This window comes from Panicum virgatum, chromosome 1N (assembly GCF_016808335.1).
Source record: "Panicum virgatum strain AP13 chromosome 1N, P.virgatum_v5, whole genome shotgun sequence".
In the NCBI taxonomy this organism is placed as follows: Eukaryota; Viridiplantae; Streptophyta; class Magnoliopsida; order Poales; family Poaceae; genus Panicum; species Panicum virgatum.
Window position 1 is genome coordinate 48,214,805 of NC_053145.1, and position 138,171 is coordinate 48,352,975.

Here is a 138,171-nt window from a genome sequence, read left to right on the forward strand (position 1 = left end):
CTGCCGCGCGGCGCGTTTCAGACCGGGGCGAGCTGGCCCCGCCCCCGGGTTCGTCGGCCGCGACCGGTGTTTGACCGCTCCCGCCGCCAGCGCCAGACGATCGGTACTCGCATCGGTTCTGTATACTTTTTGTTCGCTTTACACCCTCCCATCTGTTAAATTTGCGTAGGTATGGTCTATCCTACGTCCGTCTTCGCGGAGGTCACAAACTGGAATTACCAGGTCCTTCTTATATAATCAAAATTTCATTCACGTAGATAGACCGGCTAATCGCCATAGCCAACTCACCTCTCTCCATTCCATGTCGGCCCTTTCTTAAAAACCAAACGGGCACTTGTGTGCGAGAAATTGGTAATGTTGTGCTTGTAAGATTACACTAACATAAGAGATCACTGAAATGCTGGTCTGGAAAAATTAGAGCACTAATAAATAAGATGATAAATGTAGTGAATTGGGACTAAACACTTGTCGATAAAGAAATGATTATTTTTAACTTCTATTTAATTAGTAACCGGTTAGACCACGTTCGCCTTTGGATGCCAATTGATCGGTGTTGAATATACGAAAAATATGACAATATGCAATTGTCTTATCATATTTTTATATTTATACAAAAGGAAAGGAGCACCACGGGTAAACATAAAAAGGGTGGTCCAGCTGGTTTTGGTGTAGTACAAAATTGCAACAGCTTTCTTTCTTTGGTCGCAAGAAACTAATGGAAAAAGGGAAGTTTTTAAACACAACATGACATGGGAAAGGAATCCTACGACGTGTGGATACTAAGCTAATTCGAACATATTTCAGGGACTAAACACACAAACACAGCGGTATATAAGAAGAGCCAGACAGACTTTCCCCATCGAAACGATAGAACAAGAGAACTTGGAAAAGGAGAGGGCGAAAATTCGAAAGGAAGAAGAGGAGAACGCGAAGCAAATGGCGGAGGCCCCCAGCAAGATCGAATCCATGAGGAAATGGATCGTCGAGCACAAGCTCCGAGCCGTAGGTATGCCTTGTCAGTTTTCCTGCGGATTCGTCTTTTCCGCCCGGATCTAGCTATCCGGCGTTGGTTTCTGATGTACCTCAAATCCCTAAAATTTCTCCCATACTTTCTATCTGATGTTATTACCTGAGTTTCGTAATTTCGATTATGATAATCTATCACGAAATTATGACCTAGTTATTATTGTATTTTTCGAGTGATTTTGGGGGAAAGTTGTTTTTTAGATGATTTCCCCTAGTGGATGCTAAGTTTTCTGATTATTGCCACGTTTGGTTGGATAATAGGTTGCCTCTGGCTTACTGGGATCAGCAGTTCGATCGCCTATAACTGGTCGCGCCCCAATATGAAGCCTAGCGTCAAGATCATCCACGCAAGGTTAGTTTATTTTCTCATGTTAATTCACACATTGTAACTTTTGATCGTTGTAACTGCAGAATAGGATGTCTTGTATTATCATAAACAAGAATACCGCAAATGATATAACTTAATTAGTTTTGAGCATTTCAGACTTTAGACACAACTACAATAATTAAGGTTGATTTTCTAGGCTCTGTATGATTATTATTTTCTGAAACTCGTTTGGGACTATTCTGCAATATGAACAGACCCAACCAACTCACATTGTTCCAAGACCTACAGGACCACATATCTCCACAGACTTCATAGGATATTTTGAAGTTTCTGTTAGGCGTACTTATTACAAATATCATTGCTCAACAGTTGTGCCTGAAGGAAAATGATTGGCTTTGATTCTTTTTATATATTGGATAAGAAATGTCTTTGTAAGGTTCTGCAATGGTGTGTTTTTGTGTAAGATTGTGATTGTCTCACAATTTAGTTTGAGTGCCTGACAGATAGTATTACCTTATCCCCTATAAGGGTGCAGTCATAACCATTCAAAAGAAAGGTTAAATGTTAGGACCTTCTTGGTTATTGCAGACATGTGCTTGATGGTCTCCTTAATTTTGTCTGTACAAGCTGTAATCAGCCTCTAGTCTTTTAAGCTTGTAAGGTTAAAAGAGTACCAAACTATCCCTGTTACCTTTGCACCTTTATGCATTGGCTTATACTCATGGCCCATACAGCCTAATAAAGGTAAAAAGGTCAGCAGATATGTGTGCATTACCCAATTCATTGTGCAAAATATTTTAGATCGAATTTTTAATGTATTTTCACACCCTCCTCCAATGTTCTAATTTGCTTATTTCTTATGAACCTTCTGTAGGCCTAACATTGCCCAAACCAAACTGTCAAAATTGGACACGTTTACCTAGTTTAGCACATGTTTGAGCTGTTGCTATACCTTTGGCATGCTGTCAACAATAGGCCACAAATCCTTGCCCTTTATTCCCAAAATTTGATGAAACCAGAGGCTACTAAATCAATGATTCCAGTTTTAGCAATGTTTTGGGGCTTACATGGCTGCATAAATATAAAACACCCTTAAAATTGTTATGGAGTGGACTTGTAGATATATCTTTCTCATGTTGAAGGGGAGACTATTGTACAAAATCCTTGATGAACCTTCTCACTGTGGCTGTTAATTGGTGCAGCCCTTCATCTCATCTCGTGTAGCACAGTAGGCAACAATGTTAAAATATACTAGTTAAAGTTGAACCATTAACCAATTATATGTAGATGCACAGATGATAATTGTTTCCACTGTCATCTTTGTCTATTTATTCGCCTCTGATCTCTTTTTGATTCAAATATATGGTGCTGTGAATGTTGTACTTCATTGTGTCTGCTTCACCGAGGTTACTTCTCATAGTGCTCACTAGGGCTGCTCATAACCGATTCAGTGGTTTGAAAAAATATTGTGTGCATGGTAATTTGATACTGGTATCTAGCATCAGGTTTGCATGCTTTTTTTTGGTATTACTAGTATTGCTTAGATTGGCAACCTTTGTTGCACTAAATCGCAGCCATTTCATGTATTACTTAATATAGAAAGTGCAGCTGTTTCTACACATTCGACTTCACTTGTAATTCGATTCAATCATGCTGTTATTTAAAAAGGTCTAACATCTCTTAAAACTGTTGATTTGCAGGTTGCACGCGCAGGCTCTAACCCTTGCTGCATTGGTTGGTTCTGCATGTGTCGAGTACTATGACAACAAATATGGTTCTTCTGGGCCTAAGGTGGACAAATACACAAGCCAATACTTGGCACATTCGCATAAAGATTAAGATCTCCATGTTGGCTCCTGCATACCGGATTAATTTTGGGTGCTCATGAACCATGTACCTCGTAATGCGAAATGACAGCATACTTGCCAGGGTATTCCTGGAAAATGACATGGAGATTGTAGTGCAGATATTTATCTTCATAATTTAGCCTCAGGTTGCGTTATGTAATATTACATTGTGGACAGTCCTGGGATATTTTTTTTTCCAAGAAAAACCAAGGAGAGAAATCCTGATTTGTGCTGAAACTGTGTTCTCTGTCACTTTGGTCGTTTGTGCTTGTATGATTTTCTCTCTGCCTCGATCGACTAGAAAGCAATCATGCTACTCCAAGTGCTACAAAGATGCGCTCTCATATGTACTTTCTGGAGTAAAAACATAAGTGTATGAATTAGAACTTCACTTCGATAGCTCGATCTCTAAACTTGAAGTATAGTTCAACCGGTTACTGAGGCTACTGGCAAATCTAGGATTTCCGTAGTTCGATAGAATATTTTTTTAAATATTTTAGTGAATAAGTTAATTCAATTTTATAAAAATGATAATTTCTCATTTTTCAACTTCTCAGTCCAATTATCAATTGTTATACTTGAAATCAAAATTGTTATACTTAATAATTACTAGCTATTTTGCTATGAGTAATAAATAAGGAGAGATAATAGTAAATCAGAAGATAAGAATGCTTGGTCCAAATCTTAGGGTGGGCCGGGGCCCACCTCTTATCCGCCCTGCTTTAGGCTACTAATTATGGAATTAAGATAATTTTGATGTGCTAGTGAATTTAAGGCCTTGTATTTGGGGATCTTCTGCTTAAGTGGAAAATACTCCTGTCCCGTTGGCTTCTAAGTTGTCGAGTGAATTTTGTTTTCACTACAAATAAGGCAAGATAGATGCTCGGGGAAGATGCTGTTTCCAAAGGAGGCAGGGTTAGAACCGAGAAGCCCTACGTAAAACCTAGAAGATCACCTCTGCCGGCATCCCAAATTCCATCGTCAATTTAATTACCTGGTGCTATCAAATTGTATTCTCTGATTCTGTCTTGTGCCCGTGATGTTTTCCCTCATGGTACAGTGACAGTGGTGCTCTATTTATCACTATCATTGTAGTTCGATTTTAGTTGTTTTTTCAACCTCGCAAACTGCAACGTAGCATTCAGCCTAAGCGCTATGCAAACTCAACTCATTCGTGGTGTATTTCTGCTATAGAGTTGAGTTGACACGCCAAGATTTTGTGTGACCTGCTCTCCATGCACTAGCCTGCATAGTCTCCGACAGGTGGGCCCCGTCGCATTCGCCTGGCGCGTCAAAACTGGGAAGCCCCCCAACCGGGAAGGGTGGCGGCGGCAGCGGCTCGATGCTTCCCCGATGCGGACCCCGGAGACCATCGGCCCGCTCCTCGCCCGCTACGGCGCATCGCGGTCGCTGCTCGCCGGGGCGCACCTCCACTCCCACCTCCTCAAGTCCGGCCTCCTCGCCGCCTGCCGCAACCACCTCATCTCCTTCTACGCGCGATGCCGCCTCCCGCGCGCCGCGCGCGCGGTGTTCGACGAAATCCCGGACCCGTGCCACGTCTCCTGGTCCTCGCTCGTCACCGCCTACTCCAACAACTCCATGCCACGGGAGGCGCTCGGGGCGTTCCGGGCCATGCGCGGCCGCGGCGTCCGGTGCAACGAGTTCGCGCTCCCCGTCGTGCTCAAGTGCGCCCCGGACGCCCGGCTCGGCGCGCAGGTGCACGCGCTGGCGGTCGCCACGGCGCTCGCCGGGGACGTCTTCGTCACCAACGCGCTCGTGGCAATGTACGGCGGGTTCGGCATGGTGGACGAGGCTAGGAGGATGTTCGACGAGTCCAGCGGTGCTGGCAGCGAGAGGAACACCGTCTCTTGGAACGGCATGATGTCGGCGTACGTCAAGAACGACCGGTGTGGGGAAGCCATTGGGGTGTTTCGTGAGATGGTGTGGAGCGGGGCGCGGCCGAACGAGTTTGGCTTCTCATGCATCGTGAATGCGTGCACGGGGGCTAAGGATCTGGAAGCTGGGAGGCAGGTGCACGCCATGGTGGTGAGGACAGGGTATAACGAGGATGTGTTCACAGCAAATGCGCTTGTCGACATGTACTCGAAGCTGGGGGACATTGATATGGCGGCAGTGGTTTTCAAGAATATGCCTACAGCGGATGTTGTCTCGTGGAATGCATTTATTTCCGGATGTGTGATTCATGGGCATGATCATCGTGCACTGGTGTTGCTGATCCAGATGAAGTCTTCGGGGCTGGTGCCGAATGTGTACACATTGTCTACTATCCTGAAGGCTTGCGCTGGTGCTGGTGCATTCAATTTGGGCCGGCAAATTCATGGGTTTATGATCAAGGTTGATGCAGATTCAGATGAGTTCACCGGTGTTGGTCTTGTTGATATGTACGCAAAGGACGGGTTTTTGGATGATGCAAGGAAGGTGTTTGATTTCATGCCCAAAAGGTATTTGATTTTGTGGAATGCACTGATCTCAGGTTGCTCTCATGGTGGACAGCATGGGGAGGCGCTGTCACTCTTTAGCAGGATGAGAATGGAGGGGCTTGACCTTGATGTCAATAGGACAACACTGGCTGCTGTTCTCAAGTCAACAGCGAGCTTGGAGGCAATCAGTCACACGAGACAGGTCCATGCTCTTGCAGAGAAAATAGGGCTTCTATCTGACTCTCATGTCATCAATGGGCTTATTGATTCATACTGGAAGTGTGACTGCCTCAATGACGCGATTAGAGTTTTTGAAGAAGGATGTTCTGATGACATCATATCTTCTACATCCATGATAACAGCACTCTCACAGTCTGACTATGGTGAGGATGCTATAAAGCTGTTTGTGCAGATGCTAAGAAAAGGCCTTGAGCCTGATTCTTTTGTACTAAGTACCCTCCTGAATGCTTGTGCTAGTCTGTCAGCCTATGAACAAGGGAAGCAAGTGCATGCTCATCTGATCAAGAGGCAGTTCACGTCAGATGTGTTTGCAGGGAATGCTCTTGTGTACACCTATGCAAAATGTGGGAGCATAGAGGATGCAGACATGGCCTTCTCTAGCCTGCCAGAGAGGGGAGTTGTCTCATGGTCTGCAATGATCGGAGGGCTTGCACAGCATGGGCATGGGAAAAGAGCTTTGGAATTGTTCCAGAGAATGCTTGATGAGGGTGTTGCCCCAAACCACATCACCTTGACAAGTGTTCTCTCTGCTTGTAACCATGCAGGGCTTGTTGATGAGGCCAAGAAATACTTTGAGTCAATGAAGGAGATGTTTGGAATTGACAGGACTGAGGAGCATTATGCATGCATGATTGATCTTCTTGGCCGTGCAGGAAAATTAGAGGATGCAATGGAGCTTGTCAACAACATGCCATTCCAAGCTAATGCTAAAGTTTGGGGTGCACTCTTAGGAGCCTCGAGAGTACACCGAGATCCAGAGCTAGGAAGGTTAGCAGCTGAAAAGCTCTTAACCCTAGAGCCGGAGAAGTCTGGCACGCATGTCCTCCTTGCAAACACTTATGCTTCAGCAGGCATGTGGGATGAGGTGGCTAAGGTGCGGAAGCTAATGAAAGTCAGTAATGTCAGAAAGGAGCCTGCTATGAGCTGGGTTGAGATGAAGGACAAGGTGCATACTTTCATTGTCGGGGACAAGAGCCATCCAAGGACAAGAGAGATATATAGCAAGCTAGATGAATTGGGAGATCTGATGAAAAAAGCTGGTTATGTTCCGAATGTCGAGGTTGATCTGCATGATGTGGACAAAAGTGAAAAGGAACTGCTTCTTTCTCACCACAGCGAAAGGCTGGCTGCCGCGTTTGCGTTGATCAGCACTCCAGCTGGGGCCCCAATCAGAGTAAAGAAAAATTTGCGGATATGCAGAGATTGCCATGTTGCCTTCAAGTTCATTTCAAAGATCGTATCAAGGGAGATTATCATCAGAGATATCAATCGGTTCCATCATTTCAGAGATGGGACATGTTCTTGCGGTGATTATTGGTGAAAATGGTTTTGTTAGATGATAATTTTGTATCTTGTTGAGAATTCTCATGGTTAGACCAGCTATACATTCCTTCATGGAGGCTTATAGTTTCACAAGATTTTGTAGCCAGTTAGCTGAGTGATGCAATGCATTTTTTGTTGACATCACAGCTATGTGTTTTGCAGTTGAATCTGCACGTTGTAACATAAAAGTGTTCCTCATGTACACTGCCTTCTAAACATTCTTATTCAATTTTTCTGGATACAGCAAAAAGGGGGAAACTTCAGTCATTGCTCATCCCTAAGTATTGGATCCAGCTATTGACCAATTCTTCTGTGTTTGTAATGTGTTTCTAGGGAAAAAGACTAATGTTATGCAATTAAAATGATTTCCCCATTGAGAAGGAACCAATATTTTCTTGATCTTGGTTTTGGTAGACCGGTTGTTTATTCTAGATTATTACATTTTCTTAAGTTGTTGAATTGTGGAGCTCATCAGGTAAGCTACTCGTCTCCGCATCTTTGCATGCTTATGCTGTCATTATTCCAGATTGATGGCATTGTACAAGCTTGTTATAATAAGGCTTGTAAGTGTTGATTGTAACTAAGGATGTATTCATACTAAACATCTGAGTATATCAACTAGCTGAGAAATTAGGCTCCCCTTAAAAGGTTAATAGCTGACTACGGTAAGTTTTTTTTTCTGTCCCGAACATCTAGCAGTAGCATATGTTTTGCTTCTTCTTCATGTCGAATTGACTATAAATTCATATTTCAATTTGTGTTCCTATCAATATTTGTCTCTAAACATGAAAAGTCCCCAGTTAACTGCATAAATACTTTAATAAGATATTTGAAGAGGTACCTCCCCAATTAACTGCATATGTTCTTTTTGCTGTTGTGAATTTCTATTATTCAACATATACTATTAATTAGCTAAAAGATTATGAGTATATCAGGATCGCGTGAAGCCGTGAAGTCATTGGGTTCAGAAGTTGAAGTTGATTTGAGTGTCCGTACAATGAGAAGTGATAATTTTGACCATGAGGAACCTTTGAGACTGGCAAAGCACGTTAGTCATTTTTAATCTTGCAAAATCACGACCCAATATTTAAATGTACTTATTAGCTCTGTGGTACCCTTAGGCAGAGTTGAATTTGTGTTTACTTGTTGTTTAATTCTGTTTAGTATCAATAAAATTATCATATTTTTTGTTTAATGTTTGGGCACTTGCATGATTGTCATTTTTTATGAACCTTATATTGTTCTTAGTTGCGTGGTGGTTGCTTTACTTAGTGTGCATGTGCACGTGCATTGCTTTGTTCTTTACTAAGAACTTGATGTTCTTCCTTCTGTGACTGTTTCTACTGGTTTGTTTGTCCCCTGCTCTTTGTGGTCATTGCATCGATTATGAACTTTCTGCTCATTTTTTATACAAAATAACATCTAAATGCCAGGTGTTTGTTTTACTATTGCATAATCTCTGATTGGCTTAATGTGAAGTATGCCAGGTTTTTGATCCGGCTGTATCTTAGAGTTAAGAGATAAAGATTAAATGTGTTCTGCCACATCAAATAAACACACTTATCGTTGTAGAGACAATCCAATTGTTACTAGATCCTTTACAATGGGAAACAATGAACAGGAATAATTTCTTCTTTTGTAATATAAACTCCATGAGCCACTTTTCCATATTCATGATTTGATACAGACTTGATAAATTAATATTTCATAAAAGAATATATATATATATATATATAAATCAGTGTGTTTTTCTTCATTTCTTTACCCTTCGAGATTCAATTCTGGCAAAAAAATATTACTAATATGTGAGCCACTTTGATAATTAATTCTTCTATTTTTAGAAACAGGCAAACTGCTGCTTGGAACAGAAAGGAAGAAGGTATACATCTTATGCTATAGGTTCGGGATCAAGTTGATAAACAAAATAGACAAACTTTGTCAGAAATGATCTTTTGTAGATATGCATATGCTCTGCGGCCCTAGCTAAACTCACAGGTAATGGATCATGTAGACAGATATCAATAGTAGCAAAAAGGTGATTGTGGAATAATATTTACATGAGCTAAAGCCAGCCCATAAATTCTGAATTCCGGCAAAAAGTAGCGACAACTTGTAGAACTCTTCTTTTACAGAAAGATGGCAGGGAGGTTACTCCATGTATCTAAGCACCAGGAAGAATATGAACTACAACCTATTGTTCAGTCAACAGATCATACTGATACACAAAGATGTAGAAGCACACATCCAAGAATCCTCTACAAGTAACACTAAGTTGCCTATGTCTTCCTAGCTTCGCCTCATTTGCTGTGGGTTTGCTCTTGGATCCAACCTTCTCAATCTCATATTGCGAGCAATAGCAGCTTGCTTCTGGCGATGGCTGTAGCTTTTCCTTTTGCTGCACAGACAAATGAAAACTTGAACTTTAAAAGAAAAGTAGGGGCATGAAGTGCAAGCTTCCAATCTTCCATCTTAGCAGGAATCAATTTAAGGCATCATGCCAGATACTTGCAAGAAAAGAGGCAAAACTCAAATGGTTTTGCACCTTTTATTGTCCCATTCATCTTTCAAAAGTATTAAACATACTTTTCCAAACAGGACTACAAGAATTATTTATGCAGATAATTTACTATCCCGGCCTAAAGAATATGAAAGAGAAAAGGAGATATGAAGGACCTGATAAAAATAAGGCCCGCCGTGAGAACCATTCCTCCAATTGCCCATGAAACTCTTTCACCAACAGGCATGTCTCTTGCCCATCTCTGGAAATCTCGAACATCCCAAGAAGTCACACCGTTTAATGTTGGACGGTCTTTCGAAGAAGTCCAAGAATCGGAGATAGAATCCAAACTTGCTTTCCCACCATAGCAGAAATTGTCATCAACTAAACCAGAGCTAGTCCCAGAAACTTGCACAGAGAAACCAGCAAGACGACATAACTCTGTGCCATTAGAAACCCATTTATGTGCTTTGCCACAAAGGATGTCACCTAAACCACAAGGAGATAAGGCCTGACAAAGCAGTAAGGAAAATATTTCAGAACCAAACTATGAAATCATAACAAAAAAAAGATCACAAGGTGTTAAGGCTAAAAGTCTCCTAGGTATTGAGGATTATTCAAGAAGAAAAGGAAAATTCCACAGAACTAATAGCTATTCAGAATAGATAGAACAGACATAGGCAAGAACATGATTGTTTATTGTATGATCTGACCATGAAAATACCAAGCTTAATCTAGCAACAGCACTTGCATTTGTGTGACAGTACATGATTGAGGTATCAGTACCCACTACCCAGATTGTATCATTGATCTCTAATCAGAGGATCTTTACCTGTGTTTTCATATCGATGGAGAAGTACGATTCTGAACAAGCTTTGAAGACCATATCGCAGAATGATGCACATATAGCAGGAGGTCCGGGCCTGACACCCACTCTTGGATCGCATATTGAGCACTCAAGCAATTCCCACAAATGAATACATTCTTGACTGCCTTCACCAGTTAATGCAAGGTTCCTCACAGAGATCAGAGCAGGAAATGTCAGTGTCACATCACAACATGTATTCTGACGGAATATCCTACACAGTGCTAGATCTCTGCGCCCCTTCGGCGCCCTTCCAGGAGGCTTGCCTTCAGATGAAAAGGCAGGGAATCGCCCACCAGGTGAAACACATACACCTTTTGGTTGTCCTGAGGAAAGAAACAGACAACAGAAAGTATGTGGTATACATAATTTGAGTATCGCTCCATAGTATTCATATCTAAGGAATATTCATTCAATATGCAACCACGGTACTCATATATAACTAAGAGAATCAAAGGTACTGCTTGGTAGACTGTAGCATCCGAATTGCTCATTGGTGTTACAACCGGCAGTAGTATCATGAAACTGAACTATATGGCAGTATGGTAAAGTTTGTATCAGTCCAACTTTAACCTGATACATAACGCAGCATGTAACAGCACAGTTTTAGCTTGATATATGATCATAACTCATAACCCTTTCGGCAGTATCAATTAAGAAACTTCGCAAAATACAGACAGTAACTCCAGAGTAAGGCCTAGAGCGCACACGCGAAGCCATTACAAGATTGCCGTCCCTCCTTTGCTAGTTTTTATTAACTAAATCTACTGTCTACACTGCCTACACAATTCGAGCGACCCAGTACACACCAGCAAGGATCCATTCAAAGGCAACAAGAATCCCTAGCACCATGCACGGAAACTTATCGAAAGACTTCCCTCCGCAGCTTAAAAGCAGACAAACTAAATAGACAAAAACTATCAAATGAGATCTCGCGTACTCGCAGGCGAGGCGACTTGTCGTACCAGCTGACGCGACCGGCGAGAAGAAGAGCAGCGCCAAGAGGATGGCAAAACTGGCCGCCGGTGGCGGCCGCGTTGAATACCTCATCGGAAGCCGCCTGCCCGCCCCCGCCGGCGGGGCACTTGCGGCAGGGGGAGGTCGGCAAGGCGGAGGTGAACAGGCCCGGTCGGCGAATCGATGCGCTCCCCGGGGTGACTCTGGACCAGACAAATCAACAGCCAACAGGGCTCCTCGCTCAGAAATGGGCCGGACGCGACGCGGAGCCCAACAACAGAACACGGCCCGGTTTCGCTTCCGCAACTCCAGCTTGCCGTCCGACCTCTCGCCCGCGGCCGCGGCGTTTGCTGGAGAGGCAAAGCATTAGTCCCACATCGCCAAAGGAGGGGCACGGCACCGGAGCAACTCATACCTTTCTCGGCCTTTTGGCTAAAATCAAGTGTAGTACCTGTTTTTATTAGTTTAATATCTGATATGTGGGTCATGTATCTATTTTAACATTAAATTTATTTTTTGTGGGGAGGGGTCACCAAGCCACTGGACTCCTCCAGCGTCGCCCTGCCGTTGCACTGCTGGCAGGGCCTGGCGCACCCCAACCAAAGCAAAGTAAATTTGTTTAAGGTAGCTTTGTGCTTAAGCCTTGTCCTGGGTGCACGTAGAAATTGCGATCCGCTCTGGGCCTTGAGTAACTTTCTGTTGTGAAGCCTTTGGGCCTGTTGGAAGGGTTTCCTTTTTTCTGTTATTCCAAAATCATTTTAAGTTTAGCTGCAGGACAGTTAAGCTACCGAGTGCTTTTTTTTTAGGGCAGCTACCGAGTGCTTTGAGCAATCGGCTTGTCGCAGCAAAAGACAGCGCATAATCCTTATTTATTTTTTATAGACGGATAGGCTACTCGAAAGGTATCTCGTACAATAACAACACTCCAACATTGAACTAGTATTTTACACAAGGAAATAATACAGAAGTCGAATCCAAGAAGAAAGAAAGAACAAAAAAATTGGCATGTACCTCCGGTAAGTGGCCCACCTTTTGACTGCAGTTAGTTTTCGTGCGTAGGCTAATCTCTCTATCAGAGCCAGATGGGGGAGGGACGGGACACAAGACTACAAGCGCTAATTACTCGCTCGACTCGATCCTGATCCACTTCATGAGGTGGGGCCTAAGGAGGCGGCGGGTCCTACTCCAAGTCATTTTTCTAAAAGATCCTACTCCAAGTCATGGCCAACTTATCCGGTACGTCCAGCGAGATGCCACGTACTGGTCGTGTAGCTGTAGTGCTAGCATCTTCCTGTACCTGGACTGGGACTCCTCTTTTGGTGAGATATTTTTTTCCCCTTCATGGAAGGGGAGATCACCTGGCCCATATAAAGGAGGAGGGGAAAGGGGTGTGTGGGGTGCGTCCAAGCAGCTGATGGGAATTTCTTTTCAAAAAAGCAGCTGATGGGAAGTACTACGTGGGTTCCGATTGGAGAGTGAGCTTGCCCATATGATCATAACACGTCTGCCACCTCACCCTGCATTAGGTGAGACAGTTGATTTCTGCTGATCCCTTCAGTTTCAAGGGAGACCACTTGTAGTAATGTACGTTGCGCATTGCTTTACAATATAGTATCACCCATCCAACCTGGACAAGCTTTAAAACATACTACCATGATTCAGTACTAATCATATTTAGGACCTATTTGGTTACGTTTATTATAAGCCTACTTATAATAAGTTCAAATAGGTGTTTAATTGTATGGCTTATAATAACTCTTTGCGGTAGGTAATGATTTCTATACCCCTCAGTAGTATCCTTAAAGAGTTGAATGGATTGGGCCGTGAAGAGGTGTTGAGATTGTAAAGTGCTCTTTTCCTGGTGGGATCCATACAAAAAAGGGTTATTTAGATAGGCGCCATTACAATTCTGCCGATTTGGAGATCTACCATTGGAATTCAACTAATAGCATTGGCACCATTACAATTCGATACTTATTTGAGATATGCCATGCTCCACACCAGCAGCGACGTCAGGCCCACCTGCAGGTGTATTCGAACCCGTATTGCCCAAGCTGCCCCTAATACAAGTGGATAAGATGTTCTCAGCCTATACCCACCTGCCATCGAGTCCCCCATCCCCACTCTCCCTTCAACTCCGACCCAATCCCTAACCCTAGACGCGGCGATTGGAGACGGCGACGGCGGGCGAATCCATTCTTCTCCAGCGATGGAGAGCGAGGCGGACTGAAGACAAGGAAGGCGGGAAGCATGGACGATGGAGCAATGAGGTACTAGTACTGAGCCTGTGTGTAGATGACTCGTGGTGGGATTAGAATGGATTTATGCTGACTTGCGGTAGGATTAGAAGGGATTTGCTCGAATGTAGTAGGATTGCATTGAGTGTCGTTTGACTTGATTTTTCCTCATCCTTGCTTGCTGGTAGAGTTGACTTGGGTTTTTCTCTTGTTCGGTTGCTGCTAGGGTTGACGTGTTTTCTTTAGAGATTAAAGTTGAAGGTGTTGTCACCTCTACCAGTGATGGTGGTAGAACCTACAGTGAAGGCAAGGTTATGAAGTGGATGTCTAGAGAAAAATCCCAACAAAAAGAAAGTAAGATGTAAGAGGTGCAAAGGGTATGGACACTTTGAAAAGACCTGCAAGCTGGCAGAACCAGAAGAAGATGAAGCTGTAGAAACTGAAATTGAACCCCAAAATAAGAGGTAATATTGCTTGAGCTTGTTAGGTTCCTTAATAATTCTTGCCAAAGTTTTGTTTTCATGATTACATATATATTTGTGCATTCCAGGATGCGACAAGAAGATGAGGGCACTAGTGAAGCACCTCAACAGAAAAAGAAAAAGAAGGCACCGGCCAAGAAGGCACCAGCCAAGAAGAAGGGTACACCCAAGAAGAAAAAGATACCAACTAAGAAAAAACAGAAAAAAAATTTAACTGCTCCACCACCTAGAGTTGTTAGGAGCCTGTTGGATTGTCTTAATCAAGGCATCAACAACTGAAGCACCTCAAGTCAACAACTTCGTTTATTTTGTTAAGTTTGTGAACATATCTGTTATCTTATCCACTGAACTTGTAAGGCTTATATGTGGCCACTTTGTGAACCTTTATGACAAATGAACCTATTAGGCACTTCTATGGCCTCTGTGATGTTATCTGAACCTGTAAGGTGCTCCTGTGCCTGTGTTGTGTGAACTATGTGAATCTATGAATTTGACTCTGTGAACCTGATGTCGAAATTTATGAATTTGAACTATCAATATGTTCACATTTGCATGCCACATCACATTTCATTTCATAATTTGTTTAGAAGTTCAAGCCATCCAGTACAAACATATACATCACCACATTGCATTCACTTTCAGAATAATGTCACTAAGATGCCAAACAAAAGGCCTGCGAGGTCATATTTTGCTTCTCCCCCTGAGCTTGCGCCTGTGTTTCAGTGCACCTGTGACTCTGCAGCTTTTGATTGACGCTGGGGCTTGCAACACTAGCTGGTTCTTGCCCGCCGCTGCTGCTTCTTGCTAGCCGGCCGCAAGGGGCCACGCCCCCGATGAGCTCGCGAGCTTGCCGATGGCTCCATGCAATGGCGACGACGACGGCTTCCAAGTGCCGACACCGGCACCAGCGGCAGCAAGAGTGTCGATGTGCGTGCCCTGTTCGCCTCGCCGAGGCTGTCGCCGGCCGTGGCGGCACAACGGCCTACACGGCCTCGCGGACGCGCTGAGCTGCAGCGACCAGGAACCGAACTGGATCGTCCTCGCCGCGACGTCGCCGTCCCTGCTGGTCAGGTCATGCTCCCTAGATCGCCGCGTCAAGAACAAGAGCTCGTTGATGCCCCTCCGCGCCTGAACTAGCCCCTGCGCTCGAACTGCTCCCCACCATGACGAATCGCTGGGTCAATCGTCGGCAACGAACTGGGAAGAGGAATCGCCGGCGACTAGTTGAGAAGAGGAAGATAATGAGAGGGGCGACTGGGTCGACGAGATAGAGGAGAAAGAGCGTGAGGGGACCAGCACATCTTATGTACTTGTATCAGGGGCAGCTTGGGCAATACGGGTTCGAATACACCTGCAGGTGGACCTAGAGATGGCAGCGGATCGGGTTCGGTGCGGGTATCCGCGGGTTTCGGGTTTTCGGGTTTCGGGTTTGGTGTTGGTTTTTCGCCCACGGTTTTCAGGTTCGGTTTCGGGTTCGGTTTCGGGTTTTGGTTTCCACCCGTGGATATCCGAAATAAATTATTTAGAATTAAAACTCATGTTTTATAATATATTAATGATAATTTGTTTACTTAGACTATTAAATTTATTGAAAGTTGAGTCATGAAAATATTTATTATTTGTTGCATCTTGTTTATTCATGTGAATATGTGTATATTTATCTGCGGGTTTCGGGTATCCATTCGGGTTTCGGGTATCCATTCGGGTTTCGGGTATCCGCGGGTTTGGTTTTGGTGATGGATTTCCACCCGAATCGGTTTCGGGTTCGGGTTCGGGTTTCGATTTCGGGTTTCGGTTTTGGGTGCACGGAGACTCCACCCGATCCGAACCCGACCCGTTGCCATCCTTAGGTGGACCTGACGTCGCTGCTGGTGTAAAAGCATGGCATATCTCAAATAAGTATCGAATTGTAATGGTGCCAATGCTATTAGTTGAATTCCAATGGTAGATCTCCAAATCGACAGAATTGTAATGGCACCTCTCTAAATAACCCTAGAAAATAACCCTTATAAGCACCACTTAAAGGGGCTTATGGGCTTATGGAAAGGTTTATAATAAATCTCACATTTAAGTCTATTAGTCTAGATGTTTGGATGGAATGAGACTTATTTGAAACTTATTATTAGGTGGAGTTTATTACAAAGCTTTAAGTAACCAAACACACATGTGAAGCATTGTTACTCTTTCCCGTTATAATAAACCCATTTACTCTAGAGCTGCTAGACTTTTCCGCTGACTATGTATGGGCAGAACATCGAGATCACGCACGTCCCTCCTTTTCCTCCGGAAGGTCAGGTCTGAAGGTTGACTTGATGACCAAAGTTAAACAAGGGCACATTTCATTCAATAAGCACAAAGCAAAAGGGAATAAGCACAAACATATGGATAAGCTTAACAACTGATCAAAGTGCCCCGCATCTAGATAACTAGGTGATACCCCGCGCGTTGCTGCGGGATTTCTTAAATAAAATTTTAACATAAAATTTGAAAGTAGAAAAGTTAAGATGACTGCATAGCAACATTCACAAAAAAATCGATGAAAAACATAAACGGCCCTAGTGGATGTTGATATAATGGGTTCCTATATGATGCGGATAACTTGCATGCTAAGAGAAATAGAGTTAATGACTTTAGTGGGTGTCAACTATATAGGCTATATAGATTATATGAATTTTACTTGCATGTTTTTTTCAGTATTGGGTAGGAATCGATAAACTAACAGAGTAACATCAATAGAATATTTGATCACATTATAAAAGAATAGGTGCTCAAAGAAATAGAGTATGTATATGAGTCTTTACGTTAATAGATTAAAGATTAAAAGTATTGCAAAAATAGAGTATGTACATGACTTTACATTAATAGATTAAAGATTAAAAGTATTGCACATAGTAGAGGTCATATGGATATTTTCTTGTTTATTGAACCTCCTAAAAACCGATAAGCTAAAAGAAGAAACACCAATAGAATATTTGATCACATTATAGAAGAATAGGTGATGAAAAAATAGCGTATGTGTATGATTTTACTTTAGTTAATTAAAGATTAAAAGTATTGCATATTGTAGAGATGACATGAATATTTTTTGTAATTAATAAGATAGTTGAAAGTTAGTGGGACACTTAGTGGAGAATGAGGTGGACACCTTGCATGAAGAGAGAAATAGTTAGTGGATGCTATCTATATAGGATATATAGATGCTGAGTGCACAACCAGCTAATCGCGGTGGAGCTCCATGCCTACACACCAAAAAATCGTTTGGTCCAAATGGCAAAGCATTTGCATATACACATCCGTCCACTCCCGTCGTCCCATGAATCCCGTCCATGTATAGGTTCCCTACATGCATCGATCATCCGCGCATGGGCCATGGAGGCAGATCGACACGGGGCACCGAGCACGAGCAGCAGCTAGCGGCCGGAGGCTGCGCCTGCGCGGCCTGCGGAGCTGCCCCGCGCCGAGGCAGCTGCGCGCCCGCTCCCCTCCCTCCACGTTCCGGGCGACAAGGACTCCGTTGTCGCTTGCGGCGTACGGGTCCACTGCGCCCGCATGTGCTGTGGCAGGCTCTGTCGCTGCTTGGTTCATTGGTTCTGCGACGGCACGGGCCAGCCACCACGCATTCACGACTGATCGGCCACCCACCTGTTGCTATAGATGTCCATCCACCGTGCAGCCCGTTAGCCCGCCTGAAGCATGGCCAATTTAGTCCGGCCCAAACACGGCTCGGCTTGGTCCAAAACGTGCCCGGGCTGGCCCAGCCCGCTCCTCGTGCCCGGGCTTGGGCCGTCACCCCAGCCCGTGGGCTGGCACGGCCCGGTAGTGGCCCGCTAACTCCAAATATGCGCAGCCCAGGGACCACGGTCAGCCCAGCCAGCCCAGGGACCACGGTCCGGCGCCAAACCCTAACAACTGAGCGCCCCCAACCCCCGGCCTCCTCCCCCCCCCCCCCCGCGCAGCCAGCTCAGCGCAGGCGCAGCGCCCCTTCCCCTCGCGCAGCCGGCGCAAGCACTGAGGCACAGCCCCACCCCCGCCCCCTCCCTCCTGCGCAGTCGGCGTAGGGCCGCAGGCGCAGCACCCCGCAGCCAGCGCAGATGCAGGCGTGCAGCGCCCCGCCGCCGGCCAGCCTCCTCTACAGATCCGGCACAGTCGTGTCCCAAAGCTCCTGCCTCCTCTACAGATCCGTGCGGCGAACGGCTCCACCAAGCTCGGCCGGCGTGGCCGGTGGACGTGGCGGCGGGCATGGATGTGCAGGCCCCGTGACCCCATCCTCGGCTCCGCGGCGCCGATCGTCACCTCCTCGTCTCCGACCCGCCGGCCGCCGCCGCCTCCTCGTCTCCGACGGTCCGACCTGCCGGCCACCGCCTCTACTGCCGGCCTCCCCCTAGTCCCCTTCCCCTCCATCTCCGGTGGGCTTCGGGCGGCCCGACCTCTGTTGTTGGGCCGGGCTATGTCGGGCTGGCCCGGCATGAAATCGGCCCGTGGGCTCCTGCCTGGGCCGTCGGTGCCGCCCGTGGGCTGACCAGGCACGGCCCGCTAAGTTGTAGGGCTGGGCTAGGCACGGCCCGGAGTTCGCCGGGCCCGGGCGGCCCGAATGGACATCTATACCTGTTGCTGTTGGCTTGTATGGTTTTTTTTTGAACGGACAACACTCGACGAGTGCGTTTCTATTAATATAGCAGAAAAAAAATACAAGGTTATGTCCCCGGGAGGCTATAACCAGGCAAAAAAAAAACACAAAAACAAAACCGGCGAGTTGGATTGGGGCATCAACACACGCCGAACTCAAACTACTCAACAACTCAGACCGGTCGGATTGGGGCATCGACACAGTCACACAACTCAACTCCAAAGCCAACACTGCCCGGTTTGGAATTAGCCCACGCGATGAAAATAACAGAACCAAAGCCCGCGGCACACACCGAACCATCCACACTCATGTAGTCACCGAGAATCCAGACGTGACCCGCGTCGACAGGGAACCGAAAGATGCAGACCACACCGCACCGGGAGGACCACCGCCATCCGGGGTCCACCGCCACCGTGGCGCTGCAACACCACTCACCACCTGACGGAGTGAAACCACCGAAACCGGACCTCTCGAAGGCTGCCACACAGTCGCCACCACAAAAACACAACGCGCGGGGCCTCGCCACTTCCGCCGTTGGACCTCACTCATGTCGCCTCGAAGAAACACCACGCGCGGGGGCCTCGCCACGCCCGCCACAGTACTCCACTCCACAGTTTCGTCTCCTTTATCGCCGTCGAGATGGTGAGCAAGGTTGCGCCACGTCCCCAAATCTCCATCAAAGCTGAGCCACCGCCGCAGACCGGCCTCGCCTACTTGCTTCGCCCACGCGCATGACCTCCGCAGTCAAGCCAACAAGCCGAAGAAGTCGCTTGTGCCATCTTTTGACGATGTACTGCACCGGAAAGCCCAGCCAAGCTGAGCAGACCGCCACGGTCCGCTACGAGCCAAGTCGTCCCATGATGCCGATGCCGCAAGCGCCGTCCTTCGACGCAGTCCCCCGCCGCACTGACGATAGCCAAGCAACACCAGCCGCCGTGGTCCGCTGCAAGCAGCCACAACCGACAAACATGCGACATCCTCCGACCACCACCAAAGCCGCGAACGCCACCACGAGAGCTTAGCAACACCCGTTCAGCTTGCCACGCGGCGGAATAGCCAACACCATCTGCTGCTGCCCATGACCAATGGGTCAGGAATTCCTCAAGCCTAGCTGGGCCTCGAAAGACGACGCCTCCAAGGAGGTCACGACGCCAAGGGCGTCGCCGTCGCTCGTCCAGGAACTGGACCGAGTTTTCACCCCGAGAGCCCCGTGTAACAAGGTTGTAGCTCCACGATGATGCCCTCAATAGGGAAACGACACCCTAGGGCGCCATCATCATCTCTGCCAACAAGAATGCCGGCAAGGGCTTTCGCCCGGAGCTTCCAAACCCTCGCTACCCGATGATGGCTTGGCACTCCCGGACCACTGACATGATAGCCCATCCGGGGCGGCTCTGCCGCCGCGCCTCCCCACACCATGCCACTGACCTCCACCTCCGCTGCGCTCATTGCCTAGATCTCCTCATACGAGGCCACCACTGCACTGCGGTCAACTCTGCACGCACGCCGCCACCACAACAACGCTCAAGCTGCTCCACAGGGGGTGCAGACCCCACCGTGGCCCGCGCACTGGCCAGCACAGGGCGCCACGCCTGTGTCGAGGCCGCCGTCGCGCCTGCCGGCACTCGCGCCGAGGCCAGCAAGCTCCACGCAGCCACATGTCATCGTCGCCGGCACATTGTCGCGGGGGTGGCCATCCACAGCTGCAGCTCCACGCCGGCTTCACCTCCCCGGGGCGTCGCCCCCAGGTCTCCTGCATAGGCCACGGCCGCCGCGCGCGCCACCACCTCGCGCCCCTAACGCACCGAGCACAGGCAACGCCGAGGGATGGCCACCGCAGCGTCGCCCGTCAGATCCAGCAGCTAGGAAGCCGGATCGACCCACGGCAGGGCCGGATCCGCGCCGTCGTCGCCCCGATGCGCCACCCGGCCATGGCCACCAAACGCCGTCCCGCACCGGCGTAGGGGCCCCCACCGGCCACCTTGCCCCGCCGTTGCCTTCCTCACCGGCCGCCGGGCTTCCGGAGGCCCGCTCAGGCGACGGCGAGGGAGGGAAGAGGAGGTTGCTAGGTCTGTAGGCGACGGCGCGTGGGAGCCCCCACGGTCGCCTTGCGGGAACGAGGGGGGGTGATGAAGGCCTTATGTGACACTCCTTGTATGGTTTTGGATCAAGAGTTTGAGACTGCTTTGCATTGCAGCCATGCGAAGGAAGTTTGGCAATTGGTATTCAATTGGGCACACCTGGATCCACCTTCTCTCCTTGCTGATTGCGATGATATTCACATCTGGTGGGCTTCGGTTCTTCAGCAATATAACTTCAAGAAGCAGAGGTCAGTGGTAGCCATCTTAATGGTGTCGGCATAAAAATATCTAGAATGAGAGGAATCGACGGAAGCAATAAGTTCTAGCAACCCGTTCAGGTGTTTGGCATGATCAAAGCAGAGCAACCACTTCATGTTGCGGCCTGTGAAAGGCTAGAGTTACCTAGTTCTTAATGATTTACATACTGCTATGTTGTCGTCGGAGTGAGTATAGTCTCTTTTATGTAATATCACCGCTGTAAGAGCTGGCTTGCTTCGTTTCTTCTTATATAAATGAGCAGTGCTCCTGCCATATTTTCAGAAAACAAAAAAAAATGGTTTTGGATCCACCTTTAGCTGATTGTCGTACTAGCAACGCGGTACAGTGGTACTGCACTGCAAATGTGGTGAGTGCTCCCGCGACTTTTGAAGCAAGGTGCATTGCACTTTGCTATCTCCAACCTTGCGTGAAAGTAGAGAGGTTTTCATTTATATTATCACTCATTTAAGGAGCACTATTCATCTATACCATTAATAACGTTTGGTCCTAGTAGTTATCAGTGCACATGCTGATGCCTGATGGTATAGATTAAAAATTCAAAAGCAGATGATATAGATAGATGAGAAGTGCAACTAAAATGTTCATACTGATACGAATATTCTTTATAACGGATATGTGTAAGTTTAACCATGAGTAGAAGTTGGATGCTTCTTTATCATCTCACAACTCGACCTCTTCTTTTCCTTCTCCGTTAAGAACTTCATTGACCCGTCTTATTTGTATCGAAAAACAGATAGGAGTGTTTGTGATTTAAAAATTTCTTATGAAGATTGCACTCTCTCTGTGTGATCTGGCATCGATCTTAATACATTTTGATTAATATTAATATATGGGACATTGGGGCTGGACAAGGAGCACATAACGGACTACGGAGTCGGGTGGGCGTAGGAGCCAGGAGAGAGTGGACGCGGTTTGCCGCTGCAAAAGCTAGTGGCCTCCAGCAGAGCAGGCTGAAAGCGAAGCAGCGCACGGGTACGTCAACCTCGGCGTTTGTTGCGCCGGGAGCTTACTGTTTTGACGTGGCGCTATTATCCGAGCCCCCGCGGCCCATTGGTAGGGCTGGCTGGTTCTGTTGGCACTGGGCCACCGGCACCAGATGTAGCAGCTGGACTTAACGGGTTCGTCTCCTTCTGAGACTGTGGATATGAACTTGGCCGTCAGTTGTCACAGTCACAGCAAATTGGATGGATCTGATCACAGTGAAGTGCTTCTCTTCTGTCCAGCACCAAAATGAACCAAGAGTTCAAATCAAAGGGACTTGTACGAGAGTATCCTTTGAAGGAGGGGCAATATCAGAAAAAATCATTCAGGCTTCAATTTACTCTCACGTCATATTGTACAAAAGAAGCATTGATGTGCTTGTTGCAAGCACATGTAACCACAAAAAACAGACACATAATAACGGCATACACGCACTGGATTTCATTTCTATTTCCTTTTCACATCTGTTGGCATTGTGCCCCCAACAGCTCCCTTAAAAGGATTCAACAGGCAAACAGAGAGAGTACCCAGCACGGTAATTTCATGACCCAAGCTACAAACCTACTTGTTCCATCACATAACAGTAGACATGGTATACCAAAAAACCAAATACATAACCGTTCCCTTCACATTCCAGATATGTCCAGTGGGAAGAGAAGAGTGCCATGATTATGGCCTCTTTGCCAAACTTCAGAAATAAAAAAAAACAAAAAACAATGCACAATTTCGTTCATTCCAGAAGACTAGCACTTCTTGTAGCAAAGATATTAATTATGATGTAAACAGTCCGAGCCTGTTCCTCAGCTTTTCTCACAGAAATCTTCCCGGTGACCATCATTCTTCCATTCAGTTTCATCATCTGCTTCTCCCCTGGCATCATTCTCAGCATCGCTTTCGCTAGCTGTTTCCCACTCAGAGTCATCACCCTCTTGCCCAAATGCATCGCTAGCATCTCCTTCACAATGGACACCCCCATGCTTCAGAGCTGCTTCCCTGAATAGCCAAGCAGCACGCATCTGCTTCTTCACCAATCGCTCAGCGTAATCAGGAACTTTGTTTTGCTTCAGGGATAAGTCGGGATCGTTTGACTGAGAGCACTCATTTATGAAGAGGATTGCATCCAACAAGCTCTCCTTGGCAAGACCAAGCATATCATATGCTTGAGCTCTTCTCCACAAACTCTTGGCATGCCGGTTCACAGGGCTATGAAGGCACAATGCTCGAGTAGCATCGCTTATGGCGGCCAATGGCTGCTGCAGGAGAAGATAACATTGGGCTCGATTGCTGTAAAGCACTACCCGCTCTTTCTTAGACTTCATTGGACATAGTGCAAGTGCTTCGGAGTATTTCTCTGCAGCTCCTGCAATATTCCCTGAAGAGAACAGAGAATTGCCTTCCAACTTTACAACCAATGCTGCAGCTTGCTTTATATGAAGATCCTCCTTTGGCATACTCTTTTCCAATTTCAAACTTTGCTTGGATCTCAAGAGCTCAGCAATTTCTTCTTTTGTCTGAGCATTAATTGTACTGCGTGAGTTCCCACTCTGTTGCATAAATTCTTGGAGGACTGTGACGATAGTGTCACCGAGCTTTTTATAATCACCCAGTGTCGAAATATTTGCTAAATCTATAAGTGTTGGTGCAACTTTATCTATAACCTGCACAAAAGGAGGAAAAGCTAGGTGACTTGAGCAAATAAAACTACAGCAAACAGGTAGTTGGTTAACTGCATTTGGACCGAATCAGAAAGGCATATGTGCATTTTTACCAATGCTATGTCAAGAAACCATAATGCAAAACTAATCCTGAACCATCTAATCAGAAAGAGGAATAACAATACCAAGCTGGATTTAGAAAAATGGGATAAATATCGCTATTTCCTGTTTATGGGGCACTCTGCTATTTTTATTTTTCTCTAGTAGTCTAGTTATCATTTCTAAGCTGCTCTGCTGTTCATCTTAGGCCTTAAACATAACCTATATAAATTACGTATAATGTGAGTAAGAAAATGTATTTCACAAGATCTTACCTTATGACAAGTACTTGCATCCTGCACTAGCCAGATCAGACAATCAACTGCCATGTATTGCCAGTCATCTGAAGAACGAGCAATGTTGCATAAAGCGTCAATGGTACCAGGGATGTTAGCAACATGACCTCTGCCTACCTTGCTCTGGCAGATTGTTCTTAGCAAACCAACACCAGCAGGTGAGTTTTCATTCACAAGTCCACCCCACATTCCAGGTAACTTGATAAGAAAATCAGCCTTGCAAATATCGTGGAGGAATTCAGGTTTAAATGCAAAGCAATTAATGAGTTGCAAAGACCAGCACTGCAGTTGACTTGCCCATTCCTCAGCTTTGCGGGATTCCATTTCCACACCACCCATGCCACGAGTCAGAAGATCGCAATGGTACCCAAGTCTTCGATCCACAAATTGGTAAAAGTGAGAGTACACGATCTCTAAAGAGCTCGAAGCAAGTTGAATGGCAAGTTCAAGTACTTCTCCATGATCGGCAACTGCAGGAAATGTACTAGGATATGTAGCCAAATGCCCCAAAGCTCTAACAGAAACCCTTTGCTCCACCCATGTCAGCCTACCTCTTAGGAGTTCAACTAATGGAGGTATAACACCAGCACGAACAGCACGTTCTGCAAATTCCTCCATATTCATTGTATATGATCCAATTATGTGAGCTGCATAATATGGGATGTAAATATTCTGATCATGTGCAAGCCAGCGCCTATTTTTCAATCCTTTCCATATAAGAGCTGCCATGCATTCAAATATGCCCAAGTTGATGAACTCAGGATCATTTGGGTGAGCCATTGCAGTGTTCCAGAGGCCGCTAATAGGGAGAACTTGGCCATCATCATCTTGAGAAGGAAGTTCCCTAAAGAACTTAAGCACACTTGCTCTTCGTTTACTAGGGTTTGCCTCCTTCATAACACAGAAGAAACATCCAGGATAAGGGCAATCAGATTGTATCTTGTCCATGGGAGCCAAACGATCCTATCAGCTTCTTCAATCAGAACATCAACAACTGTACTTCAAACTGCATCAGAAAAATTATGAGCAAATGTTATACAATATTCTCCAATGAGCAAGTGAAGGGCGACTGGGAAATTATCAGCGAACAACTATTACAATTTGATACTGCGTTTTCTTCCCCATAATTCTCTGATAACTTGCGAAGGTCAGATTATTGAAAACCGGCGAGTAGTACAGCCCGTTCGGATGAGCTAGATTGGCTGGCTGGCTGGGCTGATCATGCATTCCGGTCCCAGCAGGCTCCCAGCAGCTACAGCGATTCCAGCAGTGGGTAAAGTGATGCCCAGCGGGTACAGTGTTCCAGCCAGCTCCAGCCAGCAATCCAAACGGGCTGTACATTGCCAGCTCGCTTGGCAACCATTGGGAATGGGATTGGGAGCAAGACAAGCAACTTCAGGAAAAATCAAGCACGACACACTGAGGAGCAAGCAGTAAGGACTAGAGACTTTCAGTGATTCAATGGCCATGACAAACTATGGAAAAGTGAACGATCAAAGCTTGCCTAGAGCATCTATTGTATGAACACTGGTTATCTGGTTCAAGTTCTTAAACAAGAAGTATAAATTCTTAAAAACTAAAACCTTGAGTAAATGCATTTATAAAACTGAAATAAATTCTATCAATTCAATAGGTCGTATTGATTTCAGGAACATGAAAAGTGTGAAGTGAGTCGCCAAAGAAAGACATACACTGCCTGAAAAGTGAAAGCAACCAAATTTTCTACTAGAAGGCACATAACCCACTGCTTTGTGATTACAGAAACAGTTTGTAAGTTCACTAATCAGCTGTCTTGCAACTCTTTTCTAGCCTAATTTGCTTGAGTGGATGCCGGTTTTGTTTGCTGGGGATTGGGGTTGATCCCGAACTCTCTTTCGCACCAATTAGCTCAGAATGTCAGCAGTAGGAAACTTGATTGGTGGAAACCCTTACCCCCACCCCCCAGTGGCGAACCTAGGATTTGAGAGAGGGTATGCCACGATATTTTTTTTCTCCACTTGCAATTCGGTATAATCCATATACAATTCGGTAATAAAATTTAAATTTCACCAAGAAATTCAATTACCAAGAACATAAATTACATTCAAAATTTTAAATTCGACAGTTAAATCTTAAAAAAAGAAACAATATCCACATTCCTCTTCATAGTTCAATTGTTCTACAGAGTACCATATAGAATAATGTGATATACTTACTGAATCATGTACCATATAGAATAGAAATTAGAATACATATAATGTAATATACTTACTGAGCTAACATCAGGGACAGGGAGTAGGGGGCGCCATCCTCCAGGGAGCAGGGGGCGCCAACCTCTAGCCTCCAGGGACCAGCTCCAGTTCCGGCCTGCAGGAAGGGGGCAACGATGGCGAGGTCCTGCAGGAGGGGCAGCATCAGATCTGCGGAGAGCTAGAGAGGCGCCATGGCCGGATGGGGAGGACAAACCGGGGGAGGCGTCGCCGGAGAGGAAGGCGAGGGCCAGGAGGCCCCTCCCGACGGCTGGGTCGCGCGGAGGCCGGAGCAGGCGCCGGCGGAGGGCGCAGGTTGGGCGGCGTTTGGAGGGATCGAGGGAGGCGACGGGAGGGGAGTGGACGGTGGGATTTCAGCTCAAAATTTGAGCTCCCATCCGGAAAAACATTTGTACTCGTAACTAAAAAATTTAAAAATCCCCTGTTAGCTCGAAAGCTCGCAGCAGGAGATTCGAAAAAAATCTAGGCCGTAATTTGAAACTCAACAACGAATCTGAACCCCCGCAAACCGAAATGCCACCTTACCAGCGCATTCCGATGTGGCGGGCCACCGTCGCACGGAAATGGCGGCGGTCTCCTCCGCCGCCGGTAGCTCGCGCGGCCCCCCGCACGACGCGGCGCCCCCGGGGCAGCGAGGCGGCCGAGGTACGGTCCGGAGAGAGGGAGAGCGGCGGGCCGCGGGACCGGGCAGCCCGGCGGATCTCCTCCACGAGACCTAGACCACGACGGCGGCGGCGGCGAGGAGCGAGGGCGTGCGTGCGTGCGGTGGTGAGGGGGGACGGAATGGGGAGGTGGCGGGGGGCGGCGTGGGCCTTTGAGCCAGGCGGCAGCCAGCGTGACGGGCCGTGCGGGGGTGCGGGTGGGAGTCAGGCTCGATGTGATTGATGTAGCGGGCGGTCCCGCGGAGGGGCTCCCAGCTCCCCATCCCGCGCGTGCGTGCGCCCGCCGACGCCTGCGATCGGGTCGGGTCACGCCTGCGATCGGGTCGGGTCACGCCCGCAGGCCACCCCTGCCCGTCCGGCCATGTGACGTGCCAGCTCCGTGCACCGTGCTACGCGCGCGACGGGCACCCACCCACCGGAGCGGGGCGCGTCCCTCGCTAGTCGCTCGCGGTCCCCCAGCCTCCCCGCTCCCGTGCGTCGTTGCGGCGTTGGGGTCCCGGACTCCCGGCCGGCGCCGAGCAGAGCCGCCGACAGGGGCTGCGCCTGTGCGCACCGACGGGAAGCCGTACCGGCGGTGTGGCAGCGGCGGCAGGGTCCATCCATGACCCACGAGCAGGGTTTTATTTCCCAACCGGAAACCGGTTACCGCCGCCCTCCGGTACCGGTTTACCGGACCGGTTAGGCCGGTAACCGGTGGAAACCGGTTGAATTCAAATCCAAATTCAAATAAATTCAAATTTTCCCGTGCAACCGGTTCCGACCGGTTTACCGGCTGGTTTGACCGGTTTACCGGCCGGTTTTACCGGTTTACCGGTCGGTTTGACCGGTTTGAAATTCAAACGCTCCCGTGCAACCGGTTTACCGGCCGGTTTTACCGGTTTACCGACCGGTTTGACCGGTTTACCGGCCGGTTTGACCGGTTTGATCGGTGGGCCTTCATGGGCCGGCCCATTTTTTTTTCTTTTTCTTTTTTGATTTAACTTTAAATTCTCACAAACTATACTAAATGAATGAATTTTTGAGAAAATTTGACACCATTAGATTTATCACACCTTGAAGTATTTTAGGAATTTTTTGGGAATTTTTCATTTTTTGAATTCAAATTTAAAATTTGAATTTTGACCGGTTGAGTACCGGCCGGAACCGGAACCGGACCGGACCGGTTTGACCAGTAACCGGTCAAACCGGACCGGACCGGTTTGACCGGTAACCGGTCAAACCGGACCGGTTCCCACCGGTTAGGTTAACCTTGCCCACGAGGTCCCCATCCTGTCAAACCAAATCATTGCGGCCGCAACGGCCAGCAAGGCCCCCCCGCGGCGGGCGGAGCACATGCACGCGCAAATTATTCGCGCGACACTCGGGCCCTTTTGGTTGCGCGGTGTAAAATTTTTGAAAATGCATCTTTCTATATTTGAAGTACTAAACATAGACTAATCACCAAAATAATTACATAATTCGTCTGTAAATCGCGAGACGAATCTAATGAGCCTAATTAATCCATCATTAGAGGTTGTTTACTGTAGCATTACTGTAGCAATTTAGCATCTAATTACAGCCTAATTAGGTTCATTAGATTCATCTCGCGATTTACAGGCAGCAGTCGCAATGCATTTTTTATTTCGTCTAGATTTAAGTCTCCATGCAGGTGCCGGAAAAAAAAATTGGAATTTGGAATTTTGTATCTAAACACGGGCTCGGTCCTTGGTTAGGCGCGCTAAAATTCTATCGCTTATTTTTCAGTCTCGGCATGAAAAATCAAATGAAGTTTATTTATAAAATCTTTTTAGGGATGGGTGTAATTTTTCGCGACGAATCTAATAACGGTAATTAATCGATGATTAGCTACGGTGATGCTACAGTAACCATCCTCTAATCGCGCGGTGAAAACCTCATTAGATTCTTCAGAGTCACTAGTGCGGGAGTTCTAAAGTTGGTTTTGTAAACTGACTTTATTTGATACTATAATTAGCAGTTAAATTGTCACTATTCACTAACACGCTGCAAAACAAACGAGGCCTCGCCAACGGACGGTAACGAAGAGGACGATTTCATGCACGGAGCCGGAGAGCGAGCACGGGCACGAGCAGGCAGCCCCAGCTTGGCGCTAATCTGGTTTGAATTCCCGTCTCCGCACCGGCTCGTGCGTGCGAGCGAATGGCGACAAGGCGGGCAGGTTGGCCGCTGCGACTTTTGCTGCCGGTGCTGTCGTGCTGACATGTTTTCCGCACGACAACGGAGGGGTAAAACCGGCATGGGAAGGCGTAAACAAAGTGCGAGGGGGTGCGGCTTGGTCTCGCGCTTTCGCGTCCGCCGCCATGTTTAAACAGTTAGCCGCGGTGCTTGCATCGATTACCTGACAAAGTTTATAAATTCGTGGTGCAGGCTGCAGCGGCAGGGGAGCACAGTGCACAGCAAATGGTTTGTCGACCGGGCCATGGCGGCACGGCCGTCCACCGGCGACCCATTTGGAGCATTAGCACTGCACGGTGCACACTCCCTCCAGTACACAGAGGCGAAGCAATCAACAACCATGATTCGTGCAGGATGAGAGTTGTGCAGTTGTGCCTGAGCAAATTTCTGTCTATTTAGGGCCGTTTAGTTCCCAAAAATTTTGGGACCGTTTGACCACTAATTATGAGTATTAAATATAGATTAATTATAAAATTAATTACACAGATGGACAGAAAATCGCGAGGCGAATCTATTAAGCCTAATTAATCTGTCATCAGAGGTTGGTTACTGTAACACAACATTGTCTAATCATTGCATAATTAGGTTCATTAGATTCGTCTCGCGATTTCACCCTGGGGTTATGGAATGAGTTTTGTCAGTTATTCATATTTAATACTTCAAATTAGTGGTCAAATGTTACAAGTTCTGTAGCACGTGAAAATTTTTGGGAACTAAATGAGCTCTTTTTTATCACGTAATCCAGTATCAGTACCAGTGAATACTGGCCGTTGGACCATGCCAAAGGCCCAAGGCGCACCCACCTAGCAGCACAGAGTAGCTGGGAATACCGAGCGTGACACACGGGAAAGCTACCACCGGTTTAAACTGTTACTGCAGCATCCTAACGGTACAACAATCAAATGGGGGCTTCAGACATTTTTTTTTTAAATAAACCAGACGTGCTTTGCCGGCTACGGAGCTCATAGCTTCGAGATCAGCTCGGTGTGGATGTCCTTCGGCGACTCGGCTTCCTTCGCGTCCATGTCAGGTCCAGGAGGAACGTCAACAGCCGGCGAGCAGTTGAAGAATCCATGGGGCTGGACAAACAAAAATGTTACCTGAGGCAATCTAGGACTAGTAGACAAGAAGGTGGCCTATTTTCTTCAGAAAATAACAGGATCGTCTGCAAAAATGTTAATTCAGTTGAGGAGGGTACCATTAGCATGAAGCCGATCCGCTCCACTGGCATGACGGGCCAGTCTTCCAGCCTTGGGATGTGGGTGAGCCCGAAAACGTACCTGCAGTTGCAGGGTGTAGTTTGGGGTTCAGAAGCAGAACAAACACTCGGGTGAATGCCAATCAACATGACAAGATAACAAATAACATGCCAGAGAACAATGTTGGTCTCCTCCAGGGACCGATCCTTCTTCACCCACGTAGCTAAGCCCTCGTCAATGCGTGGGTTCTGATTGGGGAATTCACCTCCAGGGAACATCTCATCGTTTTTGGATGAGGTGACCCAAAGGTTATGCTTTAAGAACCCAGCTCTCCTCAAGAATTTGGCCTCAGGTAGGGCCAGTGGCAAACAATTGGAACCAGGTATAAGCTTGTAACCTGTGGGTTGTCCAGTACGGTTTACATTTCTTGTGTTCCTTACCTGATTAACCCATGATAAAGAACAAAAGTCAAGTGTCACCAGAATTTGAAATTCACATCCACGTACTATGATTTAAAAAATTAGAGAGGAAGGGAGAAAACATCTAGCGTGCATTCTTACAATCCAATGGCGCATAGATGAAGGATCACAATCACGCATTGCCTGTAGCTCAGACTTCAAAAGCTTCTCTTCAGCATAAAAGGCATTGCTGTGCACATTTTTTGGGCCTGCATCTTCAACTTTAACGTTCACCTCAACCACCTGCAATGGAAGAGGAGAATTGTATGATAGAATCAGTAGTTGGCAAACTGATGAAAGGTGGGTGTGTGTGTGTGTGTGAACTTCAATTAAGCTTTATGCAGCCAAGTTCATCTATAAAATAGTGGGCTGCTAAGGTGCCGATGAAATAATGTGATAATAAACAAAAAATTAAAAAGGGGGGGGGGGGGGGGCGGTTGCGTGGTCCATTATCATGGAGTAAATGATGGGGTAATGGAGATTTGAGGATTTCGAAATGGATCTTTTGATCATCACATGATTAAATATCAGAGAAAGCTGACAACCCTACCTGATTATAAGGTTCATTGGGTTTGCAATCAACTGCCATGTCCATACGGGCAACAAAGAAATGCTGATGAACTGGTGCATACAAACCAGGGGCAATAGTTGTGCCATATTTCCTTTGTTCCCCAGGCATTAGAGCTCCCAAGCTAAGAATTCCAGTAAGCTTTACCTCTGCTTCTATGTTACCATCCTACAACCAGAAAGAACAAAAAGAATAAGCACTTAGATAAAGTATGATGCTGACATGCTGTCCATAATGAAAGTTAGATACAAACAAATTTCATCAATCAAAAAACAAGTCAGAACTTGCAGGTAACTAAAATACAGCAGGTGCTACCAGAAAAATGTAAGATAACATTCACCTGATAAAAGTGCCAGTAAAATCCATACTCATAGTTTGCCACTGTACATATGAACGATACAGTAAGCCTCCTTGACCGTCTTACTTCTGCCAACCCAGTTCTCCAGTCTTGGTGCTTCCAAAGGATTCCATGGTCCTCCTCATGTAAACAAACACAATTCTCAATGGTCTCCACACCACCAGTAAAATTTGTAAAATGCGCATCAAAATACTTTATAAATCCCAAACAGTCACATCCCTACAAATTAACAACAGAATATATTTAGAATACAGAATAAAAATACCAGAGGCATATCAGAACACTGAGTGCAAACAACCTTTTAGATGCAATTCTGGAAAGCATCTTGCGTAGTGTGAAAAGAAAAAATAATTTCAAAGGTTCCTATGAAAAGTTGAAAATATAGTTCATACAACAATTGATGAGGCAGTGCAATATCAATTTCAAACTTAATTAAAGTGAGTACAAACAAAAAAGGCAGGAATTCCTAGAACATAGTAACTAAATTGATCATTTTGTTTATCCTAATAGAGATCAAGTTTTATCCTCAAAATTCAACGCTCCAGTCACAAACAGGTGTTTGAACAGTGAAACAATGTTCAAATATTACTTGAATTACTAATTCATATCACATTTTTTTTGTAAAACTTAATGTCACGGACGATGGAATTGGAGGAAGGATTACGACGTAGATTGTATTTGAATGAAGTAGCAGGACGCGGTCCTGGACCTCGCCGGCGCGGCGGAGCCGTGGTGGCTCGACGTCGCACCAGGGAGGCAGGACGGCGGCTTACAGATAGATACAATCTAAAGCCTAACTTCCTGATCCCTATGACTTGGCTTATATGACGCCAAACCTGAACAAACTTTCCTAACAAATCTCTAAGCAAACTTATCTCCCAAGCTAACAAAACAAATCTCTAAAATATCTCTAACTAGTCCTGAGCCTAGACGCCTCCCTGGTCCTTCTTGCGCCGGCCATACGTGCGTCCCCACATGACATCTCTCCCTCCCTGGAGAAGCAGCTCGTCCTCGAGCTGGAACGCCGGAAACTGCGTCTTGAACTCCTCAAGCTCCACCCAAGACGTCTCGGACGCAGGCGCCCCTTTCCACCGCACCAGAAGCTCCCGACACCCACGGGCCAAGCGGCCACGCAACACCTCTGCAGGCTCGACCACCACACGCCCATGCTGAATAGGAGGCAACACCGGCTCTTGTTCCGGAGGATCTCCGTGGAACGGCTTGAGCAACCCCACATGGAAGACATCATGAATACGAGCACCCGCCGGCAAGACGAGTCTGTATGCCACATCACCAATGCGCTCAGCCACCTTGTATGGTCCGAAAAACTTAGGCCCAAGCTTGCCACGGCCTTGCACCTTGAGAGAAGCCACTAGACGATGAAGAAGACGCAGCCAAACCCACTGACCCGGCTCAAACACGACCGGCCGGCGGCGCCGATCATACACCGACTTGTAATGTTGCTGCGCTTGTTCCAGCCTATCCCGCACCTCTGCCAGGAACTCGTCCCGTTCGGTCATGGCTCTGTCAACCGCCGGCAACCGAGCATCCCCCGGCGCATACGATCTGATCGATGGAGGAGGCCGCCCATAAACCACCTGAAACGGAGAGGTCTTGAGGGACTGCTGATACGAAGAATTATAGCAAAACTCAGCCCACGGCAGCCACTCCAACCAATTCCTCGGGCGATCACAAGTGAGGCAACGCAGATACATAGCAATGATCTTGTTAGTAGCCTCCGACTGCCCATCGGACTGCGGATGAAAAGCCGATGTGAAGCGCAGCTTAACCCCAGCCAACTTGAACAACTCTTGCCAGAACGAGCTAGTAAACACCGGGTCCCGATCACTAACCACCGATGATGGAATCCGGTGCAAGCGCACAACCTCAGCAAAGAATGCCCGCGCCATGGATGTGGCGGTATATGGGTGGGAGAGCGCGATGAAATGCGTCGCCTTGGAGAAACGATCCACGGCCGTCATTATCACTGTCTTCCCATTGACCTTGGGCAACGCCTCCACAAAATCCATGGCCACATCTGCCCACACTGTGGTAGGAACATCCAGCGGTTGAAGCAAACCCCCAGGATGCAAGTGTTCACTTTTGTTCCTTTGGCACACCGCACACGACCTGACGAAGTTCTGCACCGCTACCCGATCCTTGGGAAAGTGAAAGCCTGCACGCAGCCGGTGCAAAGTCTTGTGTAGTCCCTCATGTCCCGCGCCGTGAACGAGCTCCAGAATGGCCGGCCTCAGAGCGGAGGCTGACGAGATATAGACCCTGCCATTGTAGAGAATCAGTCCATCCACCATTGACCATGCCTCCGACTTGGTGCCTCCACGGATGGCATCACGGAGCTCGGACAGGGACGAGTCGCCATTGATCTCCTGGCGCACCTCATCAAACAGGGCAAATTGCGGCCCCAAAATTGCCATGGCGTCCCCCAAGCACTCGTCGCGACGTGACAAGGCGTCTGCCACGACATTGAGTGCACCCGGCTTGTACTCCACTACGAAGTCGAAGCCGATGAGCTTGCTAGCCTACTGATGTTGCGGTATTGTCGTCAGTTGCTGGTCGAGGATGAACCTTAGGCTGCGATGATCAGTGCAGACGACGAAGCGCCTCCCCCACAAGTACGGCCTCCAGTGGCGCACTGCCTGAACGAGCCCGATGAGCTCGCGTTCATAGGCTGCTAGCTTGGCGTGACGCGGCGCGATGGGCTTGCTGAAGAAGGCGAGAGGCCCCGCGCCCTGGTGAAGAACGGCGCCGAACCCGGAACCCGACGCGTCGCACTCGACGACGAACTCCCGATCGAAATCCGGCAGCTGGAGGACCGGCGCCGTCGTGAGGGCCTGCTGCAGTGCGCGGAACGCGCGTTCTGGGTCTTCATTCCACCGGAAACCCTCCTTGAGAAGGGCGGTGAGCGGGGCCACGATGATGCCGAAGTCGCGGATGAAGCGGCGATAGTACCCGGCCAGCCCCAGGAAGCCGCGCACCGCCCGTGCCGACTTGGGAACCAGCCAATTTAGGACCACCTGGACTTTCTGCTTGTCCATGGCGACACCCTCCTCTGAGATGACGTGACCAAGGTAGGCCACGGACGACTGGCCGAACGCGCACTTGGACCGCTTGAGGAAGAGCTGGTGATCCTGCAACGTGCGAAGCACCGTGCGCACGTGGCGGAGATGGTCCATCCACGAAGAACTATATATCAGAATGTCGTCGAAAAAAACGAGGACAAACCGGCGCAAGTAGGGCAGTAGAACGTCGTTCATCAAGGCTTGGAACGTGACGGGGGCGTTCGTGAGGCCGAACGGCATGACGAGGAACTCGAACAAGCCTTGATGTGTGCGGAACGCCGTCTTCTCCACATCATCCACGAACATCAGCACTTGATGGTAGCCGGAACGCATGTCGAGCTTGGTGAAGAACTTGGCGCCGCGCAGCACGTCCAAAAGTTCCTCCACCACCGGGATGGGAAACTTGTCTTTGATCGTCGCGTCGTTGAGGGCTCGGTAGTCGACGCAGAATCGCCACGTTCCGTCCGGCTTGCGGATCAGCAGGGCCGGTGAGGAGAAGGCCGACGAGCTGGGACGGATGACCCCCTAGCGCAGCATCTCGTCGCACTGGCGCTCCAACTCATCCTTCTGCGTGTGTGCATAACGGTAGGGCCGGACCGCGACGGCGCTCACTCCGGGCTTGAGGCGAATGCGGTGCGAGAGGTGCCAACGCGGAGGAAGCCCCTGAGGCTCCGCGAACAGGCCCGCAAACTCCTCTAGGAGGGCATCCATGAGGTTGTCACCCGGGCCGGAGAGTGCTGCTGCGGACAGCCCTGGAGTGGTGTCGATGCCCCGCCACAAGACGCGCTTGGCGCCCCGCTTGAACGCCATGGTGTGCTTCGCGAAGTCCCACAAGATGGGGCCCAACGTGGCGAGCCACTGCACCCCGAACACCATATCATACTCGCCGAGCGGGAGAGCGTAGAGGTCGATGTCGAACGCCTCCCCACCGATGCGCACGCGCTGGCCCATGGCGCACCCCGGGGAAGCGATGTGGTCGCCATTCGCCACATCCACCGTCAGGCCCGCGCGTGCAGCTAGCTGGATGCCCGCCCTCTGGGCCATCCCCACGTCGATGTAGTTGTGTGACGAGCCCGAGTCTAGGAGCGCGACAGCCACGGTATCGCCTACACGCACATGGACCTTCATCGTTTGGAAACCGCGAGCGCGGACTCCCGTGGCGGCGTGCACGGAGATGGCTGGGTTGTCCTAGGTGCCCGAGAGAGCCAGGCACTCTATCTCCTCGTCCACCTCCTCGTTGTCGTCGAATCCGATCACCTCGATGACGAACAACTTCTTGCAGCGATGCCCTAGGACGAACTTCTCGTCGCAGTTGTAGCACAGCCCGTCGGCGCGACGTTGCGCCATCTCTGCAGGCAAGAGACGACGGCGAGGGAGTGTCGCCGACAAGGCCGAGGACTTGCCCGACCCTGGTGCTGCAGAAGAAGCTGAGGCGGCGGCCGGCGTAGTGACTTTAGACGCCGTAGAGCTCGATGACGCGTGGGGCGCAGAGCGGGCGCCACGGCTCTGCGGGGGATCTGTCGAGGACAGATGCATGCGCTGCTCGTAGGCGCGAGCAAGCATGATGGCGTCGTCGAGGCTCTCCAGCCGGCGTAGGGCGACGTCGGTCTTCAGCGGGTTCACCAACCCCGCCATGTAGATCTGAACGAGTTGCTGTTCAGAGAGGTCGGCGTCGCGGCAGGCGTAGGAGAGGAACTTGTCAGTGTAGTCCTCGACGGAGTCCGTGCGGCGTAGTAGCATCAGTTCACCCATCGGACTGTCCGTCATGGGCGGCCCAAACCGCTGCTGAACGAGCTGGGCGAAGCGGCGCCACGACGGAGTCCCGCCTGTGAGCTCCAAACAAGCGTACCAGAGCTGCGCCGTGCCGGTGAGGTGCATGTCAGCGTACCAGACCTGGCGGCGTTCCGGTGTGTTCTGGCCCCGGAAGAAGGTCTCGCATCGGTTCAGCCACGGAAGCGGGTCCTCCTTGCCGTCGAACGTGGGGAACTCGAGGCGGACACGCGGGTGGAAGTGGGAGTCGACGTAGTCATCCTCCTCCTCGCGGAAGCGGTCCCGCGGCGGCGGTCGGAACGGGGGTTTCGTGCGTGGGGGAGGCCGGAACGGGGGTTCAGGACGCGGCGGTGGCTTGGGAACATGGTCCCGCTGGTTGTTGATGGAGTCGTCCGTGGCGTCGGCGTCCTCTTGGGTGGGCGCCTTGCCGTCGCGCTGGGCCGACTCCACGCCGATGAAGGCGAGGTTGAGGGCACGGACTTGCTCCGTGTTCTCGAAGGTGGCGGACTGGAGCGTGACGACCTTCTCCGGCAGCGCAGCAATCTTGGTCGCCACCGGAGCGAGCGGCACCAGACGATCAACCTTCACGGCGAGGTCGTCGAACTTGGCGCCCAGATCGCGGAGAGTGGTGGAGATCGTCTCGAGCTCCTTCAGATCGTCACCCATGGGCACGCAACAAGGCTTGACTGATACCAAGTTGTCACGGACGATGGAATTGGAGGAAGGATTACGACGTAGATTGTATTTGAATGAAGTAGCAAGACGCGGTCCTGGACCTCGCCGGCGCGGCGGAGCCGTTGTGGCTCGACGTCGCACCAGGGAGGCAGGACGGCGGCTTACAGATAGATACAATCTAAAGCCTAACTTCCTGATCCCTATGACTTGGCTTATATGACGCCAAACCTGAACAAACTTTCCTAACAAATCTCTAAGCAAACTTATCTCCCAAGCTAACAAAACAAATCTCTAAAATATCTCTAACTAGTCCTGAGCCTAGACGCCTCCCTGGTCCTTCTTGCGCCGGCCATACGTGCGTCCCCACATGACACTTAATGAATACAATACTCTGAAAGTATTTTTCAGATCTCCACTAACCAAATTTCATATGACTGGTCTAGATATTCATAAAGATATTGTTAGTCTTTACATCATTCTGAAAGGAGCATGTTTTTTTTGGCAAGGGCAAGTGCCTTCTCTATGACACTGAGGCATGTATCATGGAAACACATGTTCACTCAATCCTGACACACTAATCAAGATGCTTGGCATATATGCCCAAGAAGTTTATCGCATAATTGTACTAGATATGCAAACAAAATGAAGACTGCTTATGCTGCAGAAAATAAACGCCAAACCTTCTTAAGAGAGTGTGCATTCTTTCCCAATCCATCTTCTCCAGCATCAAATGCATTTTTCCGATAATGTGGTTCATTTGGGTCTCCATAAGGAACAACCATCTCAACAAAACTCAATCTGTGAGCAATAGGTCGGCGTCCACGGTTCCCATCAATGTATGCAACAGAATGGATAACTAAACCCTCTTTAGGGGTGAAGCCAATACGGAAATTCCACTGGCAAGATACATACCAAGAGTAAATTTCAGGACCAGGTCCAGTTTAATGTTGGATCAACAAAAGAAATCGACACTGGACAGGTATTTTACCTTTTGCCATTCCACAAAATAGCCATTGATACGGAAACTTGGGCCTTCAGGTTGATTGATAATAAGAGGTTTCACATCACTTCGATCAACACCACCTCGTGTTTCCCCAGGGGTATAGTTCCTCAAATGATCTGGTGGGGGCAGAGGCACTAACTTCCGATCTTCAAACTCTATCACAACATTGTTTTGCATATCAACAACAACATGGATTCCTTCAACAGGACGTGCATAACCATTCTCCATAGGGCTATCACTTTCGGTTCTACAAAAGATCAGAGGTTTGCCAATTCTTCGGTTGGGAGCATCAGCATCACTGTAGTAGCCTGCACACCTGTTTTTTAGAAGCAAAGATGAAGTTTCGAGTAAGATTGCAACCAGATCCGAACAATAAAACCAGATCTGAACAATAATATTTTGTAGTGCACTACAACACATGATTATTTATATCTAGCTTACCATGCATCTACCATGACAAGATCCATGTCATCTATGCCTCTTTTCTTCATTGCTTCAATAAAAGGCGGGTAGTTTTTCACAGTTGCTTCACATTCAGCATATTCCATAGCGTCCTGCAAAATACTCAAGCACTATCAAAGTAATGTCCTGCAAAATACACAGGGACAATCCAACCAAGGCTAGCACTTGATTTAATTAGTAGATGAGCATTAGGTAATATTTTTTACATCACATCACTAGCATTTATGATACAAATGCGGGCAATTCAAGCAGGTAATAAACATCAGTGTTCTAATTGGCAAATGCCACAGTTTACCAGCAATAAATTAGAAGAGATTATCAGGTAAATACCAAAATATAGGGGTGCAAATTGGTGACCCTTAGGTGCACCTCCAACCCTCTTTAGTGTGCACCTCCAACCCTCTTTAGTTCAAAAATTTGTACTAAAGAGGGTTGGAGGTGCACCTAAGGGTCGCTAATTAACACCCCTACCAAAACACAACGCATATCGTTACTAAATATTTTCAATGTACACGTTAAACAGTGCTAGATGGACTCGTATGTCGTGGTAAAATGGTCACAAGAAGAAAAGACAACATCCAACCAATCTATATAGACATACCATTGCAGGTTGGACATCTGGAACAACTTCTGATGATATAACCTTGCCTCTGTGATGTCCGCCCCTAGTAGCAGCATGCACTTCAGAGAGTTCTACAACCCAAATACTAGTCTCGTTTGTTTGTTTGTTGTAGACAACAAGCCTGGCCCTCCTAGATGGCAACCTGCTTGGAATAACAGGAACACCTTTTGTTCTGGGAAGCAGAGATGGTTGGAATGGTGGAAAGAAGTATGCATCAGCTAATGCTACAACATTCTTTTCAGGCTCCAGGAGCACAACTTCAACAAATCGCATGCTGTCTCGCACCTATAATTTTGGAAAGTTGGTTGTAAATTATTTATTTGAAATGTGCGCTCCTGTTTTCACAGAGAAACGTCGTAGGTTGGCAAACCTCAGGAGTTCTTCCAGCAGCTCTCACAGTTGCTACAGCCACAGAAATTTCAGCAGCAGACAAAGGATCCAATGGGTGGCTTCTCTGCGCCCTCACCATGATTGGAATCCCTGCAATGTTTTTTTTTCTCAGATTGGACATCACAATTTAGCACTAAAGTAAATAAGGGTACAAAAGAATGCATCAACAAACCTAATAACACAAAAATTATGAAATACGCAAATGCACACTAGCCAACATGCACAGAACCATGATAAGCCTGGAACACTTGCTGATAGATACATCTCCAGCATACTACATACTTTACAGTATTCTTATCATTACACGTCTCTTAATAGCAAGAAAGAAGCCACATGGGCTGGTCAGAAATTATATGTATGCAATTCTTAAAATTATGACACCATCTTATGCAAGGGGATAACCAAGGTAATGAAAACATTAAAAAGAAACTGGAAATGCTACAAGTGAAAAGCTCTTCTTTGTTCGCTACATGAACAAACTTAGAGAATGGGATAATCTAAATCACAGGTCACTGGACAAGATCAACAAAAGCATAAGAGGAAGAAAAAAAAAAGCTACAAGCAGAAATATCTTCCTGGTTCACTACATGGACAAACTCAAAGAATGTGGCAATCACTGAACAAAGATCAAGTGGAAATACGAGTCGAATTAAGCCTGTCATATGCAAGCCAGATATTATACTAGTATACTACTATTGGGATGACAGTTAAGTTCAACTGATCCAACCTCTTTACAGGATACTATAACTTATTCCTGTTATCATCCGGTCCAGTTGAAATTTTCTTTTTTGGAAAAGAACCAGCAGGAGTTCTACCCATTCATATATATTAATAAAGGAGAAGAGCAATGTCCAACAAAACAAATGAAAGGAGCCTAAGCTCAATAACTGGCCCAATACATTTTTTTTTTCATTTTAGGAAACCATAACACTATAATAAATCTTATATTTGTATTGTTTGTTGACTTTGTTGAAAGAATTGGTTCAGGGTTGTTAACTTGGCATACCATTACCTTCTCCAACAAAAAAACATGCTAAGGAAACAGACAACTGCAGGAGATATTCCACGCATAATCAGACGCCGCGCTGGACACAATCAGCACTCATGAGTAAACACACTCGTAGGCCCCACCAACCCCACACGATCCACTATTGAAGTATGTGCATTGAATGTGGATGAGCCACTCATGTAGTATCAGACTGCTTTTGGCCATGCTGTGATCCATACAAAACATCTAGTGGTCCGGTTACTCAAATTGTTAACAATGGGGTCACACCATCGCTTCAACAGAATCCTGAATCCAGAACAGTATATCTCGCACATCATAATTCCTAACTGCATTCCACTACTGAGGGATAACAATACCATCCCCATTATAAACACTGACTGAGCTGTGTCAGGTTTAATTTATGCTGGCAGCATCACCAACACAAATTGTCTGCGCCATCATTCTAGTGAGTTACTATACAATTATTTTGGTAGCGAATAAACAAATGCAACCACACGGATGTTTGTCATGATCATCAGATTCTCACAAACTAAGATGATGCTTTAATGGCAGAATTATTTTCAGACGAATATGAAGCCGCTAAGATCTACTAGTACTCTCCCAGTCTCCTGTTCATGACATGGGTGACCAAGCTTGGAAAAATAAGTAGACTCAGCGTCGCGGCATCATATCAAAGCGTATCGCTACATCACTACGATCTGACCTTACAAATGTGATCGCGATCAGCACGACACCAGCACCAGGCATTTACCCTTTCGAAATCCCTTCCGTCACACGACCTGCCGAAACATCCCCCCCCCCCCCCCCCCCCCCCCAAATTACGCCTGATCCCCATGAAAACCCACAACTAATCGCGATTCCGCGTCGTCCCTCGCGTCACGCGGCCCGTGAATTCGTGCGTCACGAATCCAGCAGCAAGCACGGGAACAGCGTGACACCTGATCGACGGCACACGCACCCACCCAAGTGATGCAGCAACCGAGGAAAGCAGAGGCAGGGGAAGGCTAGTAGTGATCCGATCACGCGTACCTTTGGTCGAGCCCTTCGCGGTGGTGCCCGGCGCGGCCTCCCCCGCCATCACGGCGCCGCCGCCGGATGACGGCGCGACCTGCGCCTTTTCCTCAGCTGCGGCCATTGGAGCGGTTTCGCGACCTGGCCGTGCCCGTACCCTCCTACTCCGCGGCAGTCACGATCTGACATGCAGCACCGGGCACCAGCCCCTCCGCCTCCGCCGCCACTACCGCCCCGTCGTCGGCCGGGGTTAGGGATTTAGACGGCCGTGCGCGCGGACCGCGTAATGGATAGCGGGTCTCGGCGACGGCGAGCGGGCAAGGCCAGTTGTCGACGAAGGGTTTGGGGGTGGGGGTTTTGTGGACTCGTGGTTTGTGGGGGCGCGTCTCTGCTTCTGCAGTTTTGCTTTCTGGAGCAGTAGTGGCCTGGTGTGGTGGTGGTGGGCACTCGCGTGTCGCGTGGCGTGCGCTTTATATAAAGCTGGCAGCGCGGTTGGCAATAGGTTGCGGCGACCGGCGGGGAAGGCGCAGCGCCGCAACGTACGGTGCGGGCGGGCTCGCGGCCTCGCGGGACTCTGCGGTGCCGATACCCGCGATGGGTGCTTGTGTTCTATTGGCGTGCGCGTGCTGCCCTTGGGGCCTATGGGTGCTAGCTAATCATGCTTCTGAACTTTTGGTCCAGAATACTACTCCTGCCTACTGTTGCATTTATTCAGAACTACTCCTGCCTGCTGTTGCTGCTCTTCAACTGTTGTTGCTTGTGAGTGTGAATCAATACAAAATATATTTCTCATTATAGGAATCACGATTCTAGGTGTCAATTACATATAGTAGTTCGACTTTTCTTTAAAAAAAATACGGCACGAGTGCTGCTCATTTGCAAGAACAAAGGAAGCAAGCGAGTTTTTACATAGGAGATATTACATAAAAGAGCTTAGACTCACTCAAACAACATAAGAAAAGGCTTAACATTGAAAAACTAAGAGCAAGTATTTTAATGCCAGCTAGACGGGCTGCGAGCTGTACTGGTCAGAAAAAATCATAGTTGGCGGAGAGAGAATAGAGGAGAGAGAAGGAGGTAGGCGAGTTGTGAAACGCCGGCTCGTATGGACGGATGATTGCTGCACATCAGTTTGAGGGCACTCCCATTGGCTCAAGGTAACAAAAAACATTAATTGATGCTATAGGCCCCACCACAGCCACTATGGACCCACCACTACCATCCCTCCCTCCAGCTGAATGATGTGGCGCTGCTTACCGCCGGCTGCTGGTGAAACCATAAATCTTGCTCTAAGGGAGCTAACCTTCCGCAGGCCGCTGCACGCAACAGTAATTCAGCTTTGATGAGACTAGGCACCTGAACCGGCTGCTAGAACTCGTTATTAAAAACTTCTCTGGTCCTGTTCATTCCAAATATTCCACATTGTGACCATCAAGATAGCTGCCACTGATCTCTATTTCTTGAAAGTCCACCAAGCCTGAATGTCGACGCAATCCGCTTGCAAAGAGGGTGGCGCCAAGTTTGGCCAGGTGAAAACCAGGTGCCGAACCTCCTTCATGAAGCTGCAGTTCGGACACAACGAGTTCACGATTAACAATTTCTGACATCGCATCTCACCTTCGTCTTTGTGGGTGTGCGGAAGCGCCGCGTTACGGCAGACCTGCTTGATTGGTATTGTGCCGCAAAAAGAGCTAATGTATGTGTACTATCTAGGTTTAAGTGATATGATCTTTATGTGCATTAGAGAGTTAGCTAGTATGCTCTGCTAGGTGTCGCTATTTACCTATAGTTTAGAAATGGTTTCCGCCCACAGTTGTCTACATATAAACCTAACGGGTCACGCATCTAAGGCTTTTATATGTTATACACGCAAGTTACCACAAAAAATAGATGATTTCATACACATGAGTTGCCACACATATAAGATACAAGTTATCATACATATAAAATAAAAGTTATCATAAAAATATTTATAAATTATCATAAAAACAAAGTTACCACAAAAGCATAATAATCTATTATAAATATAAGTTGTCATAAAAATCATTACATACATAAATTAACACAAACATAAAATGTCATACGCATAAGTTGTTACTATAGTAATATAGTATATACATAAGTTGCTACAGAAAAAAAAGCAAGTCATCACATAAGTTGCTACTAGTGTAAAACATTGTTAAAATGCATACGAGTGGGTCTAGTTTTGTTCGCTCATCGTATAGAACATATTGGTTTAATCGATTTTCGAAACGGAGATAATATGAAGTAGATAAAATACTTTTTAGATAGTTTTATAAGAAAGAAATTCATCTTCCTCTTTAAGGGAGCTGCGTGCACGGACATGCAAATTGCATAATTGGTCACTGGGAGTGTACGTCAAGCAGTGTGGAGTTGCTGGATCACGGGCATTAAACAGGCCAAAGGCGGGCCGGCGCGCGGCCCGCGACCGATCGCCAAGAAGCTTGGCTAATATGGAGGAGGCCTCAGCTGGAACAGGCCGAATTCATACCATGCAAGCATTGAGTTCGGCCTAAGCCCAGAGAGTAGCCATCCCTGGGCACCTGAGTCCTTCCATCTGGTGGGTACCAAGGATCGCGTGCAATCTGCCTGCAGTTCAAAGATAAGACAAACACAACTGAGAAAAATGACAAGGACCCCGCTGATTCTTCTTATTGGCAGGTTGCAACAGAACCTGCTCCTTTTCTGTGGTCCGCTGCATCCATTTGCATATGGCCAACTGAGAAAAATAGTATCTCAATGACAAGCACAACTTGTGTGACGGTATTGTCCGGCTTGTGTTGAAGCATGTCCCAATCCAGATCGGAATTGTTTTTTGTTGTTTCCAACCTGGACCTTTCTTCTTTTTTCAATATAATTGGCAGTTCTTTCGTTTTTTTTTCCAAAAAGTGACAAGCACATTAGCATGTCAAATGAGAGACCTCATACCATTTATTCTTGGACCACAACCGTTTCGTTCACATGTTAACATTTAGTCCAGGCAGATTTCCCATGGGACAAAACATACCCATGAAAATTCACTCCACAAATTGTCCTGCACTTCTGCAGTGCTGGTAAATATTCGTGGCGAATGGAGAATCTAGACGGTGTGGTAACAAAACAGTTGCACTATGAACAGTAAAGTATTTGTTTATCACAAGAACTGAAGAATAGTAAACTGAGTGCAAAGAAGAACAGTTGGCATGGTGCATCAATTTGCTTATTGTGCACAGTGCCACAGTGGATATAGCAACAGATAGGAAACCAAACAAGGAACACAACAAATATTTCAGAATCCAAGGATTTTCAACAGCCATAAGATGCTAATGCCATGCTAACACAGGAGAGAAACAACAGCAAAAAACATTGAAAACGGGCTGGACCTAAGGGGAGCCCAACATGATCATGCAACTGGAAACAGTCAGGGGGGCAGCTGCTACCCCAAGTTTTGGATTAGGCAGGAATCTTGCTCATATCCCCTTGCACCACCCATTCTATCAACCACCCATTCGTCTCAGCCTGGACTGGGGCCACCACAGAAACCAAGATCTTCCTTCCATCCACATAACCATGCTCATTTCTTCCCATAGATTCCTATTGCCACCGCTTTCCCTTCTCCTTCCGCCTCTACTACCCCTTAATCTCATCTCTTTCCTCTTGCTGCCCCCATTAGCCCCCCTCTTTTGCTTCCGCCACTCCATGTCTCAATCCTCCCCATTCTTCTCCATCGCCCGAGCACATGCTGGAGCAGGAGGGTGGACTGCGGCAGCCGCTCTTCTGCTCCGTCAGCCCGTTGCTCAGCTGCCACCTATTCAAAGCCTGAGGTGTTTCTCTTCGGCTAGAGTGACAGATGCCAAGACACTGCGATCACACCTGAGTCTCCCTCGTGCCTCACTATCCTCCTTTGCTGATGCTGATGATGGCTCTGGCACAAAAGCTGGTGATGCAGAGGCAAGGGAGAAGCGGAATGGGGAAAGCGAGATGTCAGAGATGGCCAAGGCATTCCATATCCCGCCACGGATGGCGATGTCAATCTCCGTGATGATTGCATTCGCTGCCCTCACCATGCCGCTGGCGATGCGGTCACTGGTCTGTCATGGGACCTTCAAGATGAGCGTGCTGGCATATCTGACGCTTCTGTCAGGGTTCTATATGGCATGGAATATTGGGGCCAACGATGTTGCAAATGCCATGGGGACGTCAGTGGGATCTGGGGCTTTGACACTACGGCAGGCGGTGCTGACTGCAGCGGTGCTAGAGTTCTCCGGCGCATTCCTTATGGGCACCCATGTCACCAGCACCATGCAGAAGGGCATACTGGTTGCGTCTGTGTTCCAAGGAAAGGACTCTCTGCTCTTTGCCGGATTGCTATCCTCCCTTGCTGCTGCTGGCACATGGCTCCAGGTATGTTCCATCACCCTTTTGAGCTCTTGCTATACCAGGTCAATCAGATCATCCAGTCTTCTGATGGCCACAAGGATCACAGAATTACTGAGACTTCACCCAGTTGATCATCATCCTACAATACAGTAGGTTTAGGATGTCGTATCAGTGAGATGATTCATAGTAGAATTGCATGATTTATTTGATATGGAAAATTCAGAGATTTACATTCATAGAAGCTAGTAAATCTTGCCAACAATTTGTAGCGGCTAACCGCATCTTAATATGAAGCTTAATATGTGAAAACCATTCAGATGCAAAAGGGTCAAATCACATAAAACTTTAAAGAATATATAGCTCAAGTACTCAGCACAGTCCATTTATATCTTGTAGTAAGAACTCTGCAAATAGAATGCACTTAAGAGACTAGGAACAACTCTGCAAAGGGAAAGCAACCAGTAACTTAAACAAATGTAACCAACCATCTACCTAGAGCATGGTTTTCACTTAACGATATGAAAATCTCATATGTGCACATTGATATTAGTTTAGTTGTATGAAGACTTAGAACCATTAATGCACACTTCCCTTAGAAGTACACATTTCATTTCTAATTCTCAGAGATATTTGTCTAGCACTTCATCTACAATGGAATAGTAGGTACACAAACAAATAGACCAAGGTAACTCATTGCGCAAAATTTGCTAATAACATATCAGTGAGAAACAAAATTTGAAGAACCTTGCATCTCAAAGTTGTAGCAAGCTGAAGTTTGCTTGAATCTATGTAAGCAATGAAGTTATGATATTCACATGTTTGGGTGCGAATACAAATAAGGTAGCATGCTTCCTGAATTAGCTTTCTATCATCATTGGATGTAATACATCTGTCAATATTCCAATTTTTTTAGTCTTGAGAATGCAGATTCCTAACATTTACAAGGAACAGGAAGCATCCAAGAACATTTATAAGCATCTATAGTATTAACTCATGCTGTTTCTTAGGTTGCTTCGTCATATGGCTGGCCTGTCTCAACTACACATTGTATTGTTGGGGCCATGGTTGGTTTCGGGCTGGTATATGGAGGGGTGAATGCAGTTTTCTGGAGCTCCTTGGCTAGAGTATCTTCATCTTGGGTCATTTCTCCCTTGATGGGTGCAGCAGTATCTTTTCTTGTTTACAAGTGCATACGCAGGGTAAGTGCTACAGTAGTTTCCCTTTGTAAGCTACTCCCTCTGTTTTTATTTACATGTCACATTAGGTTTGTCCTAAGTCAAACTTGGCAAAGTTTAACCAAATTTATAGAATGCACTTAATAACATTTACAATACCAAATTTGTTTTATTGAATCCACCATGAAATATATGTTGATAGTATATATGTTGGATAGTACAGTTGTTGCTATATTTTTCTGTAGATTTGGTCAAAGTTAGTAAAGTTTGACTTATGACAAACCTAATACGACATGTAGATAAAAACGGAGGGAGTAAATGACAAAAAAGGGACAGGTCACTAAAACAGTTAGGCAAACATCTAATACACTAAATAAGCATAGAATCAAAATTTCATAAATACAGAGCATAGAAAATGTTCCACAAGAGATGCAACGTTTAGTTTTGTACTGACCTATTTTTCACTTCAGTTTGTATACAGTGCACCAAATCCAGGCCAAGCTGCTGCTGCTGCTGCACCAATTGCAGTGTTTACAGGTGTCACTGCAATCTCGTTTGTTGCTTTTCCTCTCAGTAAAGTCTTTCCCATTGCTCTCCTGCAAGCATTATCCTGTGGGGCAGTAGGAGCCATCATTGTTACCCGAGTGATACAAAAACAGCTAGGTGAGTTGCTGTCTTCGGAAGCAGAAAAGATAGAATCTGCTGAGAAGGCAGATGTTCAGCAGGTTGGATTTCTTTCAGACATTGCTGGCCCTACAGGAGCTCAATTGCAGATCGTGTATGGTGTATTTGGTTACATGCAAGTCTTATCAGCATGCTTCATGTCATTTGCTCACGGAGGCAATGATGTCTCCAATGCCATAGGGCCCCTGGCTGCAGCTCTGTCCATTCTTCAAGGTGTGGCAAGCAGTGCTGAGATAGTTATACCTACTGAAGTTCTTGCTTGGGGTGGGTTTGGAATTGTTGCAGGTCTTGCAATGTGGGGATATAGGGTGATAGCAACAATTGGCAAGAAAATCACAGAACTGACACCAACCAGGGGCTTCGCGGCAGAGTTTGCAGCAGCTTCAGTGGTCTTGTTTGCATCAAAGCTTGGTTTGCCAATTTCTGCCACACATACACTTGTTGGAGCAGTGATGGGTGTCGGATTTGCAAGAGGGCTCAACAGAGTCAGAGCAGAGACAGTTCGCGAAATTGTGGCCTCCTGGTTGGTCACAATTCCAGTTGGTGCTGTGCTATGTATCTTCTACACAATGATCCTAACCAAGATTCTGGCATACTTTATGTGAGTGGATTGTGAAATATAAGAACTCATTTAAGCGACATAGAGCATTATCACTTCATTAATTTTGATCAGTGGAAAAGGCTTTTTTTATATTTTCCCTTTTGCAAAAGTGAAGAGATATGCTGATTTTGAAGGTTTTAAAAAACGCTAGACGCTAGGTGAACGCTAGCCTATGGTTTAGAGTTTTTTGTGATTAAACGTAGATTAAACGTCTTTTGTAATTAAACGACACTGTGATTAAACGCAACGCTAGGCCAAAGTTTAGAGTTTAATCAAGATTAAACGTAGTTTTAAAACGCTTTTTAAAACAGGGATTTTGATAGTTCTATCAGAACTTTACAAGGATTTCCAAGAGCGCATGATCATTGCCTTGGCAACTGAGCGCGATTAGGAAAAAGGTTTTCCAGCAATATAATCATGGAACAGACTCCCGATTTTCAACATTTTGTACTACCTTGTGTCCATCGCAAGGTCGAATACTGTAACTTCTTATAGAGCATTATACATAATACACAATGATTGGCTAAGCGCTTCTTGTAAATTATAATCATATCACACAGCTTTGCTCATTGACACCCAATCATCCTTAAAAGTGAGTTGACAACAGATAAGAATGCAACATCATAGGATACAGATAATACAAGAAACGAAGAACAGTTTGCAACAAAAGATTGGCAACATAGGTAATTTCAACTAAGAACATTTAGAACTTAGAAGGGTTTAGGATTCCTACCAAACAAGCCCATATTTTGTTGCAAATCATGTTTTATGCCCCTAGATAAACAATGGAACTCGGGGCCCACATTTTTTTATGAAAAAATCACATATACACAGAGGTTTCACCGTTTCAGAAAAGAAGGGAGACTAGACATGACGTATTTAATGTCCCCAGCTTAAAATACACATGCCGACTAACACAGTAAAGAAACTGGCCTTATCAAATTAGAGAATTGAAACTAAAGCCAGTGGTCAAGTTTATAGATTCTCAACAGGCATGTCAATGGAAACTGAAAACACATCTGGCAATGTGCACGACGAGATACTTCATATTACACCTTCTTCAGTTCTTCTAATAGGTGGCTCATAATGTGTTCGTGACAATATGTTCTTTTAGTGATTCCTCAGTGAGGATGTCCAGGTTAATGACACTTACTATCATCATATCCGTGTGTTGTTTTGCGAAGCCTATATTACTGATAGCTCCATATTCAATCTGGGGAATTGCTTTTCCTTAAGCAGACAAAAACATGGTTTTCCTAATTTTCAATTTTTCATATAGGAATTTGTAGCCAGAAAAGCACCATGAAAAACAAATAATGTAAGTAACTTGAAAAGGACTAATAACTAGTAAGTCTAGGCACACAGTAAAACTGAAGATGTAACAGCATCTGGCGCAGAGTGAGGAAACTAAACTAGTAGTGTCTGGATTTTAGATAAGACCAAGTAGCATTAATCATCTAATTTCATACACAAGGTCCACATAAGCGAAATGCAGCAGCAGGATAGGGTAACACAGCACATCTAGATAGCAGGAGCCAATCGGGGATCGCGGAATACAGACTGGGCAGCGGGGGCGGCGTGGCTCCAGGCGGCCGGCTGAGCAATGAGGAACCGCCCGGGTCAGCCGGTTTCCTGGTCGAAGTCGTCGCCGTCCGACTCCTCGACGTTATCGGCGTCGTCGTCCTCCACCTCAGCGTCGTACTCCTCCTTGGTGTCGCCTGCGGGCTTTCCGATGATCACCAGGTTGCTGTTGGTCTTCCGGATCTCGTTCAGCTGAGCGACGAGCAGGGGAGAAACAAAGGGAGGCGTCAGGTATCCCTTGGACATCGCGCGGGTAGGGCGGAAGGCAAGTGGGACCCTGCCGAGGGGAGGGAGTGGAGAAAGGGAATGGAGAGCGGCACCTTATCCTCGAGGTCGGACTCCGCCATGGCGAGGAGGAGCTCGTCCTCATGGGAGGTGGCCGGCACGGGGAGCAACGTGGACGCCGGGATCAGCGGCGGCGACGGCCACTGCCGCATCAGCGCCGGGAACTGCAGCATCTCCTCCGCTCTCCGCCGCTGCGGCCGCCGCGGCTTCGCTTGGGTTGGGGCCTTGGGGGACTAGGAGGACGACTTGCTGCGGCGGCGGTGGCGGAGCCTCAACTGAGAGTTTAATTAAGAAGAAAGGCAAGTCTACTGTAACTCCATAAGAGCATCTCCAGCAATACCCTCTACTTGTTAAGTATGGGCTTTTCTTATATTTTGAGGATTTAGTTTTTTCACCCAACTCCAACAAGAGCCTCTATATTTCAGCCCCTACTTCCCCCTGCCATATGGGACCTACTTGTCAGTCTCCTTTCTTCTTTGCCTCTCCTTTCTTCCTCCTCTAGCTGCCTGGAGCTGGGACCGCAAGTATCGGCCGACCAAGCCGATGCGCCGATGGCGGCAACTCACGCCGCGCCGGCGTGCATGAGTTGGCCAGAGCTCGGCCCGGCGTGGGGAGGGCGACAGCTCCCGCGGCGCCGACGGGCAGGGGCCGGCTAGAGCTTGGCCTTGCGAGGTGAGGACGGTGGCTCCCGCGGCACCGACGGGCAGGGGCCGGTCAGAGCTCGGTCTTGCACGGCGAGGGCGGAGGCTCCCGCAGCGCCGGCGGGAAGGGGCCGGCCGGAGCTCGGCCTGGTGCCGGCGGGAAGGGGCCGGCCGGAGCTCGGCCTTCCGCGGCGAGGGCGGAGGCTCCCGCAGCGCCGGCAGGAAGGGGCCGGTCGGAGCTCGGCCTGGCGCCGGCGGGGAGGGGCCGGCCGGAGCTCGGCCTTGCGGGGCGAGGGCGGAGGCTCCCGCAGCGCTGGCGGGAAGGGGCCGGCCGGAGCTCGGCCTAGCGCCGATGCGTCGAGAGCGGCGGCTGGCCTGGCTCCAGCATGTAGGGGCCGCCCGGAGCTCGATCAGGAACACCAACGCGTCGAGGGCGGCGTCGGCGAGCCGCGTGCAGGGGCATATTGGAGCTTGGCCTGACGTGTTGACGTGGCGAGGGCGGTGGCTCGCCTGGCGCTGGCAGGCCCGGAGCTCGACCTAGCGCGCGCCGAGGGCGGCGGCTTGCCCGATGTTGACGAGCACGGTAGGGGAGATGCCTGGGAGGAGAAGAAAGAAGCAATTTGGTGGGACATGGAGGGTTCCTAGAGACCCCTCACCCCTCAGGTCTGGGTCCGGGGGTGGAGGGGAAGATTTAGATATCTTCTCATTTTAGAGGTCCGAGTAGAGAGTCTGTTGGAGTTGATTTTTTTTAGATTGGGAGATTGGTGTTCTTGCCCCTGCTAGCAACTCCAATTGCATTTTTACCTCTACTTTTAAAACTTTGTGAATTTGCCCCTGTGTTTTCAAAATGAAAGCTCTGTTTGCCCCTGGTTGTAGCTCCGTCACCTGCAGTCAAAATAAACAGCTAAAAATAAATAAGAAAACCTTGCAAAATAGGGGGAAAAGACTAGATTGCCCCTTATCCTTTCATCCAACCCGGCAGCACCTCCCTCGTGTCTCTCTTATCTCTTCCCACCCTCGTCTCTCTCATCTCTTTCTGCCAGGCGGCGCGGCCGCGTGGGTCAAGGCGGTCGGGCTCCGGAGTCGGCGCGATCGGTGGCGCTGGTCGAGACCGCGGTCTGGCCCCGGCGTCGGCGCGCGTCGAGGCGGCGGTCCGGCCCCGGCGCGGGTCGAGGCGACGGACCGGCCTCGACCCCAGCCCGAGCGTCGGCGTGGCTCGGCCTCGTGCGCGGGCGCGGCCCGGTTCCGGCGTAGTCGCGGCGCACCCCCCGCCAGCGGCAGACCGGTTTCCCCTCCCCTGCGACCGGATCCGCCTCCGCCCGCTCGAGTGGAAGGAAGGGTCGGCGGCCAGCGCCGCCTCGACACGTGCGCTGGCGCCGCCTCCGCCCGCTGGCTTCCCCAACCGTGCGGCCGGATCCGCTTCCACCCGCCCCGTCCCGGCTTGCATCCTCACTGCCTCCGCCGGCCCCGTCCCAGCTCGCGCCGGCGTCGTCCTCACCGTACGCGGCAGCAGCGGAAGTGCTATTTTTGGTGGAAGTGGCGCGCGCGAGCGGGACAGGCGCTGCAGCAATGGCCGGCGTACGCGAGAGGGACGGCCGCGGCAGCAGCGGCCGGAGGACGCGGCGCGTGCCAGTGGGACGGGCGATGCATGTGCGGCCGAGGTACGCGGCGAGCGCGAGAGGGACGGCCACGGCAGCAGCGGTCGGGGGACGCGGCGCGCGCGAGCCGGACGGGGGCGGGCGAGGGCGCGGCAGCAGCAGCCGGCGGACGTAGCGCGCGCGAGCCGGACGGGGGTGGGCGTAGCAGCAGTGGCCGGCGGACGCGGCGCGGGCAAGCGGGACGGGCGTCGCACTAGCGGCCGGCGAACGCGGCGAGACGGGTGCGGCAGAAGCGGGCGGCGGACGCCGCGCGACCGGGACGGGCGCGACAGCAGCGGCCGGCGTCTGCGGCGCGCGCGACCATGGGTGCGGCAGCAGCGGCGAACGCAGTACATGCATGGCGCCCTGCATGCAGCTAGAGACTCAACCAAGACAAGCCGTGTGCTGTTTAGCAGTTATGTCCCACAACAAAAAATAGAGGCAAAATCATTTAGGCAGATGGACATGATGGTCTTTTTGAATGAAAGTTGACACCGTTAGGAGAGGTACACGGAATAGGGGTAAATCTTTGCTTCATTTTGAAATCGTAAGGGCAAATTCACAAAGTTAAAAAAATAGGGGTAAAATCACCATTAGACATCAAAATGAGGGCATAAACGCCAAAGCCCCATTTAGATTACCCTCTCTAAATTTAGAGTAGGGGGCTTAATAGAGAGTTTGCTGGAGTTGCTCGTACTTCGACTTGGGAGAAGCTGCCGTTCTTCTTCTTAATGGGCTTAAGTGGGCTTTTGGCCCGGTGTGACGCGTCTCCCGGAGTAATGCAAATTGGCCTTACGGCCCATCACATTTCACAGTGCTCCTCGAGCCGCCGCAACACGCGGCCGGCCGTTCGTTCGTTGCAATCTTTGCATAAATTCTTCCCGGTTTTTCGGCCCCGAATCCTCCCTCTCTTCTTCTCGTCTCCCCTCCCTCCATTCGGTTCGCCGTCCACCGATTCCCCCCAACGGCCGCCTCGACACGAAACGAACGAAACCAGCCGTCATTTCGAGATCGCCGTCGCCGCCGCCATGGACCCGACGCCGCAGTCGCACCCGATCCTCGCCTACGTGCTCTCCCGCCTCCCCTCGCTGCCCGCGGTGAGGACGCCGCGGTCCCCGCGCGAGCGGGACCTCGAGCAGCCGTCCCCGCGCACGCCGGCGGGCGCCGCGGAGATCGACCTGGTGGGGCGCATGCCGGGCCTGCGCCACCCGTCCGTGCTCTCCGCCATGACGCGCGCCGTCGCCGACGTCGCCTCCGCGCGCGACGCGATCCGCCTCCTGGAGCCCCGGCCCGACCACGAGCAGGTCGACGCCTCCCGCGCGCTCCTCGCCGCCGCCGGGGACAAGACGGACGCGGCGGCCACGGAGGAGGAGGAGGAGAGGCTGGCCGCGTGCCGGGAGGTGGTGCGGCTGGAGGAGGAGCACGAGGCGTACGGTGCCCTGCTGCGGAACGCGGAGGAGAAGCTGGAGCACGTGTACCGGATGGCGATGCACGGGAGGGACATCCCGGAGGCGGGCGGTGGCGACGGTAACTGGGAGGAGGGGGCCGGGGCGGTGGACGAGGAGGTGGTGCGGGTGCTCAAGGAGGCCGAGGAAGGGAGAACGTTGGAGCGGGTGGACCTCGCCGACCGGCAGCTGCGCCTCCTCCCGGAGCCCGTCGGCCGGATCCGCGGCCTCCTCGCGCTCGACGTCTCCCGCAACCAGCTCAAGGTTAGGGACTCGTGCACACCCACGGTGCACGCGCCGTTGCCCCCACCCTCTCTCTCTCTCTCTCTCTCTCTCTCTCTCTCTCTCTCTCTCTCTCTCTCTCTCTCTCTCTCTCTCTCTCTCTCGTCTTTCTGCATGGTACATCGCCGTTCGCGATTTGTTCAGAATTTTTCAGATTGTTAGTTGAATCGATTATCGAGGTTGGATTGTTGGAATCGTACGTCCTGTCCCCAGTATTCGCATGATTGTGACCCGTCTGTCCTTGTGATCTGGGATTGCGGATAGATTATGTGGAATGCAATGCTGTTTGGTGTTTGCAATAGTTGGCAGGTAACAGACTTTCAATGTTATAAATAATAAGAAATGTAGATCAAGTGAGGAAGGGAAAAGGAATTCACCAATTACGAACAAAATAGATCCAGCAAGCCAATTTGTCAGTGATTGAAATGCATTCATCTGTGATGTTCAGGCGTCCAGCAAGGCACCCTTTTCCTTGCTCTGCTTCACGCCTTCACCAGTGGTGTTCGTTGAATTCGCAGGAGGTTCCCGATGCTATTGGCGGGCTCGAACAGCTGGAAGAACTCCGCCTCGCTTCCAACAATTTGGTTTCTCTCCCGGATTCCATCGGCCTCCTCTCCAACCTCAAGCTCCTCGACGTCTCCGGCAACCGACTGAGGGTTCTGCCCGACTCCATCTCGAAATGCAGGTATATTCTGGGACCATCTCATTTCTTCTTGCTCAATTCCGAGCAAGAAAGCTCGTTGTGACTGGCCACTCGGATCTCCAGTTCGCTGGTGGAGCTGGACGCGAACTACAACGCCCTGGCGTACCTCCCGACGGGCATCGGGCTCGAGCTGGTGCACCTGCAGACGCTGCGCGTGCACCTCAACAAGCTGCGGTCGCTGCCGTCGTCGGTCTGCGAGATGCGGTCGCTGCGCCTCCTGGACGCGCACTTCAACGAGCTCCGCGGCCTGCCGGCCGCCATCGGCCGGCTGTCCGCGCTGGAGACGCTGAACCTGAGCAGCAACTTCAGCGACATGCGGGACCTGCCGCCCTCGTTCGGCGACCTGGCGGGCCTCCGCGAGCTCGACCTCAGCAACAACCAGATCCACGCGCTGCCGGACTGCTTCGGCCGGCTCGGCCGGCTGGAGCGGCTCTGCCTGGACCAGAACCCGCTGGCCGTGCCGCCCCCGGAGGTGGTCGACAAGGGTGTCGCCGCCGTCAAGGAGTACATGGCGGCGCGGTGGGCCGAGGCCGTCGCCGAGGATGAGAGGCGGCGTTTGTGCGCCGCCGCCGTGGCGGAGAGCCCCAAGGCGTCCACGCCCAGGGAGTGGCTGACGCGGAGCGTGTCGTCGCTGAGCACCTGGGTGTCGGACGTGACGGTGAAGGTCGTCGGCCAGGACACGGCGGCGGAGGAAGAGTTCATGCAGCAGCAATACTGAAGGTGACCCGCCCGTCGCCGTAGAAACGACATCAGGTTGGTTGGTCGGTTCGTCCAAGGCTAGTGTGCACGACGCAAGATGATCAGACATTCATTCATTTGTTGCTTTGTAATTTTATTACTAACGTTTCTTACTGAAATTTGTAACTAGTACGGAGTGTTGTAAGTGTGTAACACATTTTCTGGGGTTTGTCTTCAAGCCGAAATGTTATCCTGCTGTGAACTGTCCTATGACACCGAAACGGCATGGTCATGGACGAATCCTTATCAAAAGATGTGCACAAATGTATCTGATAGTCGCCCATTATTCAATATTGCCATTCACAAGAAAAGAAATTACATGTGTTCGTTTCTTGCTACATATTTTCAATTTCTGATCGTATCACGAATTCATGTCTGGACTTAAAAAATTGTCAAAATAGTTTTAGGCAAATAAAAAAAACCTAGGCCCCAGTGTCGTCTTCTCTGCATGGGCGACTCGGGCAGCACCCTCCTCGCCGACGGACCGGATCTGCGAGCCCGCGGCCTCCCTTGCCCCTTCATCCTCGTGGTCGCTCACTTGTGTGTGGCCCCTGTGGGTCGGAGACGGCGGCAGCTGCGGGATGCGCGCGAGGGGCGGCCATGGGCTGGCGCACGACGACTGAATGCGGGGAGGCCGCGGACAGGTGCGCAGCGACGGTGTGCGAGGTGTGGAGCTGCTTCGCGGCCGCGGCCGCCGCGAGGACCGATAAGGAGGTGGTGGCCGTAGCCGCTGCAGCCTCGACTGCGGCAAGCAACAAAAGAGGTAGAGGTTGCTTCGGCCGATGGCAGATCTGCGGCATTGGCGGCGTGGCAATGTGGGGAAGGTACAGCCGTTTGGAGTCTACGTGCGGGAATTGGCCGCGGCTCGATGAGGCACTATGGCGGCGCTCCACCTAGGAGGGTCTCCATGGCTGTGGCCCCGGAATGCGAGGTCGAGTGTGTGAAGTGGATGAGTTCCTTCGGGCGAAAGCTGAAGCCGTCATTCCTGCTAGCGGCGATGGCGACGACGTTCGAGGGCGTTGTTCTCTCCATTGGGGGCATCATCTAGGATCCACATCCCTGTTGCGCAAGTTCTCTGGGTGAAAGCCCTGTCCGCCTTTGGACGAGCTACAGCGGCACCTTCGGCGTCGTCACCTTCTTGGACAGGGGCGGGCCCAGGATTTGAGATTTGGGTATTCAAAATTTTCAAAGAGCGAATTTTTTTTGGCAGTCTAAAGTATATATACATATCACATAATTACGTATCAAAATTATGACATTTATCATAGCATAACTTGAAAATGTTCAGCAAACATGTAAAATAAATGAAGGATAAAATAGAAAGCTTACAAATTTCAGCCTACAGTTTAACTTTTCGATCATTAATGGTTTGAAAATAAGAGATGATGTCCTGATAATGGCTTTGTTGTTTTTTCTTGGTGGCACTTTTTTTTTCAAGAAAGAACGCAGCTCTTCTTCATCTTCATGTTTGAACCTAAAAATTGTAATCAGTCGAGTCACTACATTGCTTTACAATTGTCACAAATTAATGAGTAAATAGTAATTGTCGGTACCTCTGGACTAGGGTACCCCCTATTGCTGTGTCAAGACTCACGTAGTTATCCATAACTACGCCCTAAGGGGCTGAGCTGCCGGACCCCTGGGGTCCGGCTCCATCTCACCAGACCAACGGTCTCGGACCCGCTTCCCACTCGGGGACGGGTCCGGTGTCACCATATGTCCTAGAGGTATTGCTGTGTCTAGGCGAGAGCCTCGTAGTTATCCTTGACTACGCGCTGACGGCCTGAGCAGCCAGGCCCTCGCGGTCCGAGGCCCTTCTCACCCGGTCAGCGGCCCCGGACCCGTCCCTTGCTAGGGAAGGGTTCGGTGACGCCACGTGTTCCGGAGAAGGGAACGCTCAGCCAAAACAGCCAGGGGTAAGGCAATTGGCGGATATATTCACAAAACCATTAGACGAGAGTACATTTGTTAGGCTAAGGAATGAGCTTAATGTATTAGATGCGGCAAACGTCTTGTAAGTTGCCATGTCATATAGAAAAATGCATACATATAGGACATTTGTCTAACCATGGTAAAATAGTGATGAGCATGGGTTTAGTTAGAGGTGGTGGTCCACTTGTTTTTCCTCTAGGCTTGTAGAAAGGCTCATCATGAAGAAGCTTTCCGTGGGTTCAAACTTGACAAGTAGAACTTAAAATTCTTGTTATGCATTTCTTGTCATGTAGATGTGCACTTCATGTTTACTCTTCTTTCGCATGTGGTTATAGCTTGCACCATCATTGCATGCGTAAGGGTCACAAAGGAGATCATTTGATGAAAATGAGACTTGTTTCATATGCAAGATCTTAATTCATGGAAAGTGAAAAGAGCAAAGTGTTAGGTGCGTTATTGCCTAGTGAGTCATGTCGTGATGAGTTTGAAGCTCTCTATCTTCAATATTCCTATGACATGGCTCATACATTTTATTTGGCGTTTTGTCTCGCTTTGCGACTTTTCCTTGTGTTTGAAAAGAAAACTATTAAGCTAGTGTGCTATCCTAAGTATTTTGAGGGGTAAAGTCGCCTATGCAAGTCCATTAACTTGAGTTTAGTTGAATTTTATAAGTTTATTGGACTTAGCATAGAATAGTGAGCTGAGTGAAGGTTTTTCGGGTTCACCGGTTAAACCGACGCTTAATGGAACTACACCATCGGTTTAACCGGCGTAACTAAGTTTCTGTCTCAGCTCAGTCAAAACTAGACGTTCAACCGGCGTATGCAATTATCACATCATCGGATCAACCGGTGTACGTTATGAAGTTCCGACCTAACAATCAAACGGTGATAGCAGTGTTCAACCGGCGAGTTCAAAATTCATATCATCGGTTCAACCGGCGTTCAGAAGAGTTTTTGCTGGAGTCTCAGGTGAACTGAACCGATGCATTTGACCGGCATTCTAAACCTAATCATCGGATTAACCGGCGTTAAGAAAAATCTCGGGCCCACATGTCATATATGTCTCTTGCCCGCGCCGCTCTTCCTCGGTTGTTTCCCAGCCTTCTCGCCGCCGCTCGATCCGCACCCGCGCTCGCCTGCACACCGCCGTCGCCGATCCACGCCGCCGCCGCCGCTCGCTCCACGCGCCGCCCGCCTGCACGCCACCGGCCCAAGCCGTCACCGCGCGCAACCTGCGCCATCGCCACTGCCTGCGCGCCGCCGCCGCCGTGCCACTCCGCGCCACCGCCACGATCAGAGCCGCCGCTCCTGCTCCACGCACCGCCCACGCTGCAGTACCCTACACGCTGCAGCCGCAGCACACTCTCGCTCAATGCTCGCTAGGTGCTCGATTTATTGCCTGGCCGAGATGGGTCGCGAGAAAAGGAAGGGGAAGGAGGTCGTGGTCGAGAAGCCGGTCCGCAAGCAGACCCGTGCAGAGAGGGAGGCCGAGAGGGCCGAGATGGTGGCAAAGGCCGCCGAGGAGCAGGCGTCAGGCCGTGCTCGTCCGTTTAGTTTCAGGGAGCAGCCAGCCAGGGGCAGAGGCAGAGGCAGAGGTATGGGCAGGGTCCGAGGTGCCAGGGCCACTACACAGCAGACAGAGGGTGATTCGTCTGAGGGGGAGCCGGCAGCCGCAGAGTCAGATCGCTCATATTCAGATGCAGCGCAGTCAGAGCAGTCTCAGGGGAAGATTTCTTAGGGGTCACCGACTCCACGACGTTCTGGCCGCACTCGGCAGACGTCCCCAGGAGCAGGTTCTTCGCCAGTGACCGAGCGTCGCACTGGACCGAGGACGCGAGGAGGTCACCAGCCACAGGAGCCTCGCAGGTCCACAGCTGCAGCAGCAGCAGCAGCTCGTAGAGCCGAGGCCCTAGAGGCCGAGCGCGCAGTGTTCCGTATGGACACTGTTGTGCATCTGGAGCCAGGTGTGCTGCTCCACAACTTGACCAATGCCAATGCGACGAAGGTCAAGAGGCTCAGGTGGAGTGTGATAGAGAAGGACTAGTTCCCCGTGACCCATGACAGCAGGGTTGATTGTAGGTTCTGGACGCTCCTTCAGGCCAGTTTCTACGAGACCTATCAGAGGCGGGGACATCGGATCTTTCCGCACAGAGTGCTCGACTGGGTTTCACTGAGGACAGCCGCAGGGGGAGCGGACATTAGAGAGCACTTTGCACACTTTAGAGGTCTGCCCAGGCTACTTGAGATGGAGCAGAACAGATATATTGAGGACTGGGTCAGAGTGTTCTATGCCACAGCCTGGATAGCTCCTGAGCGCAGAGTCGTGCACTTCATGTTTGGAGGCCAGGTCTTTGGTTTGTCGAGGGCGACCATTGCAGGGATCCTTGGAGTCGACTTGGTCGATGTCTCCCTGCACGAGAGAGTATACGGAGATGCAGATCCACCTCGCAAGGCTATGATTGGCGGGTTTGCACCTTCTCACGAGGCGATCTCTCAGTGCTTCCGCCAGCCGTTTCCATCCTCGTATGCCAGAGTCCCCAGCTTGCTGACCCCAGAGGCGTACGCAGTTCACATGGCACTCCGAAGGACTTTGTTACCGAGGAGTGGCTACCCAGAGGGGTTCACAGATCTGCAGCAGTTACTGCTTCTACACATCCTTACTCACGAGCCATTTGACATAGTGGATTTTATTCTGGCTGAGATAGAGGATGTGATCACTGATGGGATGGGTGTTGTACGCCAGTTTCCTTATGCTCACTGGATCAGTTACATCTGCTCTATGATCGTGCCAGCTGAGTCACCCATCAGTGCAGTTTACCGTCAGGATGAGGCCCCCAGATTCCCAGTCTACCGTCCCACTGCACCACAGGAACAGAGGAGGGGCAGACAGGCAGACAGAGCTGCTATGGCACGGCTGTCAGCTGAGGTACAGGCCCGAGTGGCACAGGAGGATGAGGCACTTCTAGCAGCAGATTCACAGCTTCCCGGAGGAGATGATGAGATTCACTGGTCTGAGCTTGAGTCAGACTCCTCCGAGGACGACGAGTACTTTCCTGCAGCACCAGCCAGTCACGACCACGAGGCAGGAGGGTCCACAGAGCCACCTCCATCGTCACCAGCAGCTGCTATTGTCACAGAGTCCCAGGTGACTCAGCCGTCCGAGCTCACCTCTCTCCTTTAGCAGCTTGTCACTCAGCAGAGAGAGGATCGAATTGCACAGGAGGAGGCCAGGAGAGCCCATGAGGCTCAGCTTGCAGCTATTCAGAGGGAGGCCGCCCGAGAGCGTGCTGCAGCCGAGGAGCATTTTGTCAGGCTCATTGACCGAGTATCTTAGAGGACAGACGCTCAGTTCCAGCAGATGCAGCAAGGCATGATGGCGATGTTCGGAATGATCACACAGCTTTACACACACACCGGACTCGCCCCGCAGCAGCCAGGACTTCAGGGTGTTGGAGCACCTCAGCTTGCAGTCACACCAGCTCCAGCCCCCACTATAGCTCCAGCTTCTTCGACGACACCGGAGACCACGTTCTCGATGTCCGCACTTCTTTGGTCTGCCGGTCGTCCGCTCTTCTCGCCACTGCTAGCGACTATGCTCTTTCAGGACTCACTGTCAGTAGTTCAGTCAGTCGCCCTCCCCGTCGTACCATAGGCACCACTTTCAGGGGGAGGAGGAGGAGAGGAGTCTATACTTCCGCAGTCGACGCAGCCGGCAGCTTCAGCAGTCACGACTTCAGATGTTGACACTTCTTCTGCTGACCCGGTTACCACTTCTACGGACCCTCTCCCAGGCAGTGCCAGCACGAGAGCCTCCACGACAGCTACACCTCCAGTTAGCTCAAACCCACAGCTCCCGTCCGTCACCGAGGGTTCTCTGTCCGACGACGACGACGATGACCTGGACCGCTTCCTCGCCGTGCCGCGACAGCAGGACCCGTAGCTCGCCTTTTTGGTGCTTTGATGCCAAAGGGGGAGAGAGTTAGGGGGAGTTGGAGTCAGGGGGAGGGTAGAGCTAGAGAGAGCTCGTAGTTACAGGACTTTGAGGTTTTATATCTCATTTGATGTTAGTTCATGGATATATATATTTGACTCTTGCGTATGCTGTGTTTTGAGACATATCTATGGATTCCGTTTGAGCAGTTGAGCTCCTTGGTTCTTTTTCGAGTTTGTTTGAGTTTCTCCTGTTTACCTTTCTCGCTCTCTCGTTAATCTTTATGTTTGTGTTGTCATCAATCACCAAAAAGAGGGAGATTGTAAGCATCTAGGCCCTCTAGGTATGTTTCGGTGATTAATGATAACCATTATTGTGACTAATGAGTTTGTGCAGCTTAATAAAATATTATCGCTCATTGGATCATATGTTAAAGAGGCCCTTCAATTTCATTATTCAAAAAGGCGATCTTGGTATTCAACTCAAGTATATAACAAGACTAAGGATCTTTCTAGTCCTAAGTGTCACAAGGTTGAGAAGGACACTTAGGTTAGTATAGGTTTTATAGTTTTGTAGAGGTCGCACTATTAAGAGGGGTTAAGGGCAAGTAACTTGAGCATGGACATGGTCAATTAAAAATGGATGCACACTATGGTCACTCAGGTTCCTAGAAGTTTAAATAATTGGTTTTCAACTTATATCTCAAGAATATTTGGATTTCATTCAAGACTCAAATCAGAAAAGGCAAAATCAGAAAAAGTCTATACACCGTTTTAACCGACGACTCCAATTTTCAATATGTCGGTTAAACGCAGTTATCGGAGTCTAGACAAGTACATACATCGGTTAAACCGACGATATTTGAAATTAACGTCGGCGCAGTTGTCCAGAACGTTGGTTTTCTAGGGTGTTTCAAGGTTATATTCACCGGTTAAACCGATGATATTTGAAATCAACGTCGGTGCAATTATCCAGAGAGTTGGTTTTTCCAGAGATTTCTAAGGTTATACTCACCGGTTAAACCGACGATGGATTTGAGTTAGCATCAGTGCAGTTGTCCAGAGAGTTGGTTTTTCAGTTGATCAGTGGACAACTACACTCACTGGTTAAACCGATGATACGTCGGTTAATCTGCCCGAGTTATAACGGCTAGTTTTCCAAATGGGCAGTTTACATTCATCGGTTAAACCGACGATGACTTTTGGAGGACCGTCGGATTAACCGGCATTGCATACTTTTCTGGCAGCTTTTCTCCAACGGCTCTATCCGCGTGAGCTGCCTATATATACCACTCCAATGGGTCATTTTGAAGTCTCTTAACACCAGGCAACATTCATACACTCATACTATTGTTGAGAGCCACCTTGAGCTTCATCTTCCACACATTTGATCATTCAATCATTCAAGAAGTAGGACTAAGGACTTGAGTAGAGAGAAGCTTGTGTGCATCCATTCTTGGTGATCGGTTCTTGCTCAAGTGAAGGCTCTAGCTTGTTACTCTTGGTGATTGGCAGCACCTAGGCGATCTTGGTGATTGAGGTGTTTCTTCCGGAGCTTGCCAAGTTGATTGTGGGAGCCCGAAGAAGTTTGTACGTGGCTTGAGCTCCACCACGCCGGGATGGTGAACGGAGACTCTTAGTGAGCGCCCTCGTCTCGGTGACTTGGGAGGTGACAAGACTCTTAGTGAGTGTCACAACGTGGATTAGGGGTGTGTGCCAACACATCGACACCACGGGAAAAATCCGGTTGTCTCTTGCCCACTCTTTACTTTCAAGCACTTACTTTCATGCAATTATTCATGTGCTTGACCTTAGAGATCATAACTTAGCTCTAGCTTGCTTAGTTTCATACCTTATTATATCCTTTGTAGCTTGTGTAGTTTGCTTGGTTAGCCGGTTGGTGAATTGAGCCTTACTAGTATTGCATAGGTTAAGGTTGCTTTACTTTGTTTTAGAAATTTGAAAAATGCCCAATTCCCCCCCTCTTGGTCCATCGATCCTTACAGCGGTAGACCCAACAATCTACGCAGCAACCTACACCGCCTCAACCGGCACCTCGCCGATGGAACAGGTGAAGACCCCCCTCGGTCAGAGAGTCTACAAAGCGATGAAGCGTATCTGGCAAGAGATTCACAAAGCACTGTTAATGTCTTTTTCGTGGTATACTATACATCCTCGTTGGGCCCACCTGTCGGGGTCCAACACCTGTGTACGCGCCTCCCTTGCGCTATAAAAGGGAGACGCCTGTTAGAGAAGAAGAGGGGGTCCAAGAAAAGACTTGGAGGCAGAGGATAGACTCATCCACAGACGCAAGAGCAATACAACTCTCAGTGGACGTAGGGTATTACGCTCCGGCGGCCCGAACCACTCTAAATTCTCGAGTGTTCTTCTGTTCTTGCTTCATGAGAAGATCTGAGTAATCGCTTGCACTTCTCTAAGTAACCACCCTCTGGGATTAGGCGGGTGCACTACGCCACCTGGCTGTGGCCCTCTTTCTAGAGCCACAACTGTAATCATCACTCATCATTGCTTCGTTCCATGTCCATGCTCAGTTGCTCACCTTTGTTTTTTCAGAGCTCCAGTGCTCTGCCTCTACCTGCAGGCCGCAGCCACAGCCAGCAGGCCGCCTCCCTCTGCTCGCAGCTAGGCTGCCCGTCGCCGATGTTGGGCGCTTCGCGCTGGCCCCTAGCCGCCGTTCCGGTGCGCGGGGCGCGCTAGGCCACCGGCGGCGCTGCGCCAAGCACCGCCGTTGGGCACTCCGCGCTGGGCGCAAGGCGCTAGCCCCTGGCCCCTGCCCTGCCGGTCGCTGGCGCTGGCCCCTGCCCGGCAGCCATGCCGGCGCGCGCGCTAGGCCGCCGCCGCTGTCCCTGCCGGTGCTGGATACCGGAGTGCTGTGCCGCCACCCACCGCTGCCGCACCGTCGCCGCTGGACGGACGGGGGCTGCTGCTAGGATTACCAGGTAATGGAGGGAGTAGTCGACTGAGGGGTTTTTTTTTTGGAGAAACGGCTGGGCTGAGGTGGGAGTGGGAGGGGACCGGGGGATGAGTTTGGCCGGCCTACAAGTGTTGGACAGTGGTCTAATGGAGGCCAAGTTGTGAAGGAGATCTGAAAAACCTATTTTAGATTGTATTTTTGCATATTATGATACATATACATATACATACTATATACTATATATACAATTTTTTGCCAAAAATTTTAGGTATTCAAGAGAATACCATGAATACACATGGGGCCCGCCCCTGTTCTTGGAGGCGTCGTTTTCAGAGACCCGTCTCGGCCTGCGGTATTGCTGGTGTCGCCATGGTCGTGGGTAAATGGTGCGGCAAGGCTACCGGTGCAGGTGGTTAGCTCGAAATCGGTTGCCGAGCCCTCGTGGCGGCGACCAAAATTTTGCCGACGGACAGGGGTCTTCGCTTGGGTGTCGTTTCTGGTTGCTTGCAGCGGACCGCGGCGGCTAGCGTTGCTTGGCAGTTGCCAGTTCGGTGTGGGACTGCGTCGAAGAACTGTGCTCGCAGCAACGACACCACGAGAAGATTGGGTTTGCAGCGGACTGCGGTTGGTTGCTCTGCCTCGCTTGGCGACTTCGGTGTGGTACCTCGTCGAAAGATGGCGAGAACGACAACTTGGTTTAATGGCTTGATGGCAGATGCTGTATGCGCAGGTGGTGCAACGAGCTGCCGCCATCTGGTGGACGCGACTCTTGTTTCTGATGGGAAACTTGGAAACGGGGCAACACAATTATTCACCCCGGCAACGACTTTGTAGACGGATATGCGACTCGGAGTGCTGAGGCGGGTGTGGCGGGGGCCCCGCATGAGGCGAGGTGACAAATGAGGTGGAGTCCAACGGCGGATGTGGAGAGGACCCCGTGCGTTGTGTGTCATGGTGGCGACTGCGAGACATCCTATGTCTAGTCTGGATCCGGTAGTTTCACCCTATCGGATGGTGTGGTGTTGCAGCGGCACTACGACGGTGGGTGTCAGTGTCCTGACCCGACGGTCCGGCATCAACTAGTACGATGCTGCGTGATCCCTCACTCCGGATGGTTGATGCAAGAGGTAATACAGGGACGCACGAGTTTATCCTGGTGTGCGAATGCACTGTACTATCTTGCACCGGGGGTGCCTGTAGTAGGGGGTACAAGCGAGGCGAGAGAGGGAGGGAAGCTCCCAAGTCTCTGCTAGGTGATTGAGGCAAGTGCCAATATCGTGCTCCGGGGAGCAGGCGTGTGTGTGTGTGCTGAGGGCGAGGGAGGAAGAAGAAGAGGGAGATGATGATGATAGAGTCTGCCCCTCCTTTTATAGACACAAGGAGGGGCGGAGTACATGTACGGGAGGGGATGAAGTCACCGTTCCTCCCCGAATCGGGGGCGCACAGTAGTCAACTACTTTAGAAAGTACACTGTGGGGCTCTGGAGATCATGGCGCCGGGCGTGCGGTTGTCCTAGGCGGCGTCCTGACCTGGCGGAGATCGCGCCGGCGTCGCTGTGGCTCCTGCGGGCGTCGTGGCGTCTCCTGTAGAGGGTACCGTCCTCTGTGCGCGACGTGGCGGCGTCTCGAGGGTCTTGCAAGCGGGAGTCTTGCTCCGGTCAAGGCCCGGGCCGTGTTCGAGGGTTGCGCCCATGCCGACCAAGGGTTCCTCGGCGGGGAAAGTACGAGGGAAGTACGGGGAGTTAGCGGCACAGTGGTAATAACACTGCCGAGCACGTCGGGACTGGGCGTCGCAGGTTCCCACAGTGTCGTCACAGCGTCAGGGATGGCGGAGCAGTGACTGGAGTTGGCGGATGGGATCCCGGTCACAGCCGCTGTGCGGAGTGGTGGTCTGACGCCGTCTGACCCGGGTGTTGCGGTGGAGTTGTTGGCATTTAATGCCTCCGTACAGCGGGAGGGTGAGCAGACGGGTCACCAGTTCCTTCTGCCGAGGGGTAGCCTCGAGCGAGGCATAATTGGTCCTCTCTCCCGAGGGTAGGTTCGCTACCCTCGAGCAAGGCGGAGTTGGTTTGCTACCCTGAGGGTAGGTTCGCTACCCTCAAGTGAAGCGGAGGTGCGGGGTGTTGTCGAGGGCCTCGGCATGGAGACCTCGAGCGAGGCGGAGATTGCTCCGCGGGTTCGAGGGGGTGCGAATGGGCTGTACTGTAGAGCCAGGCCGTGGGCCGAGGGCGAAGTAGGCCTCTTTGAGTCCTTTCCTTCTGGTCGGGAGGAGACTGTAGGCCTTCGTGGGCCCGGTCGCTTGTCACGTGTTTTGCGTTTTAAGGGTGATCTAGTCCCCTGGTTAGGGTGCCCCTAATCATGCTACCCGACAGTGGGTCACGTATGACAGTTGCCTTCTTCGGTGCAGTGCGGTCTATTTTTTTTTTGTTTCCCTATCAACGCAAGGCCGTACCTGACGGTGGCTACAAGAGATGGAGAAGGTGGTCGCCGCATCCCAGTGGAGTGGTATGTAGTAGTGGGGTGGAGTTATCTCGTCCGTGTCGACGCCCCAATCCGACCAAGCATTGTTGTCTCTTGGAGAAATGTTGTGTGGCTTGCGTTGACGTCCCAATCCAATCCGTCAGCGTTGTTGTCGTGTGTTTTTTTTCTTTTTCCTGGTTATGGCCTTCTAGGGCTATTTCCTTGTTTTTTTTTCTTCTATATCAATAAAGACGCACTCGTCAAGTGTCGTTCGTTCAAAAAAATATAAATAATTCGTAGTTTCTACTGCTAGCTCCATGCACAAATAAGCAAAGAGCGCCACTCGAATAATGGAATTCTTTGCTCCACTTTTTCATGCTAGCTACTCCATGATCTAACCAAAGGAATGAGACCTCAACATTGCAGAATATGATGAAATTCATTAATTTAATGCATGGGGTGTCTAAAGGTTCTTTGAACATCATCAGCCTTTCATCCCACCAGATGATCCTGTTGTGGCACCAATAAGAGAACATGCTCACTACACACAATGTGAACACAGTTTCCTTTCAAAAAAAAAAGAATGTGAACACAGTGGCCTTAGAACTGGAACGGTGACGATATCCAGAAAAATCCTAACAAATGATATATGGAACAAGTAACCAGTGAACGAAATAAAAGAGTAAACTTGCTCACTCAGTACGCAATAATACCCCTACGAAAAACGTGTTTCCAGATTAATTTCCCAAAAGATAGATAGCACAAGCGATATACATAGAGCGCCTAAACAGCACAGTGAGAGAGCTGCAAAAAAATCACGTGCACGTTGTGATGAACTCGCTGAGCCCATGGTCCGGCGGGTGATGAAAATGACGCACGATGGGCCAGGCCACACCAGGAACGCGAAACGGGTTCATTAAAATGACGTAGAAGCATATGTTCTCAGCCCGTATCACCATCGTAACTGCTCCAGGAACACAGAGTTCCCTGAGCGCTGCTTTACCCCATCGAGACGGCGGCTAATCTCAGCAGTGAAGCAGAAACAAGGCACACAGATCATATATAATTCACAGGGGGCAAAGCGCAAGCACCGAATATACACATCCACAGTCCGAGCATCATATTATAAGTTCGCATGTCTCGGTAACAGATAGAAGGCATCACAGCCAATCCTTACAAGCAGTTCACCTGGCAGGGTAACTGCTTTCCTGAGGCGCTCAGCGCAAGTCATCGACACGACACCAGACACTACACGCACACGCACGACCAATATAAAGACGTCGCATAAACATCAACGGTTCTAAGGTAAGCAAGCTCTGAGACGTGATAGTGCTGCACGCACCGGAGTGGTGCACTGGTGCAGGCGTGCAATAGCCTCATTATTTACATGTAGATCATAGATAATTATGTGCACAGCACAGGCACACGATCTTCACTTGTCCTTCTTCTCCCTGGCGATGAGGTCCATCACAGCTCGCTTGATGCTTCCCCCGTTCTTCGCGAGCAGCTCCTTGTTCATCTCGGTATCGTCAAAACCCTGAAAAGCACCCAAGTTCAGAAGCATGACACAGTAGTTCTATGGGAACCATACAGAATTGACGCAGAGGCACATCTTACCATCTCCTCCAGCTCTGCAAGGAGTGGATCCCATTCGTTGACGCCACACAGATCATCAACAGACTGCTCCAGGTTGTAATTGTTCTGCCTAAGGATTTCCTTGTTCAGATCAATCTGCCTAAAGCCCATTTCCTCCAGCTCCCTCAGCAGCTTCTCTTCATTGTGATCATCTATGTCAAAAGGCTCAGGTGCTGTAGCACTAGCAACAGTTGGAGGCACAGGCATAGAAGCAGGGCCAGATACAGATGCAGATGCAGGTGCATGAGGAGGTGCAGAAATAGGCACAGCTGAAGGTATGATAGGCACATTAACAGGTGGTGAAGGTACAGCAGGCACAACAAGCTCAGGTGCAGGCATACTAACAGAAGGCACAAAAGCAGCTGTAGTTGCACTGGACATGGCAACATCAATAGTAGGGTTTGCTGGAGCTGCTGCAGGCATAGAGGTAACAACAGGAGCAGGCTGAGATTTCTTAGGCTCTGGAACATCGATCGGATAGAAGTGAAACTCTTTAGTGCGTTTGGCATGTGCACTAAGGGTCGTCTCAGCAGGCTCAACGTTCACATCAATTAAATTAGAGGTGTTTGTAATATTGCTTTCTGGAGGCAGATTCAGATTAATAGCTGCATTCCTGTTGTTGTCATTAGCAAAGGAAGGATCTTCCACCTACAGATGCAGTTACAGTTCAGAATTTAAGGTCAGAAAGGAAATTACTGAGAGTAAACATCTATATTTGAGGCAGCTTAGGTAAGGTAGCAACCTGGATGTGAACCCAAACTCGTTGACCAAATTTCTGACCAGAAGGTGATGCCAACCTCCAGTAAGCTATGTACCTCCCAGGCCTTGTAGGTGCCACAAAATCAACAGCGACATCAATCTCCTTATCCAATGGAAACCCATTGACCGGAATCTGCACAATACAAAAGCTCATAACTAAGAACTCACACATTTCTAGACTAATTTGCAATTCAAAACAGCAAGCAGAAATTTGGTCGAAATTTGAATATATATAGCTACCTCTAATGGAACAGAGGTCTGCAATGCAAACTGATCTCCACCAACCCAGACAAGCTGTGTGCCCAATGGCCACACAATAGACCCATTGTTATGCATGCGCCAAATCTTCATGAATGGGGTAGAAGGTGCCATCAGTGTTCCATCCAGGACAGTTACATCCAAAATGAAGCGACTATCGAGTTTCTCCCGTTTTGACTTCATGACAACCCGTGGGTGATGCACCTTTCGGTACTGAAGGAAAAAAAACAGGTTTGCAAATCAACTATTCTGCCAAGCAACTTTATCATACAAAAGAATAATCATCCAAAATGAGGTACTCACCGCATGAGGATCTCTCAGTAACCTGTGGGGTAAAATAGGCTTGTCTATTTTGGTGTACTCCATTTCATTTCCCATGCGATGGAAACAGGAATCACACAAATCATAGTCTTCTTTCCTGCGGGGCGAACAAGGAAGATATCAGATCTAACACCATAAAATACAACCAAGAAAACATTGAAGTATAAACTTATTCAAGGCCTTACACATTAGATTTGTAGCGTGGACCGACAATTGGTTGCACTCCACAACCATCACACTGAATCCATCTATGGAGACTACGTGGCGCTGAGTTCTCCATATTACCAGACACATCTCCATATGGATGCCCAGAAGACAAGAGGCGGCCTGGATAAGGAAAATGTGGAGAAGGTCCATAGCCTGGGGGTGCTTGAGGCACTGCTGCAGGTGATGCATAGGGTACTTTATACATTGGGATGCGCCATCTGGAATCACTAGTGACTTTTGCATTATCTGCAGATTGCCACTGGAGTGGTTGGCTTCTCCGTGCGCAGAACCATTCAGGAACACAAGGAGGGGGCGGAGGCGGAGCATGAATGGGAGCAGAGGACATAACAGATTTGCCCTTACTTTGAGCATCAATCTTCCCTCTGCAAACAGATTTTTCAACTGAATTGCTGGGGAACAGCAACTCCTCAACAGATGGGTACATTGATGGTTGTTGACCTTGAGAAGCCCCAGCACTAGGAGCAGCAGGAGCAGGAGCTTCCTCTAACACACTCCTAAGACCCAAACATGCCTTAGCTTTGGGTTCATCTTTGTTGGCAGGAGCCTGCGTCTCTGTCACACCACTAGAAGAGCTGGATGACCCATCAGCATGTGCATCAGATGCTCCATTGCCACTATTACTTGGTGCCATCATTTGCACAAAAGGTTTCATCAGCTCAGCTAATGGTGGTGGTGCCGCATCAAGTACTTCATGAGAGAGTTTTGCAAGAGCATCAGGAATTGGCTCTGGGATAGACTTGAAAGCTTCACCAATAGCTGATTTTATATGTGCCAAGCTTTCTTCCTGAGCAGGCTTCAAACCTTCAATAGCTGAGATAATTTGGGACAGTGGATCCTGAGGAGTGGACTTCGTAGGTGTAGTAGAATTTTTCTCCTTTTGTTCAGTTGGTTGACTTTTCTTTAGTTGAACAGTAATCCTCAGAGGGTTTAGTTTCTGACGCAGAGCTGCATCGCTCAGGTCATCATCATCATCTAGCATTACAGCATCACCATCCTCATCGATGTAAGTCAGAATGAAGTCGGCATCTGGAGCAAACTTAAAGGCAGTGGCTATCTTTGCCCGTAGAGCAGATAAATTCATGTCGAAATGAGCTCCATTGACACAACCATAAAACCTCTTAAGTGTGTCACCATATTTGACCTGAAATGTATCAAAGAAAATCTGATAAGTTACAACTAAAAAACACACTCACATAGGCAGGACTAACAGATAGAATATCAAATCAAAACAGCGATATGAGAATAGCCTATGCAAGAATATAAATCACAAGTTGGGCCGTTGGGGACATGAAGCTCGATCTGTTGAGACATAAGCTTCTAGGAGCAAAAATTTAGAAGATTTGCGATGTTTCAAAATAATAAAAAGGACATTAGCTAAACAAACTGGATAAACGTTGTGGAAGTGCCATAGAAGAGTATGGAAAGAAAGGACGGCTCAACAAAATTGAAATGGTGGAATTGTTTAGTTGAAACGAAGTGATCTAATGGAAGAAACATGTTACACCTTACTGTAACCTCATGATGCTATAGTCAATGTGTAAGGCTATTCAATCTTATTATTTCAACCTATTCCAAAAAAAATACATGTATCAACCTTTTCATTAGGTCCTCCAATCCAAGATCATAATGACAAACTCAAACTAAAGCAAGGAAGCAAGCAATAGGCATAGCTGCTTAGTACTGACAACCGACAGAATCTATCTTCTATTCTGACTAAAACACTTATCCTTTATCCTGGTTCAATCCGAGAACTGACATGGAGCACTATACAATGATATACCCCGAAGGCACTACGAATTGTGTGGGGGATTCTCTATACATCATGTTCTAAACACATCTAATTTCATCAGAAAGTAAACAAATCTCAATCTGAATAATACACAATACAGAACTATAACTAACGTGCCCAAAAAGTATAATTGTACAGTGGATAAAGAATTTGAATCTCAATCTGAATATAAAGCGAGGAACCGTCAATAACACTATAAAAGTAAGATTAAAATATCACACAACACCAAGTAGGGCCCAGATTTCATCAGGAGATTACCCTCAACGACACAGGCAAACATAGTACCGTCTTGACTATCATTTACTATCAGGCAACGCTACCGACAGATAAATCGCTATCCAAAGCCGTTTTTTATAATAAGCACGCACAAAGAAAGTCAATCTCCATAGTCCATGGCCTCACACCACAAAAGCATCTTCACTGAAACTCCGTAGCCTACCAAAAAAATTGTTCCTTGAGAAGAAAAAAATCTACACTAACAAAACAAACCGCAAAACCCTAGCCACCATCGGGGTTTCCATCGATCAAACCCCCAATCTCCAAGGGCCGATCGACGATTCAACACGGAAACCCCCGACCTCCGGCCCTCCCCACAAAGATCAAACCGAACCCATGAACAAATGCGTTGGTCTTTTTTTTTTTGATAAACAAGGCGGTGGTTCCCTACACCTCCCGGCGCAACCGTGACCCCTAAATCCCGCAGAACCCAAGCGCGAGACCACAGATTTTCGGCCGGGTGCCTCACCTTGAACGTGACGTCCCACGCATCGGCCTGCGGGCCGAAGGGGAAGAACGTCGGCGCGACCGGCGAGCTCCGGTCCGACATCGCGTCAGGGGGAAACCCCCGCGGGGAGGACGAAGCGGCGGGCGATCGGGCCGAACCCTAGCGGGGTCAGTCGGGCGATCGATTCGGGGCGAACCCTCGAAGCAACCGGAGAGAGGGGAGGGAGAGGGAACGGGTGGGCGGGCTGCGTAGCCGTGAGCCGCAGCGGCGGGGGTGGTGGTGGTGGTGGTGCGGGGAGCGTGTCGATGCGGCCAAGGCCCGGACTCCGGAGCCCCTCTTATCACGCCTCGCTCGTTTGCTTCCAAGCGAAGGGAAAGCTCTCTAGGGGGCGCCGTTGGGGGGACTTAGTGCCGGGCCCCACGCGTCAGCGAGCGAGCCTCCGGTCGCTTTCCCTGGGTCGAGGGGCCTGTCCGTAAATTTCGAATCCGCCGGGGGGCTATTCAGCTCGCGTGTCCTGGTGGGACCCATGCATGGGGTATAAATGTCAGTGAAGGTGTATGGATAAGGTTCTGGAATTAAAAATTGCGGCTGGATCCTGCCATCTTCTTTGGGCGCAAGTCGGGATCTCCTGGCCTGGTGCCTGGTGGACTCCGCGTGCTACCGACGAGACACTGGCAGGTGGGTCCCGTTGGATTTTGTCGCTGTCGCCGTGCCGGTGAGGAGACAGGGCGAACAGTCGAAGCATTTATTTGGCGTGACTGGACGAGGCGTGTCAGGGTCAGAGTGAGGGAGCTCTTCTTGCCGTGCAAGATGGGTGTTCCGCTGGATGCTCGGGCTAAGCAATTGACCGCCATTTAACTTGACACGCGATCAGTTAATCCGCCGTTTCCTTCTCCCTCCCCATCTGCTCCGCACGGCCTCGGGCCTTGCTGCCGCTTGCCGCACCACCTTGTCCGCGCGGCGCCTCCCCGGCGGCCCGGCTGGCGGTCGCAGCCTATCCAACCGCTTCCCGCCTCGCCCAGCCCCTCCGGTCCTCGTGTGGAGTGTGGACTGCTGGATCGCGGAGTCCTCTCGGTGTACTGAGCGCCCCGCCGGCGGCGTCCGCAACCTCATCCCCGCGTCGGCGTGAGGACCGGTCCCGGATTCCTGCCGCTTGGAGACTCCATCGATCCATCGACATCTCGCTTGGCTCCCACGCGGGCAAGGCTCGCAACCATCGGTCGGCACCCCTCGCATCGTTCGCTCGCAGCGGACAACAGAGCAGGAGTCAGGAATCCATCATCCGCTGCTGCCATCACCTTCAGTGCTCCCTTCGTCCGCCACAAGAACATCTTCTGGCCTCCATTAACCAAATAGCTTCCAATCAAGCCGTGTGCATTCTTGCCTGTGGAGCCGAGACACCATGTGCCCCATTCTCCAATGGGGTGTGTTGCGTGCTAGGCTTATTCTATGTTTAAATGGCTGTGCTTATAGTCTTATTATAGTATAACAATATTAGTGTTTTTCCGTTTGAGAACTACTTTATTGGGCTAAATGCTCTTTGTACATTTTGTGGCCCCCGGATTTCAAGTTATGTGGCTTTCCATTATATCAATTGAACAAAAAATTCATATGAGCATTCTATGAATACAAAAATATGTTCAATATTTTTAAATTACGACATGCGTGCCGCACGTACATTTTACTAGTAAAGAGAAAATAAAGTAATTTTCCTATAAATTTTTTCAAACAGGTATGAACTAGTATGAAGAAGGTTGGTATTTTACAAAATATAAGATGGCTAAACGAACGGCATGGCCCGGCACGGCCCAGGTCCTGATCAGGCCCCTCCGGCTAAGGAGACGGTCCTGGCCTCAACAAGGATGTTTGCGGCCCGCGCTCTGCAATAGTGGGCCACAATGTCAACCACACAACCTGCTGGAGCCTGGAACCCGGGGAACCCTCGCGCAGCCCCCCTCGCGTCCCCATGGAGCCTCCGCATGAGTCCGCCGCCGGTGGCCGCAAGCGACGCCGGCGAGGTGGCGACCGGAACCGCTGGAAGCCCTCTTCGTCCTCGCAACAAGAACCTCCGCCAGCGGCGGCACCCGCACCGCTGTCCTCCCCTCCGGCAAAGCGGCGGCGCAAGGACGGCACCGGCCAGGCCGCGGCCGCACCCAAGCGAGGCAACACCTCGAGCCTACTCGAAAAGGTAACTATATTACTTGGGTTAAAGGTTCCTAGGATTTTTATGGCTCGAGGAAGTATTCAGTAGCGGAGTGGGAAGTGGAGGCTTCGTGGGATGCAGTTGCAACTTTGTTGAGCTGCTGGAATGCGTACTGGCTGGAAAAATCGATGCTAATGCGAATATTTACAATCGGTTGTGCTCATTGGGATGTTCGATGCATGGTGTTCGTTTAGGACGAGCAATTCTTGGTAATCTTTTTGTGTATCTAATTATATAAGAGGCTGCAGAAAAAAAAACATGACTAAATTAGGGTCCGCCTCCATATGCCTCTGTGCTTTGTTGCGTCTTCTGTATTGCTCCAATTCGCACAACATTTCACATTTGGTGTAGAGTTTTTGCTACCTGACAAATCTAACTAATTTTGTGAAGTAGGAGTTGTTAACGATGGCTTGATATATGACCTCATGGGGTTTACCTTCTGTTTCTTTCTTTGCTCCTTTTATGCGAACAAATTAATTGATTTGTTGTTTGTTGACATTTTAGATGCGTGCAAGGTTATCTGGTGGCCATTTCAGAATGCTAAACGAGAAGCTCTACACTTGCAGGTTCACATTATACACACCACACCTCTGTTTGGTAGATGTGTTGGCTCGCTTAAATGCTATATACTTTCTGTGATTGCATAAAAATTTAAGACAATTGTTAATCCTAAGAATTTGCATTTTAAAGATACTTACATGGTTTTATGTCTCACTAGCTCCTACTCTCTGTACAAATGCTGATAATTATAATTCATTGTAGTGATGGAGGCTATGTAGACTATAATTGCCCTTGATATTTTCCCTGTTTGCTGTGCCTTGGATTTACTGTTAACAATTCTCTCATATGAATTTGTATGCCTGGTTGCATTGTCATCAATGCAGCATACTTTCTGAATACTAAAAGGGCCTTTAAGTCTTGGGATTCATAGATAGCAGAGGTCTTTTTTTGCATGTTTAACATTTTCGCACATGTATTGCTTATCTTTCCAGTGGGCAGGATGCGTTTGACTACTTCAAAAATGACCCTACTCTTTTTGATGTGGTAAGTTGTTTTTCATCCCTGTTTTACTACTGGCATCTTCTAATACTAAAAGGGAAATTCCATTTTGCCATCACATTATTTCTAGCTAACAAAAATTTGGGCATTGCGCGGATGTGCATAATTTATTTCCTGAAAATCGCAAGTACAGTGCCACATTGTTATTTTTCTTTTTTGCATAATTTCTTATATACTAGACCAATTTTAATTATTTTGTTCTTCACTTTTTTAAAAAATATATATAGTTCAGTTTGCATATTCCATATTTCTATCGCAAAAATGATCGTTATGCAAAAGGATCTGGCATACTCAGATACTCTTAGTCCAGGAACTAATTAACCATGTCCATGAGGTTACATGCTTGAATTCACGTTATCCTCTTTTAGTATCATACAGGATATCGAGAACAGATGTCACATTGGCCAGAGCAGCCAGTAAATGTGATAATCAATTGGTTGAAGAGACATAATGCATCATGGACTGTTGCTGATTTTGGATGTGGTAAGACTATTCTTACTGTCCTGAAGCTGATGGGTTTTGCAAGTTTTCTCCCTCTTACATCATTGTATTTCCTGGTGCAATTATGAGAATACCATTTACATGTCGCAGGCAACGCAGCAGTTGCAAAAAATGTGGAGAACAAGGTTTTCTCCATTGATCTTGTTTCAGATGATCCTTCAGTGATTGCTTGTGATATGGCTCATGTAAGCACTGGCTGCCTAATTTTGTTTGATGCTTTCAATTGCTAAATTAGCTACCCTTTCTGTTATTTCTAAAATGTTCCTGGTAGTTCTATGCCATCTGTGTATTTTTTGCATGAATCTTGGTAAGCTTGAGGACTGTGCATTTCCTTGATGTTAATATGTTGTTCCTATTTTCTTAATAAAAGCTATCGTAATTGAATATTTTGTTTTGATGAATGAGTTGAAAGTAATGTGCCTAAGTTAATATAGTCTCTATAAGGTGAGATGCATCAATCAAGCAAAAAAAAGCTTTATGTATTCTTTAATATGACATAATTGCACCTGGGTCGTGTTTACTAACTTATTGGAAATTGAAGTGTCGGGTGACCCAAATAGCAGAACGACAACTATATTGTTAATTTTATTGTTGATGATTATGTTCAATGCATTTACCTTTACTTATCAACCTATCGCTCTTCCTATTCCTCTTTTTGAGAATTTTCTATTCCTAATACTAGTAACATGCAAATGAATGAATTTATGACATAGGACTTCCATATTACAACAGGCTGTTCGAAAGGACCTCCTATTTTTTTGTCAAACATTATGGTTTACCCCAGGATGGACCTAGGAATATTCAAACTGAATAAAATGGGTACCAAATTTCAATTTGTGTTCAAATCATTAAGTCAACTAAACATTTTTTCCATCTCTGCAGACTCCATTGGAGTCATCCTCGGTAGATGTTGCAATATTTTGTCTTTCTTTGATGGGAACCAACTATCCAAATTACTTGGAGGAAGCAAATAGGGTACTCAATCCAAGGTCTGCTCAAATCATTAGCTACTGCAACTTTACTGCAAAGGGTCTATGCCTCTTGTTTTCTTTACTGATAGATTTTCTTCTGCAGTGGTTGGCTTGTTATTGCCGAAGTGCGAAGTAGGCTAGACCCAAATAACGGTGGTGCTGACCCTGAAAAGTTTTCTAAAGCCATCATCCAGCTTGGCTTTTCCCTTGTTTCAAAGGTTTGCATCTTTAGTATTTTCCTCAGCCGAGTTTTGATTTGAATTATGATGAGGTAGTTGTATATAGTAAGTTCCAACAAGTACTGAAACATATGGTGCTAGCTAGCATGGGTTCCCTATGGACCTGATCAGTCTACTCTCTGTATATGTAAGATCGATAATATGACTCATTCATGTGCTGAAACAACAGCAACTCAAAATGCTTGCTTGTGAGTTTCTTCAATTTTAGATAGGCTCAAAATTAGTATATCCAGCTTACAGTAGAACAGATACATTTAATTTAGAAGTGGAGGTCCATTCCGTTCACTGTTTAGTTTCTCCTAGTTTGTTTGTTATGGATGTGTGGTGTCTAACACAAGCTAGCGCATGTGTTATAGTCAAAACCATGTGCAAGCTCTGTATTATTGCTGTATTTTATGTCCTGCAGTATGAAAATAGCTGGGTAAATCTAAATATACGGTGCAGGTATGTGGCTTCAATGCATTGATTACTAGCAGAATAGGATATTATGATTCTTGGAGCTATACCGGTTGCATCTTTACAATGTGATTCAGAAACTAATTGGTTTGTTGGCCCCTCTTTGTGAAGCTTGTATGATTTTTGGTTGTGAAATGTTTGCATTGACATGTGATTGCCATAGTCTACGTATGAGATTCTGTAATGTGCTCGAAGTTTTTTCGGTCCCTTCCATTCTGGTACCTTCATAATTTCAGATATACAGTGCATCTTGTATTCATGAAAGATAAATACTTCATCTGCTTGAAAATAGATGCTTCTGATCATGCTTTCTAATTGGTTGCTGGTATCCTTTCTGCAGGACGAGAAAAACAAAATGTTCATTCTGTTCTACTTCAAGAAAAAGGTTAGTTGCAACTTTTGCTACCTTAATAACTGTCGCAATGATTCGGCCTTCACGCTGAACTCAGTGCCTTACCATGCCCCTGCAGGAAAAGAGTAAGGTGGCAAAGAGCATCGATTGGCCTCAGTTGAAACCTTGCCTGTACAAGCGTCGCTGATCTCATATCCGCCAGTAAAACTGTAGTCGCACTAGAACTCTTGAAAAGTTACAAACTGGTGTATCTTGTTAGATTATTAGGTCTCAGCATGCCAGGCTCTCCCACCTCTGTTGTTTCAACCTTTTCCCCACAACAGCCGTGTCTTTTTATGTATTGGACCTCACAAAACAAGACCGCTTGACCTATTGGCTAGTGCAATGCGATGTCATCCGGAAGCATGTTTTTTTTCTCGAAATAATCCGGAAGCAATTTATAATTTGCCAATTGTCACTCAAATTAAATCTCACGCAAATTTCGTATAAGGTCCGAGAAACGTCTGGACAATTTTGACCCGTGATGTTCTTTTAGTGAACACTGATCCGTGACTGATCACGCAAGCAGACGCCTGCCGTAGCTTACCGTTGTGCATTTCGTGTACACTTGTAACCCTTGCAACCTGCGAGTAAAGTTGCTAGATGATGCAGAAAAATATGCGGATAAGATAAACATGTTAGCTTGTCTGTTAACCTACGAAGAACTGGTGGCTGTCCATCAAATCAGGACTAATCGCAAAAGGTATACTACTGGTCTCCTTGTTACAGAAGGCTAAAGAACTGATAAAAAAAAAGAGTAAATTGCATCTCAGGTCTTCAAACTTGTAGCGACGTTCCGTTTAGGTATCCAAACTCTCAAATCGTCTAATTGTGTCCCTAAAGTCCATTGAGTGGTTCGTCCAAGGTGCCAAATGTGCCACGCGTGCATCCGAAACCGAAGTGGCATGCCACACGGCGCCACGGTGGCGAATATTTGTAAAAAAAACCCCTAAATTTTTTTATCTTCTCATATTTACTCCTCTCTCCCTCTCTTCCCTTCTCCCTCTCCAATCTCTCACCAGCTCATCCGCCGGAGCTGGCTGCCGCCGCGCCGCTCCTCCCCATCCCTGGACGCGGCGGCCAGCAAGCAGCATGACAGCGTGCTTGGCGAGAGGCACGTGCGCCGCCGCTCCCGTCCGCCTCTCCACCATTGCCGGCCGCCCCAACCTCCATTGCCACCTCCGGCGACCTTCGATTCCTCCTCCCCGGTGAGTTTCCCCTTCAATTGACGGCACCACCACCTCCTCCTTCCTTTCCTCGGCCGATTTGGGCCCTCACCCGGCCGCTCCTCTTGCAGCCCCCCCCCCCCCCCCCCGCCTCGTCGGAGCTCGCCGTCCGTCGCCGCCTTCCTCGCCGCGCCGCCCCTCCGCCGTAGTTCCTCGCCGTCCGCCGCTGGGGTGAGGTTCGCCCACGTTAGGAACATGTCGTGTGCCCACTTCCTCGCCGCATTGCCGTTCGCCGTCGCTAGCGCCGCGCTGCCGCCCGTCACTTCGCCGTCGCTGCGCGCCACCGCCCCTCCCTGCTGCCTCGACGCTCGCGCACACCCCCGACGAGCCACGGCTGAGCAAAGCCCGCGCAGCACAGCACCGAGCCACCGCCCCCACCGGCCACTGCCGTCCTTGCGCGGCTGCCCCTGCACCACCCCATCCCATCCCGTGCCCGCCCCGGCAAGCCGCCCATGCGCAGCACGAGCAGAGCAGCTCGACTCCGGCCACCCCTGTAACACCCTGCCTCGCGGACAGTTCGCTTGGGAGCGGCGGACGGTCCGCGACGCTCTATTTCACCTGCTCCGTGGCCGAGGATCGTCGGTCACCGCCACATGCCGGCCATCGAGCTTTTCCCCGGCCGCCCCGTACGCCACATTGAAGGCGAGCACATCCTCCACCCACCCTGCGCCCACTCCCTCTCTCTCTCTCTCTCTCGGTTCACCCTCCCTCTCGCTCCCGACGCCATGGGCGATGCTTGAGCGCCCTCCCGTTCGCCGCCGATTCCGCGAGCTCCCTCCCATGGATTTCAAATCCACCACACCAGAGGCTCGACCACCTCTCTAGCTTCCTCCTCAACCCCTCAAACCCTAGCCACGACCTCTACCTCGCCGGGAATCCCGGATTCCCCGGCCGTCGGTCTTAGTTTGGTCCAAACTCGACCTCGCCGTGGAACTCCATCGTCCGGCCACCATTTCTTCCGTCCAAGGGCTCAAATCGATTGTAAGTGAGCCACTTATGCTCGTGCTCGCCTCGTTCCTCCACGTTCATGTTGTTTCCACGCACGTTATCGACGATGTCGTCGTGAGCACTCGGGTCGCATGTCGCCGACTAGGTCAGGCTTGATTTCTTCGCATGCATCACCCATGCCCGTGTGCGCCTCGTCCAGTAGATGGTGTAGTGCTAGCCTCACCGTCGGCCGGGCCACCGTCGGCGGGAACGGCGCGCCGCGGCGCCGCGCCGGCCTCAATGGTGGCGGCGCGCGGGGTCAAAAGATAGGAATCGCGGACGGTCCGCCCAAGAGGGCCGGACAGTCCGCCCAAGAGGGCCGGACAGTCCGCCGGTCCGGTTAGAAGTTATCTAGAGACAACGTTGTCTCTGGTGGGTTCGCAGGATTGTAGTGCGGACGGTCCGCTATTGGAGAGCGGGCAGTCCGCCGTTGAGTTCGGAATTTGTCCAGAGATGATGTTGTCTCTGGTGGGGTTCGCAGGGTTGAACTGCGGACGGTCCGCTATTGGAGAGCGGACAGTTCGCCGTAGAGTCTCGAGTTTTGTCCAGAGACGTCGTCTCTGGTGGATTGACAGAGTGAACTGCGGACGGTCCGCCAAGAAAGGCCGAACGGTCCGTAGTAGAGTTTAAAAATTTATCCAGAGGCGTCGTTGCCTTTGGTGGTTTTGCGGAGTTAAACTGCGGACGGTCCTCTGTTTGAGAGAGGACAGTCCGCAGTATAGATTTGTAATTTGTCCAGAGAAGTAGTTGGTTCTGTGGGGATTGCAGAAGTGTGTTGCGGACAGTCCGCTACTGAGGCACGGACAGTCCGCCAGTCAGTCTAGAAATTCTCCAGAGACTTTGGGAGGTTCTGGTGGGTATACGAAGTTGAACTGCGAACGGTCCGCCATTTGGTTGCGGACAGTCCGCAGGACATTTCATTTTGGGTATAATGAGTATATAGTTTGAGTTGCACTCAATCATTTCATATGCATTCGTGTAGCATCCGCAGTTGAGGGCGCCGTATATGAGGTGATTGCGGCACCGCAGGAGCAGCCGGAGCAAGCCCAGGAGGAAAGGCATGAGAACCCGGCCCAAGGCCCGTCTGACCCTAGCACTGAGCAACAGCACGAAGGCAAGCCCCGGTGCACATCCGATTATTTCAAATTATGCCACCTATATATATCTCTATTATCTGTGCATTAGGTTAGGAATTGTTTGAAACCCTAGTTGTATGATTCCTAGGTCTCCTTGAGTTATACTAGAATATAGAGAACGATAGAAGTCTTAATGGTTTCCGGTAGAAGACGAGTGCTCTCCTGCCACTCGCGAGATATAGGATGATTTAAAGTCGAGTAATTTTCAGTTACTCGCGAGATATATGATATATGGCTATTTCAGTACATGAATATTTGGTTATGATTCGTGATAAATGGATAATGTGAGACCCGACGGGGAAATGATGACAATGTATAGGTATGGCAGCAGGACAGGGTCGATTAAGGACCGATCCGTTGTTGGCAGTGCTGATCGGGGATTGAACTGTACTAACCACATGCCGAGAGTAGGAGGTAGTCGAAACCGGTAAGTCGAGTACTGCCTCACTTCGAAAGTACAGGACAACTTCCCACCCCTTAGGGCGAGTCGAGTAGTCGTGGAGAATTGGGATGCATGTATTTATTTTTGGTGGTCTCTCGTTGAGCTCGGCTGACTATGCGCTGGTGGGGCAGTCCTGTAATTCGAGGTGGGCAGGGGAATGGTTGGTGCGTGTGGTCCGACGGGGTCTATGCGTGCCGTGTTGGTTAGGTCCACCTTGCAAGGTTAAATCGGATCGATTCGCCGTGTCTCACGGATATGAGGGTCTCGATCTCTTTGTCGCCTCGTAGAAATGAATTAGAAATATTAGTGATAATCGATGGAACTATTTTGAATCATTATTGTAATGCTCCAACATGATTGTTTTAGATATGTCAATATTAGATGAGAGTCTTTCTATATAAAATATGTGGCTAAAACTTTGAAAGTAAGTATTCAACTATAGATGCTTTTCTGCAAAACAACCCACTGGCCAGAAAGCTGTGCATGTCTAGTTAGGGGCTATGTATACCTCTGGTCGGGTAAGCCTTGCTGAGTATTAGTATACTCAGGGTTTATTGCCACAATTATTTCAGGACACTCGGACGTTGACATCTATCCCTGCTGCGTTAAGTTCGTCCGTCGGGACGCGGCGGGATGGGAGGTTGTGGAGCCCGACGCCTAGTTAGAGGACTCCTCGTTGTACACTTGTGGTAGATGTAGGCCTTTTACGTCTGTTCGAAGTTTAGATTCAGTAATGTAAAGTTTGTAAACTATTCAGGTATTTAAACTTGATTTGAAAACTTATGGCAGAATCTTGTGTATATTGTTGTATTTTCAAGTATGTCGTGCTTGTACCATCTGCGCTCACCTTCACGTGAGACTATCGGTGTTGTTTCGATCGGGACGTGGGTTGAGAAAGGATCGCCAAATTAAGCTGTTAATCGAATGTGCCTGATGTGTTCAAATGACGGCCATTACGCTTAATTAGAGTTTTAATTTGGCGGTTCCGTCACAACCCCCCCTCCACTTGCGCCACTTGCGTGTCCTCTCTGCAGCCCGTCACCTCGCCATCGCCTCCACGCCGCTCCACAACACCGCATCGGCCCCCACCGCCATTACCACGCTTGCACGGCCTGCCGGCCGCCGGGTACCGCGACCGCCCCTCCCCGCACGCGCTCGGCCTATAAATAGGCCTCCTCCGCAGCCCTCCCCCTCCACGAACTCGCCCACCACCGCACAGCCCCCTCCCCGGCCCTCTAGCGCCGCCACCAGAGCTGCTGCCGGCCACCTCTGCCCGCCGCCGTGGAGCCGCCTCCTCGCGCCGCCCGAGCTCGTATTGAGGAGGGGAATCGATTCCCCACTGCCCCCTCTCCCTTTTCCCCCTAGTTCCGGCCGCCATCGCGTCGCAGGACCGCCGGCCCCAAGGCCGCCGGCGCCCCCTGCCGTGCGCCTGACCAGAACAGAGGGGGCAGGGGCTTAGTTGAAGAAGAAAAAAAAGAGGAGGGGGTTAAGTGAGAAAGAGAGAGGGTTAGGGTGGGGGAAGAAAAAAATTTAGGGTTTTTTTTGCAAATATTCGCCACCGTGGCGCCATGTGGCATGTCACGTCGGTTTCGGATGCACGCGTGGCACATTTGGGACCTGAGATGAACCACTTAAAGGACTTTATGGACCCAATTAGACGATTTGGGAGTTTAGGGACCTAAGCGGAATGTCGCTACAAGTTTGGGGACCTGGAATGCAATTTACTCTTAAAAAAAGGCTAAAGAAGTGCATGCTGATGCGTGACAAGTAAGGCTGCTATGCACAAGAATGCAATTTACTCTTAAAAAAAGGCTAAAGAAGTGCATGCTGATGCGTGACAAGTAAGGATGCTATGCACAACGTTGTATCGTGTGGCCCGTTGTCATAGAAAAATCGATTTTATTGAATTACCTACCTGTCCATGCAAAAACACCTCTAAGAAACACATATATACAAGCAGCTCATTCAATCCAGCTAAAGAGATTTTTTTCCTTGAAAATACTCAAACAGGACAATATTACGCGTGAAGTGGTGATCGTAGATGCAGCCACTGGACTTGTGAATAACTTTTGACTTGGGAAGCCGGTGGGAAAACAACCAAGCTGCGGGTGACCGTCGCACACCTCGGGATCGCGACTGGTTCGTCCGTCCGACTGCCACTTCCCTGTCAAAAAGAAAAAAAAACTCCGCCCCCTTTACCATGCCCAGCTGGCAGGAAATGGCATCCGAGTCCACGGCCTAGTTGCAGACGCAAAAATTTTAAAATAGAATCTTTACACATTTAAAGTAGTAAATATAGACTAATTACTAAATTTGTCTATAAACTACGAGACGAATTTGTTAAGACTAAGTAATTCATCATTAGCACATAGTTACTGTAGCAATTTAGTGTGTTTAGTTATAACCTAACTAGGCTCATTAGATTCGTTTCGCAATTTACAAGCAAACTATGCAATTCATTTTTTATTTCGTCTAGGTTTAATACTTAATGCATGTAAGATTCTTTTTCGATGTAATAGTTTTGGAATTTTAAATTTTACAACTAAATAAGACGCACGTAAATGGTGCCCTCGAAACCTACCTATGCCAGGCAGTGCATCCAGGCGGTCGATTTCGTCGGCCTGGGGCCAGGATGGCTGCCTGGTAGCAGCTGCCTGATCCAAGGTCATATCCAAACAACCTCTACATGCGTCTAAGATAATTTCACGGTAGAATCATGTTTCGATAAATCTATTCCCTCCCATCCACATGGACTAGAGTGGAAATCAAACTAATTTCTTCCTCAATTCCTCTCCATATATGATATGTACAGATCCTAGGGAATTCTTTGCTTCTTTTTCTATTTTATTATATTTATTACCACGTGGAGAATAAAGGGAATTAGGCTAATTTTTCTTGAGAGTCGGAACACTAAACATGCCATGTAGATGCAATTTTTGCACCCTGCTGGCCAATATTGACAAGGTACACCGTTGCTCTTTGTCATTGCTATTGACCCTCCGCAAAAACTCCTCAATCTTGCAACGGAAAGGGGGGATTTTCAGCAAGATAAGAGGCCGGACACCAGGTATCTGAATCTCCTTGTATGCAGATGACGCCGCACTTTTCCTAACGCCAGACAAATTGGAGGTATCCGCCCTCGTGGAGCTCCTGTCATTATTTGGGGAGGCTATGGGACTGAAGACGAATTTTCAGAAATCGACGGTGGTGCCCATTAGCTGCAATAATCTAAACACCGCACAGGTACTAGAGAACTTGCCGGCAAAAGAAGACAAATTTCCCAATCAAATACTTGGGACTTCCTCTCACCATTCTTCGACTACGAAGGGTTGACTTCCAACCACTCGTCCATAAAAACAGTTGCAAAGTTCAATAGTTGCAATGGTAGGAACCTGAATTACGTTGGACCGCTCACTCTAGTCAAGTCTGTCCTCACATCACAGGTTGTTTACTTCCTGACAGCACTACGAGCACCAAACGAAACCTTGCAAGATATTGATGCAAAGCGCAAGCAATTCCTATGGACCGGCACAGAGAAAATTACTGGTGCTAAGCACAAGGTAAATTGGGTAAGGGCTATGAGATCAAAGAAACACGGAGGGTTAGGTATCCTGCACCTTGGAAAATTTGTGAGAGCTCTCCGACTTATGTGGCTTTGGTAAGACTGGAATTCTGAGGGCAAGCCTTGGGTCGGCAGCGAGCTCCCATGCAAACAGACTGGCTTCTCTTTGCGGCAGCAACTACCATCACAATTGGCAATAGAAGGAAAATAGCATTCTGGAACAGCGGATGGATGAATGGCATCCGTCCAAGAGATCTGGCCCCATCTGTGTACACAATCTCAAAAAAAAAAAGAATAGAACGTTACAGGAAGCATTTGTTGGAAAATCATGGACAAAGAATTTGAACCTCCTATACCCATTTTTCTCAGCACAACACTTTGTGGAATTTATGCAACTTTGGATGGCTATCCAATGGGTGAACCTGAGGCCGCACATCCATCATGAAATCCATTGGAAACTCAACAAGTCTGGACAGCACTCAACAAGTTCAGTGTATCATACACAGTTCATAGGGGCAATCAACACCAGTCTCAACGAGATCATCTGGTCAGCATGGACACCTCCAAAGTCCAAATTTTTCAGTTTCTTCAGTTGGCTTGTTGTTCAAGATAGAATTTGGACTGCGGACAGGCTACGTGCGAGAGATTGCCCGCATAACCCAGTGTGCGCACTATGCCATAGGGTTCCGGAGTCTGGCAAACATCTTTTCTCCGAGTGTAGATTCATCAGACGTATTTGGGACGATTTATCCCCATGACTCATGGAGCCATCATTGCAACGGACTAATTGGGAAGGCATAACCTCGGTTCACGAGTAGTGGTTAGCAATGGCTAGCAGGCAAGGAGTCTCGCGCAAAGGACTAAAATCTCTAACACTGCATTTGGATGTTGGTATTGGAGGGTGGAATTCGGAATTGGAATTGTCTTCGACCAATGCCAGCGTTTGGATGTCAAATGAATTAGGAAACGGAATCACGAGCAAATACCGCACGGCATTCGACTGGCTTGCGCGCGCCTCCTCCCGATTCAGACCCCTCCCCCCTCGGTATCGCGAGGCATTCACCCAGCGACTCCCTCCCCCCTCGGTATCGCGAGGCATTCGCCCAGCGACTCCCCTCCTCGTTCGTCTCGTCGAAAAAAAAGAAGCCCCATCCTCGAGCTCAAGTCAGGCCGCCGGCGAGGCCTGCGTGCAAGATCCGGCCGCCGGAGAGGCCCCCGCGCGGCTGGCCGGCCGGACGACCGGTGGCTGTCCTCTCCATCTCCATGGCCGAGCCCGTGCAGGACACGCCTCTCCCCCTCCCCTCCCCTGCCAGTCACCCCTCCAAGATCCACGGCACGGCGGCAGACGGCGGCGTCCCGTGCAAGGCCGGCGGCGGCCCGAGCCAGACTAGCGACGGCGCGACCCTCCTCCATCTTCCTCGCACTAGAATCTTCTTCTACCTCCTCCGCTGGAACTCGCCCCTGACCACTTCTCCTACCTCCTTTCCGGCGATTCGCGCGCACCTTCCATGTCTCCCTCTCCGGCCGGCGGGCAGCCCCGCCTCTTCTCCTTCCCTCTCCAACGCAGCAAGCTGCGCCGCCCCTTCCTCGCCTCTTCTCCGGCTGGTGGGCTGCCGCCCTTCCCCTGTCCTATTTGCGCTATGAGCTGCCGCGCCCTCCCATGCCCACCTCTGCAAGGCGAGCGAGGTTCGGAGGGGGACGGCGAGCCGCAGGCGCACGGAGGAGGATGACGAGGTCCGCCCAGCCACTTGAGACCTGCCATTGCCATGCTAGCTAGAAGAGGATGACGGGGTGAGGGCTGCGCTGAGGAGGATGCCGAGGCCATGGCCATGCTGGAGGAGGAGGAGGATGTCAATTTCGATTTCTGGAGATGCACATCCAAACAAGAATTGATATTAGCTGACTCGTTCAATTCCATCTAAAAATTCTATCTACATCCAAACAATGGCTTTGGTATTGAGTCTATTTCAATGCCTAGCCTGATTTGGTATTGAAACTAATACAATGCCAGACTCTCCAATATCTACATCCAAACAGAGCCTAATCATTCTAGTGTGCTGGGAGGTTTAGAATGAGCGTAATACCCGCATTTTCAATCATAGAGAAATACCTTTATTTGTGGTATTTACTAAGATCAAGGATGAGACTTCAGTTTGGATTTTGGCTGGAGCAAAACACCTAGCGCGCCTTCTTGGTGGAGTGTGAGCTATTTGACGTGTGAGTTTTGACCGATTCATGTAAAAGTTACAAATGTTCTTATACAGTACCGTAGCCTTCGGGATCTCTCTTTTCATTAATACAACGGGCAGCTCTCCTACTGTTTCCGTTTCAAAAAAAAATTGACAAGGAACTATACTACCATTTATGAAATCATGATAACTACGCCACGCAGGCGCCTACTGAGTGGTTGTGACCCTTCCTCGTACAAGAAGCATGCATACTTAGTACAGATCCTCTTCAAAAATTTTGTGAAGGAGAATCTTGCTATTTAAGAGTATTAAATAAAATTTGTTTATAAATTTTTTGCACATATGGGTTGTAAATCGCGAGACGAATCTAATGAGATATATTAATCTATGATTTGCGGATAGTTAATGTAGCATCACTGTTGCAAATCATAGATTAAATAGTAGGCTCATTAGATTTATCTCGTGATTTACAACTCATCTGTGTAAATATTTTTATAAATAGATATTATTTAATAGGGAAATTTGTCTACAAGACATTGGGAAAGTGTGATTTTGTGTGCAACACATCACAAAATTGAAAATTGTCCCTAACACACCGCGAATGTTTGATTTGGTCTGCAACACATCATAGCAATTATAATAATCATTTTCAGCTGAATGAAGATGTAAATAGACTATTTTGCCCCTGGGCCCACCTGTCATCCTTTTCCTCTCCCCTCCTCGCGTCTACCATGAAGGGCAGTTAGGGGCGTCTTCTTCCTCCGACTGCACGCGCCCGCGGCCGCCTGCTTCGCCCGGCCGCAAGCCGCCTGCTCCGCCTCCGCCGTCGGCCGCCTGCTCCGTCCGGCCGCAGCCCCGCACGCCGGATCTGGAGGGAGCGCCGGTGCGGGGAAGGAAGCAGCTGCTCCCGAGCTTGAGCAACCACGCCGGTGGAGGGAGCCTGGGAGGGGCGGCCGGAGGAGGGCCAGAGCCGGCGGGCGGCATGGCCGGCGAAGCCGAGCTGCGACGAGCTCCAAGCCGGGCCGCGTGCAGGAGAGGGAGGTGACGGCGGCGAGCTCGGGAACGAGTGGAGCCGCGCTTGGGCGCCGCCGTGCCTGGCCCCCACGCCGCCCGCACGAGCGCCCTCTCTTGCCAGCCGTCGTCCTGCCAGCCGCGCCGGGACGCGAGCAGGGCAGGGGAGGGGGAGCTCGACGCCATGGAGGCCCTCGGCCGGCGAGGGAGGAGCAGCACGCCAGCCCGGCCACCCCGCGCCGCCGCGCCATGGCCTGGGCGCCACAGGCCGCGGGTGGAGGCCGCCCCGCCGCGCCCTGGCCGGCGCCGCATGCCGCGGGCGTAAGGGCGGGCTCTGCTTCACCACGGTGGCCACGGCCATGACGGTGCACGCGTCGGCGAGGATGCTGAAGTGTGCGAGGGAGGACATCGAGCAGATGAAGGAGAGGGCGGCCTGGACCGGGAGCAGGAGCGCGAGGACCACAGCGGCCGGCAATAGCGGGCTGGGTCGGTGGCTGCCCTTGGCGGCGAAGACGGAGGAGACATTCTGGCCGATGAAGACGAGGTAGGCGACGGTGCCGCCGGTCTGGGACAGGATGATGGTGGCCTCCGTGAAGCACCGGCGGCGAGGGGCTGGCGAGGCGCGGACCGGCATCGAGGGGCTGCGGCGGCGCGGACCGGCGGCGAGGAGATGGAGAGGCGCGGACCGGCGTCGAGGGGCCGAGGCGGCGCGAACCGGCAGCGAGGCGCGGCCCAGTAGCGGTGTGGACCGGCGGCAAGGCGTGGATGGCGTCGAGGGTCTACGGCGGCGCGGGCCAGAGGTGGCGCGGACCGGCGTTGAGTGGCCACGGCCAGGCGCGGGTCGCCGCCGTAGGGCGCGAGGTGGGGCGGCCGCGGAGGCCGCGATGGGCGCGGCAGGGAGGAGACGGAGGGGAAAGAGAGAAGAAGAGAAGGGGAATAAGATGACAAGTGGGCCCAGGGGCAAAATGGTCTTTTTACACCATCTCTAAGTTAAAATTGATTATTATACTCAGCATGGTGTGTTGGAGACAAAATTGTAATTTTACGATGTGTTAGAGATAAATTCAGCTTTTACGGTGTGCTTCACACAAAACCAGTCTTTCATAGTGTCCTGGACACAAATTTCCCTATTTAATACTTCTAAATAGTAAGAATTTCTTTAACGTGATGTGGCGTAAATTTTTCCTAAATAAGCAAGTAGTAGTATGAAATAAGTCAAACATTAAAAAATGTAAACGAATAAACAAACGCCCCACAAGCACCACCCTAATCCCAAGATCCATCCATACTGTGATATACTACTGCGATATACTCGTAGTCCTTGTTTAGTTGCGTCCGTAAACTTTTTGAAATAAAATCTTTGCACATTTGAAGAATTAAACATAGAGAACTAATTACAGAACTTGTCTGTAAACTACGAGACGAATCTAACGAGTCTAAGTAATCTATCATTAGAGTATATGTACTGTAGTAATTACTGTAGTAATTTAGTGTCTAATCATAGTCTAATTAGACTCACTAGATTCGTCTCGCAATTTACAAACAAATTATGCAATTCGTTTTTTATTTTATCTAAATTTAATACTCCATGTATGTAAATTTTTTTGATATAATAGATTTGGAATTTTGAATTTTGCAAGGCTAGTCCATCGTGCTGTGGTCGCGCTGCTTCTGCCAAGTGCTCCACCTCCGCGTCAGCGCGTCAGAGTCAGACGGAGGAACCATCCGTCATCATTAACAAAAGCGATTAGCTCGACCGGGCCATGATTAGGCGCGCAGATCCCGCCGCCGGCGCGTGCTGCTTCGCGCCACCTTCACCCTCGCAGCGCGCACGGCGCCCCGATCTGCTTGCTGCTGCGACGGCACATCACGCTCGGTGATGATCGCCACGCGCTCTCCGGCTGGCCAGATTCCAATCATGAGCGAACAGGGGGTTACGTGTGTGCGCAGGCGGGGCCTGAACACCATGTCAGAGCATTCTCTTTTAAGGCGCAGCCGTGAGTTCTTTTATTCACGCTGACAGCGTCGACTACTAGCCGGGCTCGATATATTCGCTGTGTTGGTTTTGCTTATTAGCCAATCAACCAGCAGTATTGTTCTCTCATACTAAATCAGTATCAACCAACAGCTACCAGCCAGTCAGTAGTACTGTTCTCTCGTAACAAATCAGTATCAACCATCAGACACAGCCAAACAGCGATTGTTGACGATCCACCGAGCCAGTTTTTCTTTTCTTTGATAAACCGAGCCGAGCCAGGGGTTTTCAGTTATCCTATGACGAGTCAACGATCCCACAACACGGAAGATATCGAAAACAACTGTCGAAAGTAAGGAGTAAGTAGTACTGATCTACTATATAGACGAAGGCAGTTCCTTCGGAACAGAATCACTTGAGCACGGCCCTGACCCCCATTCCCATTGTTCTGTAATTTGTAAACTATGGTAAAAGAACAATAGATCAATGATGTGTTTTTACGGCAAATATACCCACGCCGCTGGTAATAACGTGCTGACCCAAATATTTGACTGACTCCAACATTACAGAAAGACGATGTATTGCCAAAAAACCACAAACAAACAGTGCGAACATCCTCCTAAAAATGGAACAACTTGAAACTACGTCATGAAGTTTTGCTGCTAGCGCAATTGGCGCAAGGATTATAATCATCACATTGGCGCGCGTGAGGTTTATCCGATCCCCTATGAATACGAGAGTTTCTCGGCACAAAGACTAGAGAGAAATATTATCAACAAAAAAATCTTTCTTTTTGCAATAGGAAGCTGCGGATGTAAATTATAGAAACATAAGGTGCCTAATTGTTGATTTTAGCAAAACTCTCTATTTTTATATGCTCAAACACGTACACATCCAGCTGCCAATAGGACTATCAGTTGTTATCATAATATTGTTTTTTTCTCTAGTCATATCTTTAAGATGCAAGCGAAATAGTTTAATCCCCTATAACACGGGTCTGATGATAAAATTTTATGGAAGGCCGGAAGGTAATCTGACCTGTTCCTTAGCGCGTTTTGGACCTTTTGCTGTTTTGCACACCTCTCGTTTTCAACCCTCCATGTCGTACACATCTTGTGACACCAGGTTACCATTTTCTACCAACACCGGCACGCCGCTATACCCTATCAAGTACGATTTCTTGTTTGTATGCTAATTGTTTGCCATAGTTTTTAGCCACATGTTTCGCATATCATAGACATATTTGTCATAAAAAATTATCACAAATGCGGTTTGAATTTTATTGGTCACACTTTTTGGGTAGCAATGAATTATCTTAAATTTGTAACGGTAAGGTTAGAAATCAACCAAACAATTTCTCAATATGTACGCAGCATTTTTTTCTCGAGAAAGATTAATATGTACGCAACATTTAGTTCCCTATTACACGTGGACTATTGGAGATGTTATCTATTATACGCTATTTCATAGTACAGGTAGATAATTTTAGAGCCGATAAACTATCTTTATTATTGGAAGCGCTCCTATAGCTACCGCGGTTATTGTTGGAGACGACTGAAAAATGTAGAGGAAAAAATGGAAAATCTGAGTACGGGGAAGAGTCGCGGCAAGTCAAATGCACTTCTTCCTTCAGTGTACACTTCTTCCCCCGTTTACCTCTCCCCCACTTCTCGTGGCCCTGTTTCCTGGCGGCGACGGCTGGGCGTGAGGCGCCGCCCTTCGCCAGGTCTTCGCCGGGCCGGTCGCCGGCGACGAGCACCCGCCAGGTACGCCCTCCCCTCCCCTCCTCTTCGCTTCGCTTCTCTTCCCTCCTCGCCGTGCGAGACCGAGCACCCCGAACCCTATTGTAAGCTATTTGTACTCGGATCTCCTCTCCACGCCTTCCCTTCCGTTCCTCTCACGCGCTCTCTCGGCCTTCCTTTCCTAGCGGCGACGACCCCTTGGCCAGCTCTTCCTCGGGCGCTTCGCCGCCGACGAGCATCCGACAGGTATGCGCGCCCATTCCCTTCCCTTCCTGCTGCGCGGAATCGAACCCCGAAAGCCTGACGAATACTAATTGTATTCGGATCTGACCATGTATTTTGCCTACTAACTTCAATTTTTTTTAAATAAATATGGGGTGTACATGTGTACGCACCCATGTCCTTTGCTGGGTCCGACCCTGGGGGTCGTGATGCAATGCCGTGGGCATTTCTTTTTCTGGTAGATGGTAGACATGAGGAAGAAAACAACTTGAGGCAAAGGAGAACGGGGATAAACAGTTTTCGATTTCTGTAGTTTTGCGCCCAACTGCATTCAAACAGCTCAGTGGTTCAGTACGGGTGGCCCTGCATTTTCCGTGTTTGTGGAGTTCTATTTGGTTTCTAGTACTTAATTCTTTTACTTCTTTTGCTGTGGTCAAGGTCCTAGTTGGTTCTGCTTCACTAGGTGCTCAGGGGAAACTATCATGCCGTGTGAGGCTGATGTGCAATTTAGTCGAATACACGCGATCGTTCCATTGCATCCATTTTCGGTGGCGTGCTCTGTTTCTGTACATTTTCCACCAAACTTGTGAATGCTTTTCAAATTCTTGAATATGGAGGACCTTCTAGCGTGCAGCCGTTTCCAGCGAGGTATTCTAAATGTGTACGTTGCTCATTGCTGTTGTGTATTCCACAGATTATACTTTTGGAAGGTACTCAATTGTTGACCACGTGTACACACCACCGTCGCATGGACATAGGTAATAAGGCGCAACCTAGAATAAGCCCCATATATTTGATGAAGTCTACCTTCTACAAGTATCCGAATGCAGCGATGTATTATGAACACCCCCAGATAACCTAGTGTAGGTATAAAATAAAAGGATCCTGTGTAAATTCTACTTTTTAATTTTTGGAACTTGGTTGAAATACATATACCTGATGAGGTATTCCGCCATTTGTTCCTACTATTTACATCTACTGGTTTCCATTTTCTTTTTGGAAGACCAGAATTCGTACAATGCATGGGACCTACCCATTTGCTGTAAGGTTATCTACTCGTGTGCTAACCAACTTTTAAATACTTTCTAAAAGTAAATTTGTCGAATTCGCAAAGTCTCAGCCTTTTTACCTATATGTTCCGTGTGGTTTTCTATCTGTGCTCTTTGATATACCTTTCTAACAAACCAAGTGCTTTCTAAATTCTAAAAGTTAATCTTTTATTTAAGTTTGCAGTGGGGTCTTGTGACCCCACAAGACCCAAATCAGATAGTCGCCGTCAAGAATGGAATCTGGGAGTGGGTTCTACGCAGGCCAAGGTCTCTCCATCGATCCTACGTGGCTTATCGACCCAAAGCTTCTCTTTGTTGGGCCACGCATTGGCGAGGGCGGACATGCAAAGGTCTATGAGGGAAAGTAAGGCTCATCTTCTTGAACTATCATCTGCAATTTCCTGATCATTTGATTGATTTACTCCTAATTGAGCATTTATTTGATGATGGGATTGGCAGGTACAAGAACCAAAATGTTGCCATCAAGATTGTGCACAAAGGGGACACCCCTGAGGAGATGACCAAGAGGGAGGGGAGGTTCTTGAGAGAGGTGTCCATGCTGTCAAGGGTGCAGCACAAGAATCTCGTCAAGGTCTAATTTTGCAGACTCAATCTATTATTTCCGCGTCAAGGAGATGACCAAGAGGGATTTGTATTAAAAAGTATTTCCACTTGTTTTATAGTTTATCGGGGCCTGCCTAGAACCTGTCATGGTGGTGGTGACTGAGCTTCTGGTGGGGGGCTCGTTGCGTAAGTACTTGGTCAATCTCAGGCCTAGGAGCCTGGAGCCTCGTGTAGCAGTGGGGTTTGCATTGGACATTGCCCGAGCTATGGAATGCTTGCATGCACATGGGATCATTCATCGTGATCTTAAGCCTGGTAACAGTCGTCCTTTTTGTGATCTGATCATATTGTGCTTTCTATATTATTCACTGCTTACTTTTGATAGATTTCTGCAAACTTTGGATAATACCTTTTTTTCAACATGTTTACCGTGCATGTCTTTATTTCTTTTGGAAAAATACTTAACCAGCAGTATCTACTTCTTGTTTTTAACAGTTTATTTATTTTTATACTGTAACATTAATCTTTTAATGGCATTTGTGTGGGTCTAGCTCAGGTGGAAATGTGCCATATAGTTGTGGGATGAGAAGTTTATTCTCCTTGCACTATCACATGCTACTGTCATTACATGTTATTGAGATAATAGAAAGTATCGTAATTTTTCTTTTTTTAAAAAACTGCCTTTTTCAGCTTTTGTGATTGTAAAAGCAGTGCCTCCTCTAGTTTGGTGGCATATTCTGATATGTTGATCCACATCAAGTTTTCCCCCCATTATGTACATCTTATTTTATACATTGTGATTACAATACATTTCTATTTCTGCTACCACTGTTCTCTTCAATGATGGGGTCCAGATGGCAAGTGCCAATACATTGCATATTTCACTCATTTTACCATGGTTGTCTCAGGACCTATTGTCCCGTGCTTGCTATTCTTTATTGTAGTGTGGCATAGTTCTATGGTGTTGGTGGATATTAATAATTCATCAAGATTATCATGGTGCTGATATCAGAATGCTTACTAAGTACCCAGCATAATGTTTTAACAAAACAAAATGATATATACGTAGCAGTTCAAGGTTTTTCTTGGAGAGCCATGTGCCTCATGTTGCAGACACCAGTTTTAATCCTTTAACTTTGAAGTGTTTGGATGAATTTATATGTGGATGTACTCAAGTTTGAGTCTGTATGATCCTTATAGAGAACTTAATGAAAGTTTAGGCAGCTTCAGTTCTGACAGTCATGTTTCAAGGGTGGATTCTTTTGTATAGAGATTCCAACAGGCTAGCAGCACATGATCATGTTCAGTTCGACACTTTGCTGTATAACAAAGCACTATGTTGGCCACAAATATAGGTAATGCTTGTACATCCATCAAATAGTTGATGACTGGTCACGGATATAGTTCTCAGGTAGGTTCTAGTGCGAAGTTAGTGCAACCTACGTTCTTAAGTACAATGTTTAGGACTAGCTAATTAGTTCATTTTAGCTTCTTAGCTTATTCGAAACATCATATATTTTAAAACGAAGGGAGTAGAAGATAAATGTGTTGAGCTATCGGCAATTAAAATGCAGAGATATTTTATTAAAGAAGATTACAGAAGTTCATTAGAGAGATATGAAGAAGTATTTTATTCACTAGAAAGCGATTGATTAGTTTTGGATTTAGTCAGTATAGTATTGCAACTTGAAGCTGCAGTTTGTGTCATGATTCGACTGTGTAATTTATCAAGTAGTAAAACATTAAGCATAAGATGTAGCTGGTGCATGACTTTCCCAACCTACTGCCGGTCCCAGACGCATCAAGAAATATAAATTAACCCTGAATGATTGGTCGTGACATAAGTATAGTTTGAAGATGTTGACTTCATAGGCTATGTAGTCCTGTTCGTGAATAGAAAAATACTTGTATCTTTGTTTCAGATCAGATATGTTCGATCTAACAATGCATATTTTTAATTTATTTGAATTATCGAAGCATAGCATCTTGTTGGACAGTTTATCAGGAATTTCCTTGATCTATGTTCATCTTCCGGAGCTCATCTTTTTCTCTCAAGTTCATTCTTTAAGGATCTGCCTGACACATGTTTATTCAGACAAAGTTGATCTTGTGACCGTTGTTGTTTTTTCCCTTATTTGCAGAGAATTTGTTGCTGACTGCAGACCAGAGAACAGTCAAACTTGTTGATCTTGGTTTGGCTAGAGAAGAGACGTTAACAGAGATGATGACTGCTGAGACCGGAACATACCGTTGGATGGCCCCTGAGGTTTCTATTATTGCGTCATATTTGTCAGTTTTCCGATCCTTTATTTTCTGTATTATTATTGATGTATCCTGGAATGCCTCAACAGTTGTACAGCACAGTTACGTTGAGGCATGGAGAAAAGAAGCATTACAACCACAAAGTAGATGTTTACAGCTTTGCAATTGTGCTGTGGGAACTCCTTCACAATAAGCTGCCATTCGAGGGCATGTCTAATCTGCAAGCTGCGTACGCTGCTGCTTTCAAGGTAACATCTGATACTTTATTTGTGAGACATTATCTAAATTAATTGTTGGAGGCATTCCTGGATTGTGTTCGCTTGTGTATGTTTCTGTACGTGTATATCGTATGGTGTTTCTAATGTCTCATCACATGAATTTCTTTTTCATCCTTACACCACTGTGTGCATTTTATATTTAACCAGATAAAGCCTTATTTCCTGCAGAATATCAGACCAAGTGCAGATAACTTGCCTGAGCAGTTGTCAGAAATACTAACATCCTGCTGGAAGGAAGACCCGAACGACAGACCTAACTTCACGCAGATAGTGCAAATGCTCCTACATTATCTATCCACCCTTTCACCACAAGAAAACTTGGCCCCTCGCCGCACATTCAGTTCGGAGAACACAATCCTGCCTCCGGAATCTCCTGGGACAAGCTCACTGATGGCTTCCCGGGGTGACCTCGGCGACACACCAAAGGGGAAGAAGGAAGAAAAGCCAAAGGGATTCCTTTTCTGCTTCAGCGAGTGCTATTAGCACAACCACCCCAACGGAGCTCAAGAAGCTGCCAATACTAAAAGAAAGCATCACCCCCCCCCCCCCCCCCCCTCTGATGCGCTGGGACTCGGTCACAGCCGGTCGATCGAGTCTTGGCGCACGCATAGTCCATATCCCCCCAAGAACGGCGAAAGTCATAGTCAAACTGTTGTTTCTGCTAATCAGGTCTCCTGCATCGCTGACGTGTTGACATATCAGCAGGGTAAATCGAGTAACCTTTGGACTCCTGATAGTAATGATTGAAATAGCTTATCCCCTGTATTTTCCGTGAACCATGGTACCATGGAGTTACTGCCGCGCGCCTAGATTGGCCGTCTCGCGCCGCGCGCCATCGTATAGAAATAAACCAATAAATCACATTGCATTCATCCGTTTCTCTGCTGCGCAAGCCTGCAATCTATACTGGGAGCTCTGTATTCTGTGTGCCCCGTTGGTGCCCTTGCCCTGTCTGTCAGTGCTGTTCTGTTGAGAGTTTGATGCTAGCATAGGTCCTACTAGGTGAAGAACGCCCTCCGCCGCGTCGGAAGAAGTCGGAAGAAATCGTGGAAGGAAACTGAAAAGGGGAAAAAAATAAGAGAAAAAGGAAAATTGAGGAAAAAAAAGGAAAATTGAGAGAGAGAAAAGAAAACACGGCACCACACAGCGGTGGACGCCACCGGCCGTTCCCGCCGCCCGTGCCTCTGTCTGGATGCCTCCTCCATTTGTCTCGCTGCCGCTGTCATCCGCGCCGACGCCTCAACACCAGCGCCGCCGCCGACGTCGCCGCCTCGACACCAGCGCCCGGATTTGCCGCCCGCTCCACGCCACCGCCCGGATCCGCGGGCCGCTGCACCGCCTCGACGCTGGCGACCGGATCCGCCACCCGCCGATCCGCCTCGACGCTGTTGGACCGGATCCGCCGCCCACTGCTTCGCCTCGACGCTGCTGGACTGGATCCGCGGTCTGCGCCCTCCACGTCGGGCTGGGGTGGCGCGCTGAGGCGACATGGGGGAGGGATGGTGGTGGCGGCCGGGAGGAGGCGGGGCGGCGGCGGCGTGGAGACGGGAAAGGGAGGGACGGAAGGCGGCGTCTACCGGGAGGGGGCGGGTTGGAGGGCGGGGAGGGGGGTGCGTTGTGATGGGGAGGGTGAAGAGGGATAGGGGGTCTTTTGCAAAATTACGGGGACGGCGGGTTCTATTTTCAATTTCATCAAGGGTTTTTTTTTGCAAAATTACAGTCAATGGCCAGTGTCGGACGACTTTCTTGGACACGTGTCAAAGCTGGCCTTGCCCGGTGAAGGAGAGGGGCGTGTCTGCATGCCGCATAGTATATAGAGTATTATCCGATCCTTTGTGCGTACCTGGCTGACCTGTTAAGGATCCTTGCGTTTGCAAGGTCGCCTGTGATCTTCTCAACATAACAGTGCCAAGGTCTGTCAGCGGTTCCTTTTCTCTCCTTTTCTTTTTTATTTAGTTCAGGTTGAACTAGGATCTGTGTACACATTGAACAGCATTTTTACGCGCAAACAGTCTGCAATATGGATCACGAGGTCTCTGCACTTCAAATCTGTAAATTGTCTTGGGAGCCTCTCCCGTCCGGCGAGGCGAGGGGCCGCCGGGTGGGGAGGACGACAGCGGGGCGGACAGGGTGGACGGGGACGGACACGGACGTGAAGGCGGTCACGTCTGTCTGCCTCTGCCCGTGCGCCGCGGCCGTCGACGAGGAATCCGCGGCCAGGTCAAATGCGTCAAAAAAAAACGTTTGATTTTTTTTTTATGATTCTTTGGAGACTCCTCTCTACTCCTTTGATAGCAGTGGCACTGTGGCAGAGCGTGGTGGTTCAGGGTTCACCGCTTCGGGTGTGTTTAGTTGGTGAAAAAAATTGGGTTTTGGTACTGTAGCACATTTCGTTATTACTTGATAAATAATGTTTAATTATGGATTAATTCAGCTCGTGCTAATTAATTAGACTGCGTAATTAGTTATTTTTTCAATTATATTTAATGCTCCATGTATGTGTCTAAAGATTTGATGTAACGAGTAATGTAGGAATTTTTTTTGGGAACTAAACGCACCCTTCACCGTAATCTAGAGAGAGCAACCACGGGTGACGCGGCGTCAGTGAGAAGCCAAGAGCCGAGGCGGGGGAGGCCCGGCCGGGAGGGGAGTGAAGCGCTCTGGTCGTCGGGCCGCGCGCAGAGGATCCCGGCAGGTAGTGCGTGGAGCGGGTGCCGGCGGATCCGAACTGCCCATTCTGTGCGGGGCCCGGGCCCGGGCCGCGAGTGGCTCGTCTCCGGACCCCGAGCCTGCTGCGCGCGCGGGGCGGGGCCCTTCTTTCCGGTTCCGGCTCGCGGCTCCACCGGCGTCCGTGCACGCGGCACGGGAGCCGGGAGGGACACGTCTAGTGGTGGGCGAACAGGGCGGCCAGCTTTTTTCTGTTTGGTTTGCTCCCCCGTGCCTTGTTTTTTTTAGCTAGAGCTAGCACACGTATACAACATTAAAGTTAAAGCTTGAACATTGTACTTTCGCATTAGTTGATCGAGTGGTGTGATACGGATTTTATCCTTGGTTCCATAGCGGTTGATGAGGTATTGTACAAAATACTAGTAGTATGACCGTAGTATTTATAGGCATGTTTTAACATCTTTATATAACACTAGGGAAGATGTACGTGCCACAGGCACGTATTTAGTTTTCTTCAATCAAGTAATGATGTTATTTATTTTCTTTTCAAAAATAATACACATCTTTCTTTTCCTTCTATAAAACAATGATGTCAATTAATATCATTCCAAAATCATTAAGCAACAATGTCATTTATTTTTCTTCTAAATAATACATGTTTTTTTTTCTTTCATAAATAATGATGTCAATTATTGTCCTTCCAAAAGAAAAAATGACGTGAATTATGGGGCCAATGTATGTGCAAAGGAAAGTATGTATATGCTGAAGGAAAGTAATACGTGGGTACAAGAGGTGGGTATAAAAAATTGCTGTTGTAAAAAGTAATAGGATTTTGGTGGAAAATGTGGACGAGACCAATCTTCCCCTTCTTTTCGTCAAGCTTTTTGATATGATAAGTGAGGTCTCCGTGAGGAGTACGGTGTGAGGAGTACGGTGGGCCTAATTTTTATGGGAAATATTTTCGATTAACTTATCTTCGATCGCTTCCTTATCGTACCCTCTCGGTACGGTCGTCCTCGGATCAACAAGTGCGAACACACTTACTACAGCTCGTAGGCATGTGGCAGCAGCTGCTAGCAGGTAGGACAACAAGATACGTCCAAAACGAACTACTACTAGGGCGCATGTACGCATGCGGATTGGGATCGACGAGGCGACGACCGTATGATTGATCTGCGCGCTCGCTCGGCTAGCTCACCCAACGTGTGTCTAGATGCTCGGCTCCACCGGGTCAACCCTAGCCTAGCAAGCCAGCACTAGACATGCATGGCTGCAGTGCACCAGCTGCATGCATGCATGCGCGCGCGCATGCACGACAGGGCAGCACGCGACGCGGTACGCGTGGAGTACGCACGACAGAGTCAGGTCACGCCACCCGGGGAGAGAACAGAAACAGAACCCGTAGATGCTACTAGCTAGTGTGCTGGTGCAGCAACAGCAAGCAAGCAAAGCTGCACGGTGTGCCCGCATGGGAGCGAAGAGCCTCGAGCCCTCGATCCTCCTCTGATCCTGATCTCCAGCTCGATCGCGCGCGAGAGACCTTTCGTCCCTGCTGGCTCCCTGCTCTTAGAGCAAGTATTATGAGGCTGATTCAGCTGGCGAAATACGACATGGCGGAGAGAGAAGGTAGGAGAGAGAAGAAAGCAGGCGACTCCCTTCACGCCGGCTCAAAGCGGGCGATTGCACAGTTGGGCAGTTTTTGAGCCTGCCACCACCATTCCTTCGTCGCCACGTTGCTGCTGAACCTGCAGAGCATTTAATTTTGTGTGGGGTCCGCCACCACCGCTTCGTGACATGGCATCTCTCCCAGCCGGCACTGGGCGTAACCATAAGCCATGCTCTTAAATGGGGGGTGCTTGTTTCGCGCCTTCCCCATGTTTGTGAGGGTTAAAAAAACCGGCCGGAACCGGTTCGGTTACCGTGGTTACCGGTCTAACCGGCCCGGACCGGTTCCGGTTCCGGCCGGTTTCAAACCGGCCCAAATTCAAATTTTAAATTTGAATTCCAAAATATGGAAAAATCCAAAAAAATTCTTAAAAATACTTCATGTTGCGACGAATCTAATGGTGTCAAATTTTTTTAAATATTCGTTCATTTAGTATACTTTGTGAGCATTTGAAGTTAAACAAAAAAACATGCATACAAAAATATACAAATACAATGTAAAAGTAGTACAAAAGAGGGTTGGAGGGTTCATTTAGACTAAAACATATTATACAAACATTCATTTAGTATACTTTGCGGGCATTTGAATTTAAATTAAAAAAGAAAAAAAATTTGAATTTGGTCAGTTACCATTCAAACCGACTGGTTACCACTCAAACCGACCGGTAACCGGTCAAACCGGACCGATAAACCAGTCTAAACAGCCGGTTAGCCGTTCGAAACCGGTATAACTGCGGGTTTTGAATTCAAATTTGAGTTTAACCGGTTTTTACCGGTAACCGGTCAAACCAGACCGGTTAGCCGTAACCGGGCGCCGGCGGTTCAAACCGAACTGTCGGTAAAAAAATCCCTGGTTGTGACATGCCACTGCAAGCGTATGCGACATGCTCAGCTCCGGGCATGCGGCCACGTCCACCGGATGACCAGAGACGTAGGGGCCATGGGCGCGCGGCTGCATTCTTCTCCGATCCGATCCCTCTCCACTCCGTGCGACCTGCGTCGCCGCCGTGCACCGGGAACCGAGACGGGGGGACAAGGAGATCAAGGCTTGTCTGCCCCCATGCACGATCCAAAGGCTTGCTCTTTTTTGTTTCTGCCCAGCTATCGCCTAGGAGTACTCCCCTGAAAACCTGTCCATATCTGTGTACCTACACCAGTTAATTGTTGTACTAGTATATACAGGAGTATATATACAACTAGGTATATAGGAGTATATGCAAAATTAAAATTACACAGAAATTAAGGTCTTATTTAGTTTTCAAAAAATTTTGCACAGTACCCGTCACATCGAATTTTTAGACACATGCATAAAGTATTAAATGCAGTTGAAAAAATAACTAATTACACAGTCTAACTAATTAGCACGATCTGAATCTTTTAAACCTAATTAGTATATAATTAAATATTATTTGTCAAATAACAACGAAATATAATATAGTATCAAATCTCAAACTTTTTCACCAACTAAACACACCTAAGTGACCCAACTAGGAGTAGTTGACTAGGCACCGCTTGAACACCCATCCTTCTTTTTTCGCAAAAAAAAGAGAGGGTCGAACGTCGTCATTCTTTGGCATAATGCCAGGAATTCCCGTTACCCCTAAGAGCAACGCTAATGGTTGCGGCGGCAGCGGGCGAGAAGGAGCTAGCGGGGCCAGCATTTAATGCTGGAGCGGCAGTGCTTGCATGGAGCAGCAGCCAATAAAGTGATGAGCGGGTCAGCAGTGCTGCCAGTGCAGCCAATAGAAGACCGCTGTGCGCGCATACGGCCGCTGCTGTCCGGCGTCTCGCGAAACGTTAGCTCCTTTGTCTCTCATGATTTCTCTCCGTGCCACATCGGATTTCGCCGGCTACATGCCATTCATTATACTTGCATTAAATCCTACGGATTCGTATGGGTTGGATGGTGGTGGTGGGGAAGTAAGGCCATGTTTTAGTTTCCACCCCGTAAACGCAAAAACGTAAAATTTTGCGAAGCAATCTTACTAATTTTAAGTACTAAATGAAGTCTATTTACAAAACTTTTATATGGAGTGCAAAATTAGCATCATTAGATTCGTCTCGCGATTTACAACCCATCTATACAAAAAATTTTGTAAATAGACTTCATTTAGTACTTCAAATTGGCAAGATTCATTCGGAAAAAAATTTGTGTTTACATGTAAAAAGAACTAAACAGGGCCTAAATGCGGGGTAGTGGGAGCGCGAGCTACTAATGATGAGGCGATTAATTCCATAAACAGCCTGCCATGCGGCCATTGGCCGCGCCGTCCGGCGGCGGCTGGCCGGCTCGGCTACCACTGCAGCTCCGATCCATGCGTGCTCCGAACAATTACGGTAACAGAAAGACCCTTCCTTCCACTAACTACCCGCACTTTTATTGCGGGGACGAGGCGGCCAGGGGCTTGCGCACCTTGTTTCGGAAAATTGGCCGAGCATGTTCATGTCATCGTGTCTGGATTCATATTTGCTATTGTAACTTTTGCGTCACTGCATTCATCTGAATGTGCTTTCATTTACTGCTTGCCAAACAAAGGATAAAACTTCTTTTTTACGAAAGAGAAGATATATTAAGCATCAGCATATCCCTCTCTTACAAATAAGACCTCAAAGAAAAAAATTACAAAAAAGTAAGCCCCTAAGGCTACCTTTCATCTTCCTCAGCTTCTCCGGGCTCCCATTCGTCGTATTCTCCACATGCACCTTCCAAATCCGCCTCCCATCACACCAAGGGACTCTAAACACTGGTAAAGCCGCAAGATCCAACACCTGATACTCCACCAAGCACATCGATCCCGCTGAACGCAAGATCCAACATCTGATACTCCACCAAGCACATCGATCCCGTTGAACGACTATCGGCCATCACCTTGAGTTGACATGGTGGAAGAGGAACAAGAGATCCGCCACCGCTGGCCTGACGACCAGCGACTGAAAGAATAGTTCGCCATTGCCAATGAACTTAGCGATCCAGACAAACCACGCACCCATAACGATGCCCCAAATTCCTACCCTTTTGTAGAGAAAAAGGAGAAAATAACTCAGTATGACATCACCAGCTTGGTCGATGAAGCTCCCCCTTCTTTCGCCGGCAAATCACCTTGCTACACAGCCACCGAAGCAGAAGCCACCCAAGCCCTCGCCGGATTCAAAGATACTCCCTACGTTTTTATTTATGTATCGTATTAGCTAGGTTTATCTTAAGTTAAATTTATCTAACTTTAACTAAATCTATAGAAAAATTATAGCAACAACTATATATACTATCCAACATATGCACTATCAACATATACTTCATGGTGGATTTAATGAAACAAATTTGCTATTGTATATGTTATATTATTTCTTTTTATCGAAGTTTGGCAAGTTGGACTTCAGATAAACCTAATACGACATGTAAATAAAAGCAGAGAGAGTATATATTAGCACAGGAGCATATATATATATATATATATATAAAAGGTATCAATGCGTTCATTAATGTGAGTGGGACTGCATGAGGATCTACATTTGGGTATAGTTAAAAAAAGTATTATGGAGTATAATTATATGCGTCTCAGCTTAAATATTGTCACCGAGTGTAAATATACCTATATAATTCCAAGCGCTAAGGGAAATAACGTAAATTTACCATGCCATTAGAAAAGTGGTCGATTAGTTGGTATTAGGCCCTAAGTATATTTGTGAGTATGCTTGGAATTTATGTGTGCATCATATGCATTGGGGGCCGAACGAGCCAGAGACATACAGTAAACACGAATAGTAAAAGTCATTTTGGATATTTTAAATTCTGATTTTGAAATTACTTGTAATGTGTTAAGTTTGGACTTTTAAAAATCATCTAAGCAAAATTGTGTTGAAATGTAGTTTAATGGAAGTGTACTCTGTACTTACCATGTTCTTTACCAGGCCCCATGCCGCCGTGGCAATGGATCATGGCACCGTCTCAGTGCTGTGCATGAGCACTTGAGCAGCCGGTGCCTTCCGCACTTCCCCTCTATAAGTAGAGCACGCACTCCACACCGATCCCCACATATCCTCCCTAGGCCGGCAGCTCCAACGACACAAACCCACCTCGATCGACCAGTTCGCCTGTGCAGCGCTCCTCGCCCAAGCCATGGAGGACGCGGGCCCCGTGCACCACTACGCCCACGCTCACCACCTCCACCGGAGCAAGCGCCCGCCTGCCGCGATCATGGACGAGGACGCCGACGGCGATGCGCTGCCCAAGGGGGCGCGGTACCGCGGCGTGCGGCGCCGGCCGTGGGGCCGGTTCGCGGCGGAGATCCGGGACCCCATGTCCAAGGAGCGGCGGTGGCTCGGCACCTTCGACACCGCCGAGCAGGCCGCCTGCGCCTACGACGCCGCCGCGCGCGCCATGCGCGGCAACAAGGCGCGCACCAACTTCCCCGGGCACGTCGCCGCGGGCTACTGGCCGTGGGCCGCGCCGCCGCCGGCCACGCGCAATCCCTTCCTCCTGCACAACCTCATCATGAGCTCCTCCCCGCACCACGGCCTCCGCCTGCTCCACCACGCGGACCACGGCCACGTCGTCAGCCCCGCGCCCTCCAGACCGCCGGCGCCGGACGCCGCGACCATGCCGGCGCCGTCCCCTGTCGCCCCGCCTCCCGCAGCACTGGACGACGAGGACGCGGACGACTGGGGCGACCTCATGCGGGGCGAGCCCGCGGACGCGGGGCTCCTGCAGGACGCGCTGCACGGCTTCTACCCTGCTGGCACGCGACCACGCGCCGGCGCCAGCGGCAACCTGCTGGCCGCTGGCGGCGGCGGCAGAGCGGCCGTGCCGATAAAGCAGGAGAGGCACGACGCGTTCATCGACGTCGACGAGGAGGACGAGTACCCGATGATGCGGCAGGGCCTGCTCGGGGACGTGATCCAGTACCCTGCGTTCGTGGAGGCGTTCGTGGCGGCGCCGTCCGCCCCGACGCGCCGCGGCCGCAGGGGGTGATGGCTCCGGCGCGCCGGCGCGATGTCGGTGCACGGATCGCGTGGCTGTGGCCTAGTATGGGGAATGAAATGGAGGGTTCGGTGCTTTTGGGGACGATTGCTTGTTTGATTCCATGGCGACTGCTATCTAATCAATCAGTCATCTACACTCATCTTGGGTTTTGCTAGCGATCTCGTAGATCGATGCGTCAGTGCGTGCGTGGTGTCCTTGGTTGTGTGATCTGTAGTTGTTCACCTGGGAGGAGGATTTGTATTGGTGATTGCATGGAATCAACCTAGTAGTAGCTCGTTTCCGTTGGATATCAACATGGCTCATCATGCATGCTCTCGATCGATCTGCTTCATTTGTTAGTTTGCACCGATTTTTGAATCTCCGTGCATGCAATATGCAGCAGCTCCGGCCACAAAATGAATTTCAAGTAAATTTGTAGAGCAAATGGGCGATTGAAACGCTGATGGTTTATTTTAATTTTCTACTTTTCTTAGCGCGCTGCTGGTATTATGATTCGATAGGCAGGTGCACTTGGTTGCTTGGGCGATTGAGTCGGAGCATGGAACGTGATTTAGTTTGGGGGCAAAATTGCAAATTAGTTGCATGATGATGTTCAGTACATTTTTCTTGTAGTCGGTTAATATGGTGATGGTGAACAGGCAAAGCTCAGCAGTTGGGGTGATCAAGTTGCGAAGTGGCTGGAAGAGTTCCAGAAGCAGATTCAACAGAAACCGTCGACAGAAGACTTCATGTGAAGTTTGCCTTGCGTTTCATTTTTGCTGTCTTAGGGTGGTGTTTCTTTTATTGGTCTGTTTAGACTTAGCTTGCTCTCGAGTTCTTGGCTGGAGGCTGTTTTCCTCCCGGTGCTTCTCTTTTGTCAAAACTGGTGTCCCCAGTGTGTCCGTGTGTTGTACCCAAAAACTTTATATGTTTTCTATAAAAGCTGGATTGTTCTGCTTCAAAAAAAAAAAAAAAAAACTGCTTGCGGTGCTGAAACGCGGCCTTTCATGAAATAGGCCATGCCTATTTTCGCCTTTGCTAGTCCATAATCGCAGTTCATTCCTAAATCAAAATGATACTCACGAACAAAGACGACGATGATCCTACGCATGCACGCAAATTCACTTATTTAAAAAATCGATTCACACATCATATTCCTACAGGATCCCGTTTCCAAATTTGGAATTGAATTACATTCGAATAATCATAATTTAAACACAAATCATATACAGAATATATTTGTATACTATTATTGACCATACGAGAGAGATACTTAGGGCGCATTAACGGTTAAGTTAAAGGAGCAGCTTCTAAACATCTACAAGAGGAGCCGGAGCCATTTTCAGGCTGCACGATGAAGCCATAAAAGATAGCTCCGTGGCCCCGGCTCCGCTCACGAAGCCCCCACCCCGAGCACCCCTCCCAAACGTGTTCTTTTGTGCTATATTTCTACTATAGAAGAGTGAGCCGAAGAACATGCTATAATTTATAAAATAGAAACATTCTCCCTCATATGAATTTGGGATAGACTTACATCTAAACAGTGGAAAGTGGTGGAATGTCAAATTTTAAGACAATAGGCTAGTTTATATTAAGTAGATTTCAACTCTAAAATGAGAGGATCCAAACGGGATTGGATTGTTAATTTGTTGGAGCTCTTCAATAAAAAAAATTAGGTATTAAGGAGAAGGATGAGTAATCTATTGGAAATGCTCAATGAGATTGAACGAGCGGATGATAACTCCATATACAAGTTTGTCACCTTTCGCAATGAAATTATAATTAGCTTAAAACACAAGCACACATTCTTAATGGGAAATTAAGCTTCATGTTACCAAAACTAGAGAACGAAGCATAAATCCCGCGATGCCAAAAGTGGGAGTGCTGGACGGAGACGGACGAGAGGAAATGGAGGGGATTTTGACAGTGGTACGTGTCGTTTTGCAAAATGTCAAAACTCCAACCGGAAAGGCGGAGAGGCGGAGACACCATCGTGTCCAACGCTGTCGGCTCAAGCCAACTGCCGGTGCTCGCCTCGATCCGGCCGGCGCGTCATCTGGGTGTTTAGTTGATGAAAATTTGTAGTACAAAGATCACATCAAATATTTGATTAGATGTCAGGTGAGATTTTCGAGCACTAATTAAAAAAAATTAATTTCAAAACTCGCTTGGAAACCACGAGACGAATCTTTTGAGGTCTTTGATCGCATCATTAGCACATGTGGGTTACTGTAGCACTTATGGCTAATTAGGCTCAAAAGATTCGTCTCGTTATGTACATCTAAACTGTTGCAAATCATGAATTAAGTAGGCTCATTAGAATCGTCTCGCGATTTACAGCCCATCCATGTAAAAATTTTTGTAAATATACTTCATTTAGTACTTCAAATTAGTAAGATTTCATTTCACTTTAATACGTTTACGACTTTTTTGAAAAAACCTGTAAAGATCAAACAGAGCCTAAACGGGCTCCCTTCCGGCCATCCTTCCCTCCCGCGGGCACGGCTGGGCAGAGGAAGCGTGCGCAGGGCTGCGGGTGATCAATTCCTTGTCCCCCCTGCCCTGCGTGGCCGCGGCGCGGGCCACGAAGTTGGTGCTCGGCGGAAAAGAGGCCAGCGGCCGGATCCGCTGCCGCTGCCGGTGCCGGTGGCCAGCCGGATTTTTAGAAAAATCGAAGGGGCGCATGCATGCATGCTCGCTCCGGCTAACAGTGTTCCGGGAACGGAGAGGGCAGGCGGGTGATGGGACGCGCAGGCGTTCCCGTGTCCCCCTTTCTCATTCCCTCGCGCAGTGTGGACTTGTGGTCGCGGCGGCCGGCAGCGCGGCGATGTGAAGGGTGAGGTCAGTTCTATGGGAGTAAGGCCTTGTCGACGAAAAATTTCCGCGGCGCTACAGCCCCCCGTGTGCCGCGTGCATGCCCCGCGGCGGCACGGGCAGTGCGCGTCTTTTCCTGTCCCTCTCGCGCGCCGTACGCGGACCGGGGGGGGGGGGGGGGGGGGTGATACCTGTGTTCTGGCAATCTGACGTGAGAACGGCATGCGCGCGGCTTCCCTCGCCGGGGCCCGCACGTACGGGGCCGGGCAACAGGAGCTAGGGCGGGCAGGGCAACAGGAGCTAGCGAGGCCACCGGAGGCCCGGGCGCACGTCCGTGCGGCCCCGACGACGTGCGGCGCGCCCTCCCGTGCCGGCCGGCGGGGCTTCGGTCCATCTCCGTCTGTCCCGGAGCCTCTCGAGCGCCGACCAAATCTTGGGATGCCAGCACCCAGCAGCGCCACAAAGCAAAGGTCATCGGTGAGACGCATGCTGCGTGCTCCAAGCAGGAACCACGTCGGTGGTGTACGGAGAGGATCGGCACGGAGCCGGCAACAAATGCGGCCACATTCAAAGAAGCCCTGCCACGCCCCGAGGCCCGAATCATGGCGGAGGGATTTTTGCCGCTGGCAACGCAAGCAGAGCAGGAGATCTGGCGCTGGGAGGCCATGCCAGATGCAGGCTCCATTTAACCCCCCTGCTCTCTACTACTACTCCTACCTAGCACTAGTTCCCAGCGGCGGCACTGCACACATGTTAATTCTTCCGTCCGACCATCTCCCGACTTCATAGTGCTCCACTCTAGTACATGCGTGGTGAATGGTGAACAAGGTTTTCCTGCAACTTGCATAGTTTTGTTTGGGTTTATTCTAAGTGAAATCAAGGAAATGTGGTCAATTGTTCCTGTGGCTTTTTACCATGGATGGGGAAAAAATCTACAATCGCCCGCCAATCTGATCACCATTTTTGTACTGCAGTAACATCATATATTACCGAGAAGCAGTAATTTTCTAGGGATAAAGTCTTTTGTTTAGACTTGTCATCACTAGTATACGGTAAAAGTTCCAGGGCTACTCAAGATCTCCTGCTTTGTTGCAACTACAGGGAAACCCATTACAAAACTGTCGACCATCATGTAGTGGCAGCTAACTACTGTACAAATGCTCAAAGTTCCTGCTAACTACTGTACGCATCATGTAGTGGCACTAGTCCACGACCACCAACATGGGACTGGTTGCTCTAGCAATTTGCTCGATTGCTCCTCAGAGGCCAGCAGACTCGGAGTCGCACAGAAGACCGGGCAGGACAAAGATTCTGTGATTGATCTCTGCATAGAAGCTGCTCCTGCTCGGCTGGCTGGCATAGCTCTCGTGTCAGAGGACGCAGGCCAGACGATCCCAGCACTGCCGCTCTGCCGGCAGCGCCAGAAGATGTCCCCCCTCTCCCTCGCCCCGCACTCTGCCATCGCCTTCCAAAAGCGTCCTCCGCCTTCAATTGACATGCCTTGCGCCCTTGCCCTGCATGCAAATCCTCCACGGCATGCACAGTCCGTTGGCTACGGTTTCTGCACAGTCACACAGGGCAAAGGCAACCGCGCCCGTGTTGGAGCTGGATGGAATGGAAGGGGAGAGGAGAGGATCCAGAGCGGGAGTAACGCCATGGCCGTTTACGAGCGAGCACGAAGCATTGACTCTCCCCTGCGCCGCGGTGCGGCCGCGGGGGCAGGGGGGCTAGGGTTTGGAAACCAAGGGACAGTGGACGGACCTGTCCCCGCCGGATAGGAGAGGATAGGATGGGCCGGCGACGGCGAGCGTGCTATTCGTGCTTGCATGCCTGCCGTGCGGCGGCTGCGGTGTGTCTGTCGTGTGGTGCGTGCAGGTGCAGTGCAAAGGCCGTGGATGTGTGGATCAAGCAAATGGCTGAGCTGAAGATCAGAAGAATTGGACGCGTTCGCGTGCCATTTATGCATCCTAGGGTACAGTGCAGCGCGCCAGCGTAGACGGATCGGTGCAGGTGTAGCCGGGCAGGCCTGCAGCAGCGACTACTCGTCCGCGCAATTCTGCTGCACGTATGTTTGTCGTTTGAATTAATTACCTTCTAGTAGTATCATTTGTTTAGATCACATTTCTCTTACTACCCGTGGTATCATATGCTCGCATCTAAAATGATTGAGAAATGTGCTACTATGTACTAGTATGTCGACAGATCTAGAGTTCTACATAGATGCTAAAAGGAAAAACAGTAAAAGTTTCATGTATTTGTGCAACATTATGGTACGACGGCAGCTCTTGGTGGTAATATTTTGGGTGAAGTCAGCCGGAAAAACGGATTCCTTGTTAGCTAGATTTCTTTTGCAAATAAAAATGGTTGAACTTGAAACCGTAACCACGTGCCACCAACCAAAAATTACAGAAACTCTCGTTGAAAGGATCGTTCCAATTGGTCCACCTCAAGTTTGATAGAAGGATGAAAAAATAATTTCCAGTGCAATTATATTTTCAAGTTTATAATAATATAATTTTGAATGTAGTTGTTTTAAAAGCTTAGAGCATCTCCGTCTACAAGAGGCTAAGTATAATACTTTTTTTCGAATGATGATTAGTTATAATACTAGCGCTAAATAGAGAGTTGGAGGCTAGGTAAAAAATATAAATCTTCCAAACTAAGGGCTAAACTAACGGAGTTGCAAAAATTGGACTCTTCATATTCAAAAGAGGTCCACATCAGCATCCTCCACCCCATCTCCAGCCCCGCTTCACCGGCGGCGGCCGTGACCGCCTCCGCCACCTTCCTCTTCAACATGAGCCCTGATCGCATCTCCACTGCCCCTGATCCCATCTCCACCCCGCTGGCCCTGACCCCATCTCCACCCGGACTCAGATTCAGTGACATGACATGCTGTCCATCCACTACTACAAAAACAGCCTTTTGTCCCGGTTCCACAGGGCCATTTGTCCCGATTTTGGAACCGGGATTCACCTTCCGGGACAAAACCGGGACATAATGTCCCACACGCTAATTTTTTTTTGCACCCCGCGGGATTCGATCCCAAGACCTCTTGTCTAGTGCATTGTTTCCTTGCCAACTCACCTAAGTAGTACATGTGACTCAGTATAGAATAACTTCCTTTTAAACTGTCACATAGAGGGGCCTTTTATCCGGGTTGGTAACACCAACCGGGACAAAAGGGACCATTTGTCCGGGTTGGTGCCACCAACCGGGATAAAAGGGTCACCCTTTTGTCCGGGTTGGTGTTACCAACCGAGATAAAAGGGTTGGGCCTTTTCTCCCAGGTGGAGCCACCAACCGAGACAAAAAGGGGACCTTTTGTCCGGGTTGGTGCCTCCAACCGGGACAAAAGGCCCCTGTCCCCCTAGGTGGCTCGGCTAGCCGTTGGACCCGGGACAAAAGCCACCTATTGTCCCGGGCCCAAAGGCAACCGGGACAAATGGCCTGGAACAAAGGCATGTTCTGTAGTAGTGATCTGAGCCATCCGAAAGCAATCCAACGACCATGTTATTTGGGCCCGCCTGCAGGCAAAAGAAACGGCGTTTGGGCCCATTGCCGCCAGGCCGCGCAGCGCTGCTGCCGCCGTTCGAGCTGTGCTGCGTAGGTTCCCCACTGCTCTTCGGCCATGTGCTTTGGTCCTCCGTGTCCTCAGTGCTGCTTGCTCTGCTTGAATGATGAGTAGGCGTATTTTTTTTCAGGATCGTCCTCTCTCGTTCTCCACTCTTTATGTTTTGAGTGGCTATTTCAATGTCTGATGCTTGGAGTCTTTGTAGTCCCTGTGTCACCTGTGTGCTATTTGTTATATCAGATTAATGAACTAGTAATTTGATTCCATGATGTTATTTTTTTAAAAAATTGACAGCATATCCCCATAGTTTGATGGATGGAGAGATGAACATATAAACTTGAAGCTTGGAGCATTTAGACAACACAACAACTTGGATAATGATGTGAATTAAGTTTTTAGATCATACATATCATTCAAACAAGTCTGCGGAGGATATAGAACTCCTATTCTAAGGGTAGGCCATATTCACTTGTACAATTTTGGCCTCAAAATACTATGGTTGGCCCTGTCAAAAATACTAAACAGAGGCCACAAAAGCCTATAGTTAGTCCTGTCGAAAAGGCATCTAACCATTACTGTCCAAAATCCATCTAACCATGCTGTCCAAAAGTCATGTAACCGTCTTGCAAATACTAGAACAAATCTTGATCACAGAGAATATCATCATCACAACTTGGTGCTGTCACAAGCTGGGTAAAATCGCTAATGATATTGTATTGTTGAAGCTCCACATCTATTCCTTTGTAGCTGCCATCATCCTTCACTTGCACCTGCGGCTGTAAAAGCATCCTTTTTCTTTTGTTTCTGCCAATGAAAAGTCAATTAATTAGTTAAGCATTTTTTACAACAACATACAGAATGAGCAGCTTTCATATGATATTACCTTTACTCCCTTTTTGGTTGGTATTGCAGATTTAGGATTCTTGCGCTTCCCCTTGCGTAGCTTATCAATCCAAGTTTTAGTTCTCCTTGACTTGTTCGACTGAACCTCCTTCTTCTTTAGTTGTGTAGCACTTAGCAAATCATCTCTTTGCTGCACATTTGGGTCAACATTTTCTTTATCCTCACATGGTTCATTTGCACCAAGTAATTTGAGTTTCTCCTCTAGCTGTGTACAAAGACAATCAAGTGCATTTTCTAGCAGTACACAATATTATGGAGAGTGAGCTACTTTATGTGCCAAATTGTGAAACTTATGAGACATAAACTTGTATCGTAGTTGAGCTTCCAATTTTGGATTTGCTACCACATTCCTTCCTTGCCTGTCTTGTATATTTCCATTACGTGCCTCTCTAGTCCATCTATTTAAGATATAATGTGGTGGCAATTTCTTTATATTCATTAGATCAAGAACTTTCAAACCATGTGCACATAATATTCCCGTCCTTTCAAACATTCTACAACTATATGAAGCTTTTTGGTTTAGAGGATCACCGATCACAGTGTACTCCACCTCAGAACTTACGTCACCAAGCAAATTCACAACAGCAACAGCATATTTGTGTTCTCCATCCAAAGCTCTAGCGCACGCAGCCATGGATCTCTCATATTCACTTTGGAAAGCTTAAAAAATAACTGGAGTATACACTTGGCTTGCTTGAACCAACATAGGTGTGCGCATTAGTCTTCTTGGTAGATTCTTCCTTGCCTCAAATTCAGACTCTAGTTCCTTATCTCTTTTCTCTTGCACTGACCTCTTAAAATGCTTCAGAAATCGAATGATATCAAAATCTAATTTCAAATGGTTCTTCAATGCATTGTTGAAGCTCTCACTTAGCTATGTACTTCTCACTCCTAAACTGAAAACATTTCTCATATAACATTCAGCCCATTTCTCTCTCACTTTGTAAATGCTATCTAACCAAGTTTGCTTATGAACTTTGGTTCTCATCTGAAATGCTTCTTCAAATGAGGCCTCATCTTCGTGGCTAAACATAGAAGCACTAAAATCATAGAGAATATGAGATTCCTCTTCACCTTCGTCTTCCTCTTTCTCTTGACCTTCATCTTTCTCTTGACATTCCTCTTTCTCCATATCCTTCACTGGAGACAAATGCTTAACATCATTCTGCATTATGTGAAAGGTGCATAGTCCATGATATGATTCTGTGAAGATTATCTTTTTGACTTTTCCCATTGATGCATCTTGGTCCGTGTAAATAGTTGTAGGTTGCTTTCCATTGTGTGCAGCCAGAAAGATGGATTCTCAGCTATTTTATCATGAAAATACTTCAGCATACTTCCTGCCTATCCAAAAGCAAGTTCCCTCTGATGTCTGCTTTGCAAATAATTTTTGCGATCACGACAAGTGTAGCTAAGGTTAAGTGGTCCACCCATTTGACGAGTGGCCGACTCATGGGCAGCTTTTGGCCTAATACCAGAATCATCGGTTGTTTCTATTTCAAAACTTGGAGTTCTGAAATTTTTCGTTGTGATTTCATCAAGTTGAAGGTCTCTGGTAAGTGGAGTAGGTGGTTGTGTTCAAGCACAACATCAGTGATTTCATAATTTTCTGCACTTCGATCCAATGAAATAACCATCCGAGCTTTGCAATCCGTTCTTGTTTCAGTTCTAAAACACTTTACCACATGTTCTGTTTGTTTTTTGTTCGATGACCTTCATTGGAACAAACATACCTACATGAAGTCACCTTACCATCGATTTTGCTTACATTTGTGCATCTTTTCCTCACATCAAAGCCAGTACGATCGCCATATGCCACCCAAAATAGCCAACCCTCATCTGGATTTGTGAACCTCAAACCAATTTCAGATATCTTCTTATCTACTTCTCCCATTGCCTTCGACAACAATAAATTACGAGGTCCTCTCCACTACATGTGTGAAAGCCTATAGGAGAACCACACTCATAATGATTGGTATTACACGAAATTAGCTAAGCTGCATTGAGTAACAAATTAGTAAGTAGATTATTCACGTTTGGAGCAGAGGCAGGGGTAGTGTGGCCTCCTCATTCGCCTGCAAGCAGGGGCGTCGGCAGGGCAGGGCCCCAGCCCCGGCCTCGCGCGCGCGGCTGCCCGGTGGCCGCCCCACTCGCGGCGGCCTGTCGGGCGAGGCGGCGTGGCGTCCGGCCCTGGCCTCGCACGCGCTGCTTCCCGGTGGCCTCCCCACTCGCGGCAGCCTGGCAGGCGAGGCGCGCGCGACGGTCTGGCGGGAGATGCGAATCGGGGGGGGGGGGGGGGGGGGGGGGGGGGGGGGAGGAACGCGAGCCATCTCCCGCCTGTTTAGTCCCAACGCCGTTTCTTTTGCCTGGAGGCGGGCCCAAATAACATGGTCGTTGGATTGCTTTCGGATGGCTCAGATGGACAGCATGTCACAGCGTGACATGCCAACAGCATGTCACTGAGGGTGTGTTTAGCATCACTGTTGCAAATCATTGATTAAGTAGGCTTATTAGATTCGTCTCGCGATTTACAACCCATCCATGCAAAAAATTTATAAATAGACTTCATTTAGTATTTCAAATTAGCAAGATTCTTTTTCACTTTAATACGTTTACGGCTTTTTTGCGTTTACGGGGTGGAACTAAACACACCCTGAATCTGAGTCCATCTCCACCCCTGCCGCGCCCCCGAGGGGGGAAAGTTGGGTTTCTTGACTTCACTCTGCAATCACGCGATATCAGCCGTCGATCCGTGATCCTACGATGCTCCCGTGCTAGCGCTCGCGCGCGGCTCTCCTAGCCGCTGGCTCTTTCTCGCAGCTCTCGTGGCCGACGGCTCGCTCTCCACGTCAACTCATCCCCCCGCCTCCTCCCTCGTCCCCTGCGCCGCGGGCTCGCGTCCCGGCGAGGCGCCGCCGTGGGAGCGCCCGATCCTCACCGCCCAGCCTCCTCCCTCATAGGCCTTCCCTGATGGAGAGGATCAAGCGCAGCGGCAAGAGCGCAAGGGACGGCCCGCTGCTGTTTGGCACCCAATTGATGAAGCACGAAGGGAAAGACGACGAACTGGTGGTTGAAGCCACACCACAAGGAGCAAAGCAATCTTCCCATCAGAGTCCCAGGAAAAGCAGCTGCCGACGGCCGTTCAGGTGGACAAGGCCAAGCTCTACTGCTCCATGTGCGCTGCTTGTTGACGCCTCCCATCTACTAGGTCGGGTTCATGATTTGATTTCTGTGTGCAAGCTTAGCTTCCCTCATCTCTGCAATCTGCGCACATAATTTCGATTCCTAGTGGTTCATGGTCATCATCTCCTGTTGGCGTGCAGTGTGCGGTGGGGCACCTAGCGAGCTGCAGCTGCCGCGTCAAGCTCCCGGGCCGCCATTGCCGGACCTGCAGCGACCGCGGCACCGCCTCCTCCGCCTACGCGCACTGTCCTGGCCTCGACTTCTTCTTCGCCGACCTCCGCGTGCCGTGCGACTTCGAGCAGTACGACTGCAGGGCCTATGTCCCCTACTTCCGCGGCGCCAACCACGGCTGCAGCTCCCTTCTCTGCTCGCCGCGGAGGCGCGGACGCTAGCCGCCCACCTCGCCGTCAACCACTAGTGGGCCCTCCACGACTTCGCCTACGGCACACCGCTTCCGGTCGCCGTGCCCTTGCCCGCGGCGGCGCCATCCTCGGCCCCGACACGGGACCTCCGGCTACTGCGCGGGACGACGCGTCGCTGTTCCTAATGGCCGCGGGCCCGTTGGGCGGCGGCGCGCCGGTGTCGGTGGTGCTCGTCCAGGCCACGGCCAGCCCTCCGGCGGTACGCGTGCACCTTCTATACGAACCCGCCCCCGGGCGCGGCGGTGCCTCGCCGGGACGCGAGCCCGCGGCGCAGGGGACGAGGGAGGAGGCAGGGGATGAGTTGCCGAGGAGAGCGAGCCGTCGCCCACGAGAGCCGCGAGAAAGAGCCAGCGGCTAGGAGAGCCGCGCGCGAGCACTAGCACGGGAGCATCGTAGGATCATGGGTCGACAGTTGATATCGTGTGACTGCAGAGTGAAGTCAAGAAGCCCGACTGCAGAGGATCTGTTTCCCCGAGGGGGAGGATGGCGTGGGCTCGACGCGCAACAGCGCGAGCGGCCCGACGCGCGAGGTTCATGGCGGTGACAGCCACCGTGGTGAGGACGACAAGCGCGGCGAGGGCCGCAGCAGCCCCCGCCGCGATGGGAGCCGTCATGCCGAGGAGGGAGGCTCGGGCGCCGGCCGCGCCGCCGCCGGTGTTCACTGGGAACGCAAGGGCCCACATGGCACGAGCTCGCCGATGGCAGGGCGTGGTGGCAGCACGGTGTCCAGAGCGGGAGGGCGCTGGTGCGGCAGAGCACAGGATCCGACGGTGGGGGCGGCGGCCGATGAAGGTGGCGGTGGCGCGGGAGGAGGGCGAGCAGGACGAGGCGCGAGGGCGGGAGTGGCGTGGGAACGACGAGCGCGGGAAGGAGGACTGGGAACGTGGGATCAGGATTTCGGGACTTGTCGAGTGACGGCGGCTCGGCAAATATGAAGGAGGGGCGCCGTATCCCGAGGGGGTTGGCGAGTCACGGTAGATGAATAGTCTGTTTGACCATTAGTTTTGGTCTATTTCCAAATTTTAACTATACATTTTGATTTTGAGAACAAGATGGAGGCTTGTGGTCTCCGGTTTGAATTTTGAAGCATGCGATTGAATTAACTAATTAGATTTCAATGGATTTCTTTGCTATCAATTCATGTGTCCGTGAAATTCATTTCCTATGTTGATGGCGCATGAACCAAACATAAAAACATAATGCATGACGCGTGCTGCTGAAATCCATCGAAAACAAGCTTCGGTCCGATGCAATCGGCAGCGCCCAGCACACAAATTCTCCCAAGTCCCAGGTGAACAACTACAGCTACAGACACACCACCACGCAGATAAACATATCGTCGATCTACTAGCAGCCAAGATATTTGATAAGATAAAGCCATGGAATTAAGCCAAAAGGAGCCATGAGTCAAAAGCTAGCCGTCGTGAAAAGCCAAACGGAGCTATGTCCCTGTGTCCCACTCCGATGCATGCAATCCATGCGTGCATCGCACGAGCGCGCTGGCCGAGCCATCAGCCCTGCCGGCGGCCGCGGCGCGTGGCGGCGGGCGGCGCGGGCACCACGTCCAGGAACGCCCGGTACTGGATCATGTCCTCGAGCAGGCCCTGCGGCATCACGCCAGCCTCGTCGGCGTCGTCGCCCGCGCAAGGGGAAGCCACGCCAAGCGCCTCGGGCGGATCCTGGTCCGCCGTCACCGCGTCGGCGCCGCCCAGCTCCATGCGCGGCACCAGGCCCGGGTAGAAGCCGTGCAGCGCGTCCTGCAGCAGCCCCGCGTCCGGCGGCCCGCTCCGCAGGACGCGGGCCCAGACGTCCATGTCCACGGACGCCGCTGCGGGAGACGAGGCGACGGCAGGGGACGAGGCGGTGGGGCGTGGCGCCGGCGCCGGCGGGGGAGGCCGGGCAGGAGAGGGGTGTCCGTGGTGCCCGGCGTGGTGGAGCAGGCGGCAGCCGTGGTGGGAGGAGCTCATGAGGAGGTTGTGCACGAGGATGGGGTCGAGCGGGCCCGCGCCGGCCGCCACCTGCGGCGCGCCCCACGCCCAGTAGGCCGCTGCCGTGGCGTGGACGGGGAAGTTGGTGCGCGCCTTGTTGCCGCGGATGGCGCGCGCGGCGATGTCGTAGGCGCAGGCGGCCTCCTCGGCCGTGTTGAAGGTGCCGAGCCACCGCCGCTCCTTGGACATGGGGTCCCGGATCTCCGCCGCGAACCGGCCCCACGGCCGGCGCCGCACGCCGCGGTACCGCGCACCCTTGGGTGACGCGTCCCCGTCCACGTCGACGTCCATGACCCCGGGCGGCGTCGGGCGCTTGCTCCGGTGGTGGTGCTGGCTGTGGGTGTGGGCGTAGAGGTGCGCGCCCTCCATGGCTTGACGCGCGGCGCGGAGCGCTCCGGAGGCGAAGCGATCGATCGAGATGGCGTTCGGCGTTGCAGCCGGTGGCGAGCGAGGATGAGTGGGCATCCAGGTGGACTGGGTGCGCTACTTATAGAGGGGAAGCGCAAGAGGCAGGGTTGTCGTCTCTACTCATGCCCTGGTCTGGCGGCGCTATGGACCATTGCCATGGAGCCGTGGCCATTGGCACGATCATTCTGTGCAAAAGAATCGTTACACTCCAACGCTTCTTTTTGCAGCGGGAGGACATTGGGCACGCGAGCTTCACAATCTCAACATCTCCTGTAGTCGTTAGCACTTGGCACTGTCATATCACTGTAGTGGCATTGGTCCGAAGGTGTGAATCGAGAAGCACCGATGAATTGTAGCTTGTTTACGTTCCTTCAGATTAGTGACTGAATATTTTGCAACTCCTTTGTAATTCTTGTTTTTTGAAAGAAAATTGTAATTTTTGTTCTTGGCTGCTTTCTCAGTTTGTTCATCTCTCCTGCTTCTTGTACTCCCTGCTCCTCCAGGCGCTGCATGTACTTGGCTTTCAGTAGGTAGGGATCTTCCCCCGAAGTTCGTCAAAAATATAATAGTGAGTGAATGCATTTTAGATTTAGCGCAAAACGAACAACTCGTAGAACTAAAACATATGGGGTCAGCGTACAACCCTCTTAGGCTCTATTTTTTTATTAAGTACAAGACTTTCGCCAATAGTATTTTTAGTTGGCAAAATAGGCAATTTCATCATTCAACTATTGAACATGGGTTAAGTTCATCTCTCAAATTACAATTGGACCAATTTAGTCCCCGGGCTTTTATTTTGGGATTCAATCTCGTGCTTCATCCCAGATGGTTGTCCACGTTGGTCCAATTGAAAGTTGAGAATAAATTGGACCCTTCATTAGGACAAGACTTTCACCAGTAGTTACTCGATCAATCAATAAGATGTTTGTTTGATACGAATTCATAGTCTTGGGAAATTTTCAATACAAATCTAGTAGCATCAGTTTGATAACAACAAAATAAATTTTGGTTAAAGTGTTGTCCAAACAAAACCAAATTAGCATTGCATTTTCAAGACAGATCTATATGTCATTTAAATGATATAGTAGTTAAATTTCTGGCACTGTTCAAAGAAACAGGCGGTTGTTGCCAAGGAATTTTTCTACCAAAAGGGATTACAGGCTTTAACCAACTAGTATGGATTTTGGACTAGTACAGATATATAACACTACAAGAAATCATTTAATATGTGACGGATTTTGCATGACATTCTCAGAGAACGTCATGGATTCGCTGTTATGTGTACCAAGCCCAAAAAGCGTGACGTTTTATAAATTTCGTCACAGTCCGGCCCAGAACACTGCGACGTTTTAGCAAATTCATCATGAACAGCAAACTAAAGTCCAGAACAACGTGACGTAAACAAATTCGTCACAAAATGGAAAAAATTAAAAATTGCAAAGGCCAAAGCTCAACCTTGGAACCTCTTAACCTAAATGTTTTAAACTTTCCATTGAACCTAAATGTTTTAAACTTTTCAAATTCAAAGAGGTTCCGAATGGAGTTCGAATATTTTTTGAGTTCAAAACCTTGTTCAAAAGTCTCTAAACCTTTTAGTCTGTTCCGAGCCTAAACCACCTATTTTTCTTCCTCACCTTGGTCTTTTTCGCTTGGCCCAAACAATCAGCAGAGCTGGGCCGCTCGCGGCCCATTTCCTTCCCTGCGATCTCCACCTGGGCCTAAAGCCCAGTCAGCCTCGAAGCCCAGCACCCCACCTCCCTTACCTGCTGACGCCGAAGGCGCAAATCGCCAGTGCGCCAACGCTCCCGCCGCTGATGATCTGGTCCCACCTGTCGGCGCCCCTTCTCCCAGCCTTCCTTCTTCCCCGTTACAGAGGACACCGCCGGTCTCAAAAAAAAAGGACGCCGCCGCCGGGTCCTGGAGCATGAATCACGCGCCTCCCCCTTGTATCCCGCCCGCGTGGACCCGACATGCGTGGTCCAAATGAAGAACACAAAAGAGCTAGCTTTCTCTTTTATAATCTGAAATTAAAACTTGTAACTTGTATTTCTTCGTCATTGAGACTCAAAATTTGATGATTTTTTCCTAAATTTTTCTAAAAACAATATCTTTCATTCCATGGCATTTGTTTTGATATTAATCATCATTTCTTGGATCGCTTTTAAATAGCTTATTTCCTTGCACTTTAGTAGATAATAGAAACACATGTTCTTGATGAACAAATTGTAATATAACTTTATATTTTCTAATGTTATACTAAACATAAGGTTGTGTCCAAATTTTAAGTTCACAAGAGTTCAAAAATATTGGGAGGTATTCAAATCTCAAAGTTTGACTTGAGTTGTATGAAACAATATGAGAGATCCATCCATTTTATGAACAATGTATACACCAACTTTTTTAAAAGTTTATGAAACTTTGATGTCAAGATTATACACCAATAAAATGACCATATGGCAATTTGCAAAATATTTGGAGAAGTTTTTGTTATAATTATGATTATTTCATAATAAAGTTGCAAGTAGAAGTTTGAATTATCACTAGCAAACATTTGAATTTCTCATCTATTTTCAGGATATGAGCCAAAATGAAACATATATTCTTATAACATATTTTTGTTTAATTTTTAAAATACTATTTGAGACACATGTAATTCAAATTATAATTACTTTGAATAATCTATAGAAATTCGTTTAAACTGATAAAATAATAAATGACTTAGATTTTTTTTAAACTTCTACAATAGAACTTATATGTTGAAAATCATATATAAAAAATGTATTTGGGTATATACGGTAATTATATTTGTATGTTACTTCACAATGATGCAGTAAAATGAAAAAGAAAAGAAAAAATGTTAAGGACAAAAGAAATAAAACAAGGCCCATTTTGGCCCAACGGCCTGCTATTTTCAGCCGTCCATCATGATCCGATGGCTCCGATCGCATTGCAATTGTATATAATCTGCGTCTCCACCCCTATCCTAAACCTAACCCTAGCTTTTGCTCCTCCCCCTCCCGCACACTACTCACCCCGGCCGCCTCCACGACTCCACCTGCACCTGCTTGCTCGCTCCCTCTCCGTGGGCAGGCAGAGCGCATCGGCGGGGGTCCAGCGGCGATGGTGAGGCGCTCATGTCCCCTGGCCCGATGGCAAGGACGTGCTGCGGTGGCCTCCCTATCGGAGCCGGGACTGGGGTGAGGTGGGGCGCCGCGAGGAGGGAGCAGGGGCGGCTGGGTGCGAGACTGGGGCCAGGATGCCCCTTTCCCCTTAGATTCAGATTCGTGCGCCGCTCATCTCTCCCTTCCCCGACGCCTCCCTCCACCTCCTCCATAGTCGCCGCGATGCCTCCCTCCCCACAGACACCTCCTGACGGGCGGCCAGATCCCCTAACGGTAGCCACATCCCCGGCCATCTGCCCCTTGTGGGATGTGGAGAGGCAGGTGGTGTTCTTTTTCCTTTCTCGATTCAATTTCTGCTAGCGATTCATGCATGTGCACCTTCCCTTTTGAGGTTATTGCGCCTGATGCTTCTGATTTGACAGGCGGGCAGGTGTCACAGAACAGTCCAAATAATACCGATCAAGTGCACTAAGTAACCATTAAACTTAAACCTCCGCTACTGCACTTCACCAGTACACCCAGACTGCCTGCTTTAACCAGGATCGATTACACGGGAACTCTCGCCAAAAGACGAGCACAGGTGATTACAAGCAACAAAAGTTTTCAAACTTAACTTGCAACCAGAGTTAAACAAAAGTCTCCAAATTAATTTACAATAAAGTTTTACAAGGCAGAGTTACATTTCAAATACAGAGTTCAAACACAGCGGAAAAATACAAACAGGTTTGAAACAAGCTTCAAAATACCGTACGGTAGATAACGTCGATGACAAAAGACGGGCTTCACATCTTGCCCACTGATGTGAGGCTCACCTGCCTTCACTTCACGGAGAAAACAGAACCCACTCGACCGTCCAACCTGGAGGAAGAGGCTGACCACTCCAGGACGCACTGATTTTCTCGAAGTCTTCCGGAAGATAGCATGCTCAGAAGGGTTACAACCAAACCCTGAGTATTCTAATACTCAGCAAGGCTTACCCGTCTATGGGTATACTTAGCCCATTACCTAGACATGCACAGCTCTTTGGCTCTGGAGTTATTTTGCTGAAAAGCTACTAATACTGGATCCTTTATATATTTTAGCTCCAATTGTGTTGATAGCTAGAAACTAGGTTTGCCTAATTCTCTAGAGCACACATGGTTAATCATATTATCTTTTCAAGAACATCAACATAAAGTCCAACTTTTCTCTTTCTGCCTTTCAATCCTTACTACGATGCGACGCATTGACCAAGGCTCTCATATCCGCGAGTCACGGCGAATCGATCCGATTTAACCTTGCAAGGTGGACCTAACTCACACGACACGTGAAAACCCCGTCGGGCCACACACGTCAACTGTTCCCATAATTACCCCGAAGTCTGAATCAAGCCCGCAAACACCCGGATGATGAGCCCCGCACGTGCGAACACCCGGTGAACCCGTGGGCTACTTCACCATCCGTCAACCCTACCCAGCATCGCAGGTCGAGACCCAGATTCCGACGCAATTAAGGTAATTAGCTTACCGGTTTCGACTACCTCCTACTCCCGGCATGCGGTTAGTACTGTTCAATCCTCAGTCAAAGGGCCAACAACGGAACGGTCCTCAATCGACACAGGCGGAGGCTCAATTTTCTTTACTCAACAACCATGTCCAACTTTCCCTCCGCCTGGTCTCCAATTTCCTTCTCATTGCATTAATTCTCAAAACACTGCCTGAAGTAACAACCCTATATCTCGCGGGTGACAGGAAATCACCCGTCTTCTACCGGTTTACTTAAGCATAGCGGTGCTAATGATAACTGCACTAGAAAGGACACTGGTTATTCAAGATTATGCATCTATGGTTCCAATCAATTCCTCAAATGTAAATGCACAATACTTTAATATAACATGGAGTAATTAAAATAAGGGATATGCTCCGGGGCTTGCCTTGCAAGTCAGTGGGGTTAGCGATTTCTTTGGGAGCGTGTTCGACTGCGTCCTCCTGCTGCTCTCCCGTTTGCAGCTCCTGGATCGGCTCGGCAACCAGCTCGTAAGCGACTTCGGTGTCGGCGGCTACACGAGGAAAATATGCCATGCATGAGACTCAAGAAATGATGCAAAGCACTACTCACAACGAAAGATATGGACCAAACTCCAAAAGCGTCTACAGAGCAACCTTACAACTAGGGTTACGATAGCAATGGTTTAGAACGGATGTGCAGCTTTTGGTTCTAAGGCCTTTTTAGCCTGAAGTGTTTCCTATCAAGCAAAAGTTACGAACTCGCTTCGAAGGATTAACATAACTCTAGAGCAGCATGGATCAAAACAGGAGCTTGCTTGATTGAGATTACACATGCATGGAATCATTAACTAGCAACAAAAATTTATCGAAATGAAAAGAATCAAGCACTAATAGATCCACACACATGAACATAGGCTATGCACCTGAAACTTTTTCAGTGGACTACACATCCAAAGAGTAATCTACTGAATAAATTTCACAATTTTTAGAGCAGCGGAACACCCGGTATTAAATAACCTAGATTAAACACAAACCAAATTTTTAGCAGGGGCAAAAGTGACAATTCACCTGCACAAATATTTTACCTCTGAAGACCATGATTTTATAAACCTATCAAAATTTAGTTTGCATTTTTAGGATTTTTCTGAATTTTTGTAGAAATTATCAAACTTTTCAGCTGAAAACAACACGCTAGCGGCGGCGCAGGGCGGGAGGGAGGGGAGCTCCTCTGCTCTGCTTGGCCTGCCCGGCCACGCACGGCGGCGCGCCTGTGCGAGCGCGGCGGCCCTAGTCCGGCCGGCCGGCGGGGTAGCGCTAGCGGCTCGCGCGCGCAGGGAGGCCCGCGTGCTCGCGGCTGAGCAGGGCGCGCGTGGGGGCGGCCCAGGGCGGAGCCAGGCGGCGGCGCTAGCGCGGCGGCGGCAGCTCATGGCGGCGTGGGGTGGCGGCATCGTTCCGGCCGTGGCGGGGCAAGCCGGCCGCTGCGCTAGGCGGCGCAGCGCTCAGGGATGCTCGGCGGACTCGGGGCGCGCGGCGGCGGCGAGCAGGCTCGCGCGGGGGCGGCGGGCGCCGGCGGTGCAGCAGGGCATCCGCGGCGGCGCGGCGGCACTCCGGCTCCGGCGGTGCGGGATTCGAGCGGGGATGGAGTTGGGAAGGAAGAGGGGCGCGCGGAGAAGCTCACCGGCGACTCGATTGGAGCGGAGGGAGGTCGGGGAGGGGAGCTCGACGGCGAGGCAGAGCTTCGGCGTGGCAGAGCTTCGGCGCTAGGCGGCGCAGCGCTCAGGGATGCTCGGCGGACTCGCGGCGGCGCAGCAGCAATGGCGGTCGGTGACACAGGGGCCGATTCGGCCCGGGGTTGGCGCGAACGGGATCGGGGAGGGACGAAGGAGCTTCGGGGCGAGGTCGCGCGGCTTGGGGCGCGGGGAATCGAAGCACGGCGGCGAGAGGTGGCCAGAATCGGCACCGGCGCGGCGAGCGGCGTGCAGCTAGGGTTGCTCGGTGCCCTGCTCGCTCGAGGAAGAAGGGGGCGGAACGAAATGGATAGGGCTCAGGATAAGAACGGGTCCACGCGGAAGCCGAGGATCGCCGACGTCTGACGCGTGGCGACGCAAACGTCGATGGCCGGCGGCGAACCGAGCACAAACAGGGGAGTCCCAGTTGACCGAGATTGAGTGACTTTTAGACGACTTTGACCATCCAAATCTCGAAATTTGATATAAGAACTTGAAATTTGGCCAAAATAAAAGTTGTAGAGGACGAGAAAATCTACAACTTTGCTTTTGGGCGAAAGTTGAATTGAAGCTCGGATCAGAGACAAAAACGCGATCGAACACTGCTAAATCAACATTTACCGCGCGAACTCGATTAACACTAACGATTGCAATTAACCTTAACTAGCGAATCTAAGCTCATGATTAGCGCTCAGTAACACTGGGGTGTTACAGCCTTCCCCCCTTAGAGGAATCTCGTCCCGAGATTCACGCATGAGGAGAATATAAAGCGAGAAGGTTTAAAGATGAAGTACCTGGAGGGGCATTTAAAAAGTCCGGATATTTGGATCTCAGAAATTCTTCTTTCTCCCAAGTAGCTTCTTCTTCGGAGTGATTACTCCATTGAACTTTGTAGAATCGATTAGTTGTGCGACGAGTAATCCGATCCTTGATCCTTGCGATCAATAATCTTGATAGGATGCTCAGGATAAGTGAGATCAGACTCTAGTTGAATTGAGTCACTATCAATAGCTTCAGTTGGAATTCTCAAACACTTCTTCAGTTGTGACACATGAAAGATGTTATGAACTGCAGAAAGATTTGCTGGAAGATTTAAGCGATAAGCCACAGGACCGCATCGTTCCACAATTTTATATGGACCGATGTACCGGGGTGCTAATTTTCCTTTTACTCCAAATCTTTGAACACCTTTCCAAGGTGATACTTTTAAGTATACATGATCACCAACTTTAAAGACGAGTGGATCAGTCCTTTTGTCAGCGTAGCTCTTCTGCCGAGACTGCGCAATTTTCAAATTTCCTTGAATAAGACGGACTTGTTCTTCGGCTTCTTGAACCATGTCGGGACCAAAGATAGTCCTTTCACCTGCTTCTGACCAATTCAAAGGTGTTCGACATCGACGTCCGTATAAGGCTTCGAATGGTGCCATTTTGATGCTCTCTTGATAGCTATTGTTATAAGAAAATTCCGCTAATGGCAGACATTGATCCCATTTATGTGGATAAGCTAAAATACAAGCACGGAGCATATCTTCTAAAATCTGATTGATTCTCTCCGTCTGGCCATCTGTTTGAGGGTGGTAAGCAGAGCTGCGAATCACCCGAGTTCCTAAACAAGTATGCAATTGTTCCCAAAAACGAGCAGTGAATTGGCTTCCACGATCAGAGATGATAGTCTTGGGTATACCATGCAGGCATAAGATACGCTCAATGTATAACTCAGCATATCTTTTGGTGGAATAACGAGTACTGACTGGAATAAAATGTGCTGACTTGGTTAGTCTATCAACTACAACCCAAATCGAGTCGTAACCTTTTTGGGTCCGAGGTAATCCGACTATGAAATCCATACTAATATCTTCCCATTTCCATTCAGGAATACTTAAAGGCTGCAGAGTTCCTGCTGGCTTGAGATGACTAGCTTTAACTCTGTGACAGATGTCACACTCAGACACATATTTAGCGACTTCTCTTTTCATCCGAGTCCACCAAAATCGTTGTTTAAGGTCCTGATACATCTTGTTGCTACCAGGATGGATGGACAGTCGAGAAGTATGAGCTTCATCAAGAATTTGCTTTCGGAGTTCAAAATCCTTAGGTACCACTATTCGGTTCTTGAACCATAACACATTCTCACTATCTTGGTGGAAACAGTTTACTTTTGGATCTCCTTCTGATAATCTTCTTTGAATTTCCTTTACTCCTTTATCTTTCTTTTGTGCTTCGATGATCAGATCACGAAGAGTAGGAGTAAGTTCTAGATGAGCCAATGTGCCATGGGGTACATTGCTCAAGTTTAGTTTTTCCATCTCAAAACAGAGAGACTCACTCAAGGGTATAGCAGAGAGGCAATGACAGTGAGCCTTGCGGCTTAACGCATCAGCAACCACATTTGCTTTTCCTGGATGGTAGTGCACTTCGAGCTCATAATCTTTAATCAACTCGAGCCATCGTCTTTGACGCATGTTCAGATCAGATTGGGTGAAAAGATATTTGAGGCTCTTGTGATCTGTATAAATGTTACACTTCGTGCCCAGAAGATAATGTCGCCAGATCTTCAAAGAATGGACTACAGCTGCTAATTCCAGATCATGTGTGGGATAGTTCTCTTCGTGACGCTTGAGTGATCGAGAAGCATAAGCAATCACCCGATTCTCTTGCATTAGAACACAGCCAATTCCGGTGCCCGAAGCATCACAATAGACATCGAATGGCTTTGTAGTATCTGGTTGAGCTAAGATTGGTGCTAAGTAGAGTTCTTAGCTTCCGGAAAGCTGCCTCACATTGGTCACTCCAATGAAATTTAGTACCTTTCTTGAGAAGTTCTGTCATAGGTTTAGCAATTCTGGAAAATTCCGGTATGAACCGACGATAATAACCCGCTAAACCTAAGAAACTTCGGATTTCAGCCACTGAGGTTGGAGCCTTCCAGTTCAGTACATCCTGTACTTTACTGGGATCAACAGAGATACCCTCAGTCGTGATAACATGACCTAGAAATGGAACTTCCTTTAGCCAAAATTCGCACTTGCTAAGCTTAGCATATAGCTGATGTTCCCTGAGACGCTGGAGTACTATATGAAGATGCTGAGCATGTTCTTCTTCCGTCTTTGAATAGATTAAGATATCATCAATGAATACCACGACGAATTTATCCAGCTCTGGCATGAACACCGAATTCATGAGATACATGAAGTAGGCTGGAGCATTGGTTAATCCACAGGACATGACCAAATACTCATAAAGACCATAACGAGTGGAGAATGTTGTTTTTGGTATATCTGATGGCCGGATTTTGATTTGATGATAACCAGATCGAAGATCTATTTTCGAGAAGAACTTGGCACCGGCTAATTGATCAAAGAGAATATCAATGCGAGGAAGAGGGTATTTGTTTTTTATGGTGCCCGCATTCAAAGGTCGATAGTCCACACACAATCATAACCCATGATCTTTCTTTTTCACGAACAAGGCTGGACAACCCCATGGTGAAGCACTGGATCGGATAAAACCCTTTTCTAATAACTCTTGCAACTGAACTTTCAATTCAGCTAACTCACTTGGAGTCATTCTGTATGGTCTTCGAGATATGGGCGCTGTGCCGGGCTGTAACTCAATGACAAACTCAATATCCCGATCGGGAGGCATGCCTGGCAAGTCCTCCGGAAACACATCGGGGTATTCACAAACCACCGGAATTACTTCTAGAATCTTCCCCTCAAGATGGTATATGATAGTGGTTGGAATTTCACGCTGGGAAAGATGAATATTCAAAATGCCATGTGTGGAAGAGTTGATTCGGACAATGCGAGATGAAGTGTCAAGGATAACACGATGTTCCTCCATCCAATTCATTCCAAGAATGATATCTATTCCTTGGTTTGGAAGAACAATGAGACCGGTCTGGAAAACTTTCCCACCTAGGTCAAGGGATACACTCGGAACACACTGACCGGCTTTTAACGGTGCACCCGGTGCATGAATAATATATGGTCTCTTCATGTGTGTTACTTGTAAGTTGAGCCGTGCTACACATGCTTCGCTGATAAATGTATGAGATGCTCCGGAATCAAATAACACAACAACAGGGCGCTGGTTAACGGAGAACATACCCGTCATCACTTGAGTACCGTCAGTAATATCTTCCAATGTGGTGTAGTTTACACGACCCGTTTTGATAGGTACAGTCTTCTTCTTATTATGCTGGGTACTAGAAGTTGAAATTGGTGTAGGAGGCTGGTAATTGACTTGTCGGCGTGGCATGGGACATTCACGTGCAAAATGCCCAGGAAACCCACAGTTATAACAAGGATAGTTACTGGGGCGTACAAACTGCGAAGCGGGAGGTCTCTGCCCTTGCTGTGGCGCTGGGAGACGTGGTACCCACGACTGCTGCTGTGGCGGTCTAGCGACCCAACAGCCCTGCTGCGGTGGACGACTTGGAGCCTGCTGACTTCCTGTTTGTACTAGCTTGTACTTGTGGGGCGCACTGCTGGAAGATCCAACAGGTGCCTTCCTCTTTTTGTCTGCCTTATGAGCTAAGGTAGCATCTTCTTGAGTAATAGCCTTATTAACTAGCTCGGTAAAGTTGGCACAGGTTGTTAGAGCTAGTTTGTCTGGTATTCAGTCCCCTCCTGAAGCAATCCTGCCTCTTTTCATCACTATCCACATGAAAACCACCATACTGAGCCAACTGGTTGAAGGTTTAAGCATATTGAAGAACAGTATTGTTTCCTTGCTTCAATTCCAGGAACTCTGCCATTTTCCTTCTCATAAGACTAGTAGGAATATGATGGGCCTTGAATGCTGCCACAAACTCATTCCAAGTGAGACGCGCACCAGCGGGGAGTAGAGACTTGTGATTAACCCACCATATCTTCGCTGGGCCTCTCAGTTGTTGCGCTACAAAGGCGGCTTTGTCTACTTCTGTACAATTGAGGATACTGAACTTGTCCTCAATGGTGCGAATCCATGCATCGGCTTCAAGAGGATCATCTGCCTTGTGGAACAGAGGTGGTTGGGTGGCCAGAAAACCGACATAGTCAGTTTCTGCTGGTGGTGCTTGTCGACCCCTGTCGGCATTGTTTTGCACCAATTGCCTCATTAACTCGGTCTGCTCATTGCGGTCAGCGATAAGAGCCGCAATAGCTTGAGCCAAGGAGGGAGGTGGTTGTGGCTGTGCTCCGTGATTCTCATTTCCATGGTTGGCAGCGTGGTTATCACCCATCTGCAAAATAACCACCCTTGGTTAGCCATTCCGCTATCAGGGTTAATTCATGCAATAAAGAATGTGCATATCTAATATGAACACACGGCATGAATCATTTCCCTTGCGATATGGTTCACCAAGGAAAAATAAACCGACTTGCTTCGGTTGAAACCTCATATACTCAACTTGAACCACAGATTGGTAACTCGGGGTTGCACAACTATTAACTATGAAGCGATCAAGAAATAAAAATTTTGATGAGACGCAACCACAAACAACAACGCGATCAACCAACTCAAATATGACAGATGCATGCACGTTCTATCGTTTCTCACCCAAACAAGTACCAATTATGGTATACGAAGACGACTAGAGGCACAATTACGTACTCTGCCTATATATACTAGTCGTTCCTACGATCAAGGATTTCATAACGCGCTTAACAAAGTTAGTGTTCCTGCAGACAAACCAAGATAACAAGAGAGATATAATTATCCATTTCTGGACCCTTCGTGCCAGCACACACGAACGGCCCCCATGTGTCCTACGCCACACGGGTAACGCATATGCAGTTTCCCACATATTCACCCATACATTACCGTCCACTATAGAGACGGCACCCAAACGTTCGACGCTGAATGGGCAGCGCTGCATACGTCATAACAACGTATTCACTTCCCGTACACTCGCCTTACGGGACATCCAAGGGTAGATGTGTCCCAAGGGTCACGGTCATGGCCAACCGCATGACAGGTTTACATCTCGTAATATTGCCTTACGAAATGACCGTGATCACAATCACACGGTATGAAATCCGCACTCCATATCAGGCGGCAGATAGCGACAGGCTCGTTTGAATTGAGCCATATCACCTCCTCGTATGCTCATCATACGGGACCCGTGCACGTATGAAACACGTGGGCTATTCTAAGGACGATCAGAATGCTCACCTTGCTTACCTCAGCGTAGGTGCGTCGTTACAGAATAGTAGTTGTGCACAAAAGTAAGGTTTAACGAGAAGTAAATGCTGGAAGTGCTGGAATGAATAGATACTTAGATGCCTCCTAACTTATAACACATAATTAGGGCATACGAACTATCTATCCTATTCCTTGGCGCGTCTAGCGTCAACTTTTCGAAAAACCCAAAAATTTTGCAGTTAAGCACTCAAGTAATCACCCCCAGTGCAATTAGCTCTGATGCCAGCTGTCACAGAACAGTCCAAATAATACCGATCAAGTGCACTAAGTAACCATTAAACTTAAACCTCCGCTACTGCACTTCACCAGTACACCCAGACTGCCTGCTTTAACCAGGATCGATTACACGGGAACTCTCGCCAAAAGACGAGCACAGGTGATTACAAGCAACAAAAGTTTTCAAACTTAACTTGCAACCAGAGTTAAACAAAAGTCTCCAAATTAATTTACAATAAAGTTTTACAAGGCAGAGTTACATTTCAAATACAGAGTTCAAACACAGCGGAAAAATACAAATAGGTTTGAAACAAGCTTCAAAATACCGTACGGTAGATAACGTCGATGACAAAAGACGGGCTTCACATCTTGCCCACTGATGTGAGGCTCACCTGCCTTCACTTCACGGAGAAAACGGAACCCACTCGACCGTCCAACCTGGAGGAAGAGGCTGACCACTCCAGGACGCACTGATTTTCTCGAAGTCTTCCGGAAGATAGCCTGCTCAAAAGGATTATAACCAAACCCTGAGTATTCTAATACTCAGTAAGGCTTACCCGTCTATGGGTATACTTAGCCCATTACCTAGACATGCACAGCTCTTTGGCTCTGGAGTTATTTTGCTGAAAAGCTACTAATACTGGATCCTTTATATATTTTAGCTCCAATTGTGTTGATAGCTAGAAACTAGGTTTGCCTAATTCTCTAGAGCACACATGGTTAATCATATTATCTTTTCAAGAACATCAACATAAAGTCCAACTTTTCTCTTTCTGCCTTTCAATCCTTACTACGATGCGACGCATTGACCAAGGCTCTCATATCCGCGAGTCACGGCGAATCGATCCGATTTAACCTTGCAAGGTGGACCTAACTCACACGACACGTGAAAACCCCGTCGGGCCACACACGTCAACTGTTCCCATAATTACCCCGAAGTCTGAATCAAGCCCGCAAACACCCGGATGATGAGCCCCGCACGTGCGAACACCCGGTGAACCCGTGGGCTACTTCACCATCCGTCAACCCTACCCAGCATCGCAGGTCGAGACCCAGATTCCGACGCAATTAAGGTAATTAGCTTACCGGTTTCGACTACCTCCTACTCCCGGCATGCGGTTAGTACTGTTCAATCCTCAGTCAAAGGGCCAACAACGGAACGGTCCTCAATCGACACAGGCGGAGGCTCAATTTTCTTTACTCAACAACCATGTCCAACTTTCCCTCCGCCTGGTCTCCAATTTCCTTCTCATTGCATTAATTCTCAAAACACTGCCTGAAGTAACAACCCTATATCTCGCGGGTGACAGGAAATCACCCGTCTTCTACCGGTTTACTTAAGCATAGCGGTGCTAATGATAACTGCACTAGTAAGGACACTGGTTATTCAAGATTATGCATCTATGGTTCCAATCAATTCCTCAAACGTAAATGCACAATACTTTAATATAACATGGAGTAATTAAAATAAGGGATATGCTCCGGGGCTTGCCTTGCAAGTCAGTGGGGTTAGCGATTTCTTTGGGAGCGTGTTCGACTGCGTCCTCCTGCTGCTCTCCCGTTTGCAGCGGAACACCCGGTATTAAATAACCTAGATTAAACACAAACCAAATTTTTAGCAGGGGCAAAAGTGACAATTCACCTGCACAAATATTTTTCCTCTGAAGACCGTGATTTTATAAACCTATCAAAATTTAGTTTGCATTTTTAGGATTTTTCTGCATTTTTGTAGAAATTATCAAACTTTTCAGCTGAAAACAACAAAAAAGAAAAACAAAACTGGAGCCGTGGGCCCCACTCGTCATCCAAATAAAGGGAGGTAGGGGAGCTCCTCTGCTCTGCTTGGCCTGCCCGGCCACTCACGGCGGCGCGCCTGCGCGAGCGCGGCGGCCCTAGGCCGGCCGGCCGGCGGGGTAGCGCTAGCGGCTCGCGCGCACAGGGAGGCCCGCGCGCTCGCGGCTGAGCAGGGCGCGCGTGGGGGGGGCCAGGGCGGAGCCAGTCGGCGGCGCTAGCGCGGCGGCGGCAGCTCGTGGCGGCGCAGGGTGGCGGCGTCGTTCCGGCCGTGGCGGGGCAAGCCGGCTGCGGCGCTAGGCGGCGCAGCGCTCAGGGATGCTAGGCGAACTCGGGGCGCGCGGCGGCGGCGAGCAGGCTCGCGCGGGGGCAGCGCGCGGCGTGCGCCGGTGGCGCAGCAGGGCATCCGCGGCGGCGCGGCGGCGCTCCGGCTCCGGTGGTGTGGGATTCGAGCGGGGATGGAGTTGGGAAGGAAGAGGGGCGCGCGGAGAAGCTCACCGGCGACTCGATTGGAGCGGAGGGAGGTCGGGGAGGGGGGTTCGACGGCGAGGCAGAGCTTCGGCGCGGAGCAGCAATGGCGGTCGGTGACACAGGGGACGATTCGGCCCGGGGTTGGCGCGAACGGGTTCGGGGAGGGACGAAAGAGCTTCGGGGCGAGGTCGCGCGGCTTGGGGCACGGGGAATCGAAGCACAGCGGCGAGAAGTGGCCGGAATCGGCACCGGCGCGGCGAGCGGCGTGCAGCTAGGGTTGCTCGGTGCCCTGCTCGCTCGAGGAAGAAGGGGGCGGAACGAAATGGATAGGGCTCAGGATAAGAACAGGTCCACGCGGAAGCCGAGGATCGCCGACGTCCGACGCGTGGCGATGCAAACGTCGATGGCCGGCGGTGAACCGAGCACAAACAGGGGAGTCCCAGTTGACCGAGATTGAGTGACTTTTAGCCGACTTTGACCATCCAAATCTCGAAATTTGATATAAGAACTTGAAATTTGGCCAAAATAAGAGTTGTAGAGGACGAGAAAATCTACAACTTTGCTTTTGGGCGAAAGTTGAATTGAAGCTCGGATCAGAGACAAAAACGCGATCGAACACTGCTAAATCAACATTTACCGCGCGAACTTGATTAACACTAACGATTGCGATTAACCTTAACTAGCGAATCTAAGCTCATGATTAGCGCTCAGTAACACTGGGGTGTTACAGCAGGCAACTCGCAAATCTCAGCATCAAGGGCGGAACTGTGCCTGGCCCTCTAGCCCTCCACTTCCGCCTTGATGGTTGAAGGTAGGGATTAGACTTGGAGGTGCACCTCGCGAGCTTTATCTGCAGGACGCCATCCATGCCGAGTAAGTGGATTCATTTGTTGAAATCTCACCCCTTACTCTGTACTTTCTGTGAAACAATTCCATTTATGACCTACAATGTACCACGGCTAGGACTAACTTCGTGTGTTCTGGTCCTTTGGTAGCTCCATGGCACAAGTTTTCTTGCTGAAATTGTAAATCCAGTGAATGCATACGGTAGATTTTCATGCATCTCATAGTTTAGTACTTGATTCAAAAATTAATTTAGTGATGCATTGTTGCAACCGAACTTGTAATATCCAGTTAATTGTACCAAATCTCGTGTATTGGATTAATTTCCCCTCATTTGTTTCTTGTGAACAAGTGATTTATATAAACTTAAAAGTACTGCTTGCTTAGCTCACTTGATGATAAATAAAATGAGTTCTAATTAAACTGGCCTAGCTATCTTTTCTCTGTTCATGTTAATTTAAATCACAAACTGAACCCTCTTTTAATCACATATGTATTCTGAAAGTTTCAGTTGGAAATTTTGTTGCCTGGAAATTGCAATAATTACTTTCTTTTAAAGTTAGTGATACTATGATAAAGCTAGTGCGATATTGCAGATAAAGACTGTTATTGTGATTTTGCTTGTGATTCCATTGCCATCAGCTAATGAGATGTGGTTCATCTCATTGATTAATATCACTTGCTGAAAAAAGTCTTAGTTTGGTTATCCAACTATTTTTGGGAAGCGCTAATAGTTCTTGTTTATTAATATCATCTAAGAAACTTTGCTGCTGCTGGTTCATATTCTAGATGAAACCTACTGTGCGCTGCTAGTCTTACTACTGTCTGATTTTCTTTCTCTTTCATGTTGCAGGACATCTTCTACTGTTATGTGATCCTTGGTTTCAGTCTCTTAATGCTGATGACTCCAGAATGTCAGTATTGCTCTTCCATCCCAATCTTACATTCTGATGGTTTTTGTGTCTTTTTCCATGTCTAATTTACCTTGCATATATTTTCTCAGTGAATGATCAACAAAGGTGGCATCTGAGGCAACAGATATAGGAAGATCTATCTTTTATCCAGATTCTAGTTTATCAAACACCTTTGGGTTCAAGATACAGGACAAGCAAGGTAGGATGCACAGATTTAACCACTTTACCATCCTAGTGGCCGTGATTGCATTATCTCTAAAGTCTAGGTGAATGTGGTTAAAACAAGATCTGCATAAAATATTCATGCTTGATATAGTCCCTTTTCTAATTAGTGATTTTGTAGCAATGTTTTTCAGGTCTTGGATTTATTGGAAGATTCCAGCTGAATACTTCTTAATCTTTTTTTGGGAGGATCAAGAGAGACGAACAAGAAGCAAGCTGAGCTCAATGCAAAACTTGATGCTGGATTAAAACTTGATCTGTTGTTTGATGTGTGATGTGATGTGATACCGGAAAACTTGAGGTGTATGATGTAACAGCATTCTAATTTTGAAACTGATTCTGTGGGCTATTTTTTATATGGCCCGTGTATAAAGCTGAATCTTGTTTCTTGGTAATTAATGTTGAGTTGAAATTAGGCCCAACTTAGTGGTCCACGCAGAATTGGGCCCATTCACAAATGGGCTGTGGTGCTAATGTCACCGGCCACATCATTTGCCACGTCGATCGCCACGTCACCTGCCATGTCAGCACCACTACCCATGTCATTGTCCACGTCAATTTACACGTCATCATTGTCATCCATGTCATCACCGTGTCAATAGCCACGTCATCATCCATGTCATCAATGTGTGACATGGCAATTCAATTCGTGACGAAAATTATGTTGTTTGTGATGTTTATTTTCGTCATAGAAAATGGGCTTGGGTTGGGCTTCAGGGGCCCGGGGATATTTTATGACAATTTCAAAACATCATGGATCAATCAATTCGTGACGAAAATTTAAGAAACGTCACGAGGTGTAATCTATGACGCTCAATGCATGACAAAATTTGAGATCGTCATAGATACTATTTTATGACGGTTTTTTAGTGATCTGTGACGAAATTTAATCGTCATAGATTAACAGAATTTTTGTAGTATAAATATTAACTATGATTCGTTGAATTCAATCGATCATATTATTAAGAATTTAACATCACATTAATATAGCCTTATGCAAAAAAATATAACTGCATAAACCACCTAAGTGGAGCACAGGCACAGTGT

The 138,171-nt window shown here is 48.8% G+C and overlaps 13 protein-coding genes, 2 long non-coding RNA genes and 1 other non-coding gene across 28 annotated transcripts; 10 read left to right on the forward strand and 6 right to left on the reverse strand.

Annotated features, from left to right (window-relative positions):
• Positions 1-842: 842 nt before the first annotated feature.
• Positions 843-3,438, forward strand: LOC120656273. Its single transcript, XM_039934316.1, has 3 exons — positions 843-1,006; positions 1,288-1,378; positions 3,055-3,438. The coding sequence occupies exons 1-3, from the start codon at positions 937-939 to the stop codon at positions 3,191-3,193; spliced, it is 300 nt and encodes a 99-aa protein (XP_039790250.1). The 5' UTR covers positions 843-936; the 3' UTR covers positions 3,194-3,438.
• An 863-nt stretch (positions 3,439-4,301) lies between these two features.
• Positions 4,302-7,498, forward strand: LOC120656274 (pentatricopeptide repeat-containing protein At4g14850-like). Its single transcript, XM_039934317.1, has one exon. It carries the CDS (start codon positions 4,555-4,557, stop codon positions 7,201-7,203), a length of 2,649 nt encoding a protein of 882 aa, XP_039790251.1. The 5' UTR covers positions 4,302-4,554; the 3' UTR covers positions 7,204-7,498.
• A 1,729-nt stretch (positions 7,499-9,227) lies between these two features.
• Positions 9,228-11,738, reverse strand: LOC120656276. Its single transcript, XM_039934318.1, has 4 exons — positions 11,533-11,738; positions 10,535-10,893; positions 9,879-10,213; positions 9,228-9,600 (listed from the first exon to the last, which is right to left on the reverse strand). Exons 1-4 carry the CDS (start codon positions 11,615-11,617, stop codon positions 9,492-9,494), a joined length of 888 nt encoding a protein of 295 aa, XP_039790252.1. The 5' UTR covers positions 11,618-11,738; the 3' UTR covers positions 9,228-9,491.
• A 197-nt stretch (positions 11,739-11,935) lies between these two features.
• LOC120657762 lies at positions 11,936-12,123 on the forward strand. The gene has a single exon (XR_005668301.1). It is a non-coding gene; the product is annotated as a U2 spliceosomal RNA (small nuclear RNA).
• Positions 12,124-12,926: 803 nt separating this feature from the next.
• On the forward strand, positions 12,927-14,747 carry LOC120656277. Of its 2 annotated transcripts, none has more exons than XR_005667855.1 (3): positions 12,927-13,794; positions 13,988-14,225; positions 14,312-14,747. It is a non-coding gene; the product is annotated as an uncharacterized LOC120656277 (long non-coding RNA). The 2 variants fall into 2 exon arrangements; XR_005667856.1 differs by having other exon boundaries at positions 14,326-14,662.
• Positions 14,748-22,629: 7,882 nt separating this feature from the next.
• LOC120656278 lies at positions 22,630-27,415 on the reverse strand. Of its 2 annotated transcripts, XM_039934319.1 has the most exons (5): positions 27,036-27,327; positions 26,707-26,911; positions 26,513-26,637; positions 24,241-25,267; positions 22,630-23,869 (listed from the first exon to the last, which is right to left on the reverse strand). In XM_039934319.1, exons 4-5 carry the CDS (start codon positions 25,207-25,209, stop codon positions 23,012-23,014), a joined length of 1,827 nt encoding a protein of 608 aa, XP_039790253.1. In that variant the 5' UTR covers positions 25,210-25,267; positions 26,513-26,637; positions 26,707-26,911; positions 27,036-27,327; the 3' UTR covers positions 22,630-23,011. The 2 variants fall into 2 exon arrangements, with proteins under 2 accessions (XP_039790253.1, XP_039790255.1); XM_039934321.1 differs by lacking the exon at positions 26,707-26,911 and having other exon boundaries at positions 27,036-27,415.
• Positions 27,416-30,068: 2,653 nt separating this feature from the next.
• LOC120656279 (copper methylamine oxidase-like) lies at positions 30,069-42,410 on the reverse strand. The gene is made up of 12 exons (XM_039934322.1): positions 41,989-42,410; positions 39,931-40,040; positions 39,540-39,845; positions 38,918-39,030; positions 38,462-38,792; positions 38,154-38,369; positions 31,931-32,167; positions 31,573-31,758; positions 31,125-31,265; positions 30,736-31,004; positions 30,564-30,645; positions 30,069-30,444 (listed from the first exon to the last, which is right to left on the reverse strand). The coding sequence occupies exons 1-12, from the start codon at positions 42,092-42,094 to the stop codon at positions 30,328-30,330; spliced, it is 2,214 nt and encodes a 737-aa protein (XP_039790256.1). The 5' UTR covers positions 42,095-42,410; the 3' UTR covers positions 30,069-30,327.
• A 2,890-nt stretch (positions 42,411-45,300) lies between these two features.
• LOC120656280 (inorganic phosphate transporter 2-1, chloroplastic-like) lies at positions 45,301-48,881 on the forward strand. Its single transcript, XM_039934323.1, has 3 exons — positions 45,301-46,374; positions 47,358-47,549; positions 47,996-48,881. The coding sequence occupies exons 1-3, from the start codon at positions 45,370-45,372 to the stop codon at positions 48,812-48,814; spliced, it is 2,016 nt and encodes a 671-aa protein (XP_039790257.1). The 5' UTR covers positions 45,301-45,369; the 3' UTR covers positions 48,815-48,881.
• A 1,325-nt stretch (positions 48,882-50,206) lies between these two features.
• LOC120656281 (anaphase-promoting complex subunit 15-like) lies at positions 50,207-51,066 on the reverse strand. The gene is made up of 2 exons (XM_039934324.1): positions 50,712-51,066; positions 50,207-50,583 (listed from the first exon to the last, which is right to left on the reverse strand). The coding sequence occupies exons 1-2, from the start codon at positions 50,847-50,849 to the stop codon at positions 50,431-50,433; spliced, it is 291 nt and encodes a 96-aa protein (XP_039790258.1). The 5' UTR covers positions 50,850-51,066; the 3' UTR covers positions 50,207-50,430.
• Positions 51,067-53,295: 2,229 nt separating this feature from the next.
• On the forward strand, positions 53,296-56,390 carry LOC120656282 (plant intracellular Ras-group-related LRR protein 2-like). The gene is made up of 3 exons (XM_039934325.1): positions 53,296-54,663; positions 55,200-55,366; positions 55,448-56,390. Exons 1-3 carry the CDS (start codon positions 53,686-53,688, stop codon positions 56,100-56,102), a joined length of 1,800 nt encoding a protein of 599 aa, XP_039790259.1. The 5' UTR covers positions 53,296-53,685; the 3' UTR covers positions 56,103-56,390.
• Positions 56,391-68,472: 12,082 nt separating this feature from the next.
• On the reverse strand, positions 68,473-73,461 carry LOC120656283 (protein NBR1 homolog). The gene is made up of 7 exons (XM_039934326.1): positions 73,116-73,461; positions 70,539-71,722; positions 70,336-70,450; positions 70,015-70,245; positions 69,758-69,907; positions 68,998-69,663; positions 68,473-68,917 (listed from the first exon to the last, which is right to left on the reverse strand). Exons 1-7 carry the CDS (start codon positions 73,194-73,196, stop codon positions 68,813-68,815), a joined length of 2,532 nt encoding a protein of 843 aa, XP_039790260.1. The 5' UTR covers positions 73,197-73,461; the 3' UTR covers positions 68,473-68,812.
• A 1,481-nt stretch (positions 73,462-74,942) lies between these two features.
• Positions 74,943-79,318, forward strand: LOC120656284 (ribosomal RNA-processing protein 8-like). Of its 2 annotated transcripts, none has more exons than XM_039934327.1 (9): positions 74,943-75,282; positions 75,802-75,863; positions 76,290-76,341; positions 76,725-76,839; positions 76,927-77,042; positions 77,740-77,846; positions 77,932-78,046; positions 78,864-78,908; positions 78,994-79,318. In XM_039934327.1, exons 1-9 carry the CDS (start codon positions 75,061-75,063, stop codon positions 79,060-79,062), a joined length of 903 nt encoding a protein of 300 aa, XP_039790261.1. In that variant the 5' UTR covers positions 74,943-75,060; the 3' UTR covers positions 79,063-79,318. The 2 variants fall into 2 exon arrangements, with proteins under 2 accessions (XP_039790261.1, XP_039790262.1); XM_039934328.1 differs by having other exon boundaries at positions 74,962-75,282; positions 76,948-77,042.
• A 13,739-nt stretch (positions 79,319-93,057) lies between these two features.
• On the forward strand, positions 93,058-98,437 carry LOC120656286 (serine/threonine-protein kinase STY13-like). 10 transcript variants are annotated; one of them, XM_039934330.1, is made up of 9 exons: positions 93,058-93,208; positions 93,370-93,430; positions 94,101-94,164; positions 94,633-94,819; positions 94,915-95,047; positions 95,139-95,334; positions 97,161-97,285; positions 97,371-97,529; positions 97,728-98,437. In XM_039934330.1, the coding sequence occupies exons 4-9, from the start codon at positions 94,689-94,691 to the stop codon at positions 98,040-98,042; spliced, it is 1,059 nt and encodes a 352-aa protein (XP_039790264.1). In that variant the 5' UTR covers positions 93,058-93,208; positions 93,370-93,430; positions 94,101-94,164; positions 94,633-94,688; the 3' UTR covers positions 98,043-98,437. The 10 variants fall into 10 exon arrangements, with proteins under 10 accessions (XP_039790264.1, XP_039790268.1, XP_039790263.1 ...); XM_039934334.1 differs by having other exon boundaries at positions 94,640-94,819; XM_039934331.1 differs by having other exon boundaries at positions 93,090-93,288.
• Positions 98,438-106,008: 7,571 nt separating this feature from the next.
• On the forward strand, positions 106,009-106,941 carry LOC120656287 (ethylene-responsive transcription factor 3-like). Its single transcript, XM_039934340.1, has one exon. It carries the CDS (start codon positions 106,009-106,011, stop codon positions 106,858-106,860), a length of 852 nt encoding a protein of 283 aa, XP_039790274.1. The 3' UTR covers positions 106,861-106,941.
• Positions 106,942-119,212: 12,271 nt separating this feature from the next.
• On the reverse strand, positions 119,213-120,104 carry LOC120653605 (ethylene-responsive transcription factor 3-like). Its single transcript, XM_039931313.1, has one exon. It carries the CDS (start codon positions 120,102-120,104, stop codon positions 119,259-119,261), a length of 846 nt encoding a protein of 281 aa, XP_039787247.1. The 3' UTR covers positions 119,213-119,258.
• A 16,717-nt stretch (positions 120,105-136,821) lies between these two features.
• Positions 136,822-137,479, forward strand: LOC120656288. The gene is made up of 3 exons (XR_005667857.1): positions 136,822-136,902; positions 136,992-137,101; positions 137,259-137,479. It is a non-coding gene; the product is annotated as an uncharacterized LOC120656288 (long non-coding RNA).
• The last annotated feature ends 692 nt before the right edge of the window (positions 137,480-138,171 follow it).

Bases quoted from the DNA above. Each gene is read 5' to 3' on its own strand.
- LOC120656273 (XM_039934316.1), top strand. From the start codon at position 937: ATGGCGGAGGCCCCCAGCAAGATCGAATCCATGAGGAAATGGATCGTC. The intron at 1,007-1,287 runs GTATGCCTTGTC...GTTGGATAATAG, and splicing joins GCACAAGCTCCGAGCCGTAG to GTTGCCTCTGGCTTACTGGG. The intron at 1,379-3,054 runs GTTAGTTTATTT...GTTGATTTGCAG, and splicing joins GTCAAGATCATCCACGCAAG to GTTGCACGCGCAGGCTCTAA.
- LOC120656274 (XM_039934317.1), top strand. From the start codon at position 4,555: ATGCGGACCCCGGAGACCATCGGCCCGCTCCTCGCCCGCTACGGCGCA.
- LOC120656276 (XM_039934318.1), bottom strand. From the start codon at position 11,617: ATGAGGTATTCAACGCGGCCGCCACCGGCGGCCAGTTTTGCCATCCTC. The intron at 10,214-10,534 runs GTAAAGATCCTC...CTGCTTTGTCAG, and splicing joins CCATCGATATGAAAACACAG to GCCTTATCTCCTTGTGGTTT. The intron at 9,601-9,878 runs GTCCTTCATATC...TTGTCTGTGCAG, and splicing joins GCGGGCCTTATTTTTATCAG to CAAAAGGAAAAGCTACAGCC.
- LOC120656278 (XM_039934321.1), bottom strand. From the start codon at position 25,209: ATGGACAAGATACAATCTGATTGCCCTTATCCTGGATGTTTCTTCTGT. The intron at 23,870-24,240 runs GTAAGATCTTGT...CCTTTTGTGCAG, and splicing joins ATGCAAGTACTTGTCATAAG to GTTATAGATAAAGTTGCACC.
- LOC120656279 (XM_039934322.1), bottom strand. From the start codon at position 42,094: ATGGCCGCAGCTGAGGAAAAGGCGCAGGTCGCGCCGTCATCCGGCGGC. The intron at 39,846-39,930 runs GTTTGCCAACCT...CCAAAATTATAG, and splicing joins CTGCTGGAAGAACTCCTGAG to GTGCGAGACAGCATGCGATT. The intron at 32,168-38,153 runs GTTTGGCGTTTA...GTTAATTTGTAG, and splicing joins ATGCACACTCTCTTAAGAAG to GGATGTGACTGTTTGGGATT.
- LOC120656280 (XM_039934323.1), top strand. From the start codon at position 45,370: ATGATCATGCAACTGGAAACAGTCAGGGGGGCAGCTGCTACCCCAAGT. The intron at 46,375-47,357 runs GTATGTTCCATC...GCTGTTTCTTAG, and splicing joins CTGCTGGCACATGGCTCCAG to GTTGCTTCGTCATATGGCTG. The intron at 47,550-47,995 runs GTAAGTGCTACA...TTTTCACTTCAG, and splicing joins TTTACAAGTGCATACGCAGG to TTTGTATACAGTGCACCAAA.
- LOC120656281 (XM_039934324.1), bottom strand. From the start codon at position 50,849: ATGCTGCAGTTCCCGGCGCTGATGCGGCAGTGGCCGTCGCCGCCGCTG. The intron at 50,584-50,711 runs GTGCCGCTCTCC...CTCGTCGCTCAG, and splicing joins AGTCCGACCTCGAGGATAAG to CTGAACGAGATCCGGAAGAC.
- LOC120656282 (XM_039934325.1), top strand. From the start codon at position 53,686: ATGGGCTTAAGTGGGCTTTTGGCCCGGTGTGACGCGTCTCCCGGAGTA. The intron at 54,664-55,199 runs GTTAGGGACTCG...TTGAATTCGCAG, and splicing joins TCTCCCGCAACCAGCTCAAG to GAGGTTCCCGATGCTATTGG. The intron at 55,367-55,447 runs GTATATTCTGGG...TCGGATCTCCAG, and splicing joins GACTCCATCTCGAAATGCAG to TTCGCTGGTGGAGCTGGACG.
- LOC120656283 (XM_039934326.1), bottom strand. From the start codon at position 73,196: ATGTCGGACCGGAGCTCGCCGGTCGCGCCGACGTTCTTCCCCTTCGGC. The intron at 69,908-70,014 runs GTAGCTATATAT...TGTATTGTGCAG, and splicing joins AGACCTCTGTTCCATTAGAG to ATTCCGGTCAATGGGTTTCC. The intron at 69,664-69,757 runs GTTGCTACCTTA...CTGCATCTGTAG, and splicing joins GAGTTTGGGTTCACATCCAG to GTGGAAGATCCTTCCTTTGC.
- LOC120656284 (XM_039934327.1), top strand. From the start codon at position 75,061: ATGGAGCCTCCGCATGAGTCCGCCGCCGGTGGCCGCAAGCGACGCCGG. The intron at 77,043-77,739 runs GTAAGCACTGGC...CCATCTCTGCAG, and splicing joins TTGCTTGTGATATGGCTCAT to ACTCCATTGGAGTCATCCTC. The intron at 78,909-78,993 runs GTTAGTTGCAAC...ATGCCCCTGCAG, and splicing joins TGTTCTACTTCAAGAAAAAG to GAAAAGAGTAAGGTGGCAAA.
- LOC120656286 (XM_039934330.1), top strand. From the start codon at position 94,689: ATGGAATCTGGGAGTGGGTTCTACGCAGGCCAAGGTCTCTCCATCGAT. The intron at 94,820-94,914 runs GTAAGGCTCATC...TGGGATTGGCAG, and splicing joins GCAAAGGTCTATGAGGGAAA to GTACAAGAACCAAAATGTTG. The intron at 95,048-95,138 runs GTCTAATTTTGC...CTTGTTTTATAG, and splicing joins AGCACAAGAATCTCGTCAAG to TTTATCGGGGCCTGCCTAGA.
- LOC120656287 (XM_039934340.1), top strand. From the start codon at position 106,009: ATGGAGGACGCGGGCCCCGTGCACCACTACGCCCACGCTCACCACCTC.
- LOC120653605 (XM_039931313.1), bottom strand. From the start codon at position 120,104: ATGGAGGGCGCGCACCTCTACGCCCACACCCACAGCCAGCACCACCAC.